This window comes from Hakea prostrata, chromosome 2 (genome assembly GCF_041222555.1).
Source record: "Hakea prostrata isolate BN-2017 chromosome 2, UWA_Hpros_2, whole genome shotgun sequence".
Taxonomy (NCBI): Eukaryota; Viridiplantae; Streptophyta; class Magnoliopsida; order Proteales; family Proteaceae; genus Hakea; species Hakea prostrata.
The window spans coordinates 20398850-20543028 of record NC_142601.1 but is presented as its reverse complement, the minus strand read 5'-3'; the positions used below and the strand labels follow the sequence as shown (position 1 = coordinate 20543028).

Below are 144179 nucleotides of genomic sequence, written 5' to 3'. Positions count from 1 at the left end.
TGACAGTTTAGGTTATAATTATGATTAAGTAAATTAAAAAATGGGATTAGTGTAAAACACATAATTAGTGGTTTATTATTGAATCTACGGTCTGAGAAAGATGTGAACGGTGAAATCAATCAGGACCGTTCAAATCTTACTTTTTCTATAAAATCGGGAACCTCGGGTTCCTGATTAGTTGGAACTTGCAAACTTCGTGATGCGCATTCATGTTGAACAACCGGTCCAGTGGACCGCAGATTGAACCGAATCGGTCTAATCCTTAAAACACAACACTCGGTTACCCGATCTAGCGATTCTTGACACGTTTCAGATAAATCCTTTGTGTCAAATCAGCAGTTATCAAATATGGATCCGGATTCACCGGTTTAAGATTTTTGAGATTTATCTGGTCTATTTTTGGCAAAGAAATGGACCATCTATTTCTCTCTAGACGAAGGACATATGTCCCTAATCGCATCTAAAGATTCAGATTAAATTAAAATAAAAAAACTTTATATCTTCTAAATCTTACCTCAATCTTTCTTTGAACGTAACTGATGGACATGTGTCCTTTAAACAAAGAGAAATTAATGATTCATTTTTTTTGTCAGAAATGGACTTGATAAAATTTATTTTACCACATGAATTTTTGTATTTAAAAACTGAAAACTTTGAATTAATTGAGTTGAGAATGAATTTATCAAAACTGGGGAAATTTGGGAAAATTCATTGATGTCAGTGATTAGATCCAATCCCATGCCACAAAAGGCACGACAACACTCTTTGTCCTTGTACTGTCACTTGTCATGGTTTTAGTATTTAAAGATTTTTATGGATTCAATATAATCCATGTGAAAATGCTGGTCAAAATGAGAAGAATGTTTTTTTGCTTACTGAATTTGGAAAAATTGATTTTGTTTGGTTGTAAGCTGCTGAGAATGAAATAATGACTCTCTCGACTCCATACGAATCTAACACCTTTGTATAATAAAATGAACACATATACACAACATAACTAGTAGTACTTCTAATCATGGTAAAAAATTCGAGGGAAACTCAAGTTTCGACCTGGTGAAAATGGGAAACTTAGGTGGAAACTTGGGAAATTTCAAGGAAACCGAGGACTTTTTCGCACAAGTTTCGACATCAAGTTTCGACAGGTTTTAGAGACTATTTTGGGGTGGGATTCTGTATTTAAGCTAATTAGTGTATAAAGAACACATTGGCACATGCATTTTAGTAAAAAAATCAATGTAAATATGTCTTTTAAATTACATAACATTAATGTAAAGATGACCGAAAAGTACACAATAAAGTTAACTATACTTAAGCAAATAAGCATAACATTCAACATGAACATATTAACTTCTAAGCTCTAACTTCTAACTTTTAAGTTCAATTCGAAATATCAAATAAACTCTTAAACATCAGATACAATGTAACTAGTAATAAAAATAAAATGGGAAGTACAACTCACTAAGTCAGTGCCAATAGGAGTGCCTCGGCGGATCCATCCCATGACTTGAGTAGTACTGTGCTTGTGACATCCTCTCCTCTGACCAACGGACATAGACATCCCATGACATGTGATGCCTATGGTTGTCGAGGTAATCGACAACTGCAGCTCTATAGGTCTGGTCATCAACATGCATAAGATATCCGATCTGAGGGAATGCACAATAAGGATAGGGAAGTCCTTCTTGATGAATCTCAGGGGGTATGGGTTGGGGTTGCACCCCGAAGATCTGCTCCACAAACATCTGTGCCCCCGAATCAGCATCCATATAAGTTGCACCCCTATGCACATATATCGTCCTCCCATCAGACGCTGGATAATACATCCTACCCTGTTCCACTTCCACTACTGTATGTCCTCCATAATCCTGAGGAAACCCCTGACCATAAGATGCACTACTATAAGCCCCAGAAGAAGATGCAGCACCGCTCTCGTACGAGTAGGGATCAGCTGTTGCCGGTATCCGGTATCCGACAGTGGAGCCTCTTGACTCATCTAGACTCATAGATCCTATGGAGCCTGCCAAGCTATTCACTTCAATGGGATTGTAAGACCCGTACGATGAAGTGTCATCCTCATACCCATGTCCATGGTGCTTCCCTTTCCCTTTCCCCTTCCGACTGCAAGTGGAACTATGACCTGCACCGTGGTCGACATCCTGGGTAGCATGGGTGAATTGACTCTCCCCCGTGAACCTTAATGGCCCTCCATGTCCCTGACTCTCAATTGCTGGCTCTGGTGGTGGTGGTGGTGGTCTCTCCTGTGGTTCAGCTGAATCCTGATCAGCTGGCCCGTCACCACCATCATCATCATCACCACCACCACCATCATTATCATCATCATCATCATCACTCCCACTGTCATTCCCACTAGGGCCACTACCAAGTCCATCATCATCATCATCGCTGCATCATCCCGTGCCTCGACTAGCGGGTGGCCGAGTAATATCATCATCATCATCGACCATATAATATTATCCTCACCGACCTTTGGATGCACCAGGGTGTGGTACAAAGGGACGGTTAGGCTCGGTGTGCACTCTCCCCTCTGTGGCCAAGAACTCATTAACATCAGCTCCCATCTCTCGTGCAATTTGACTGCTGGGTCGACCTCCCGCCTCATCCAATAATGGCTCTCTAACCCACTCAAATAGGGGGTACTCCTCCTCATCATCATCTATGGCAAAGATGTCAGCCAACTCAATCTTGTCCCCATTACCTTGCTCTTGACCTAACCTAATGTGCTCCTCTCTCAACCTCATATTATAATGAACATATACAAGATCCTCCAGCCGCTTCACCCCCAAACGGTTCCGCCTCTTAGAATGTATCGATTGAATGTGCTCCGATTACGCTCGCAGCCGGTGGCGAAGATGTCCGGGAGAGCACTCTAACCGCAATCTTAATCAAGTACTCCGAGTCTAACCCGATGTGCAGCCACCACTCACTGCAAGAAACATAACCAACCTAATTAATAATAGTAAAAATAAATTGTGTCAAAAACTCAAATTGAGCATCTAAGACTTAGACTAACCGACTAAGTGACTAACCAGGAGTGGTGTTCTCCCTAGCTCTGAATAGTGATCGAGCGACCATAGCTACCAAGTAGCATCTCTAAAAGCCTTTAACTGCGATAAATAATTACAAAGTTAGTAATAAGAAACAAGTATTTAGCCTAATTCTTAAGTACTAGACTACTAGTCATCTCACAAGTCACAACTCACAGTCTTACCTCATTATTAATTAATGCTTGTTTTGTCGCATCCGGTTCCAACCTTTCCACTACTTCATGGACTGCCCGGATCAAATCTGTCCTCATCCCAAGTTCTTTACTTGTAGTGGTACATGGGGTTCAAATAATAGGCTATCAAACAAGCCAACAAATGAGATGGTAAGAAACTATAAAACTACATAATAAGTATTACGTTATTAACAATTAAGTATTTAAGTAATAACTTGAAAATTTTAATAACTTTCAACTCACCAGCCAAATGCAATGGATGTTTCAACTGCCTTTCCCACCTTTCTTGGATGATGTTAAGGAATTTCTGGTTGCCCCTAGGATAGACTTTCTTAACCATCTCCTTCATCATCTCAACCGCAGCCCATATATGTGGTAAAGTTGGTTTCCTTTGTTGATCTACCAACTTCAAGACTGTCACCACAGGGGTCTAGAAGCTTGATAACAACTCTTAGATTTGCCCGAAGCTATCATTGGATATGGTAGCCTCGTGCTCGCTCTCCCCGCCGGTGATTCTGATTGGGGCCAAGCAAACCAGTCTTCAGATGCAAACATAGCACGTAGTTGGGCTTTCTTCTTCTGAAAACTCTTCAAGGAAATCCAATTTGTGGCAAATCTTGTGACCCCAGGCCTCACCAAATCACCACCACATGTCCTCCTCAACATATCCAAAGCAAATCCATGGTTATATACGAATGTGGTCACATTTCGAGCCCGCTGAACCACATTCTTCACAAATTTGACTTCCCCCATGTCTTTTAGCATCAAATCAATACAATGTGCCGCACAAGGAGTCCAAAAGAGCCTATACCTGGGATCCTCCATCAACTTCATCCCAGCCTTCTTGAAATTGGCGCCATTATCAGTCACAACTTGCACCACGTGCTCGACTCCAACCTCTTTCACCACATTCTTCAACAACCCATATATGTATTTTGCATCCTTCTTGTGACCGGATGCATCAACGACTTGAGGAACACCGTCCTCCCATCACAATTCAACATAAAATTGATGATAGACTGTCTAGTGGGACCAGTCCAACCATCACACATCACTTGTCACCCCATAGTGCATCCACATTGGCTTAAGGCCATCAATGTAGGCTTTCAACTCTTCCTTATGCCGTGGGAGATATACATTATATATCTCATATGGGGTTGGCCCAACCACCCCACGTCCAGCACCACTGATCTCATCCACCATCGCCGTATAATAAGGCCCCTGTGCAAGCATTTGCCGGAACACCGTGATATAATGCCCACTTAGAAAAGGCCATCCCCACCTTGTCCTTCACATTACCCCACATATGCTTTAATTTCTTCTGTTTTGACTGTGGCCTCGCAAACAAGTCAGGATCAGTGCGTAGTATCTGCACATCAGGATCGGCCTCAATGGGTCTAGAAGCAGTAGATGTGGCACTAGGTCGTGATCGTGGGGCCCATGGTAATGGAACTGACTCTCTCGGTACTGCGGCTCCTCCTCATACCGGAGCCGCCTCCACTTGCCCTCCCAACATCCGGATCTCCGGATGACCCCGCACCCACGGCTCTCTGTGTCCTCCTGATCTCATCGAGTCTATAAGACTCCCTACTCATCCTGAGTACTCTCTCCATCTCTGCCTCTGGGGATGATGCATCAGCTGGATCTGGATCCACATTTGTCTCTCCCACCTCCACCTCCTCTATGCATGCTGCCTCGAACTGATCCCTCTTTGCTTTCTTTTGTGCCCTCTTCTCTTGCCCTCCTTTCACATACTTTGCCATTGCCACTTTAACTTCATAAGGGACATTGGGGCATCCAACCACATTGCGGTCCCCTCCCGCTAGATGGATCTTTAGTCTAGTGGCCCCACCCGATCCAATCTTTTTCAAACAATATTTACACTCGACTTTTTCCTATCATCTCGTCGAGGCTTACCATGCTTTGCCAAGCTATGTCGGACATTGTGTTTCTATCTGAATCTCCAACTCAAAACTCAAAAGCTTGTGCCCGAATCGAATTCCGATACAAACATACATAATATTTAATAATCACCGTTAAAAACTTAAAATAGAAACCCAACAGTCCAACACTTAAATTTTAATCAAAGCATTAATACTTTAACTGTTTAACATCTAAATACAAAAACTAAGAAAGATTCTTCAATTTAAGCTTGCACTATAATGGAACAAGTGAACAACAATAGAGAAGAGAGAACAAGATAATGGCATATTTCATTAACAAGTTATGTACCAAAATTTCTGGATCAAAATTCAGACATCCAACATTGAACATTCCAACTTGAACATATTCTCTGTAAGTCTCTATTAAGCATGCTAAACAGCTAAAGATTTAATTTTTTTAAAGCTTGTAAATGGAATACATCTATTAAGCATGCTAAACACTAAAGATTTAATTTTTTTAAAGTTTGTAAATGGAATACATCTATTAAGCATGCTAAACAACTAAAGATTTAATTTTTTTAAAGTCTGTAAATGGAATACATCTATTAAGCATGCTAAACAACTAAAGATTTAATTTTTTTAAAACTGTAAATGGAATACATGAGCCAACTTGCAGCAAGACTCGATGCTGAAAACACAAGAATTTCAAGGGGAAAGAAGAGAAGCAAGGAAATGAAGCTAAAAACCCAAGGAAATGAAGCTAAAAGCAAGGAAACTACTGTTCACTAAACCATTCAAAGCTAGGTTACCTTCCAATAGAGCTTCAAACTTTGAAATAATCCACCAACAAGTGCCGATTTCACCAAAGGAGTGCTTGAATCTACTTGAAATCATGCAAAACCATGAAAAAAGGTCGAAAAATGGTCGAAAAATGGTCGAAACCTCGTGTCGAAACTCTTTGCCTCCGCCTGCGTTTCCCGATCGAAACTCTGGTTTCCCAGAGTTTCGATCGAAGATGGCGACTTTTTATAACATTGAACCGGCTGGTTCAGCCGGTTCACTTAAACAAAAAACCAAGTTTCGAGTTTCGATCGAAATTTCGAGGGTTTCGATCGAAACCCTCGAATTTTCGCAAGTTTTCCCAGCCGTTTCAGACTGGCTCACCCATATTTCGACCCAATAGGGAAATTTCGAGGGGACCGAAACCAATTTCGCATGTTTCGACCGAGTTTTTTTCCATGCTTCTAATACAATTTACAACAGGCATTTTATCATTTTTTACCACACTCTTTGTCCTTAGGGTTGCAAGAGGGCCGGGCTGGGGAGTTGGGCTTTTGCAATCCCGAGCCCAACCCTATATGTTCTAATCTGAGTTCATTTTCCCCCTGACCCTAGTTCGGGGCCAATGAATATTGTCCCTAACCCTAAGCCCTACAGGGCCAAGCCAAGCACATTCCCACCCTAATTGGACCAGGTCCAATGGGTTGGCCCTGACCCTAATTGGCCCTATCCCTAGCCCTGATTGATCATATCTTGGCCCTGACCTTAATTGGCCTTGTCCCTAACCTTAATTGGCCTTGTCCCTAACCTTAATTGGTCATATCCTTGTACCTAAAATAACAAATATAAATGGAATAATTACTGTTGCCTCCTTGTAGTTTGATTTTATTACTAATAAAACTCTGTTCTTTACAAAATTACTGTTGCCCCCCTTCCTTATAACGGTGTAAGTAGACGTTAAGTTTGAATATGTAATATCTAATTTGCCCCTCATTAAAATTAATAAATCAAAAGACGATGCTACCCCATTTATAAAAACCAGATTAAATGTCAATTTTATTTCAAACTTAATTTATTTGGAATTAATGAAATGGGCAAAATCCAAATTCACCTTCACTAATCTACATTTATTTTGAATTAAAGAAATGGGCAAAACCCAAATCTGATTTGGGTTCCCACTTTCACTAAACTTCATTTATTTTGAATTCATTTATTTTGAATTAAAGAAATGAGCAAAATCCAAATCCAATTTGGTTTCCCACGTTTACTAAACTTCATTTATTTTGAAAATATTTGAGATGATATTCAGTTTCCAATTTGACTTGAATTCGACTTTCCTTCCTCTTCGGTTTCTATTTGAGTTTTATTCAATCATTCTTTCTTTATTTGGTGGTTTTTTTGAATAAAACGGAATATAATTACTTTTTTCTCCACAATTAATTAAGGGTACTATTGTATCTTGATAAAAGGGTAAATAAATAAGTATAAAAATAAGTATAATGGTATTTTGGGGGTTTTTGATAAAATATAAAGATACTACATCATCAGTATACTAACGAAACTTAAGGCAATAGTAATTGTAGACAAAGTTAAAGGTTGGATTAGTAATTTTGAAAAGCACATGTGATACAATAGTAATAAAATCAAAGTACAGAGGGGCAATAGTAATTATCCCAATATAAATTCATAAAAGTATCAAAAGTAAACTAAAAAATAAAATTCATAGAAATATAAGATGATTCAAGCTCCTACAAAATGAGAAAATAGTCAATAAGTTGATAGTGTTACTTTAAACATAAATAAATTCACACTCAATAATTCTATATTGAGCTCTGAAAGTCTCTCATTGCTTTGGTGTTGGAAATTGAAAACTCTCTGTTAAAACGTTGTTGAGGAATTTGCAAAAACACTTGAACGCTTGTTCTCACAATACTTCTTTTGAGTTGAAACGTACCAGAGGTACTTTCTTTAAGGTATTTAAACACCCCAATTTGTGCAATACGGGTTCTACAGTGTCTTCACCCCAAAATCAGTCAGCCCAACATTTAAGGTTGCACCCCGGAAAGGTTACTTAAGGTGTATCAGGTTATGTTCACTGTTTAACAGAACAACAACAGGGAGAGAGAGAAAGAAAGAGGATGAGAAAAATTCAATATCAAGAATGAACACGAAAATGGGTTTATATAGAGCCCCAAAGGTTGTGGGTGAAAGGGTAAGGTCACCTCTCTTTGTGAGGCTACCTTTCAGCTCAACTTCCTTCAGGAAGGTACCTATCCAACTGATATCCTTGCAGGAGAGTGCCTCTCTAATGGCATCTACACGTTTTCACCCAGCAGTGGGCTTTTCATAATAGAGCCCATGACAAAATGGGCCTTCCGGATCAAGGCCCACGACCCAAGTCCCAAGTCATATAGATATATTAACAAATTAATAATACATGGGCCCTTACCATATATAAACCATATAATCAGATCCACTCAACCCGATGTGGGACTAAATAAAACCATGGATAAAATACACGATTAAAACATAAATTTATATAAAATAACATTAATAAGTTTTAAACATATTTACAACACTCTCCCATTACTTTGGTGATGAAAATTGAAAACATATCTCATTGATATCCTTATTCAACAAAAAAAAATTCATATTCAAAACCTTGTTAACAAGTAAATCAACGATAATTTAAATTGATTTTTTTTTTTTTTTTTTTGTAGTTAAAGAAAATGATATTTTAGTTAACAACTATCTGTTCTTAATAAGTTTTTGTGAAATATCACATTAAAGGCAAAAGAAATATGTCAATATTCATGATGAGAAGTTGGGGTGTAGATTTGTTAGATATTAATTCTCTATACACTAGTTTTTATTATTCATAATATATTATCTCACCTTAGTCCAAAAACAAAAAAATCAATGTTTTTTGAGAACTAAAAATGACTTAAAAAATAATATAAAAAGTGAACAGACTATGATCAAAATGATTGAAGGTCAAAATCGAGACTAAAAGTTTTTTTAGGCACAAAGGGGCTTTATTAAGTTGGGGGATGGGATATTAATATCTCTCAACGAGATTCGAACCATCAACCTTTTCACTAAGAAGTGTTAGTTTCAACCACTAGAACAAATCTGCGTTGGCCAAGATTTATAGTTATATCAATGTTAATATGAAGATTACGCTAAAAATCTAGTACATGGTTAGGGTCAAATTAACATTAAGACTAGAGCCAAAATTTGGGTCAAGATCAGGCTAAAGTCAGATGGGTGCTTACTACATTGGGAATGAGAATATAATTTATTTTTATTAATTTTCTACAAAACATGATCATGTTTATAAAAGTTGACACATGTCAAGTATTCACCTATGTGGATTAGAATTAATTCATCTCCATATGGGTAGAGGGTCTAGACTCAAATCAGTGCCAAAATCATGGGCCTAAATCAGGGCCAAGATCATGGCTAGAATCAGGGCCAATATTATGGTAAAAAATCAGGCCAAAATCAAGGATGGATCGGGACAGGCTGGGCGGGGTAGAGAGTAATTACAGGCCCTCCCTTAATTGGGCCTAGTTCAGGGCCAGAATATTTTGGCCCTAACCCGCCCTTAGGGCCAAAATCTTTAGCCCAAGCCCTATTCGAGCTTAGCGCAGGTCAGGGCCGCCAGGGCCAAACTTGCACCCCTATTTGTCCTTGCACTGTCATTTGTCATGGTTATAATATTTAACGGCTTTTATGGATCCAATATAATCCATGTGAAAATGAAAATGAGAGTGATTTTTTTTTTCTTATTGAATTTGGAAACAATTGATTTTGTTTGATTGTAAGTTGTTGAGAATGAAAGAATGACTCTTGATTCCATATGAGTCTAACACCTTTGGACAATAAAAGAAATACATATACACAACACAACTAGTAGTATTTCTAATACAATTTCCAGTAGTATTTATAGTACAATTTCAAGTAGGCCTTTTATCATTTTTTATTTTTCATGCATGAATTCCTTAGTCTCGATTTATGTTGTAACTAATCTCGTCACGTAAATATTTCCTTCGTGTATTGGAACGTATCATCGTTATACTAAAAATGGTTGAGACCTTCAAATTCATTCGTCTTCCATCGATCTTCCTTCTTACATGGATCATTCTTTGTCTCGATTTATGCTTAAATGAATCCTATTGCATACATTCATTCTAGTGCCGAAATGAATCACCATTGTACTAAGGAGAATTGAGACCGTTCAATTCCTCCACCTTTCCATTGATTTTCCTTTGCATGATCTTCTTCCTATGTCATGATTTATGTTAGAATAGATTTTACCGCATAAACATTCTATTCATGTACCAAAACGAATTGCCATCATATTAAAGAAGGTTGAGACATTCTACATCATTCACCCATCTCTTCTTATTACCAGAATCTTTTGAATGTTTTATTATCTCAACTCAAGGTAGAACATTTTTCGTCGGAAAAGTATACCCTCTCAATGTATCAGAATGTATCATCATCATACAAATGAAGGTTGAGATTTCATTACCCTTATCATGGCTATTTATTTATTTATTTTTATTACATAATTGATTTTAGTTTGACATGATGCTACAATCATCTAATCTCATTTGTCATCTTTTAGCCTTATGGGCTTATTATATGAGATATTCATCAAAGTTCCTCTACTATTTCTAGTAAGTCTATCAATCATCTATATAATTTAAGGTCAGTAATATAACATTATCATTTTCTTTTCATTGTCATAACTTTGTTATAATCATGTCATACCATTTTATAATCATATCAATGTCGTTTTATACCATAAGCATAATATATTTATGTCATTTTCACTCCATAGACATAACCATGTTGTTACTATTTCATTTTCAATCTGTAACATAATCATGTCGTAATTATATCGTTTTATTTTTTAATCATAATCATGCCACTATCATGGCATCATCATAAACTTACCATTTTTGTTCCATATACGAAACATATTACTTACATTTTATAAGCATATAGCTATAGTATGTATATTTCACTAGCATAATTCTTATATTTCTTTTTCTTAGGCATAACCATTACATTCTATTATATAGACGTAACTATGTCATATCATTTATATGCTATGATGAATTCATGTCTTATAACATAATTATATCATGTCGTTTATATTCCTTATACATAATTATAACATTTATTGTTCCATAAACTTAATTATATCATACTATTTAATTTATTAAATACAATAACATCATTTTTCATTCCATAACATAAGTAAGTCAATCATATGTATTTAACATTGAAATAATCATCGTAATATAAAGTCATAAATCACACAAGGTTCATTGTTACCCAATTATAATATATTAAGGGTAAGAATTCACTTATCTATTATTTCTAAGTGCATTCTTTTTTCTCAAGGGTTGTTCACAATTCGATCATAACCTAATTTGATACTTTAACAATGTCAATATAACTTATACTCAAATTGTTCCTTCTATTGTACAGGGTAGAGTTTTCGAATCTCCTATGATTAAATTTCAATATCTATCCTTGCAATGCTTTGTTTCAATGAATTTTAGTCATCTAATAGAATGGCATCCATTCATTAGGTGTAATATCACTATAACTGATTAATTCAACTGAGTCTTATGTTTGGATCCTACACTTGTTAATCAGATTCCTGATCTAGGCAAATTTCAGTCCAATCATTAGGGTTTTTATTTGTATAGCCTCATTAAGGCTTGACTAGGTTGTATTAATTAATTATAGTAAATTCATGTACTCAATCAAGTTGAATAAATTTTATCATCAAGTGTATATTTTCTATATGTGTATATGATATTGCTGAATCATATATTCAAATTAGAATTTTTTTCTAGATTAAACTCCAAATTTAGGGATTTCACTTATATTTTCTTTTGCTTTCCAAATTCTCTCTCTTCCCTCTTTATTTTTCACTTTTCATATTTTTCTCAACATGGAGAGGTGGGAGGTGATGGCAGCGGGATGAGATGAGATATCAACCCCGTTGTATATATATATATACACACATACATATTATTAAACTCACATGTAAATGCAAGTGATGATTGGTGGTATTTCATATAAAATTAAATATGAATTTTTTTCAAATATTTAGTTACATTCTGGAAAACAAACTTATTAATCTATTTAATATATGTATTTATACATCATGTAGAATTTTGAAATCTTGGACCACACAAAATTAATAAGTGTATGTGCGAAAACAATAGTTGAACTATATTCATTATTGTCAAATGATGAAAATATAAATTTAGCTTGTAAAACAAAGTGAAGTTAAAAAATTATTTAACATTGACAAACAAGGAGTAATTGGTCAAATGTAGCAACATATACAGTGGGAAATATTGTGAATTTATTTTTTTCATTTATTAAAAAAAAAAAAAAAAAAAAAAAAAAGAAAAGAAAAGAAAAGAGACAATGAGTAATTGGTCACGTGACATATCTTGGCATGGACGATAGAGAGTTCCTAAACATCTCAGATTCTACCTGTTGAGTTTTTCCACACCCCAACACACTCTAATTTAAGATTTTAATAGTAAAAAGGAAATTGATTTCAGAGAAAGCATTGAAATTGATTTTGTAATACATTTCCAACACACTCTAATTTAAGATTTAATTAGTAAAAAGAAAATTGATTTTGTAATACATTTCCACCAAAACTATTTCTATTTTGGTATCCCACGAGCTTTCAAAGCTAGACTAAAAAGGTTTCATAATAATGTGCATCCTTACTTTAAGAGTGACTTGTGAATAATTCGGTAGTTTAACCATTATCTCCATCATCGTTGGTTTGGCTGCAAATATCAATAAACAAATCATTATTTTCTTGTAGATTAACATGTTCAATTAACCACTGGATTTGAATCACTACAAAAAAAAAGTGATATTTGGTGACAGTTTTTGCTAATGGTTACAAATATTGTTGCAAAAGACGATATTCAACGACAATTTATAGAAACCCATCAGGGAAAGTAGAAATATGGCGACACGATTATATTGCGTGGGGAAATACTAATATTCGGCTAGGGAATATGTGGATTTTTGGCTACGGTTGCGTTTATCCATCGGGGAATATATAGAGTTCCGGCAACAATTATTGGGAAGTGTCAGGGAAATACATGTCTATTACTTGATTTTTAACCCTAAGGCCCAAAACCCCTTTCCTGCAACGGGATTCCCGCTTCTGTAAAATTTTCCCGTTTTTGAGAAACTCACTCCCCAAAACGCAAAACCTAACTCACTCACAATCCTTTTTCTCTCTCTTTGTTGATGTCTCTTTTGCACGAAGAGTCCCTATTGATATAACCTTCGTCTCCTTCCTTTCTCCCTCCTTTTCCTGTATGGCGATTAGTTGCAAAACCCTTTTCTTCTTTCTTTTCTACACAACAACCACTTGCTGCAAATATTTCTTCTTTTTCTTCTTTATTACAGCAGAAGCAACCTCTCCCCTGTTATTTAATTTGTTACCTATGTTTTCTTCATTTGCAGTTAAGCGAAAAAAATGGGGGAAAATGGTTATCATTCATTTGCAGTTGTTCTTGACAATAAGCAGATATTTTTTTTCCTCTTTTCCTTAATTCTTATATCAACAGGCATTGATATTGATCTGATTTTGTTAAATTTATATTTGTTTGCTCACTTATTGCACATATTGCTGCCCATTAACCCACCCTAAATCTTTCTACCATTAATTAATTTTTTCCTATACCTTTGGTAGGCTTTAGTACAACTATGATTATATATTTTTTCTCGCTAATTGCTTATTTTTTGTATTAGTTATATGATCTTTTGAACTAGAAAAAGCAGTGATTCTTTTGAAACTTTTGATACACTTGCAATAGCTAGGTGTATGCTACCTCCCTAAGGTGAGACCTCGTTCTCCAACAAGTAAAAAAAGGAGCAAGACCAAGTTTTCTTCATCTGTGTTCTCTTGCTCAAAAACAAAAAAAAGGGAGCAAGACCAGGTTTCCTTGCTAATGTTTAGTTTTTTGTTCTATCCTTTTAGGGTATTTGTATCTTTTAAGTATTTGGTAGAGCTAAAGTGCCATTTTAATATCAATGGAATTTATCTTCTCCTTTCAAAAGTTATTCTTATTTATCCCTTTTAATCTTTTGCCAAACAATATATATATATATATATATGTATCTTTCATTAATGTGTTAAACTTGGCGACTTGTGGTTAGAATGTGACCTGATCAATTTTTGATTTCCTTTTTCTTTTTCTGTATATATGAGTTTTGGTTTTGATAACTTGGGTAGCATTATTGTTATGAAGGAAAAACATAGTGGTTATTTTTTAAAATATGTGGAAGTTTGAGGGGTTCTGTGGCAAGTGACCTGATTATACTTAATTATTCCTTTGAACTTGGGAAGTTGGACTTGCTTTGCAAGTGTTCGTCCACCCAATATTCTTCATGGCCTCAGGTGTTGTTCCACGTACGTGAGGTTTGAGGCTCGACTACTCCTCCTTGCCTTTAGAAGTGATACCAGTTGTTCATCAAGGGATCTTCATCATGAAATTTTGTTCTTCCATCTGCAAGGTGCTTCTTTTTCTAAAATCTTATGAGTCTCTTCTTGTTTTTCTCAAATAGGTAGTTCTTTATAGTGTTTTGCTAATTGATGCTTGCAATATCATTTATATATGTGTGATTTGGAACTCGCCCTAAAAATTTGGATTTTTGATCGTGCTCCTCGTCCCCCCTGTGTGTTAGATGTTTTTGTATGAATTCTACATAAGAATTTGATTAGTTACAGTTTTCACTTACATAGATTTTAATTTTATATTCATACATTCACTAACCTTGTTGACAAGTGTGATTTTGTACACCAGCTAGTTTTTTTTTATTTTAAAAGAATGTGCTCTGAATTCTCTTCCATGCTACAAATTCATGCTATTATGCCATTCTGTGTTGCTTTGCACTAATATGTTTTTTATAGATTGTGTGATAGGATTTCCTATAATTTAAGTTTTATATTGGAGACTTATCCAGGATAATTTTTTATATTTTTTTAAATGTCTTTTGCTACATAAGTATATTGATTTTCTTATTTTGTACCATACAAGAATTGAAAAATGAGTTAGAAGGAAAGTGGCATCGGCGGTCGAGGTTAGTCAATTATACGGTTAGTATTTAAATTGCAAATCAAGTATGTATAAAGGTTCTTTAATCGTATATTAATTTTCTCTTGAGATGCAATGATGCTCCTTCTTTTGATATTGAAATTTCAATCTTGAACTTCCAAGTTAACATACCCATTTGAAGCACAGAGGTGGAGTTTGATGAGTTACTTCCATCTCTCTCTTAAAGTGCATTTTTTGAATAATTGAAGCTCTCTTTCATATGTGGATGAATGACATGTCTCGTGCTTACTAACACTAGAACTACAAACTAACTTTCTTCCTGTGATCAACATGATTAAAGTAGAGGCTAATATTATATACAATAACACAGGAAGGTGGAAAGAGATTTTTTTTGGGATTGGAGACACTATAAGGTACCATTTCCTTCTTTGTTCTTGTACTAGTTTCTCTAATATCCATTTTATGTGTCAACATTTGTACTTCTCTTATCCTTATCTAACAACTTATGATTATGTTGGTTGTTTAAATGAAAATGTTGGTAGAGTTTTTGAATGTTTCTATGCAATGAAGAATTATCATTGGCCTCTGATATGCAACAAGACAATATTTTGGCCCGTGACACTAGAAAGAAATTAAGTTAATATTTAAATGAGCACGGCCATTTTTCTATTGAATTGAGCTATGTGGTTTAATAGCACTCGGTCACACATAACCATCTCGTCTGGCCTAGATTCTTAATGTCACAAGAGAAAGTTGTTGCATCAACAAATTGATTGGATTTGTGGATATTGTTGTTTCTCCCTCTCGATCCCACTTTGATGCAAGTCATCAATTATGCTCAACAATGTTGGGCCTGATTAGTTTAACTCTACTAAAATAGTTAAGGCCTGAGTTGATTTGTGATTTTGATTTATTTTCTACCTTAGATTCTTGATCATATGGTTACGCTTGCTTAAAAAAGGGACACTCCAATCTGAGAGGTGGCTTAAGCAAACAATGAGAAGGGGGAGGAGAAGCGTGTAACCTTTGATCTTCATATCTGTGAAAGGAATAGGGGATTACTTTTTAACATAAAGCCTGTATAAAATACTTGGGACTTGGAGAGATGCCATATCAAGGCATGGAAACTAGAAAGCCGACAATTCTATTATCTCTAGGACCAGTACACACAAGCTTTGGATTTCCTCGAGTACTTGCATTTTGTGCTACACCTCACCTGTTGTAGGTCCTTTCTTCCATGGTCTTGATACAGCTTTCTTGTAAGAATCCATATTGCACTGGCTGAGAAACTTGGATAGTAGAGATTGCTGCTTGAGAGAGAAAACTGAGAGTGGTCAGAGACGGGACTGAGGGTGCAGGATTTGTAGTGATTAAGAATGTAGGAGCGTACCTTTAAATGTTGTCACGTTTGGAGAAGGACTTTCAAGCTCATACTGTGCGACACTTTTATCCATTTATTAGTTGAATGTGTTTTTCCTTGACATATTGTGCCTTTTAATTCTAGGGAGATCTCTTTGTTCGAGCATGAAATCCATCATCAGATTCTGAGTTACTATGTGTTTTCTTTTTTGCAATTGTTTGTATTTTGAGTTACTGAGGACCTAACCCATTAAAGAAGTCATTTCATCATATTTGCATTTTAGGGAACAGGAGCATGGTCTAATTTTGGTAAGCAAACTAAAACACTCAACTATGTATTTTGTTTTTTGGATTTTGAGTTATTTCATTGATGTGGTGTTGTATAACACATGTGTTGGCTTCTTTCTTTATTAAGTTCTTGAAATAGAAAATAATAACATTGTATAAAGTTAACATGTGGATGAACAAGTTTAAAACAGGATTGCAAGAATATTATTTTTTAAATAAATAATTATTTTTGCATCGGTTTCAAATCCGTTGCCAAAGGTCTACAAGCTTTTGAGACTACATGATTTTTTGTGATGATTTCATAATTACCGCTGCCAAATATGATATTTTTGCCCACGTTTTATTGGGAACTGTCAGCAAATAATAATATATTTGTGATGATTAAAAGTGTCACAAAAAATATATTTTCCAGTCGGTGCCCAAAAAGCGTCGCCGATTTTTCACGACAGCAGTATAGACGACGAATGCAGCGATGGAGTCATGGAAGAGAAATGTCGCCTTTTGTTTTTTGCTACGGTTTTTTCATTTTGGCAACGGTCAATTTTTTTTGTAGTGAATCAAGCAAGAAAGAAAGAGTTGCTAAAAGGAAGAGATGAATTTGTGATGACCTTCTTCGTTAATTGCTTCACCTTTCTCTCGCTTCTTTTGCCTTTCTCCTTTTATTTTATAAAGCTTTGCTTTTCTTGTCTTTGGAGCTATTGTTCATCCAATTCAAAATTCCAAAAACAATATTTCTTAGTGATCTTTCCACAAGAGATCATACATAAATGTTGATGTCGAAAAAAATATTTACATAAAAGCTTCAGAGACTTAACTCACTTTGCATTTCATTTATATGGATTGGTAAAAAAAATGGACAGATAAAATTAAATTTGAAGTAGAAATCACAACTGTGTTTTTAGTGTAGCATTCTTTCACAATGAATAAGAAGGTAGAGGTGTTGAATATCTTTGATGACGACAACTATGATTGCAATGCTCAAGAACGTTCACAAAACCATTGATATAATATAAGAGATGCACAATTAGAGTATGTTTAGCAAAATAAAGACAACCTTTTTTGTAAAAAAACAAAGCCAATTTTGGTGAATAAAAATTGTTGGTCGATAACAATCTACAATGAAGATGATCGTTTAAGTCGAAATGAGACAAAATGTTAAATAGGGAGAAAGTTGTGAAGACCTTGAAAAGATGGAAGGCAATTGAAAATAGTTTCTTGAGAGTGGGGGGTTATTTTATTTTATTTTTCTTTCTATGAAATAAGAAATTGTTAGAATAAAATAAACAGTTTCTCCAAAAAAAGAGGGAGAAGAAGAATTTACAAGTTAGGAAGGTAATATATATATACTAGTAAAGTACGACACGTGCAAATGCATGTAGCCATATGAGAGAGAAAAGATATCGAGTCAAAAAGAGAAATAAATTTTTTATATTAAGAAAGAAAACAATTAAAATAAACAATCAAGTTTTTGAGTGAGGGAATAATCAGTGAAATTTTGGAGAGGGAGAGTAAGTACATGGAAAATAAGTACAAGAAAGAGTATTCAAAAACTTTAAAAACAAAAAGAGATAAAGAGGATTATTATTAAAGCAATTATATTTGAATTTTGCACATAAATAGGAATCCAGTTATTGTTTTTATTAGTTTTATGTTTTTTCTTTCTCCTAAACTATGTTATGTAGTGAATGTCAATTTCTTTTGATTTAAAATATCTTTAGCATCAAGGTTTATACACAAATATTCATTTCCTGTAATTTTTAATTTAGTTATTTGCTTATTTATGTCATTATCAACTTTTATTTTTTTTAGTTTTTTTTATCTGAATTCATGACATTTTAGAACTTTCTATTTCTACAAAAGAAGTTGCAATTATTGTCAAGTTTTATACCTTTTAAAAATTCATTTAATTTCTTTTGATGGTTTCTTGTTATTGCTATTTTAGACATTTAATTGACTCTTTGTAGAGCTTAAATCATTAGTTAAAGTGATAATTTTTTATAAAGATAACATTAAATTCTTTTCAAATTTGATCTCATAAATAAAAATTTGAAATATAAAAGAAATGGTCTCTGATTGATGGGTTAAAATAATCGAAAAGATGACATTTAGGTGATCATCTTCATTTTCTATAACATTTACAACGATAACCTTTTTTTCTCTTAAATTGTATCTGTTTCTGCTATCGTATTTGAAATAGAATGAATGTGTCCGTCCTTCACGATTAATCAATGTCTTTGTGCTGTAAAATTAAAAAAATAAATAAAAATAATATTAAATTTATAATTGAGTCATCTAAATTAATATTATAATTATATAATTTCATAACATTAATTAAATATATAAATAGACATTATATTTATCTTTTCTGGAGATGCTGCATATTTAGTTACTGAACAATCAACAATATTTTAGATTGTATCAAATATTGTAATTGTTATTGTCCTTGTAGAATCTGACATTTTAAATCTTTCCATAAACCTGTGGATGAATAATTTACTGTTAATTAATAAAATCACAATATAATTTTTATTAATAGAAATTAAAGTTTAGAATCTTACTCTGGTGTGTATTCCACATTTTTCACAAGTTGCTTCTTTTGCTTTAAAATATATATATATTTTTTGTTTTTGCAAGAGTTGCAGGCCGTTTGCTGATTTTGTGATGACCTAAGATATGCTATGCCTTCTTCCGAGACTAGTTGCCTCAGAAAGATATGATCAACAAGGCCTCAGAAGAGCCTTCCACTCTATATTCGGGTAAAGTATCCATCAATGAACATCTATCGATGGGATAAGCAATAGCCAGTTGTTGGCTCCCACCGGCTCTGAATGCAGAAGAGAAATGCTATCCCCACTCGGACCAAGACATAACTTTTACCAAAAGTTTATTGTGATCTTTTTGTTCAAATAACAATTAAGGTGAAGCAGGGTTTTTCATTGTAGCGTAGTCTGTTCTTGTGGCGAGCTGCATTCCCACCTGTGGTGAGCTACCATACTCCCCTTGCTTGCTTGTATGCGCCTATCTTTGCTTGAAACCTCGACTCTTTCCTGTGCCTTCGGTACCATGGTTATGGGTTTTCGATTTTTTGAATTATGCCTTTAATATACAAATAATATCTCTCTTGTAAAAGTACATATTTTAGTGATACTAAGAAATATAAAGATGTAAATTATAATATAATATTATAATAAATTTTACAACTAAAATAAATTGAAAAAATACATTTGATATCTATTAATTTACCTTAAAAGAATCTATTGAGTCTCCAAATGCATCTTTCACTGTTATATGTTTTGCGTCCTTATATGTTTGTTCAGTTGGTTTGTCATTGTAAACTTTCATTAGACCAGCCTTTGATTATAATCTGTAACATAAAAGTTTTGTAAGAAATATTATTAAACAAGTTAAAATATAATTAAAGTACTTACCATTTTCTTAGTTTTTCAACTTCATGGATTTCCGGATTGATATTTATCATTGTAGATGCTGTTGAACATAATGAAAATTCAGAAGAAAAAATAATAAATACTATTATATTATAATTTTTCAATAAAAAAATTTAAAAATCATAAATTATTTTTACCTTTATAAAAAGATGCTATTACAGAGGAGAAAACCACAACTGAAAATTTCGATGTAGTCTCTGGTTGTTCACTTCCTTCTTTTGTAGCATATTCACCTCACAATGTTAACATTATAGGTTCAGACCTAATAATAAACTAACAATAAATAAGGTTATTATTAATTATTATAAATAATTATATAAAATAATTAACAATGAATAAAAACTTACTTCATGCTCATAATTTGAATTTTTTTTTTTCTTTTCTCCATTATTTGTGTTGTGATTATTGCAGCCAAAGGTTTAACATCGACTACAATACTAATGATGTCTGAAAATTAGAAGAAAAATAAATGACAATTGTTAGTGAATTTATTTAATAGTTGAATAATAAAAAATATTTAAAATTAAAGATAAGGTATAAGTACTTACCAAAAATAGTTTTCTTTTTTTATATCAATTGTGGTATTCAAATCAACAAGATCAATGAAATTGTAAATATTTATCCTGGTTTATTCATCTTGTTCCTGAACTTCTTGTATAACCGAAGTATTGTTTAACAAAATTTCATATAGTTTATTGACAGTACTGAAAGCTGGATTTGTCGGTTTTACTATTCCAGAACTTATACAATATGATTTTCCAGGAATAAGTTTTTTGTCAAACTTATCAACAATGTCGTTAAACACGACTGCTTGAATTTTGGTACCCTGAAGAAAAAAAATCAATTATTTGAGTAAACATTTTATCATAAAAATTAATTTTGTCTTTTAACTATTACATACCTCATCATCAATCAAAACCAGCTTTTGTACTTTTCCAGTCCCTCTACTGTTTTCATAATGTTTAGCTGAACTTTTGTGCAATAATACAATCTTTATTTTCCAGTTAGTCTTATAATTTGTCAAATGATTTATTTTAATGATGTTTGCCATATATCCTACAAAAAAATAGTAAATAAAAATATTATTATTTTAATTAAAAAGAATATAAATGATTAAATGGAAAGCAAATATAAACAAGAGGTTAAGATATATCACCTATAAATAAGAAAATAATTTTGATGAAGATTAATATATATTTGGATTATTTTGACACATCTTGGACTCTCTTCTGGTTGGGTTTGTTTCAGCTAAGCTATTGGCCTTAAAATATCTTCAACCGTAAGAAGTATGAGAGGTTTTTTTTTTTTTGGTAACCAAGAAGTATGAGAGGTTAACAATTGAAAAGATGAGAGGGAGATCAACTTCATATAGAACAAAATCTAATAAAAAAGAAACAAAAATAAGATAAAGTTAATTGCATGTTTTATTTAAGCAATTTGATCTTGACCATTCACCAGTTGGCAATAGGTTATCCCTCAGAAGAAACAAAAACACTCGTTACAATATAAAGTTATGCTAAATGGTTAATGTCGACCAGAGCCACATGGGTTTATGGTTAATGCGAATGACGAAAAAATTAACCATATAGTATAACCACACAGCCCTCTGTTTTTCGGTTTTCTATTTGCAAAATAGAATAAAATCAAAATTGAATTTTGAATCATTTATAAAAAATAATTTAAAAAAAGCACGTGGCACTTCCTTGAAGAACAAAGCTGGGTCGTGGCTGAGAAATATCTTATTTCTTCCATTTGAGTCGGTTAGAGATGCAATCTCTCAGGGCCTCTCTCTCTCTCTCTCTCTCTCTCTCTCTCTCTCTCTCTCTCTCTCTCTCTCTCTCTCTCTCTCTTCTTTCTTAAGAAGACTCGGCTACTATGAGAGAGACAAAGCAGCCTTGTGCCTTGTTAGTGCTGCAATCTCTCTCAGGGCCTCTCTCTCTCTCTCTCTCTCTCTCTCTCTCTCTCTCTCTCTCTCTCTCTCTCTCTCTCTCTCTCTCTCTCTCTTCTTTCTTAATGGTGGCTCGATTTGTTTCTACCCTCTCTCTCTCTTCTTTCTTCCCAGAGACTAGATTTGTTTCTGCGATCTGTCTCTTAGCTCTCTGTCTTTGTTACTTCCTGTAGCACACTGATTCTGTCGGTGAACTATTGCAAGTCCTGGAAGTAGGCCTGTAAACGGACCGGATTCGGCTCGGAGACACCAGTATCCGAATTCGAATCCGGCAAAAATTTAGAGAAGGCATCCGAATCCGAATCCGAAATTTTATCGGATATCCGATAATAATCCGATCCGATAAAATATCCGATTATTGATTGATAATTGTCATTTTTTTACATTTTTTATTATAAATTTCTAATTTCCGATTACCGAATACCGCTATCTGAATCCGATTACCGGTATCCGAATCCGATTATCATCTATTTTTAAAGAAAAAATGTTAAATACTTTACTCTATCCGGATATTATCCGATCCGATAAGCAATTATCCGAATCTGAATCCGAATCCGGTTGCTTAGCGGACGGATACGGATATTTTCCGGTAAGAGAATTTTCGGATACGGATACCCTTAAACGAATACGAATGCGAATTCGGAGGCGAATTTCTGTTATCCATTTACAGGTCTACCTGGAAGCAGAATAATAAGATGGATTTTAAACCAAAGGTGTGATCAAACAGCAAGATTTTGGAGCATACGATTCCAAAATCAGGAAGGTGTTGGAGCATCAGCAAATGAAGAATGATGTTCAGTGAAGCCAACAAAGTTATATCAGAATTAGTTTATACAATCCGGTTCTTTTCTCTTTCTTTTTCCTCTTTCTATCTCCGTTTTTCCCTTTTCTTATCCCAAAATAATGAAATAAAATTCAATTTTGAATTTCCAATCAATTTCATCGTGTTTTAATTCTGCGTTTTCTTAAAAGTAATCTTAGTTGAATGGAGTAAGGGATAATAAAATTAAATAAAACAAAACAACTTTTAGAGAAGATAACAACAAACGAGTAAGATTAACTAAATTTCAACATGAGAATCACACATGAATGCGTAAGGTGGAACGAACGAATTCATACCTTAATCCGAAAATCCCTTTTGTCTTTAAATTTTTAATAGTTTTCAAATTTGTTGGAGCTTAAACTCTACTTTGGAAATAAAATATTGCTCTTCTTCCATGGTCGTAGCTTTTTTATATAATACTACAGTTTGAATTCTATTATGAGTTGTGTTAATCTTAGGAATCCTCAACCCATTGTGTTTCTTTAAATCGAGAGAGAAATTAAGAGAGGGATTAAAATTAATGATAAATTATTAATAATTTCTGTCTAAAATGTCCAAATTATCCTTACAAAAATAAGTAAAGAAATAGCATATAGTACAAGTTTATTGGTATTTGGAAAAATAATAAGGACAGAAAAAGATTTGCGGAAAAAAAGTACATGCTTTTATAATAGTAGTATGATATATATATATATATATATATATATATATATACTTTTATTTTTAGGAAAAATCTATTTCTTAATTTGAGATGATCTTTGATTTTATACATTTGAAAAAAAAGGGGAAGGGGTTAAGTTGTTATTTATGAAGAAAAATGTTTGAGATTAAAAAAAAAAAAAAAATTCTTTTACTTTCCTTAAAAAAAACCTCTTTCCTAATTCATTAGATACTTTTTTGGACAAAAAAAGAAAAGAAAAGAAGGTTTCTAATAATCGATTACAAGGAAAATTATTTGAGATTAAAAAAAAACATTATATATATATTCTCTTTTTAAATTAGAAAAAAAAAATCTCTTCTTACTTTCTCTTTTTAGAAAAAAATTTATTCCCTATTTCATTAGAGATTTTTATTAATGATTTATAAGAAATATTGTTTGAGATTGAAAAAAAAAAATATATATATATATATATATATATATATCTTTTACTCTCTTTTCTAGAAAAATTTATTTCTCGATTTAATTTTACGTATTTAAATAAAAATATATAAAAAGAGTACCAATAATTTATGAATAAAAAAATAAAATGACAACAAAGTTAATTCATAAAAGATAACATTTAAATAAAAACAAATGATAAAATAGTCAAGTGAAAGATTTGCGAAAAAAGAGGAGTACATGCTTTTATAATAGTAGTATGATATATAATAGTAAAGACACAGCCTAACATCGGCGGACCCATGATGAAATATTGGGGGGGGCCAAAGAACGAAAGCCAGATAACATTCCCATTAGGGAAACACTAATGCTTTTTTGTCACACATTATATGGGCCCTTATAAGATTCATTTGAAGTCCCACCTCTAAATTATTTTATTATATTAAAGAATAGACCCACATATATTTTGTAGGGCTTACACATATTTGAAAAAAAAAAAAAATTATTGATGATGATATTTTTTCCAACAAAATATAGGTAAAATTAAAGCAACAATATAGAAAAAATATATACACATGACTTCAACCCTAAAAAGTTAGATACAAGCCAATATTTTCTTTGGTAGGAGATGTAAACCAATTTTTTATTTAGGTAAGAGATGCAAACCAATGGCAAGTAGTTACCTACTAACTATAGATATTTGATTCACAATTCAAAATCAAATAACAAAAATTGCAGAAGAAATAAAGAAACATAGAATATAAAATCAAATAAAAAGAATAAAAAAAAGAGAAAAAGAGAAACGATAAATAAATTGAGAGAGAGAAAGAGTACCTAATTGTGGAGTAGATTTTTTTTTTCCAAATTTTCTTAACCCATGCTTATAGAAAGCGAAGAGAATAAATAGAAAGAAAGAAAAGGAAGAGAATAAATAAGAAGAAAAGAGGAGAGAGAAGAGAGGATATAGAAGAGAATAAATAGAGATTGAAGACTTACTTTCTAATTATGAATGACATTTTGATTTTTGAATACTTAATAAGATGTTTTTTCAAAAATTTCCTTTAACCAGGTTTATAGAAACAGAAGAGAATAAATAGGAAGAAAAGATAAGAGAGAATAGTGGGGATAATAAATAGAGATTGAGGAATTATTTTTTAATTAGGAATGACACATGTGCCCATTATTTTACCTTTAAAAATTGTTCTCAATATTGGGAGGGGGGCAAATAGTGACATTTCACATATAGGAAGAGAAAAAAGTGTATTGAGGGGGGGCAAATAGTGACATTTCACATATAGGAAAAGAAAAAAGTGGCAAAAACAAGGGAACTTATATAAAAATTTTAAAAATCCGGGGGGGGGGGGACCATGGCCTCCCCCTTCATAAGTCTATCCCTATGTTTCATGTCGTTACATGGTCTGCACGTGTTACACATCCTTAACATACATTCTCATCCAAAACACCTACTGACCATGGAACAACTTATTGCTGAAATTCAGCTCATGTTAAACCACATAATTATTTTAAAAAAAATACAAAACATAAACATCACGACATGATATGACAAGTTGATTTATTTTTTTTTAACTACTTTACGTTTTTGCACCTGCAGGTACTGAAGTACATGAATTGAAATGACTACTGACGTTTTGCAAATGCACGTGGCCATATGAGAGAGAAAAGATATCGAGTCAAAAAAACAGAAAGAAAATTTTTATATTAAGAAATAAGACAATTGAAATAAACAATCAATTTTTGGGGTGAGGGAATAATCAGTAAAACTTTTGAGAGTGAGAGTAAGTACAGGAAATAATATTCAAAAACTTAAAAACAAAAAGAGATAAAGAGGATTATTATTAAAGGAAATATATTTGAATTTTGCACATAAATAGGAATCCAATTATTGTTTTTATTAGTTTTTTGTTTTTTCTTTCCCCTAAACTATGTTATGCAGTGAATGCCAATTTCTTTTGTTTTAGAATATCTTTAGCATCAAGGTTTTATACACAAATATTCATTTCCTGCAATTTTTAATTTAGTTGTTTTCTTATTTATGTCCTTATCACTTTTATTTTTTTATTTTTGGGTCATTATCAATCAATTATAGTGACTGTGGGCCCATAGGTTTTCTCAGGGAAAAGGAAAGATGTGGTAGGGGCAGAAGTTTGAACTCATGATATTTTAGGACTTTCTATCTCTACAAAGGAGGTTGCAACCATTGTCAAGTTCTATACATGTTAAAAACTCATTTAATTTCTTTTGATGGTTTCTTGTTATTGCTATTTTAGACATTTAATTGACTATTTGTACAGCTTAAATTATTAGTTGAAGTGATAATTTTTTATAAAGATAATATTAAATTCTTATCAAATTTGATCTCATAAATGAAATTTTAAAGTATAAAAGAAATAGTCTCTGATTGGTGGGTTAAAATAATCAACAAAATAACATTTGGGTGATAATAGACAATATAATTATGTTTTTATTCAATAGAAACGATGAAGGAAAAAAACAAGAGTGAAAATATTGAAAAGTGTTCTACGTGTAGATCTCCATTGAATTTGTTAAAGAGAAACAATGACAGCTTTCTACTCAATAATGAACTCGATTTCTCTTTGCTGCATATAATGTTCTCTCCTTTAGAAAGAAAAAGTTGCATCTCAATTTCCCATACGTATTGCTTAATTTTAGAGAGATTAAGATCAACTATTGCAATGAGCTTGTTGAATTGCCCCAAGGGATTTGCGAACTTATCTGCCTACAAAAGCTCAACATATTTAAATGGTTTTTTCCACAAACTTGTATTGCCCTTTTTAACCAATAACCAAAAGATAAATAAAAAATTATTTATGCTAAACAGACAGTTTTATAAGAATGAAATAAAAAAAATTTGATTAACATAGTGTATTGAAATAAAAATTGATAATGGAAGAAAATGAAAGTAAATTTAGTATTTAATACATATGAAACAAATTAAACTTCTCATATCTAAAATTTCTCTATTTGATTTTTTTACATTTAACATTTTCGTATTTGTCTAAATCAATTACTTCTTTCAGCTTATCATCTTTATTTTCTATAGCATCTACAACGATACCCTTTTTTTTATCTTAAATTGTATCTGTTTATGCTATCGCATTTGAAATAAAATGAATGTGTCTGTCATTCCACGATGAATCAATTTGCCTTTATGCTGTAAAATTCAAAAACAATAATAATAAACTTATAATTGAGTCATCTAAATTAATATTATAAATATATAATTTTATAACACTAATTAAATAGAAATAGAAATTATATTTGCCTTTTCTGGCGATACTGCATATTCAGTTGCTGAACAATCAACAATACTTTTGATTGCATCAAATACTATAATTGTTATTGTCCTTGTAGAATCTATCACTCTAAATCTTTCCATAAACCTGCAGATGAACAATTTACTATTAATTAATAAATCACAATATAATTTTTTATTAATAGAAATTAAAGTTTAGAATCTTACTATGATGTGTATTCCGTATTGTTGTTTCCACATTTTTCACAAGTTGCTTATTTTGCTTTAAAATGTATCCTTTTTATTTGCAAGATTTGCAGGCATGATACCATGGTTCTGGGTTTTCGATTGTTTGTATTATGCGTTTAATATACAAATAACATCCCTCCTGTAAAAGTACATATTTTAGTGGTATTAAGAAATATAAGGATGTAAATTATAATATAATATTGTAATAAATTTTACGACTAAAATAAATTAAAAAAATACATTTGATATCTATAAATTTATCTTAAAAGAATCTATTGAGTCTCCAAATGCATCTTCCACTGTTATATGTTTTGCATCCTTATATGTTTGTTCAGTTGGTTTGTCATTGTAAACTTTCATAAAACCAGCATCTGATTGTAACCTGTAACATAAAAGTTTTGTAAGAAATGTTATTAAACAAGTTAAAATATAATTAAAACACTTATTATTTTCTTAGTTTTTCAACTTCATGGATTTTCGGATTGATATTTATCATTGTAAATGTCATTGTACTTAATGAAAATCCTAAAAAACATATATAAATATTATTATATTATAATTTTTCAATAAAAATTTTAAAAGTCATAAATTATTTTTACCTTTATAAGAATATTCTATTACAGAGGAGAAAGCCACAATTGAAAATTCCGATGTAGTCTCTAGTAGTTCACTTCCTTCTTTTGTAGCATATTCACCCCACAACGTTAACATTATAGGTTCAGACCTAATAATAAACAATAAAAATAAATAAGGTTAGTATTAATTATTATAAATAATTATATAAAATAATTAATAATGAATAAAAACTTACTTCATGCTCATAGTTTGAATTTCTCTTTCCTTTTTTTTTTTCTCTCTCTTTCTTTCTTTCTTTCTTTTCTCCATTGTTTGTGTTGTGATTATTGTAGCCAAAGGTTTAACATCGACTACAATACCAATGACGTCTGAAAAATTAGAAGAAAAATAAATGACAATTGTAGTGAATTTATTTAATAGTTGAATAATAAAAAATATTTAAATTAAAGATAAAGTATAAGTACTTACCAAACACTTGTTTCTCTTTGATATCAATTGTGGTCTTCAAATCAACAAGATCAATGAAGTTGTAAATATTTATCCTGGTTTCTTCATCTTGTTCCTAAACTTCTTGTATAACCGAAGTATTGTTTAACAGGATTTCATATAATTTATTGACAATACTGAAAGCTGGATTTATCGATTTTACCATTCCAGAACTTATACAATATGATTTTTCAGGAATAAGTTTTTCGTCAAACTTACAACAATGTCGTTAAACATGACTGCCTGAATTTTGGTACCCTGAAAAAAAAAAATCAATTATTTGAGTAAACATTTTATCATAAAAAAAATTTTTGCCTTTTAACTATTACATACCTCATCATCAATCAAAACCAACTTTTGTACTTTTCCAGTCCCTTTACTGTTTTTATAATGTTTAGCCGGACTTTTTTGCAATAATACAATCTTTATTTTCCAGTTAGTCTCATAACTTGTCAAATGATTTATTTTAACATTGTCCACCATATATCCTACAAAAAAAAGAAAGAAAAAGGAATGACATTTATACCCATTATACTACCTTTAAAAATTGTTCTCAATAATGGGGGGGGGGGAAATAGTGACATTTCACATGTGGGAAGAGAAAAAACTAAAGAAAAATAAAGAAATTAGTATAAAAAACACTATTCCTAGATCCCTAATCATGAAATCCGAAGCAAAATCATTCGGTTCGAGGATGGGAGAATCTAGAAAGTTAAGCAAACAGAAAACATACATGAACACTCACACTCACGTTTCTATAACCTAGCTATTACTGAGTATTTTTGTTAACTGAAATAACTTTACAATGTAGAATCAAATACAGTTTAATATAGAAGTTAACAACACAACAGAGACAGAGAGGGTGTTTAAAAAAAGAATAGAAGAGATACCTGGAGATAAAGAAGCAGTAGTTGCGAAGCAGGGCAAGATTCGCAGCAGTTGCAGCAAAGCAGAGCAGAATTCGCAGCAGGTCCAATCGAGATACTGGAGAATGAAGAAGTAGAAACTGAAGGGAACTAAAGGTAACTACTTATAGGGAGATCACCGAGTTAGAGGAGGAGTGAACTTCTATTTTGACGCAAACACATATTTTGGGAATGTAGAGTTCAACTAGAAATTGGATTTCATGAGTTTCCATATATATCCAAATATATATATTGCAGAAGTTGAACTGAGAAATATTTTAATACCTTTTATGTCCTTCGATATACAAATCCGCTAACGCGGAAACCCATATTGTTTCAATAACGAAAAGCCCAACCCATGCAAGCCCGAGCCCAAGCCCAAGTGAGAATGGATTAAGGCCCACAGTAAACTTTGACTGCAGAACCCAAATCCATTACAATCAGGTTGGGCTGTTTCTGAAAATGAACTGGGAACCTTAGCTTTCAAAGCCAATTTCCATGACCCATGAGATAATGATCCAATACCCAATCCATGGTCTTTCTTCTCTTCTTCTTCTTTTTTTTTTTTTTAATCTGAGGTTCATCGGGCTAGCTTGTGCTAGCCACGATTACATCCTCAAGGTAGCTTTTTTCATATATTAATGCAAAAATTAAATGTTTACTTATATAATGCCGCCGAATGAGTGGTTTTTCTTGAATTTGTTCTCATTCTCGTGCAAACTTATATAATACTACTGTTTGAGTTCTATTATGAGTTGTGTTCATATTAGGAATCCTCAACCCATTGTGTTTCTTTATTAGACTTTGTTTATTATTTTTTTTCAAGATATTCTCATAGGACAGGATTGAGATGAATCTGTTTCCCTCCATTATAGATATTTACATGCTTTTAATTAAAAAATATTTTGCTTCTTTGTATTGAATATTGGAAATTAAGGTATGTACTGATGTTGTACTCTAGTGGTTCAAAAGCTCAGTTTAGGTTGGAACTTAAAATTGCAAAGATTTTGTTATCTTATCAGTAATTTATTATTTATCAAAGGACATCGTTATCCATAAGTTGAACACCAGGATGCCTATCCAAGACATTAAGGCAGGGTCTTACTTTTAATATGTTTTCATTTCTATGTTAACTTAAACACAAGGATTTTAATAGTGGTTCACAATACACTTTCTCATAGCGCGAGTTTATTTTCCTCCACTTCAAAGTATTAACTCCATCTAAAATTGATTTATATTGTCTGCAATATAGTCTCATGTGGCATCATGTGAAAAAATTATTATAATCGGACAATTAGAATTCTTTTAGGATCTGTCTATCACGGAACCATTAATGGAGACCTAGCTACTATTGAAAAGATCAATGGAGATGTCTCTAAAGAAATCAATTTACTCTCCAAGATCAACCATATCAATATTATCAGGCTTTCAGGTGTGTGTTTCAGAGAGGGGCATTGGTATTTTGTTTATGAGTATGCCATGAATGGACCTCTAAGTAATTGGCTCCGAGGCAACATGAGCAACACAAAGGTTTTAAGCTGGACACAACGCCATCATTTAGCATTGGATGTGTTCATGGGGCTTAATTATCTTCATATCTATACCAACCCTTATCATATCCACAAATCCACAAAGATATAAAAAGCAGCAATATTCTTCTGGACAACAATTTCAGGCCTAAGATGGCCAAAATTAAGATTTGATGTTGTAAGCAGGAAGAGAAAATTAAGAGTGGGCCAGGGGCGGGGGAAAAAAATAGAAAAGAATTACAACATCAAATCATACGAAAAAAGAAAACGATAAAAAATCAACCTAAAGCACCTATAGGATCTGTCACCATTCCCTTACCCAGTACAAGATGCCCCAAGAAAGCCAAACTCCCGAGCAAAAGCAGCAAAAACTGAAGGAGACAATGCAATTTAACAACAGCTCTCTGTGCAATTCTTTTGTTGCCCCACAACTTTCTCAGCACAAGCACATCCCGGCCCGACCATTTTTTCTTTTTCTTTTTTGAGGTGAACAGGCAGTAGATGAACTCTGGTGTATTGGTGGTACAAGATTATTGATCCCATGTAGCAATTTACATTGCCTTTCCTATAACTGTTTCCTTTCTTTGTCTCCCTTCAACACCCCATGATAAGCAGGCCTTGGAGGCCTTCCAACGGCTTCTAGTAACCTACTAAACACCAATTTCACAGGGATGCAAGTAACTGTAGTCAACCCAGTTTCTACTGGTTTGATCAGCCCCACCATGTTACTCTTAGTTGCATGCTTAAGGTTGCCATCATGATTTCAACAAAAGGATCCATTAGAGAATTTTCCATCTACTGCCTCCATGGGCCTCTTGGTTAAATTCTGAATGTTCCTTTTCCCTTTCTATTGCCATTTTGATACCCCTACATCGGTAGCAACAGTTGTAGTCTGGTTAAGCTCCTCACTGCTCATGCTTTCTGATTGACCTTGAACTCGAAAACCATCAGTGCTCCTGTATCTACCAGAACTCGGTTCCATGGGTTGTACTTGAGAATTGGTACCTGAATATACAGTTGTCTCTCCGTCTGGAACAGGTTCCAGGTAATTCCCCCCAAGATTGTCAGATTCCACATCTTCCATCGATTCATCAGAAGTGCTTCCTTTTGACAAAGAACCAGGGGGAGGGTGACAATTATCCATTTCAAATTGTGTCTATGACATCTGCTGCATCTGGTCTGGAGAAGGGTGACAAAGAACCATTGCTTCTCTAAGGTTCATGAATTGGTTGCAAAAGGAAGAACTATCACTATGAGAAATCAAAAACCCTAAAATATATGATAAGTTCACCTAAGAAGAGATTGAGAGAGATTGGAAGAGATTAATACCTTGAAAACACTTGACAGCCCGCTTTATTTTCTTGGCACATCCTTCGCAATGCATGAAGAAGAACCATCACTATCAGAAATCAGAAACCCTAAAATATATGATAAGTTCACCTAAGAAGAGATTAAGAGAGATTGGGAGAGGAGATTGAGAGAGATTAATAGCTTGAAAACACTTGACAGCCCACTTTATTTTCTTAGCACATCCTTTGCAATGCATGTCGACCTTCAAAACCGCCATTATCGACCCATCTTCCTTCTTCCCCCATCGTCCTTCTTCTCACCATTGTTCGGCTTCTCTGCAATGAGAGAACAAATACATAGATTCAGAGAGATCGAGAGGGATTCAGAGCGAGATTCAAAGAGAGTTCGAGAGGGAGAGGGATATAGAGAGCGAGAGACTGAGATTGAGAGAGTTGTGATTTAGAGAGAGATTCAGAGAGAGTTAGAGAGGGAGAGGGATATAGAGAGCGACAGACTTTGAGAGAGATTGAAAGTGGTCGAGAGAGAAATCGGGATTAAAATTATGGATAAATTAATAATAATTCATGACTAAAATGTCCAAATTATCCTTGCAAAAATAAATAAATAAATAACAAATAGTACAACATTATTCGTATTTAGAAAAATAATAAGGACATAAAATGACAGAAAAAGATTTGCGAAAAAGGTAGAGTACATGCTTATATATATACTAGTAATGACGCACGTGTGAAATGTTCTCTAATATAATTTTTTTTCTTTTATCTTTAAACTTTCTTTCTACAATTTTATTCCTATTAATGGAAATTTAAATATCGTTTAGAATTTCAACTATCAATTTTATTATATATATAATCATAATTATTTTATTTTATTTTTGAATTCCTAAACTTTCTCACAAAGTTTCCATTCCTATTAATAGCAATTTTAAGTTTTATTAGTTGGATGTTTAAATATGTTTAAATTTCTGCCATTAGTATTATTATTTATAATTATAATCATTGATTTTTTTAATTAATTTATGATAAATCACGATTGGGGTTTTGTCAGCATGATTTAGTTAACTGTTTGTATTAATTGCCACTTTATTAATTTAATTCATGTAATGCATAAGGTTATTTGGCAAATTAAATTTTTGGATATTCTTTTTTGATGACTTAAAGGTTTAGTAGTTTTAGAAGGTAGGGGTGTTTTGGGAAGTGAAATGTAGCCATCATCTATCAATAGTGGAGTGTTTTAACTAATTTTAGTGGAGTAGTTATTTGACAAATTACATTTTTTGATATTATTTTTTGATAACTTAAAGGTTTAGTAGTTTTAGAAGGTAGGGGTGTTTTGGAAAGTGAAAAGTAGCCATCCTCCTTCAGTAGTGGAGTATTTTAACTAATTTTAGTGGAGTAGTTATTTGACAAATTACATTTTTTGATATTCTTTTTTATGACTTAAAGGTTTAGTAGTTTTAGAAGGTAGGGGTGTTTTGGAATTGGGAAGTGAAATGTAGCCATCATCCCTCAGTTCGTGCTTTTATAATAGTAGTATGATATGATATGATATATATATATATATATATATATATATATATATATATATATATATATATATATATATATATATATATATATATATATATATATATATATATATATATATATATATATATATATATATATATATATATATATATATATATATATATATATATATATATATATATATAGCATTTCAAAATTCAAATGACATTTAACATTTTGTGTTATCGGTGAAATCAAACGAGATTCCACACCTTGCTACTAACTCAATATCACACATAATGCTAATATAATCATGACATGTCTTGATGAATCATCTGCAAACAATACAAGATCATATGGAAAAGATGAATTTCAATATAGTCCATTATCAAATCGATGCATAATACAACAATAAATAACCCATTAAAATACAAATCTATAGATACATTCATGCTTATAGAACAGATTAGTAAATTCAAGGAAGAGATTAATTATTGGTAGATCATGATAGTTTCATAAAACATAATCTAAAAGAAATACATATTTGTATACTTAAAGACAAGATACTAATAAATCAAGATAAGTGTAATCTAAAATGTATACTCAATATCAAATTATTAAATAAAAAGACTAAATCATTTACTAATAAATTATGTAAATCGAACATCATTTAAAACGTATTTATAATCGAGATAAGTTATTAAATAAAACCAACAAATCAATTACTAATAAATTATGTAAATCTGACATCATCTAAAATATATTCATAATCAAGATCAAATTATAAATTAAAGAAAATAATCAATCACTAAGAAATCATGTAAAAGTAAAACTATAAACATGATCGTAGAAAAAGAAAACAATAACATGTTGTATGAAGATTGTACTTATCGTCTCTATTCTTACTTAATCAATATGGGTTCTAGATTCTCTTGTTTAATATACTCACCATCAACTCCACATTCTCACCATATCTTCTCTCCCCTTAATATTCTCTCCTCCTAAACTCCACTCTCCATGTTTCCACCATTCATATTCTCTCTCCTAAACTCCACATTTTCACCATCCATCTTCTCTCTCCTCTCAATATTCTCTCCTCCTAAATTTACTTAGGGCTTGTTTGGTTACATGAATCCAGAGATTTCAAATCTCTGGATTCATGAATGCGAGATTTATACTCGTTTGGTTGTGAAAATCTTTAGATTCATGAAATTTTGAGATTCATCTTTTTACACTAAAAACGTGAATATGTAGATTTATGGGTATGGGGTCACAGATGAATCAATAGATTTCATTCCACATATTCGGTTAACCAAACAGTTAATTTTATAAATTATGACTCCATAGATTTGAAATCTATAAATTTGAAATCTCTAGATATTTGAAATCTCCAGACTCATGTAACCAAATAGGCCCTTAGCTTCTCTCAATATTTGATTACATATTTTTTCTCACGGCAATATTTGATTTGTCTTTTATTCCCCTATTTATGCAATATTTGTTTGTCATTTATTCAAACTCTTATTTATGTAATGTTTTTGACCTCCATGCATCTGGGTGGGGTCAAAACAATACCAAAATGTCTAATATAATTTATGCAAGTATGAGGCATTGAATCTTGGACCTCTTTCTTTGTTCAAGGTGAATGTTAACCATTTAGTTAATCCTCTACTTATGATTGAATTTAACAAATAAATTCAAGTAAGTATGTTAATCCCATATCAATAGGCCTTTAACCGTAATTATTTGAATATCATTACAAAATGCCAAGACTACCCCATGGTAGAAAATTCGAGGGAAACTCAAGTTTCGACCCGGTGAAAATGGGAAACTTATGTGGAAACTTGGAAAATTTCGAGGAAACTGAGGACTTTTCCATACAAGTTTCGACAGGTTTTAGAGTATTTTGGGGTAGGATTCTGTATTTAAGCTAACTAGAGTATAAATAACACATTGATTGTATTTTGATAAAAAAATCAATGTAGATATGTCACTCAATGTACATAACATCAATGTAGAGTTGTCCAAAAAGTACATTATAAACTTAACTACTTAAGCACATAACATTCAATATATAATTTATAACTACAAAATAGTTGACAATAAAGGAAAATACAACTTAGTGCTAAGAGGAGTGCCAATAGTGGATTCATCCTGTGAGCTGAGTAGTACTATGCCCGTAACATCCTCTCCTCCAACCAACGAACATAGACATCCCATGACATTTTATGCCTATGATTGTCAAGGTAATCGACAACTGTAACTTTATGAGCCTGGTCATCAACATGCTTAAGATAACCAGCCTGAGGGAATACGCACTTTGGATAGGGAAATCCTGATGGAGGGGGTATTTGTTGTGGTATTTGGGGAAACATGAAATAAACAAAAAAATAAAAAATTGGGGAAAGCTACAAAATTTACAGGAAAAAGTCCCAAGTTTCGACGAAATTTCCCAGGTTTCCACGAAATCTCCCAAGTTTCCCACGAAATTTGGGAATTTTTTTTCTCATGAACCAGCTGGTCCAATTGGGTTGAACCAAGTTTCGACAGGTTTCGAGGTTTCGACAAGTTTCGATTGAAACTGAGGACTTTTTTCCGGTCCTCATGAGTTTTGTTTTGCATTTTTCAAAATGCGAAATTTCCAACATTTAGATTGAATTTTGTACCATGGGCTACCCCTATGCTTTAGTTACGGGTGTTATAAGTACACTTGGCATTCTTACACTCATCACTATCTTAATGATGAAGGGTATAAAATGAATGTGTGAGATAAATAGATTATAATTAAACATATATAAATGGACAAAATCTTTGCTCTGATTCTATAATGCATATGAGGTTAATTAGATGTATGTCTATATTATGGGACATAGAATATACCTCATACTTCGCATGATCATCATATGTAGAATGCATGGCTAGGTGCATACCCTAGTGCTACTCCCTTTGTCAATAGGGGGTTAGTTGTTGGCCAGCCAATGGGATGAGGGTGAAAGGTGAGTAGCCATGGTGAAATTCTAGTAGCCCAATATGTGTGTGTACTATGTGACTACTTAGGGTGGCATTTTGAGTAACCCAACGGTTCGGTGGTATTCTTATGGATATGTGATGCATGATTATTCGCTATGGAGATCATGTGATTATGATGGGCGATAAGAGGCCCTTGATGATATTAGGGGTATTATGTGAATAATATGAAAATTATCCCGTGATGGAAGAATATTACACTGCAATCGGAGTAACACTTATCACGGACTTAGGCATTTGTTTTCTAGAGCATATGGTTGTGTATCACGTCATCATGATATATTGTTGTGGCTGTGTATTAGATATTCCCATCACTGGGTTATGAGCTCACTTTTGTATGTGTGTATGTTCCATAGACCCTACACTACCTGAAGACACCAATCATGGAAATGACTGTGTGTGTTTGGTTTGTACCTACAATGGACCCACATAGACTGCATGGAGTATCTGGCAACATAGTAGACTTTAGTCCAGTGGACACCAGTGTGAGTTATAAGTTATGGTTTGCCAGTGAGTAATGAGGGATCATGTCATGGGAAGTTGTGTTATTTCTCTGGTGTGTATGACACTTGTTTGAGGTTAATGAGTATATCTTTTGTGATGTAGCCCAGCTTTTGAGGTGGTGTATGTATGTGTATCAATAAAAGAAAAGAAATAACACAAGTTTGTCAATAAAAATCCTCGTAGTTTCAGGGGTTTGGCTTCTTTTCTCTTTTTTCTTGTTTTTTTTATTCCCTTTTATAGTTTTGTCATTATGGGGGTTTGGATACTAGAGGTTCTTTCAGCTTTCTTGAAATGGAGGTTATTTTTAAACCCTGGAGAAATGACAAACCTAACCCCTATTTCAGGAAAACCCAACCAAAAAAAAAAAAAAAAAAAACCTCGTGGATCACCCTTGGCAAGTTGCCTAAGCAAGCAACCTCATTGAATGGTGGACCTTGCACATAGGGTATGTGGAAACCAACTTGTTGTTATTGGTGGACCGAGTGGAGGGATTTTGGAGCTCAAGTCATGGTTCGCAAATGAAGGCCCACAAGAGTGGTGCCTATTACCTAACAAGCATTTGGAAGCTTTATTTATAACTGTATAGTCATGGGTTGCTAATGTGACAGGTTTGGTTTTATTAACGCCATGTGCATTATATGAGTGTCTCACAATAGAATCTTGTCTAACGAGCATTCTCTACTTGTTGGAGTTAAACTAGGACACCTTGCAACTTCCTCAGTTTAGATTTGATTGAGTCTATTTGGATTGGTTCTTTTGACACCATGTGCATTATATGGTGCTTCACAATGGACCGATAAGGTGTAGAAGGTGGTCTTAAAAGTATAGAATTTTGGCTGATGGGTAATCTTTGTCTATTGGAGTTAAACTGGGATGCCTTTCAGCTCCCTCAGTTTAGATTTGGTTGACTGTAACCCTCAAGTCTAAGGGGCCGTGGACTATGATTGTATTGCTTTGTTCAAAGATAAAGGAGCCAGTGAGGATGGATGTATTGGAGGCAATTGATGTTGCAAAGTTGAGTGAATTTGGTTCCTATTAGTGTGTATTTTTTTTCCCTATTATGATAATAAAGTGTACTTTTTTTGTTTTTTTAAGAAAAAGGATAATCTTTGCTTGTTATTTTTCTTCGGAAATTTCAAAATTTACTCCAAATTTGATGGAATGTTTTCTTATAAGGAGGTCCTTATTTTTTCTTTTATCCCATAGTTGATTGGCACCCAAGCAACGTTAATTAAAGAAATGAAATAAATCAACCTAAGTATTGCTTGCTACTCAAGTTACATGAAAGATAGAAAGTGCAAAAATGGAAAGTACTATTCTAATCCAATAAATAGAAGCTAAGGAAATAAAATAAAACATAGGCATAATAAAAATCAGCTCTAACCCAATTTGGGGTGGACCACACTTAGTGTGGATACCTTGAAGTGGTAAATCATGCATAATTTAACAACATTGGTTTGATATAACAAGAATACAAAAGACATTTTAAAATTTGATCCGCAGAACTACACTATGTGGTTAACCAACCCTACACTGCCTAAAATTAAGCATCCAAATTCTCTGGCTTCCTAGAAGGCAAGTGAAATTTCTTTGAGCAATATCATCATAGAGTTGCTCAATTGTTAATAACCAACACCTCTTAATGAAGAGGTCATGGGTTTGATTCTCCCTAATGGTATATGTAATATCCTCTCCCCTTCTATGCCTATATATAAAAAGCTCTCCTATATCCAAGGTAAGTTATGTCGCCAAAATTCGGTGAAATATTGTTGAATTTCGATGGTTTCGGCCATGGCAAACCGAAATCCATACCAAAATCTGAATTTACAATATATCACCGGAATATCGCCGGAAAATTGACGATTTTCCAGCGATTCGGCAAAATACTGGTGAATATCACTGGGAATGCCAAAACTCCATCGATCCATGCTCTTTTACCTCCATTATTAACTGTTATATGCAATCAAAGAGGGAACGTTTTAGTCAATATTTTCCAAGAAGAAGAGATAGATGTTGGAGTAAGGAGGAGAGAAGCTAGCAGAACTGCCATGGAAGCAACAAGAAAAATAACAAATAAAGTACAGAGACCACGATCAAACTCCTTCATCACAAATAAAATATTGAGAAAGTGAAACAACATTGGCCATCCACAGTAGAATCGTAGAGAAGGAGAAGAAACCTGAAAACCTCCATGGCTCCACCTCCATTTGCAACGAAGGTTCACAAAACCACCAAGCCTGAAAACCTCCACGGCTCCACCTCCATCTGGAACCAAGGTTCACGAAACCACAAATTGGGATTGGTGAATTGTGATTAAATTTATTGGTTTTATTCCCAAATCCCAATGTAGTTTTTTCATTCTCCAAAGTGATTTTGCATTAAATTTTTATTTTTATTATCCCACCGTCCCACGCATTCCCAATTTCATGATGTGATGTCACGTCATTGCTTTTTTTCTTTTCTTTTTAATTTCACTTGCCTTGTCCTTTACGACTACTCAATCTCCACACTCCACATCATTGTCTCTTTCCTTGGGGTTTCCATGGTTCCACTGCCCACGGGTTATCTATCTTTTTTCGGCGAAACTTTCGGCGAAGTTCACCAGTTCGCCGAACTTGGCCTAAACTTCGCACCTTGCCTATACCCAAAAAATAACATGAAATAGTAAAAGTAAAACATATAAAATATAAACTTTCTTCTCTCTTATTCCCCCCCCCCTTTTTCAGTGGCATAAAGAAAAAGTTTTTTTCATGGTTCACTCAAAGGATATGTCCATTACCAAACACTTTGATGGTTTCAATATAGGGATGAAAAAGACACAAAAATGCAGCCTTAATTTGTTTTCCACTATATTGTCAAAAAAAGACCATGATGCTCCATCAAAAAATGCCCAAAAAAGACAAAGACACCTCCAAATGATTTTGGGCCAAAACCAGTCACTTCGAAGAAGTTAAAATCAAAGCAAAACCTACCGCTCCTTTGGCATTGGTAAATACCATTTTTCAACAATTCGGTGTATTTAGACCATGGAATGAGCCCTAGTATATTACGGATGATAAAGTTTATCTTCACCACTCTAGATTTGTCCGTCGTTATAAATAGGAACCAAATTTTAGGGTTATTGTCTTCAAACTTAGTCATCTAAATCAAACATCCATAGACTAAGCAATTTTCTTGTCCCATTAAAGTTGACCACTCCCAAATTGTTTCTCTTGATAGCTATCTCATTCACCTGCTTCCCAAAAATCATTCCAACCCAAGTTTAGATCATTAAACCCTCTTTCTTTCACCACCACTTGTATCCCAACTTGAGGTTATCGAGCCACCCCTTGAAGTGATTAAAGCTACTAGTCATTTCAAACTAGGTGGAAGTTGACAAAAGGTATGTGATGCTTTGATTTTTCTTTGGCACTTCATGGTATCTAGTGCATGTCGGGTGACATGACTTTGTTGGGCCATAGATACTTGCATGTGTTGGATTGTGAATGTGGCCTAGTAGGGTTGCCTAATGTGCGTTGGATGCCCTATTGTATCGTAGAGGATTCACACTTGGTGTGTGATATGCATATAGGAGAAGACAAATTTAAATTTGCTACCTCTAGGGGAGGGAAGGAATGCTTCTGTGCCATATAAGGGGTGAGTGACTTATCTCTTAGGCGTAGGTTCTATGAGTTTAGAGGTGGGCCTTCCACCTTGTCTATAGTGTGAAACTATTCCTTTCCTCTCTGCCTTCTTCAAGTAGTAGATTGGAACTCAAAGAAAACTAGCTTGGCTAGGGTGAAATAGTTAAAGTAATAGTTGAGGAGGGGGTACCTTAGGAGTTTGAAATTAACAATGGAGAAAGAGAGGTGCATTACTTTTGCGAGAGAATTATTAATGAAATTATCAATTTGGAAATATGGCTAAATCAAGGTAACAATTTTTTTAAAAGGAAAAATCATGCTACAAAAGCAAGCTAATCAAATAGTTTTAGTAAGGCAAGGTGATCCTCTCTCTCCTGCTCTTTTGTGCTCTCATGCTCTTAGTTGCCTATTTTAGAAAAGCATTGGATGATAGTCATGTTCAAGGGGTGCAAGTTCACAATAGGGGTCCTCGGTTCTCGCTCCTTTTGTTTGCTGATGACTTATTGCTTTTTTCTAGGATCCAGATTGATGAGGTGCACCATTTGAAGGGGTTGATCGAGCTTTATTGTGTAGCTTCTGGTGAGGTAGTTAACTATCAAAAGTCTTCCCTTACTTTCTCCACAAATACCCACTCCTTGTGTGAAAAAGATGGTTATCTTGTGTGATGTATGTCCTCTATAATTCGGGTTCGTCAAAATATTTGGGTTTGCCACAAATATTGTGATCTACAAGCTTGACTTGTTCGTGATTTAGGGGAAATGGTTGATATGAGAATTGGTAATTGGAGTTTGAAATTGCTTTTAGGCACGAAAAGGAGGTTCTCTTGAAGTTAGTTGTGTCTTCAATGTTAAACTATGGAGCCATGCACTTCAAAGTTCCTATATCCCATCATCAACATGTTGAAAAGGCTTAGTCAAATTTCTTTCGGTGTGAAAAAGATGGTAATTCAAAAATTAGGTATTTTGGGAGAAAATGAGCTTGTCTAAGAAGAAAGTGGGTCTTGGCTACCATGACTCTACTTTACACAATTAGGCTTTATTATGTAAATTAGCCTATCAACTTTGATTAATCCATACTAGCTTTTTTTTTTTTTTTAGGTTCATCAAATCCATTAGTTAGAAGTTTCTTAAATGCAAGGGTACAAAGCCGAGTTGGGGTTGGAGAAGCTTGATATGGGGTTTATAGGCTTTTGAAGGGCTTGGGTTGGTTAATCGGAAGAGGTGAACTTATTAATCCCTAGTTAGAGAAGTGGATCTCTATAGATTGTGGAATGAAACCTACTCATCCCTTATATGATCGTTGCCCTATTAACTTGCTGGCTGACTACCATCTGCCATTAGAAAGAGCTTCAGCAAGCAGCCCAGCCTACTAGGCTACTACATCATTAGCAAACCATTGCCAAGCCATTCCAGATGAAGTTTGGCGGCAGATATGGCTTGTAAGATCTGCCTTCAAGTGCAACGTTTTTATGGAGGAGTGTTTCAAGTGGTTTAGGCATGAGAGCAGGTTTGAAACATCACAATGCAAGGGTTGATCTTCACGATGTACAATGTGGTGAGTTAGAGACTAAAGGCCATGTGTTACTAGGCTGCCCATATGCTCGGGCAATATGGCATGGAAGCATTTGTATCCAACTTGAACAGGGGCCACCCCCTACATTCTTTGATTTTCTGTCGAGGTGGAGGGAGATTACTAAGCAAGGGAAAGTTGTAGGGCAAGAGCTTTACTATTTGGCCTCTTATATCCTATGGTTTATTTTGATTGCTCGTTGTGGTCGAGTTTTCAAATGGAAGGAAACTTCCCCTACTACAAATATGCAACGTGCTCAATCAACTACAAATGAGTATGTTAAGGTGACGGGTGTTGGTGTTCATGAATAGGTAGGTGGCAGATGGGATCCAGGTGGAACCTCAAGCACAATCACATTAGGGTGTTATATCTACACCTCAAACAATGCTGCAAGGGTGCATATTGGTGCATAGTGATGCCAGTTGTTGCCTTTGGATTATAAAGGCAATATTGGCTATGTGTTCTTCAATGGCTCAGGTGAGGTTCTCAAGAAAGGGTTCACCCCTTCAACCTTTGGCAGTGTACTAATGGCCGAATCTAGAGATGTTCTTCATGATACCATAATCTATGGTTTTTGATAAGTTGCAGGTGGAGTCAATAGCTAGGTGTTGGCTACCTAAATCGCAGGAATATCCATTTGCCGCTGGAGGTTTGTGGTATCCAAATGATGTCCTTCATCTTGTTTCATCTACTATGTATTGTGAATTTAGACACATTTCAAGGGAGATCAACATGGTTGCTGAATCCCTGGCAAGGAAGGTCTTGTCTATTCCATGCTCGACAGTTTGACCACTTTCTGATCCTGGTTTCTGGACGTTGTTCTAGTCGCGAGCTTAGCATGATGAATATATTTGCTCCTTTTCTTTGAACCAAAGAAAAAAGATAGTTCTAGTAAGAGTCTATAAGTCATCATTCTCAAAAATGATCTTCTCAATAATGCTATGATTTGAGGAATTATGTAATTCAATGTAAGATTTGATGGGTCATAACATGATTGACCCATCGATTCCAAATAGATTTAGATTCTATAAGTCTTAGTTCTCAAAAATGATAATCTCAATAAAGCTATGATCAAGGAATTATGTAATTCAATGTAAGATATTGATGGTCGATTCCAAATAGATTTAGAATGGGAAATTTTTAATGCTACCATCGAGTTACCCCTAAAATTAATTTTGCCCGATCCTTTTATTTAGGAAATCAAAGTTAAGTGCTGATGTAAGCAAGTTAAACTTTTTGAAAAGACAAGAGTACCATTGAACGAAAAACCCTATGTATCTTTTTTTCATTTTTGCATCTTCATGATTTTTATTTTCGTAGATATATTTTTTTGTTTTTCTCTCCTTTGCCATTTTTTTTGCAGATGGGGTGTGAACTCTTCTTTGCTATCTTCTTCTCTTAAAATATGAGGATAATATTGAAAATAGATAAATAATAACTAACTAGACTAGTGGCATTAGTAATAAGGGTCTATTTGATAAATTAAATAATTCAAGGGTGGCAAATCGTCGTAAACGATTCAGAGTCATATTCCGATTCAATATGGAACCTGTTCGGCCTTGTGTCGTTATGTATGGATGGTTCTTTGTACTTTCTATGCTCGCAAGCCAAACAGGAAATCTTGGTTCTTGACCCCCAAAAAAAGAAGGGAAATCTTGGTTTAATTCACTCTCTCTGTCATCGTAGAGTTTAAGGAGTAACTAGTTTCCGCTACCATGAAGTAAGGCAACGAGATCTTGGCGCCGTTTCCTGCACTTCCTCCGTTTTGATCCCGAAGACTGTGGAAGGGTCAGGACTAACGAGAGTGACCTACTTTCAAGAAAGAAAGATACTGACAGAGACAAGCAAACTCTGGTACACAGAGGGAGGTAGAGACGTAAACCCTGAAAACCCTAACCCCTGCTGTAATGGGTTCGAAGTACGGCATGGCCGGTGGTATTCCAGAACGCCGCGTTCGACCGATATGGGATGCCGTTGACTCTCGTCAGTTCAAAGCAGCTCTCAAGCTTTCCACGGCTTTGCTTTCTAAGTACCCCAACTCTCCTTATGCTCTTGTAAGTTTCTTCCTCTTCCATATGTTCTTTTAATTGGTTAGTCTTTGAAAGTCACGGATATTGATGACTTATATATTCGTAGCATTTGAGGGCAAAAGTTTATCGCCTAAGTGGAGCCATGTAGTTCTATGTAATTACCTGAAAATGCGACTCTGCTCACTATATTTGCAAGGTAAAACAGAGTATGGTGATATTGTTCTGGCTGTTGCTGTCCCTTGCAATACCACAGTACCGTTTATGAAAGAGAAAAGTGGAAGAAGGAAAACAATGCAATTTCGTTTATGTCACTGGACAATACAATTCACATTCTGTTTGTTCGCGCTTGTGTTGTACTCTACAATAACAATCATAATCTTATCTGAACTCAGTTGGTTCGACTACATGGATCCTAAAAGGTTAAATAGAAGAGACAAGAGAAATAACAGTACTGAATTTAAGCATAAATAAAGATAAGTAGGACACAAAGTCAAAGTAGCATTGCAGACCATCTCGTTACATGGGATCACCCTCATGGGTCCTAGTCTTCTTTGTTCTATTAGCACTCATGTAGGTATTTAGTCCTAGCACATGCATATCCTATCTTACTACTTCAATAGTCAATTAGGCCTACCTGTAGCTCTTTTATTTCCATCCAATTAGATCTGATTACTCATCCTTACAGGTGCCTGTAATGGCCTTTGTTGGACAAGCCCATACTACCTCAAGCAGTCTGCTCTTAGCTTGTCCTGGATTGGTCAATTTCTTTGTTGGATCTAGTATAATCATTCGTTACTCTATATTTCATAGTCTTGCCACACATCCTCCTCAAGGTCGTCATCACTTTACACTTATTTTGTTTCTATGGCTCCTCTTGGTTGCCCAATATTTGGCCCTATAGATCATAGTTGGTATGATACTTGTCTTACAGAATGTTTTCTTTTAGCTTAATAGGGGCTTAGAGCTGACCATTGGTGTAGCCCAATCTTAATTAGGAATTCATTACTTTGCCTCTGTAGTTCTAATATTTGTCATTGTGTCCTTATACTTGTCCTTGAATATATCCACGTAATTACATAAGCTCCTTTTCTTTCTTAATACCTGTTAAATGAACTTTTTAGGGACTCTTTATCATATGGCTTTTCTAATCTAAAGCAATAAAGATCTAATGGAGGCCCTATTTGTGGGATCTAAAGATTTCTATAAGCCCCTTAGGTAGGTAACTAGCTTCACTTGTCGGTCTTCCTATCATAAATCCAAATTGGTTCTTTGATATAGCAATTTATCTTTTAAGTGAGCTTCAATGATTTTTTTCCCATTGTTCCATGGTATGGCTCATAAGTTTAATACCTCTATCAACAACACAATAACTTCATCAACATGCCTTGTCCCAACTAAATGGGGTTGGCTTCATGGATTCTTGCATCCCAATCAGCTCTATTTTAGGCAATACTAGATATAAGGCTTAAGCTATGCATATCCTTTCTCACTACATTTCCGAAGGTTATCTTAGGGCTGCCCCTAGTTCTAATTCTTTCAGTTTGGAGTATACCACTTCTCTATATAGGGGCTTTGAGAGGCCTCCATTGAACATGTTAGTGCCACTTAAATTGATTTTCTTGTAACTTGTCATTTATTGAGATACTCCTTAATCAGCGCTAATATGATCATTTCTTATCTTATCCTTCCTTGTTTTGCCACTCATCTATCTTAGAAGCTTTATTTGCTACATTGGGTTTATCTTTATGATGCTTCTTAACAACCAACACTTTGCACCATACAATCATAGCTTTTGAAGGATTAAGTGGGTTACATAAGACCGCTAGGGTATCTCTCCACTTCATCTACCTTATTTTAATCTTGTAGGAAACATCATCATTTGTATCACTTTTTTTATTTATTAAGTCAAGGTACATCAAATAATTGCTTTGTGGAATGTCCTTCTCATCAAGTTTCACCACTTTTATCATTCGGTCCTATCATGACCTAAGTTAGGTGTAGATTTTATATTTTTGTTCTATTTAGTTTAAAGCCTTTTGATTCCACAAGTTGGTCTCTGTGATTCTAACTTGGTGTTAGTCCATAATTGTGTCTCATCAACCAAAACAATATCATCAACAAAAAGCATACACCGAAGATTTTATCTTGAATGTCTCTGGTTAAATCGTCTATTATAAGGGCAAATAAATATGGGCTTAAAGCTAATCCTTGATGTAGCGCAATTGTAATCGGGAATTCATCTCATTGTCTCTTACCTTTCTTACACTTGTCACTGAACCATCATACATTTCTTTAACTATGTTCACATATTTTCCTGCAATATTTCTTTTCTCTTGTACTTGCAAGAAGATTAATGCTTTAGGCACCCTATCATAAACTTTTTCTTGGTCAATAGAGAACACATATGAACCTCCTTCTTACACCTCTATACCTTTCCTTGAGTTTCCTAATAAGGTAAATAGCTTATGTTTTAGATCGTCCCGGCATAAAACCAAATTGCCTCTCCGTAATAGTGGTTTTTTTTTTTGGGTCTCAAGCAAGTTTCGCTTACTCTCTCCAATTATTTCATGGTATGACTCATTAGTTTTATGCCTCTATAATTTTTACTACTTTGAATATCTCCTTTATTTTTGTAAATAGGGACCAAGATGCTTTTCCTCAACTTATTTGGCATTTTCCTTGTGTTTATAATCTTATTAAACAACTTAGTTAGCTATGTTAGCCCATTGGCTCCTAAGTTCTTCCATGCTTCTATTTGGATTTCATTAGGACATTGTTTCTTGCCTATTTTCATCTTGCTTAGAGCTTCTTTTACTTTGGACATCGTAGTTATTCATTTATTTGTATTGTTTGAAAATTGGTGCTATGTTGAATGATGTAATCATCTTAGTCATAGATAGTCAGATACCTGAGTATGTTCATTTAGTTTGCTAGAGAAATAAACTTTCCATCTCTTCTTGATGTCCTCTTCATGCACTAGTATTTTACCATCTTCACTTTTAATACTCCTAACATAGTCTTGATCTTTGGATGCAAGCCTAGAATTGGGAAGTCAAGGGGGTTTGTGTTTCATAGTTCTTTTTGAAGGACTATCTCTGGTTCACAAAACAACAACGAAAACAGAGGTTTAGGAAAGAAGAAGAAGAAGAAAAAGACTGACGGGAAGGGGAGGATGTTCAGCTTTGATACCAGATGATGTAGGAGAATAAGGAGAATTAGGAAAAGGGGGAACTTAAAAAAGGAGAATAGTAGAATAGGAAGGGGAAGAAGGGAGACGAGGGAGGGAAATCTCATAAACAAATAAACTCAGCTTATCTCTGTTTAATCTAAAAATTATATCTTAATACAAGTTATTTAAAGAAATTAAAACCAAATTTTAGTTGAAATCAAATCCAAAACAAAGTATAAATGATATAACCTTCTAGTTGAAATCCAAACCAAAACAAAGTATAAATGATATAACCTTAGGTAAGGGGCCAGTCTTCAGGATCCTCTTCTAGAGAACCAGCTGGGACTGGGCCAGTCTTAAGGATCCTCTTCTAATGAACCAGCAGTAGATTAGGGTTTAACTTTGATATTCGAGTTCTGATTTCGGTCAAATTCTCAATGGACAGCAGCTGTATTTGGTCAAATGTAGCCTGCGGTTGTGGCTAGTTGAGCTCCAAACCTTGGATCTAGGTGTAGGGAAGGTCTAGGGTTAATCGGAGAGGGGTTTTTAGAGTTCTGCCAAACTGGGATTAAGTCTGAAATTAAAGAACAATATTCTGTTTTAACAGAGATGCAATTGCAGAATTTTCATGAGTTAGGGTTTGTATGTTCTAGGGCTTCTAGGGTTAATTAGGGGTTGGCCCAAGGGTTTGGTTAGGCTTAAAGTGATTCTGTTTTTGTTGTTCTGTAAATTCAGAATTAATCCTAAGAGGTCAGCGTTTTGAAAATAAGTCTACTAGTTGGGTAGGAGTGGTTTCTATCTGGGAGAATCCCTTTCTAATTGGGACTCCTTAATAACTTGACCAAAACAAACCCAAACTCAATAATAAAAGTAGATATAGACTCCTGACAGTAGTTTGCATCTGACCACTACTATGGCTCCAAAAGAGGGGGTAAAATGACCAAAATACCCCTGGACAGAATACGGCCTGCCCTTGGTGCACCTTTTGGGGCCTGGTTTGTGTTCCAAATCTCAATGGATTTATGTGGGCTGTGCGTAGTTACATCAGCTATCTTAAATAGGCCTCTTACTTCAAATAGGACTCTTGCTTATCTCAACCTAAAATGACCCAAACAATAAAATAAAAGTAGGACTAGACTCCTAATAAAATTCTAAATTAATGGGACCCAGCAGGACTTAATTAGGACTGCCTATAGTTACAAAATTGCCCCTATGTTGGGCTGAACTTCCTGTGTGCTTGTGGACCTTGCTGGCTTGAGTAGGACTGCAAAACCCCTGGGGCTGAAAATATGCTTTAGTGCTGCTGATTTTGCATCAGATAGTGGCAATATTTTTTGTTCCATGTGCTGTACTTTGATAAAGAACTCCTATAGTCCTATTATATGATCTGACTGACCAGTTTTATATGCTAATCTGCCAGAAAATAAATTTGCAGGCTCAGGTTTATATTGCAAGTTACGGTACAAGCTGTGTAATTTCTCTCAAGTTAGTATAAAATGGAAGGAAGAAAACTATTACTAGAATTTAAAAAAGCATTCAAATGAGTTTCACCCTAATTGTTGTTTGTTTGAGTAGTTTACATGTGGTATTTGTCACTCTAAACATACGCAAAGCAATTAATACATGAGAATGGTTCAGGTTCTTATACTTTATATGGCACATAGATGGATTTCAAGAGTGTAAGTTGATATCATCTATTCATCCTTGTGGTATTTGGCACATAAGAATGTGTCTCGTGTACCAGCCCCAAAAGGCGCCCGGGATGCTTTTTACAAGGTACCAAAGTGCAAGAAGATGCTCTAGCTTTCTACAGGATCATATAATTTGTCATCGACAATGCAAGGATAGAGTTTTTTTTAGTGCCTTAAGGTTCATTCTCCAAGCTGCACTTACTACGCCTAAAATATACTTTGTTTCTCATTTATATGGGAGAGATACAAGAAGGTTTGTCTCTTAGGTGCTTTCTCCTTGTATCCCAGAATTATATGATAAGATATTATCATGAGACTGACTGTCTTCAGAATGGTTGAGATCACCTTTAATGGCAGGACTAAAATAAGCAATTAAGTCTTCTAGATTGAAGATTGGACTAGGTACATATGCACTTGGTTTGTTGTCTCACGTGTCCACCTTGACTTGTGTTGTCTAACATGCAAATAAAATAGCACTATGTCGTCCCCAAACCAACAACCCCCCCAACTTCATTCCAATGCATCTCTTGTTTTTAGTGCATTGTTGTCATAGGCAAGGGTCAGAAGAGATCAAAATACAAGGGAAAGCCAATCAGGTGAGCAAGATGTCCAAGGCGCCCAGTCAACCATGGTGCCTAGATGCCGAGGCGACACCTTGATTGCTATGTTTTATTGCCATATTTTTGAATCATCTTTTTTTGACCTTGCCATGGTTCTTCAAGAAGATTGAAATGATTTCTTTTATGCCTTTCTTTAGGCACTCAAGGCTCTTATTTTGGAGAGGATGGGAAAGCCTGATGAAGCGTTATCTATCTGCTTAAATGCCAGAGAACAATTGTATTCAGATGAAGTCATTCCCATGGATGATCTAACCCTTAGCACCATACAGATTGTTTTCCAACGTCTTGATCGCTGTCAGTATATGCTTCTAATCTGATACATTTATGTGTTTATTTATGTATGCATGTCTCAATGTTTTTATCTACATTAGATATTTTTGTCTCCTGGAACAGTGGATCTGGCTACTAGTTGCTATGAGTATGTTTGTGGTAAGTTTCCGAACAATTTGGAGCTGATGATGGGTCTTTTTAACTGCTATGTTCGTGAGTACTCATTTGTGAAGCAGCAACAGGTGTGGTGTTGTCCAAGAACACTTCTCTTTTTTGGGGAGGGCTATTCTAATTGTAGGATTAACTCCTATATTCTCCTGAGGTTATGGTTTCATGTATGTTTTTTCTCCCTTGCAGACAGCCATCAAAATGTACAAGATTGTTGGTGAAGAAAGGTTTTTACTCTGGGCTGTTTGTAGCATACAGTTGCAGGTTTTTTCTTTTGCTTTTTAATCTTCTTCTCATTGATGTGATTGTGTATGGTTAGGTGGACATAGTAGCAGTAAAATGTTGGGTGAGGAGGTAAAATCTCAATTGGCGGGCCCCAGTCAAGTTGTTCCCCCGAATTAGTTGTCTTTTTCATCTCCAAGAACTTCCCTTCTTTCTTAAATGGAGGGCCTTCTAAAGTTTCTTGTTTCTAATGGTGATATATATAGAAGCATGCATGCTAGTGCATTAACACATGTAGAAACACACATCCAGATGTAACTCTTTTCCTTTGAAAGGAAAAAAAGCTTGTGAGGTCTATAAGTTTGGAACTGAAATAGTGCAGATAATGTTTCTCTTAACTAATGCCTAATTTAAATAGAATAGTAAAATGTGGCAGCCTTTGTATTTGTTGGAAAACAGAATCTAAGTAATCAAACCATGAAATTAAGGAGAAGCAGAAAGAGGAGAAACTGCTGTCAAAAGTGTAGGGAGGCAGCCTGCAATAGTTATTATATTATTGTATATCAGGTCCATGTACACATAACGCATGGTCAACTGTCCATGCAGTTATTGTGCACGTGATCTGCAATGTGTGAACAGTATTGAATAATTAATAAACCTAGAAGGACTAAATTGCCCCTAGTATCTCAATACTATAATAGTGTAAGTCTGCAAATACTAGAACTATTTCTCACATAATTAAAATTCCACTTAAACTTACCAGAATTGGCCTATGATGACCAGCCAACGTAATTGATAATGAAATTATGAGATAATCATAGTTCAATGTAGTTCAATATCTCAGCTATGGATCCCAACTCAGTTAGGTAAAAAACTGCATTGGATGAGATCTCAGTGATTTGGTGCCTTCTTTTTTTTTCTTTTTTCAACTTGAAGCCAGGTTTGGAGGGAAGCTACATTTGATGTTAATTACAGAGATGGTACCAAGATTTTATTGGAATCCTGTTGAGATACCTATATATTACTGTGATCTTTGCTGTGACTCTCAGATTACTATCTGGACTCAGTTTTGCAAACAACAAAATATTTTTGAGATCTTAGACAGCTCTCTGACTATGGCCTTACCTTACTTACTGACACCCAACTAGTAATTGATTCTGTGATTTATGATGTTTAGTTTTGTGTGTTACTTAGTTTTGCTGGATTCAGTCATATCAACTAGAACAATTGGGTTACTAATCAATTTTTTTTTCACAAGTCGCTCATAGCGCACTCATCCTGTAATTCATATGTAATCTTCAGAACGACTCAGACAATATAAGATGGTGCTACATACCTAAACTTTCCCTTTTTTCTAGTTAGTTTCTTTTGAACCAGGTCAATGGTACTCCCTTATATTCTTTTAGACTGATTATTCCTAGAGAAGATATTTATATAACTGCATGTCATATGTTGTTTGGAGCATCTTGTAGGTGTCTTGTGGGGATGGGGAAGAAAAGCTTTTAGTTTTAGCTGAAGGTCTACTTAAGAAGCATGTTGCTTCTCATAGCTTGCATGAGCCAGAAGGTGGGCTCCATTTCCACTTTATATTTCATCATAATCAAATGGGTAGAAGATGTGTTATTTCCTTGCCACGATTAATCATGGAATAGTTATTTTATGTGCAGCCCTTCTTGTTTATATTTCTATCTTGGAACAGCAAGCGAAGTATGGTGCTGCTGTTGAAGTTCTCTCTGGGAAATTGGGATCTCTTATAGTAATAGAAGTCGATAGGCTCCGCATGCAGGTACTTTCTGAAGCATTGTTTCCCCTGCATTATTATTGTAGTAATATTTTGCTTCTGCATTGCCACTGCATTATTTTTTGGGCTCTGTGATCTAGTTTCAGATTTTCCCAGTTGCTATAGGCAAAGCTCAAAGTTTTCGGACTTTTCTAGAGACCCAAAATTCAAAGTCAGAACTATGCCAATCTAAGCATTAGATATGTCCCAAACTTTAGGAACCTCATCCCCTCAACCCTAGTGACCTTAGATTCCAATTTAACCCCATTCTGACCATCTGATTTCAAGATGTAATTATTTTCTTGAATTTCAAGAACCTTGATATCTTTTAATTTTGCCATCCAAACACCACCAATCTTGGGGGATCATATCCCTATATTGTTACTTACATTCCCTCCAAGTTTCAACCCATTCTGACACCTATAGACCCAAGCTTCCATCTCAAGAAATTTATCCCATATCTCCTGTGGGATGATATGGGATATGTACCCTTAAGATCCTAAATATCATCTTAGAACATATCATATTTGACCACAAAGCATTAACCTAACCCGTCTCCCTGAGAAGTAATCCCAACCCATATCACAAAGGATTCCCATATCCCCTCAACCGTAGAACCCTCTAAACCCTAGCCATAGAAGTTTAAGCGCAATCACTGATGAACGCAGGGCATAATTAATCAAAACAAGCTGCTGTCCGCCTGTAATTTGCCCCAAACAGCAGGAATAAAATCCTAAATTACTGCTGCTTCATCAGAAGAGGATCTGGAAGACTGACCCAGACCCTGGATTAACATCACATCCCCCCCAGCACTAGTTACCTTGCATCCCAAATTCATCCCTAAAGGACCAACGAAACCTAGATTTGCATTAAATTCTGGCTAATTTTTCTAGTTTATCCCTTAACTTAAGAAGTAAAGTCAACATCATAATTGCAGAAATAACAAAATACTGCTAGTTAGAAAATAAAGAAAACTAAAAGAATTATGAACCCATTAAGCTGCCTTGTGTATTCAGAATTATGAACAGCCCTAACATAAAAAATGTTTAAATCTTGAGGATGAAGATCACACAATCATTTCATATCTAGTAATGCTTACCAGAATATTCCTGTGTATTGGCTTTCATGATACATTGAAAATTGGATTCCCTTGACGTGTTGAGTGTTTCACATGTACTTAGGACACTTTATCTATTTGTAAGAAGCTTGATACACAGTATTCAATCTTCAATACCTTCTCTCAGCACTTTCCAACAAGAACAAAACAGTCTGTGAATAATAGGACTCAGAACTCACCGATCTTATTGTTGTTGCTGAAGAACTCTTGCTCTAGTTGTATCCTCATTAGTCGAAGTTGGGAAATTGTTCTTCAGTGTTGATGCTTCTTAGTTCTTGATGTGATCTGTGAAAGGAGCGTAGAACTTAGTCACATACTAGCAAGACCGAATAAATTGTATAATAAAAAACCATGTGGACTAGAACAGGTTGTTTTTTCCATACCATTGTTGTGGGAAACCATCCTCCCTGTTTTTTTTGAAAAAATTAAACTAATGTATTTTTGACAGATTTGCAAACTTTGGTTTAATTGCACCGTCAGCAGCAGGCTATTATATTTTGTCATGTTTCTGAGTTATCTGTTACCTCTGCACTGTTTGACTTTAAGTTGACAGGGAAGACTTCTAGCTCGGGCGTGTGACTATGCTGCTGCTGCGGAGATCTTCCAGAAAGTTCTAGAATCATGGTATGATTATGGAAGCTTGTGATCTTATTAGTTATTTTTTTCTTCTTTAAAGCCATAAATCTGCATTTGTGATGTTTTTCAATGTGTGGACTGAAAGAGACTTAGGAGGAAGATGTGCTTTATTATTATTATTTTTTTTTGGGGGGGGGGGGAGTAGTATGTTACTTCCTTTAAAAGTTGATGAAATGTTAGTATTCATAGTAAAAAATAGCAAATTAAGGAACGGGAAAAACAAAGACAGGCGAGTCAAAAACTTACAAGAACCTATCCCTCACAAATGGGACAAGAGGGTAGAATGCAAAAACCCAAGAATGACATTTGATTCTGCAGTCTTTGGTTTAAACCGTGCTCATATGGAGCTCATGTAAGCTGGTTGTGAACAGAATTCCCATATAAATATTGTGCAAACCAATTTGTTTGGTTGAACCTTGATGGTGATTTACGTATTTTCATTATGCTTGCATTGAAATTGTTAAAGATGGTAGAAATTTATCTTGCCCGTCTGCCATGTTGTGAATATCGAATGGCAAAGAAGTCTTGGGAGGTCTTTTTATATTTTAATAAAAAAGGGGTGGAGGGAGAAAGAAGAAAAAAGGCATCCTAGTAATTTTATTTTTGTTGTCATTTTTTGTGATAAATATTTCAATTATCAAATGGGGAGAGGGGGGGGGGGGCAGGGGTTGGTGAAGGAATTGTTGTGTAGGCCTTTGACTGGTGGCATCCCCAACCCTCTTCCTTCCCCCCCAAAAAAAGGAAAAAAAAGAAAAAAGGAAATGGATTGGGTTCTTTCAGGCACTGCCGCTCTGTAGCTATTCTTTTCTGAGCATGGACTAGTTCTCCTGGCCATTGTGTGGATCTCGAATTTTTTGACTAATGCCACGATCTCTAATCTCTAATATCAAACTTAATGCATGGACCTTGGAATGTTTGCACACGGAGTAGGTCATTTGGAGATGGGTTTATTGGGGAATGCTGATGCAGATCCACCCTTGATTTTGGGTTATCCTCTTAAAATAAACCTAGGGTTGTGTTGGACTGGTTATGGACCTTTAATCCCTTGAATTTGAGCTGTAATATGCCTTTTTTATGGGCCCAAAATTGGGGTACAAGGTCCAAGTATGATAACAGTCAGTCTATTTTAAGTTGAGCTTATTAGGTCTTTACTTCTCTTAAATAGCTTGTAATTTACCTGCCTACACGCATAGGAGAGCAAGTGTTTGTTTTTGTTTCAGACTTTCTAAAAATTAGTTAAGAGTCAACAAAGTAGTTGGATGTTAGCTTGGGAATCTCTTAAGATAGGAGTTCTGTTTAGGATCTCTTTAAGTTACGGTAGCTTTAAGAGTTCAGGTCTCATAAAGAATTGAACCTTTTTGTAGTTTTATCGACCGAAGTTGTAAAGGCTGACCTAAGTAACAGATTGTATTCTCAGAGATAGATTATGGTTTGATAAAGGTTGCAGTTGCTTTGAAGCTGCTGCCTCATTGTCCGTTGTGAGAGACTGTGCTGGTGAGTCATATCCAAGGAAGCCTAGGTGAGTCATATCCTAGTACCCTAACCTTGTGAGTCATATCCAGACTAACCATTCTCTGCCAGTTTCTTTTCTTTCCTCTGTTTTTGGGGACCCCATTCATAAGGGTACACATATAGCCCATGTGCACTGGCGGGATCCTTCCAAATCCATCCCCAACCTATAAACATCATTCTTCCTGTCAGAACACACATCCATTTACCATCCAAGGTCCGAGATTTTTACCCCTTTCTTGAATTTTTGGATCCTCTTGAAACCCAAATTTCAAATTTAGATATGCATCATTCTAACCATCAGATTTGTCATTTACTTGGAGCATCATCCCCTTATAAATAATCTTCTAAGTGATGTGAATCATTTCCAGGGGTTCCACAGGGCCTAGGGTTGATTCCCCAAATCCTGGGACCCCCTAATTCAATCCAGGCGTATTTTGGTAACCTTGCTCCAATTCGTGACAATTAGGTCTAGGTCCTGTCTAGTCCAGGGAGTTGTATGGACCTTAGGCATTTTTATTTTAGTTTTCTGATTATTATTTTGCAAGTTATTTAGGAGTCCCAGTCAAGGTGAGATTCTCAGTGGAATCCCATAATTTGTGTCTGCTTTGATTCCCTGAACTTTAGGACTCCATATCTGCTCATGGAGTCCTCCAGAGTTGGTTATTGAGTTTTCTTGTTTGAGTCGAAGTCTTATTCAACAGTTGTTGAGTTAGTTTTGGATAAGCCAGTTAGAATTCTAATTGGTTTTCCAATTTTGAGTCCCTTTTTGATTTCGTTATTCAAGGCTATAAATAAAGCCTTCAAGCCTTGTAATTTTTAAGTTGAAATTGATTAATAAAACTTTGGTTTGAAGGCAACTTAGGTCGTGGTCTTCTTGGGAGGTCCACGGTAGATTTGGAGTGGTTTTCTTCAATTTAAGCAATAGTTCTTGAATTCCAACAGCAAACTCAACCTCCAAGTAAGTATAAACCCATTCCACCCTTTTCCTAAGCCCTTTCCCCCTCTCCTAACGTACCCACAAGCCTCCCCTACCCTTCCCCTCCAGTGTAGACATCCTCAGCCCCCTCCCCAAACCCTGCGGCATGTATAGGATCCGTTCTCCTACACACCCTAGTGCATCCCTTACTCTCCCCTAACCCTAAACCCCAAGTACAGCCCTTCCCCCTTCCATCCCCCCCTTCTTTTCTTCTTCTTTAACCTGCAGCTGCTTAGGAAACCTAGAAAATATTAATTGCAGAATTTTCCCACCGAAGAAAAGATCAAGATTGCAAGAAAGAAAGAAAAGAAAAGAAAAGAAAGAAAGAATGGAATAAAAGAAAGCAAGAATCTCATGAAAGCTCAAAATTGCAAGCAAGGGAGAAAAGAGAGCCAATATTCTATGAAGAACCATAGGCTGCAACCTATCTTCATCTCTAAACCTACCTAGAACCAACCGCAAGCCCAAACCATATCCCCCCTTGCTGCAAGACTGTAAACCCTTATCTCCCCTGGCTACAAGCCCTGAAATCCCCTTTACCTATACCCAGAACCCTTCCCAGGGCTGAATCTGACTTCATAGCAAAGTTACTAGTTTCCCTAATTCATTATTCCCAAGCCTTTCCATCTCATCTTGAGTATTGTTTGGATAGTTGAAACCCTAATTCCTCCAATAGAATCCCATAAGGTTGTTGGATCTCAGAAGAGGATCCTGGACCGAACCCAATTTTAGGGATTAATCTCAAATTTCAAAACCCTAGATTTTGGTTTACATTACTAAGTCCATTACAAGTTTAAGGTCCATGTATAGGACCCCCGTTTCTTGGTTAGCTCCCTGTGGTATACAAGAAAACAACTTTTACAGAATTGCTTCAAATTTAATATATTACTATCTTACTTCTTGCTACATGTGCCCCATAGTTCCATCTGATCACACAGAACCCAAAAAGTGATACCCCATTTCAACCCACCTCCAAAAAAGAGAGACTGTTATTCAAGTCTCAACACCATACAACAAAACCTACCCTTTTCCCACCCAATTTGAGTTGGCTCTTTTAGAGATCTTGGTTGTTGGCCCTCAGTCCAGTTAAAGCTGCATCAGATGCTAGAGTCATGCCACTAGAAACTTCAAAGTGGTCCGTCGGTGGCATAGAGTGAGATGACACCATGGGAGGAAATGGACTCCTAGGACCAGGAGAGATTAGTTCAGCCGAGATGTTAGAACAACTAGACCAGATTGGATGGAGGTTTTTGCATTAAGGGGGTTGGAGTGGGAGGACTAAATGGGTTAGTGGTATAGTAAGAGGGAGGGCCAAGAGAAGGGAGATGGGCCTGGTTTAAGTGAGATGATCGAGAGAGGTTAAAGGGGCAATTGGTTGGGGTGGGGTCAAGGAGGGGTGAGGATTAGCGGGTTTGAGATCGATTGAGGATTGTAAGTGTTGTTCTTTTGTTGTTGATTTTAGGGAGTGGACCATTCCTTAAGGCCCCTAACTTTCTTTGTCTTACTACTCCATTATTGATGCTTGTTTTATCCATTGCAATGAAAGAGAGATATAAATGATGGGCTAGAGATGTGATTATGGGTCAACTCCAAAATATTTTAGAAATAAAGAAGCAAATTTTGATCTACGGCTGAGATAAGAAATTATCAATCAAATCTACAAAGGTATTATTGAGAGAGACCTAATGGAGAAAAAGAGTCCTTGCATACTTCAATATCTTATTTCCTATTTGTGACTTGGTCAAAAAAAGAAAAAGAGGAAAAAGAATTATATTCAAGAGAAGGAAGAGGAAAAATCCCGTTTTTGAATTTCTCTGTCCAGTTTCAATCAAACCCTTCATCGAACGGTCATCCGGTGTCTGATCGAGCTGATTTTTGGAGGAAATCTTCACGACTTCCTGAACCTCAAATCCAACGGTGGAATTGTGCATTTGATCTCTCTAAGTCAATCTGATTAGTACGCCAAAACCCTACTTGGTTGAGTCAGATAGGAACTCTGAGTTTGATTCAAACTCTGTCAAGAATCATATCCCATGTAAACTTTATAAAAGGAGAGCATACTCCATCAAGGGAGAACGTGTTTTAGAGCTTAGGAGAAGCACATTTTCTTTTCTCTTTGGTTTATTTAGGCTTTCTTTAGCTTTCTTTGATTGCTTTTGTGAGATTCTAATTTCTAGAATGAATGTTTAGGTTTAATTTTTCTATGTAATGCAATTTCAAGTTCAAGTTTCAAGTTTGAGGATTCGTTTTTCTCTGGGTCTAGCAATTGCAGATCTAGAATGATCTAGATCTGATTGTTAGGGTTGGTTGAGAATTGAATCGTTCGTTCAATTCTTTTTTATTATTTGAAGTTCAAAGATGCAAGTAAGTAATTTTGTTCAATAACCTGCTCTCCCCCCTCCATATTCTTAATTTAGGATTTACTTTCAACATTTATTTATTGGGCTCCTTTCCCCGGGGTCCTTGATAAAAGATGCCTACAATCGTGCCTCTCTTTGGTTAAGGTTTCCCTTTTCCTTTATTGCTTTGTTATTTACTTTATGCAATTTACTTTCAGCATTTATTTATTGTTCTCCCTTCCCTTGGGTCCTTGATCAAAGATGCCTACAGTTGTGCTTCTCTTTGGTTAAGGTTTCCCTTTTTCTTTTATTGCTTTGATTATTTTCTTTTTGCATTTTTTTTCCTGCCTTTTATTTTTGCGTTAGTTATATTTGTGTTATCTTTAGTCTTAATCCAATCGCATTAAATGCATGGATTAGGACCGCCCGTTTAGTTTAATTAATTAGTTAATAAATTTGAATCGTTGCACTCTTGTATTATCATTAAGAGGTTAAATTCTAAAGGGACATATCTCCTTGAGATCCACCCGTTAGCTACACAATACCGTGCGCTTGCGGTTATTTTTGTTTTGCAAACAAGTTTTTGGCGCCGTTGCCGGGGAGGTATTAGTCCATTTTATTTTTCTCATTCTTTGGTAAATTGAAGTGTTTAAAAAAAAAAAAAATTCAAAGATACTACTCTTAACTAGAGTAGAAACAAAAACGTATGGTAGTCCCCACTCTACTGCAGAATCCCTGGGATTCGATTGTAGGTGGCTTCGAAAACTATACGGATTCCCTTGCTGTCAAACCTATACAACACTCAGCTATACGACAACCTTACGACAACCTCCTCGTCAACGGCGCCAAAAACTTGTTTGGAAAATAAAAATAACCGCAAGAACACGGTATCGTGTAGCTAACAGGTCGATCTCAATGAGATATGCCACTTTAGAATTTAACTTCTTAATGATAATGCGAGAGTGCAATGATTCAAATTTGTTAACTAATTAATTAAACTAAACGAGTGGTTCTAATTCATACATCTAATGCAATCGGATTGAGACTAAAGATAACACAAATATAATTAATGCAGAAAAAAAATGCAGGAAAAAAAATGCAAAAAGGAAATAATCAAAGTAATAAAAGAAAAAGGGAAACCTTAACCAAAGAGAGGCACGACTGTAGGCATCTTTGATCAAGGACTCAGGGGAATGGAGAGCAATAAATAAATGCTGAAAGTAAATTGCATAAAGTAAATAACAAAGCAATAAAGGAAAAGGGAAACCTTAACCAAAGAGAGACACGATTGTAGGCATATTTGATTATGGACCCAGGGGAAGGGAGAACAATAAATAAATGCTGAAAGTAAATCCTAAATTAAGAATATTGAGGGTTAGATAGAAGCGGGAATGGAGGGGGGGGAGAAGATTATTGAAGAAGGTTATTTACTTGCATCTTTGAACTTCAAATAATAAAAAAGAATTGAACGAACTATTCAATTTTCAACTAACCCTAACAACCAGATCTAGAATGATCTAGATCTGCAATTGTTGGACCCAGAGAAAAACGAATCCTCAAACTTGAAACTTGAACTTGAAATTGCATTACATAGAAAAATTAAACCTAAACATTCATTCTAGAAATTAGAATCTCACAAAAGCAATCAAAGAAAGCTAAAGAAAGCCTAAATAAACCAAAGAGAAAAGAAAATGTGCTTCTCCTAAGCTCTAAAACACGTTCTCCCTTGATGGAGTATGCTCTCCTTTTATAAAGTTTACATGGGATATGATTCTTGACAGAGTTTGAATCAAACTCAGAGTTCCTATCTGACTCAACCAAGTAGGGTTTTGGCGTACTAATCAGATTGACTTAGAGAGATCAAATGCACAATTCCACCGTTGGATTTGAGGTTCAGGAAGTCGTGAAGATTTCCTCCAAAAATCAGCTCGATCAGACACCGGATGACCGTTCGATGAAGGGTTTGATTGAAACTGGACAGAGAAATTCAAAAACGGGATTTTTCCCTCTTCCTTCTCTGAATATAATTCTTTTTCCTCTTTTTCTTTTTTTGACCAAGTCACAAATAGGAAATAAGATATTGAAGTATGCAAGGACTCTTTTTCTCCATTAGGTCTCTCTCAATAATACCTTTGTAGATTTGATTGATAATTTCTTATCTCAGCCGTAGATCAAAATTTGCTTCTTTATTTCTAAAATATTTTGGAGTTGACCCATAATCACATCTCTAGCCCATCATGCTCCAGATCAAGCCCATTTTCGCACTTGAGAATTTGAACGGACCTCTTGACGTGTAAAATTGCATGTTTCATACCCAAAACAACAAATGTTTGTTTAAATCATGAAAAATCCTAAAATCTGCAAAAACAACATAAAACCCAAGGTAGCTCCACTCTAAGTGTGCAAAATGCATGCTTTATGCCTTAAGATTTCACACATAAATGTACTCATCAATAAACTAATTTATTCAAAGTTTTGTGCTTTGATCTTCATAGAGTGTAGCATGTATGTTCTTGAATGCTGCTGATTTCATTTTTCTCATTGATGTAGGACACAATAAGGACAAAAATAGGCCAACACACTGTTCACATTTATAGTGTGAGCCCCTATTTTGGCCTAAGTGAGGATATTGTAGGAAGATTATGTGGAGCCCATGACCATGTTGCGTTAAGACTTCTAGATAGGATTCAATTTGCTGGCCAAATGGCATCATGGGTGGGGACTACATGGGATCTCAAGATAGATATCGTTCTGGTTGAAGAGCACTGTCTTGCTGCCCAACTTGTTCTCTCAGAAGACTGAGTTGGGGCAAGATCTTGGGAAGTTGGTGCACTTGAGGCTGTGGCCCTAAGTTGTGATGTTGTGCTGATGTACTTGGAAGATTTTCTTGGCCTACTTGAATGACAGTTTTATGGGGTTTTCTAGGGGAGGGGGATATGGGGCTCATACTTGGTATATTGCCTATTTTAGGCCTTAACACGATAGCACTTTCAGGTTTACGGAAAAATGTCTAAATTTGAGTTTGATTTTGAACTGTGGGTTGTGAGGGCTACATTCAACTAAAAAGCCTAAAAATACCCTATTCTACATAGAATTTAGTCATAGAAAGTAATCAAATCTACATTTCATGTAAAGCAACTTCATTAAACATTGGAATTGTTCAAAGTTTCAAACTACTTTCTCTTCGATGTGCTTGAATAGGCTAGATTGGTTGTAGATGTAATATCGATCATTTGCAGGGGCAACTTTGATGAATTATTTGGCAAAAATTGACCAATAACATTAAGTACTGAGATTCCAATGGCAAAATGTCTAAATTTGATAAAGTTGGGCTGAGATAGCTCATCTTGATTGAATTGTGGGTCCTTCTATGTGTTGAGTCGGCTCGCAGTCTGGTCAGTCAAGATCTTGAGCTGACCCAGATATCTCATGAGTTGTGATAGTTCCTGAATTCATCGGTGATCTCTTCCCACCTTCTCAAAAATCAAAATGGTACGTTATCTTGTAATCATGAAGTCTTGATCTATGATTTCGACTGCAATTCTTGGCAGAATGAAGATCTTTTTTACTATGTTTATCTTATGGATGGCTTTTTTTGTTTTTGTTTTAATACTGTTGAACGAATTAGTTTCTTTTTCTCAGCTAAGTAGTTTCTAATTTAGATCCTATTTTGTTGGTGAGAATCTTTGTGAATGATTCAGCAAGGTCTTGTTTCTATTTTTCTTGAGCAAACTTTTGCTCTCTCTCTATATATGGCTGTTTACAGCCCATAACTATTTTATGCAATTAATGAAGAAGCTTTGCTTTGCTGCTATTACTCTGTTGTCCATTGTGAGTAATAAGAGATGCTGGGGCCTTGCTGTGAGGGCTAGACACCTAGAGTTGAGGAACCTTGTTGAGAGGACTGAACTACTTTTATTTCCTTTTTACTTTCTATTTGTTTTCAGTGCTAATTGCCACTTCTCTGAACCTCGGTGACCTCTTTTTGTGTAAAACCGCTGCTAAAAATTCAAAGAGGTATGTTGACTGAGGATTTGTTTCTTTGCTGTAACTATTGTCAACCTTTGGTAGAGTGGTTGACGAATATCCAGCACTGAGTGGGCCTATTTTTCTTTGAGATCAACCGAGGATTGATAAATATAGGTGTTGAACCTTTGTTCCATAGGTTTATATAGTCATGGGCCTATTCTATTGGCCTAAAAGTTAAGTGTCTTGGCCAAGTAAAAAATAGGTTAATTAATTAATTATTTTTTAGGGTTTATATATGCACTCCCTTAAAAAAGTCATTTTCAAGCAATCCCTCAAACTGTCTCGCCTTTCATGCGCCCCCTTCAAATGGGATTGAAATTAAAAATTCATCCAAAATCATCCATTCTGTTAAACCTCTTCTGCTAGATTTCGCATATTACCCTGGAGTAATATGGCCATTTTACCCCTGAACTTGATTCACATCAAGCTAATTTTTGATGATGGACATGCATATAGATTCTAAGGAAAAATGCAGTGCTGAAGGACCTAGGCCTTCATCTTCCTTCTACCTCTGCTAAAAGTGGCAGAAAATCCACCGCTGTCTTCTTCTGATTGCTAGTCCCATGTTGTTAGATCATTTTTAATGTCATCAAATTTGCAAGAAATTGTTTATAGCGAACTTAAAACAGGCTCAACTCCATAACAACCTAGGTTGGAGGTTTGTTTCTGAGTAAAACTGACTTTGGGGTTTGTTTTTACTCCAAAAGCGATTGACAACCTGCAATATTGTCCCTCAAATGATCCGCTTTGTTGAGAATCAGAATTGTACATGCAATCAAATCTGTACTTACCCCGGCGGTTAGTTTCAGTTAGTAATTAATTTATAGAATTGAAATTCAGGATGCAGAAGGCTTGCAAGGAATATAGTTGTTAGTAAATCAGATTTCCAAATAGCTTTCATAAATTCTCTTTTTTGCACTACTTAATCTTGGTGCTTGTTGAATCATTCAAATAGAAGATTATAAAAGAAGAGGAGGTAGTGGATGAAGGAAGATGAAGACTTCTTTTTTTCTTTGTTAAAAAAAAATGAAAAAAGGGGTAGTGGGGTACTGGATTAACCATCAGATTCAATTATCCCAACGGAGCCTTGCTTGTCCTCGTATACTGAGTGAACTTTCTCTAAACCAATGTTCAAAGTATTTATTGGATTCAATTGGTATTTCTTTCCTGGGTCATTTTGCTTCTGTCGGTAATTGAAGAAGAGAAGAGAAGAGAAGATAAGACGAATCCAGAGCATTTCTCTGTTGCTAGGGCTTGCTCCAAGTTTCGATGAGTTTGACGTTCAATTAATTTCACGGTTATGGCCGAATGAGAAGCACTAATCTAAGCAACAGGGAACCCTGGGGATTTTCATCAAGTTGGGAAGAAGGTTATGGCTGAATGAAGCACCAGCAGTGTAAGCAACAAGGAACCCTAGGTTTTTTTTATCGGGGTTGGAAGGAAAGAGAGGAAGAAGAAGACCAGGTAAGGGGCATTAATGTAATTTCATTTTCCCTTATTATCTTTTTGGGTGGTTTGACTAGGAGGGATAAATGGAAGACAAAGAAGGAAACAACGTAAGGGCTTCCCAGAACAAGCAAGGAACAATAAAAGTCATTTCACAGTAACCCTTAATTGAAACTCAACACTGATAGTTTTGGGGGGGGGGTAAATGTAAGATGCGATTTTCTGAGGGGTGCATGAAAAAACAGCCTTTTTTTCAGAGAGAGGTGCATGAAAAGACCCTTAGTTTAATAGTCTTTGATTTATGCTATGTTTCAGTTTTAGGTTTCCAGGTCACAAGTCTAGTAGGAGTCCTAGGTCTAATAGGTTTTTAAGTTCTGCTTCTTTTATGAGTTCATTTCCTATTTCTGTTATGAGTTGTAAGGCTGATTAGAATTCTATTTATACTCCCTTTAGGGGAATTATAGATTCAGTTCCGATTAGTTGATTATTCTGTCAAGCCTTGAGTGCTTTTATGAGTTTGCTGCTGCAACTATTGGTTTTCTGTCAACTTTGGTCAGAGAAGATCCAAGGGTTGACTCCATTAAGGTTCTTGGTGAAGTCAAGCTAGTTCCTTCCTATGGTTGAATGGATACCCTTCAGGAAGCCATTTCGTTCACTTTAAGCTCCCCATCGAGGTGGTAGTCTACACTTCATTTGCCTTTTCAATCCCCTATTTTTAGACTTCCCAATACATGCAAAATTCAAGGACAAATTCAAAGCTAAACCTATCTAATCTTTATATCCCAAATTTGGAGGATTTGATCCCTGTATCATTTCCTACATTCTCTTCAATTCAGCCTACTTTGATGCCTACAAACTGTAGTTTCCAATCTCAAGGAATTTATACCGTATCTCCTGTTGGATGTGCTAAGCATCCTTGATACTTTATACATCATTTAAGAGGTCATTACTTTTAACCATAAGGCTCTAACCTAACCCTTTTCTCCAAAAACCAAATCTATCCACCCCATATAAATTGGTTCTCTTAAAAGATCTTCAAAGAACTGCCTTCATTGATTTGAGGCAACATTAGTGGTTCTTTGTTGGATCCCTTCTACGCATCTTCTCATCCTCACGAGTTTAGCCAACCCTTAACCAGTGCTGACTACATTACTTCTTTTTTCTTTAGAAGTTGGTCTAGTGTTATTGTGGAATGATGAAAAATATTAGTTGCTAGAGCATGAATTTATGATTATCCATGAGTATACTGTATACCTGGAGTGATACACTATTGAATGAACCAGGCATTAGCAAATGTATACTTATACAACCGAACCTTAGCATTTTCATTGACAAGACTGGTACAATAGTTTTTCATTATGAGACTATCAGTATAGTGCCCACCTAGTAGCTTAAGTGACAAGGTGCCCACTTAGGCGACCAAAGAGCCCAAATGTTTCCTTTTTATTCTCGTTGTTAGAGTAGAAGGGTAAAAAGGGGGCACTAATTCTCGATAATGCTGGAAGTCTGTTGTTGAGTTTGATTAGGACTTCTAGTCGTTTTCCTTTTCCAGTTTCATGTAAACCTCAATTAAAAATAGAACTATTGGGTCTGGACGCTCCACAGTTCTATCTGAAGCTTTACAGCAGATTGAGCTCTCTCCACTCTTCTCTCCTCCTCTTTCTCTGTTCTAATAATATTTGACACCTTTCTTTTCTAACGTTTCTTAGTAAGCCAAAATGTGTACTTTATATCATTAAAGAATCAACATTGGTCCACATCAAGTCATCAAAATTCAACATAGCACTAGAAGACAATATAACTTAGCAAGCAAGCAGTTGGAAGTTTGAAACATCAAAACTGACAATTGGTTTAGATGGTTCTTGGAATTGGTCATTGTCATAATACACCTAATCTCACATTTGGATTATACTCTTTTTGTAAATATGATCTTAAGTAATTGAAATGCAATTGTATTGGGGCAGTGCTTTCGTTCTCCAAGAAGTTTGACTGGTCAAATGATTAAATATTATGTGAGACTTTTTGCATCAGGTAGAGCACACAACCAGCTTTCCAACAATTCTAGATTGCTTAAATTTGATTTAACAAACTTTATTTGGTGTTCATGAATGTTACTTTTTTTTAAAAAGATACCAAAACAAATTAATATTTTATAGTATTGTTTGTTATAACATTTTTTTTAAGGATATCAAAACAAATTAATATTTTATAGTATTGTTTGTTTCTAACAATGTTTTACCATATTAAGATTTATAATATTTTTAGGTTTGAGAAAAACCTCGGTATTAAAAAGTTGAAAATCTCACCTACCGTCCACAATCTGGTTTTTGCTCTTGAATTTTTTTTTTTGGGGGGGGGGGGGGGGGGGTTGACTTTTTATCTTTTTGAAGTTTGGTGTTTAATTATTATTTATTGGATTCAAATAAGGGGAATTTGCTGATTTTTTAATTATCTCATTGAAAGAACTAACATTAAATACTTACATAGCTTAAGTGACGGCTTGACACTATAATCATCGAGGAATAACACTATGAGTAAAATAAAACAAATCCTAGTGCTTTACCTTTGCTGGAAGACTTTCAAGATGCCATGCCAAGCTACTGTGCAAAGAATGAAGACTTGTCACCAACATTGCAAAATGCAAGGCAGTTATCTATTGGATGAGGCTGTACCAGATGCATCTTTGTGCGTTATGGCTTGTAATTTGGAGTGTAACAGTTTGGAGAACTTTATTGTCTGTGTTTTGTCAACTTAGTTGGCAGATTAATCTTTGAATTTGGTGACTCACGCTTGTGATTGCCAATGGTGGAGGTGTATTGAGAGATGAAGTTTAGTAATATGTGTGATAAGGTAGTGGCCTTTATATATTACATTTATTTGATATAATGATTTGCTGATGTTTTGACTTTTCTGATGGGTTTCTGCGGGAAGTATTATATAAAGGTTTATGTCTGTGTCTCGTGCTTGGGTTATTGGACTCTGTTGTTTTGCCCATATTGTTTATGAGTATGATTCTTTTGTTCTTTATCCTGTTCTGTTTTTCTTTTGTCTGTCCTTTGTACTTGTGGTCTACCCTCCTCTTTGGGTTGTCTTGGCAGCCCTGATGAGTGGGGGGTTTCTAAGTCATTTAGGTTCTTCTTATGAAGTGATCTTATGTATCAATTGATTTATTGATTTTCTTCTGGTCCACCTTGTCACTAAATTTAGTCCAGAGTTCGTGTTCTGTTGTAGCTTATCAATTGTTTTTATACAGTTGCCTTGTTTTCTACCTCTTATAATGTTGTCTTTTGTTTTTGTTTGGCAGCCCTGATGACTGGGAGTGTTTCTTAAATTATTTAGGATGTTTACTGGAGGATGACAGCAGCTGGAGTGGTGGATCTGTCAAAGACCAAATCTATCCTCCAAAAATTATGGACTGCAAGTTGTCCCACTTGCCCGAAGACGTGGTGCATGTCTATGTCTTTTGCACAATGATGCTTGCATTTTCAGTTTTTCTCCATTAGATTTGTTAAAGTTTCTGCGGTTTCAGAACACCAGAAACTGCACGAAGAAGGGAAGACTGGGGGGGGGGGGGAGAAGAAGAGGGGAGAGAGGTTATGCATGAAATCTTTCCCCTCGTATAGCATTCATTAATAGCAAAGTAACTAATCCCAGTCTACGTCTTATAATCCTGAACTGAGTTATACATAAAATAGAAACTAGATGTTGCTTGACAGAAAGTAGAATCTAAGACTATAATCAAAACTAATATTAGACTGGGTTTACTTGTCAACCAAGTGAGTAAAAATAGAAACACAAGCCAAAATAGAAAGTAATCTCCTAATCTAATAAGTAGAAGCTAAGGAAATAAAATAAAATCTGATCTTATCCAATCTGGGGTGTTCATGTAGTGTGGTTACTAGAGTAGTATTAAATCATGTATATCCTAACACTTACCCTCAAGTTGGGAGTATATATATCAAAGACTTCAGCTTGGAATAACAATAACATGTGTTATTCATAATCTTGAGCACAAGTAGCAATAGAAGATGGTGGTGATCACTGAGGGAACTTCACCCAGGAGATAGCAAACAACTTAAGTAATCTTCATGTCGATGAAGCATCCAACAATCAAAACAATAGGCGGTAGTGGATATGAACAACTTGTACAAACAAAGCTGCAACAATAATATCAAAAGCACTATCCATATAATCTTAGTATTTGTAATTAAAAATTGTCTCAAAAGTGGAGCATCTCCAATGGCTACATCACAAAAGGTAGGTAGTGGGCAGGAATCTCCACAAGAGATGATAAAGGTGCAGCTCTAATGTCTATACAGGTAGATAAATAACGTAGCTTTATTGTCCACACAAGTACATTAACGTGCAGCTCCAATGGCCGGACATAAGCAAGGTTGTCAAGGCCTCGTCTAGGCGTCCTGACCCATTTTTGGGTTAGGCAACTTGGTGTAGACTTGTTGCCTAGGTGTCCCCTTGCTTCATGTTGCCTTGGTTTTCATTGCCCCCTATTGCCTTGCCTTGCCTTGTTGCCTTGACAAACTTGGACATAAGATCTTTATGAAAAGGCAAGTAGTAGGTAGTAGGTAGTAATTCTGCTCAACCAAAAGTAGAAATAGAGCCTCAAACAAAGATCTCTACAAGTCAAGTATCGGTTATTATAAACCACATAGGCAGTATAGGTTACTGCAGACGAAGTTGGTAGGTAAAAGATAGTATAGGTTTATTGCGGACCAAGTAGGTAGCAATATGGGTTACTACGGACCAAATAGGTAGGTAATTGGCAATATGGGTTGTTGCAAACTTAGTAGGTAGGTAATTGGCAATATGGTTTGTTGCAAACTTAGTAGGTAGGTAATAGGCACAATATGGGTTACTGTGGAGGAAGTAGGTGGTTGTTGCTGTTAAATACCATTTTATGATAAACGTCTATGAGCTGATATGGCATAACTCTCCAATCTCCCCCTTACGTTTAGGCATTGCACGTGGATAAATAATGGCAACTAATATCTAGTATATGAAGATCCCAAGCAAGAAATTTTCAACGTGCCGTTTTATGGTAGATATAGTCTTTATTCTTCAAGCAAGTATGAATCTAACAAATGATATCCTAACTCTCCTCATGGTAGATTATATCATGGTTGTCAAAGAGTTCTCCTAGGCGACTGGCCCCACTTTTGGGTCAAGGCGATCATGTGTCATGTTGTTGCCTAGGCGATGCCTTATCATGTTGCTTGGTGTCGCCTTGGTTTTCATTGCCCTCTATCACCTAGCCTCGCCTTGTTGCTTTGACAACCATGGATTATATGGTACATGCATGTGCCAAGCTTTAAGAATTGGTTCAAAATATCCAATCAGGTAAGTTATGGAACCATATAATTACGACAATGCATAATGGCAGTGGCAGTGGCAGTATAGTAATGAAACAGTTTCAAGATAAAATGGCAGAATATGTAGAAGGGTGTAGGAGTATCTCTGTAAGGGTTTGCTAGGTGCGATAATTAGGTAATGGTCATGAGTGCATTAGAAATAAAGAGAGGAATAAATGTGCTGATTAAAGGAATTTAATAAGAAATCAACATAAAGGCAAAGTGAAGGGTATAATGGGACAAGAAAATTCGAAGAACTAAAAATATGAAACAATTCCATTGTTGCCTATCTCAAAAGTTGCCAAATACCAAAGTACTGTAATGCAGCCAAGAAAAATGGGTAAATTTTTTAAAAGCTGAAATTGATGGACATAATAACCTGAGAAAGAGTCCTTGATCAACCTTTTGAATAATAGGTGGACCGAATGGATAGAGATATAAGTTGGACAAAGAGCAGAGTATTGCTCAACTGATACAGAGGCACAATACTATGCAGCAACAGCCCGGTTCAGGTTCATATTACCATCGAAAAACCTTTCATGTCAGTCATAATAATCTCAGAGCATGGACTTGAGCAATCAAACATGCAGGAAATTGCTACAGTATAATAATTGCCCAAAGAATCTCGTAGAACAGTCTAATCGCAAGAGAGAATGTGGTCAGCAAGGTAGTAGCATCAAGACACCATAATTCCTTCAAACTGGGATCAAGTCTTCCTCTAGGTAATGCATTAAACCCTCAAAATCTCCATGACATCAGCAAGGTAGTTAGGAATTAGGATGCAAAAGGGGCTTCAGATATTCTAGGGGAGCTTCTAGAAACATTAGCCGCAGGCATGACCTTTATAGAATAGAGCAATAAATAGTGTAACCCTTTATAGCTTGATAATAAGAAGGTTCACCTCATAATTTAAAGAACAAGTTTCTTAGTAGAGTAGCAGGAGATAGGAAACAGGAGTTTGCTGCAGGTAGAATCAAAGTCTCCTTGAATATGACTCTCAAAACTGCAGTTGTTGTTTTCATGCAGGATCAGACTTGGTGCTCTTATACCATGTTAGAGTTGCTGCAGTTTCAGAACACCAAAACTGCAGGAAGAAGAGATGAGAAGAGCATCGTTGTTATGGCGACGAGGCAATGTGAGGCGGTGAGGCGCCTTCAGGCACTTCCGAGGCGGTCAAGGCAGTTTAAGTGACATTTTTAGTATACATCCCTACACTCTTGTTTATCATAAATATATCATATCTTATAATAAAAAATAAGAAAATTCTGTTAGAAAAATAACAAGTACTGAAAATAAGAAAAACTATACAAAGAACCTGATTGTCGCCTGAGATGAACCCTTGCTGGAAAATGTGATGGTGCTTCTGTGCCTCACAGCAGCAGCACATTAAAAGAAAGGTCTCCAGTGAAGAATTTCTTCGGAATATGGAGCTAGGTTGCCAGAGTGGAGTGGTGACTGTAATAGTGCTTCTGTGCGCAAAAAAGTTGGAAAACAAAGAAAGCTTCTGGTGAAGAACCTCACTGGAATAGAACCTTACTTGAGCAAGTGGGTTGCTGAAGTGAAGCCAGTTGCTGGAGAAGTGAGATGGGAATGTCAAAAGATGGGAAGAGTTGAGAAGTAATAGTGAAAGGATTTTTAGGTTATTGGTGTACCATGCGTAAGGTAATGGTTTTTATTTTTTATTATTTTTTCCAATATGTAGGTGGTCCCATTTACCTACATTACATGGGAGTTTCGATACATCATCCAACAAATATTGTTAGATTGGCATCTACGTTACCAGCCTTTGATTTAGCATGTTTGTGTTAACAGGAAAAAAAAGTGGCAGCCGCATTGATTCTCAAGGCATCCAAGGTGCCCACCTTAATGCAAATCACTTAAGGTGAAGCTCGCCATACACTGCTACAGCCCGCCTGGTCTAGGTGATGCCTAGATGATGCCTTGACAGCTATGGAGAAGAGTGGGGAAGAAGAATAAGAGAATGAAGAGGAGGGGAGAGAGGCTGCGCATGAAACCTTCCCCCTCACATAGCACCTTATTAAGAGCAAACTAACTAATCCTAGTATTGGATTTATTTCCTAAACTAAGTTACACAGAAAATGGAAATTAGATTTACTCAACAGAAAATATAGACTAATGCTAAAATGAGAACTAAGAGTAGATTGGGTTTGCTTGTCAGCCGAGCTACAAAAATAGAATCATTAGCCAAAAGTAGAAAATGATCTCCTAATGTAATAAGTAGAAGCTAAGGGGAAAAAATAAAATCTGGGTAGAACAAAACAAGATAATATCCAATCTTGGGGTGGATCCCACATAGTGTGGTTACCTGTGAAGTGGTAGATCATGCATAGCAACGTTTATCATCCGTGTTTTGCTTGCTTCACTGCTTTTTCAATTGTTGATAGACAGTCTGAACTCTGAAAATTGGTTATGCAGTTCGATTCTCGCATATTAAAAGCATCATGCTTTGTGCAAAAGTTACAAGAGGAGGGCAACAATGATTCTATAAGATGTCCTCATTTGGCAACTCTTGAAATTGAAAGGAGGAAGCATCTATATGGAAAAGGTGATGGCATCAAACTAAAGGAGGCTTTGTTAAATTACTTTTACAGGTTCTTATTCAAACTTGGTCCTTGTTCCCATTCCTGTGCTTTTGCTTTTATCATATTCTTGTGCATACTTCTTCATCTTTCTGTGGAAAACTTGTAATGGCTTGTTGTCTGGGTTGATCCAAAAAATATTTATTACTTTTCTTTGACTAACATGATTTTAGGTTGCCATATCCTATCTGTAACAAGGGAAATATTTTTCACTCCATTTTCTGATCAACAACAGGCAAAGGATTTGACCTGGTCTCTTTTTGTCCTTGCATGAAGAATGCAGGTACTCAGCTTGAGCCTAAAGAACACAGAAAAAGTTGAGGTAGAAGGTTGGAAAGAAAGTAACATGAGCATTCCTTGTCATATTTATTTGAAAGCTCCATGAGCCTGTTGGTTGGGCAAGTCAGCTATGATTATCCTGTGCAGAGTGGTTGGCCTTTGATATAGGGATAAACATCATTTATCTAATCAACAAGTTTAATCTACATCCATTACACTGGGAAGGAAAAACAAGAGAACTGAAGCTCCAAGCAACAAATTTGATATAAATGATTAAAATTAGATATGAAAAGCAAGAGAAATGGTCAGAACATTGGTAAGAAGTTTCGGGCCTCCCAAACTTAAGAAATTGACTGAATATTTAAGTAGCAGTGCATGTTCGTTTATGTAGCCTTAACATCTAAATCTACATGTAAGATTCCGTTGAAATTATCTTGGCTGTATTGAGAAAGATGTAGTTCTCACGTAGAACAGAGAATGGGCAGCATGTGATTTGACATGTATTGATCCGGGGTTTCTGACTATAATAGGGTATTGATGTTATCATGTTCGGGAGTTGCTGTGAAATAAGCTTGATGAAATTAATCCAGGAACATGGTTTCTGGGGTATGCAGCAATAAACAACATCAGTATCAAATCTAGTGTAATCCCAACTAATTGGGGTCTGCTGCATGGATCCTTGCCCTCTGATCAACTCTTGTTTGAGGTCATAGTGTCATACTCAATAAAAGCTTTAGTTATTCACGTCTTTGCTCATCATTTTTCCTAGAATCGTTTTGAGTCTGCCGCTAGATCTTTTAGTTCCTTCAATCTAAATCAAATCAGTCTACTTTATTAGAGCATCCTTTTCAACATAGCCATGCCATCTCAAATGACTCTTTTGTAGCTTATTATGATATCATGTATTGCAGTTTCTCCTATATCTGCTATAATATGATGGTTACTTTAACCTATCCACTTTTGCCACATTCATCTCAAAACCTTCATCCCACTACACTAAGTTTATATACTGTATACATTGGTTCCCCCCCCAAAAAAAAGAAGTTTATATACATTATGCTTTTTAACTGCCCCACATTTTACATCATGAATCATAGACAATCATATGACTGTCCAGTAAAATTTTCCTTCAAGATCTAAGGAGATATGCACAGTATACTCCAGTTGCGCCTCTTCATGTCATTCATCTTGTATTAATTCTCTGTGAAAATCATTCTTGTATCAGCTTTCTTATTTATGATTGAGTGCGAATACTGAACAATCACTTTGTGGAGCCTCTAATTTTCACCACCTCATCATCTGACCCAGTCTAACTGAAGTTCCACACAATATACTTCATCTTTGTTCTACTTATCTTAAAACCTTTTGATTCCAAGGTTGGTTTCTATTACTCCAATTTGGCGTCAATCCTTCCCTTTGTCTCATTCATGAAGACAATATCATTAGCAGAATATATTGCTTAAACTTTTGGTGTCATACTGTATCAGAGTCTTCTGATACCGATATGTTTTGGCCGATAAGGTTAGCTTTGATATGGTACTTAAACCTTGATGCCTACCATTATAGTTACCTCCCAAAACAAAAATATTACTTGCAGAAATTAGAAACCTCCCCAGGAGTGATATAGGACCCATGGCCACCCCAGGAAGACCCAAGGAAGGTCTAGGTTGTCTGCCCAGCACCCTGCGGCTCCGCCAGCAGCATAGGAAATTTTGGCCAGCATGAAGGGTATTTTGGTAGTTCAGGCAGTCCTAAGCAAGCCCAATGAGGTCTAGTTAAATCAGAATCTTATTCGGAGTCTACTCCTACTTTTATTTTGTAATTTGAGTCAGTCTAGGAGATAACAAAAGTTCTTTGTTTTTGGTTTCAAAATTGAGTACTAGTAGGAGTTGTTCTATAAAGGCTATTGTTTGTGACCAAACAGTTTTGATGAGTAAAACACTGTAAAGGAGTTACAGCAGTGAGAGAGACTTTGATTGAGGAGAAACCCTGTGGTGGCCCAGTGTGGTGATCTTCTTGGCAAGTTTTCATCCTCCAGCCCTCTTCAACCTGTAAGGGATCATCCTTAACCCTCCCATCTCCCCCCTCTATGTCCACCTCTCCAAGACTGAGATACCCCTTCATCTTCCCCAAAACCTTAATTGCTTTATATCCCAATCCCCACCTCAGCAATCCTTTCCCCTTCTTGGATCATCATCTGTCCTATCCACCTAGCATTCGGTTCCTACCCTAGCCTCATTATCCTTTATCCATCTTTTATCGACACCCTAAATCCCATACCTCTTGATCCCCTCCACCAAATCACTTCCCTTTCTGGAATCACAACCCCCACCCTCCATCTAGCACTCACCCTACTCTAGCCCTGACTACCCCCTAGAAACCCTAGAAAATTGAAACCCTAATTTCACAAAACCCTAGACTTCTGGAATTCAAATCTGAAAGCAAAAACAGCAAGGTTCAGGTTTATACTTGAGTCACCCTAAGCCTCTAAACCTAGCCACACCAGTGAACAATCCCTTCAAACCCTAAAATTCCTAAACAGCCCTACATCCCTAAGCTGCAGGGGATTAGAAACCCTACTTGTTTGCTGATGTCATTAATGCATCCTGGAGACTGGCCCTCATCCTATTGGGCCTACATCAAGGAGCTTTGCTGCTGATGGAAAATTTGAAATTAGTATTTGGCCAAGCTCTCTCTCACTCTCCATACAATTGAAAGAAAAATCAGGAACTTAAGAGAATGACTTGTTTCTAAGTGTGTGCTTCTAAGTACTCCCTTTTAAAGAAGCCTATTACTTTAACAGGTTACATAAAAACCATTTCAATATGTAGTTTGCCTAAATATCCGTTTTCTGTAGATTGCCTGCATCAACAACTCAAAAGTAATGAGATTTATTTTATGTGACACACTAATTCATTGCTTAAATTTATTAGGACAGAAAAAGCTGACTGTCATGGGGTGCTGTACCACAGATGGAGGCACGGGTTGGTTGTGTTGAAATTTTATTGTTTACTACAGCTAGGTTGTTCACGTGGATTCTTTATATAAACCGTCGATGGTTTTCACCTTGTATAGGTGTCTCTGAACTTGGTCAGGGTTGAATTATTTAGAGGCAAGGTTCGTTGTATACTTGCTGCTATACAGATGTGTTATTCCCAGCATAATGCAGTTTTGAGTGCTTTTTTTTGGTTGGGGGAGGGGGGGGGGACAAGAATCATGAAAGATTCCACAGTGAAGCTTGACCTTGCCACTTGTTGTATTTGGTTTTGCTAATGCAGGTTTGGTCACCTCCCTTGCTTTACATCTGACGTTGAGATGTTTCTTGAATTATTGACTGATGATGAACGGGTTGAGTTCCTTGAAAAGATAACGACAAGCTGTGATTACTCATCAGTACCAGTAAAGGCACTTGGGCAATCAATTAGCATTTTTAAACTCCAGGAATTGTTGGGAACCATGTTCAAGCTCCCTATTGGTGGTGAGACTTCTGCTACTTATTCTGTGAAGTTCTACATTTATTTAAAATCTTTTGTTGACTTGATTTCTGTTTTTCATGAATTTCATATGGAAGAATTTTCTCTTCTCTTCCAACCAGAGGTAGTGGGATGAATAAAGTGCCTAAATCTCCTTCTATGGTTTGAATTGCCCAGACACCCACTTCCCAGTAATCCAGGCCCTTCATTTTCTTGTCCGTCGTCTGAAGGGACATAAATATAGGAGAGGTCCTAGTTGGGTGAATATGAGGTTAAAATATCAATGGGAAGTGTAACTAACAGCTAGATTAAAATAAACACATTTTGACCCAGTGACCCCCATAAAGGAAGAAAGAAAGTAGTGATAAGCAGAAAATGTTGACTAGTAAGGACTAAGGAGCAGTAGGGTAAATTTTATTCACCTGTCCAATGGACATCAAGCTTTGGTTGAGTGGAGTGGATGGTCTGGAGAAGAAAATAATCAAATCTCAGCTTAATCAAATGGTTGGATACTCAAAAATTAATGACTGAAATTAAAACCTAATGCTGTCAAATATTAGACAGTAGCAGCAGGACATAAATAGCAAGGAGAGACAGTATAACTCTTTAGCTACTGGTCTGATGGACATTCAGCTTGGATTGAGTCATTTGAGTGGAATGGATGTAGTAGGGAATAACACAACCAAATATTCTTATTGGAGATCTATAACAGTCTTGAAAGAGAATCTGTGATAATAATGAATAATAAGCTCAAAAAAGGAGGAGATGAATCACCAAATAAAAGGCCACAATATGGGAAGAAAGTTGCTGGAGAACCTGCAGAACTGAAGTCCTACACCACAAGGAGAAAAAGGAGGAGTCCAAGTGACTAAGTAGTTTGTGAGTAATGATCTCTACCAATAGTAGATTCCCATAGTTTATTTTGATGCAATAATTGGTTCAATTTTAAGCATTTTGGGTTCACAGTTTGTTAAGTTGTAAGTAAGACCTCCATCTCTCTCCACAGTTTTAAGAGAGGAAGTGTTTTGTAATTAGACTCCGCCTTGAATTCCGACTTCTAGGCAGAATAGGAAGAGGTCCTTTGGCAAGCATAAATAAAGGTGAACATTGGGGTGGGGGGCTCATTTCTCCGCTGTTTGAAAATTTCTCTGCTCAAAGGCTGCGGCTGCAACTTATCTTCTCCATGGGAGATTCTTTTCAAGTTCTTAATTCAAACACGATGCTGTGCAAGGAATTCTTTAGCGACCGTAAGTTGAACCATCTCTACCTCTTCCATTCTTCTTATCGCCCTGCCCTACGTCCTAACAATAGAATTGACACATCTTAGTTTTCTGAAGGTCTAGGATAAGATGAGACAGAGGATGAGTTAAGAAAACAACATTGGCTCAGGGTCTCGGTAGCTCAGTATTTTACATAGTTGTATGCCACCCACTGAAACCTGGCTTAGACTTTTTCTTTTGCAAAATATAATGCTCAACTTTTCAAGATCTTGGCCCAACTTGGGTTTCTGCCTGGCCTAAACAAGGTTATATGAAGATGTTAGACTCTTGGGCTAGTGTACCTTTTGCCTTTTATTAAACTATCCAGTTGACTGGTTGTAAGAATGCAGACTCTTCTACTTACTTGGCTACCAAGTAAATCTAGAATTGAAACTAGGAGGATTGGAAGTAAGGAAATTAGAAACATCTGATTAGTATAGCTTTTTATAAGTAGCTTATTACCAAAAAAAAAAAAAAAAAAAAAAAAACTAGAATAGATATTCTGTAGCTCTGAACAATTTTTGCAATGTACCATGTTGAATGTACCACCAAGCATATTTACTGAACTACATAAAAAACTGCAATATCCATGCATGAAATCAAGCAGGAAACTAGCTGGTAAAAATCCATATGGAAAGGAATCATCAAACATATGACATCCTTTTTGCATGAGAAGTTGTCTTAGAGTTGCCAACTGCAAGATACTCGTTGCTACACTGAGAAGTCAGAAGGGCAAAGGGGAACAGAAGAAAGTGCTAAACTTGGGAAGATCTGGAGGATATTTTGGAGTCCATATGGGACTTTTTTGTGGTGCAGTTGTTTCCGTTTTGGATTCTCTAATTTTCCCTATAAATAAAGACAATTTTATGAGGTTTCCCACATCAAAAGTGAGTCCTACAGTCTCTTCTTCTCACTCTCTATCTCTTTTCCTTTCTATTCTCTGGTCTCTAAGGATCATTATATCAGAAAGATTATTGAATGTCAACTCCTAGAAAAAATTTCAATTTCTTTTCTTTCAACTGCTCAAATTATAGTAGAGGAGATCAATTTCGTGGCAGCTACTTCCAAAATAGAGTTTTGTGACCTGTGTCTCTTCAAGAGCTCTTTTGAAGTAGTAGACACGGGGTTTTATTTGCTGCAGCGGCTCCTGCAGGCAGCGAATCGTCATGATCTCGCCACGTGTACAAGAATAGATCCAAGGGTCATAAATCAAAATGTGGGGACTTTAAATCTAAATTAAATTTTTTTATTTTACATTTTAGAATTTTATATATATTTTAAATTTATAAGAATAGATCCTGGATTGGGTTCTACCCTCCCATGAGAGAAGCCCTAGAAATTTGGCGATGCTGAGGTTGTTGATGGTGGTTCTTTGGTTAAGATTACATGTCCTTGGGTTTCTAGGCTTGGCGGGTTATCTACAAGAAACCCATTTGATTAATTGGAGGGTAAACGGTAACGCCCGCTTTCCAGTATGGGAAATAAGGCCGTTAAGTAGCCCAAAAATAAATTTCCCTTAGGTAGTGAACCGATTGAGACAAAATAGAATAGTTAAAATTTATAACATTAATCCCAAATTTTTAGATTTGGAGTATCAGTGGAAGTCTATTTTTAAATTGTAATAAATTGAAACATTTTCATTATTCTAAAATTTCCAAAATAAAAGGAGTCAACTATTACATCTATTACATTTATCAAATAAAACATTTAATCCCCAATTACATAATTATTTGAAGATAAATGAAAACATATTCTATATCCTTAACATATAATATATGAATGAGGTTCATTAGCAGGGTGGGTTTCCTCTGTCTCATGACCCAATTCCTCAAGGTCATTCTCTACATATACATCATATGGAGAAAAATTGCAGTAAGTTTTTGAAAAACCTAGTAAGATCAAATCCAACAAGATATATCAACATGTTGGACACAATTTATCGAAATATTACAAAAGATACAATCATATGCAATGAATAATGCAATAATGTTAATGCACAATTAATTTTATTTTTATTTGAAAACAGTACGATGCCCCATGCTGTTACATGGTTTGCACACACGTTATACGACCTTGACATGCGTAGTGCTCTTTCTAGTGTTATTATGGGTTTTTCCAATATGAAGGGATGAAGGTTGATCTACTACATTACATGGCTTGCCCAATGTTACATAGCCCTATCAATGCATCCGGTTCATTATTGGACCATGATAAATGAAAATTTTATATTTTCATAATGCTTATTTATTTTCTTCATTTGGATCTAATATAATGCCCCATGCCGTTACATGGCGTGCGCATGTTACACAGCCTTGACATACGTATTATACCAAATTCTTGGGGTTCAACACATCATACCCCATGCCGTTACATGGCCTACATGCGTTATACAACCCTGATATGCGTGTTGATCCATCTAGTGTTATCATGGGTTTTACCAATAGGAAGGGATGAAGGTTGATCCATGCTGTTATGTGGCCTATGCACGTTACACAACCTTATCCACCCATTTGAATCTGTACCGAACCATGATAAATGAAAAAATTCATGTCGTCTTCTTTTAATAATGCAATATGCATTGCAATGCTCAATCTTGATATTCATAGAAATTCATAAACATTCCATATCATGGCAAAACATAATACGTGAGAAGAGATAAAATTCAATTTACGCTAAGAACACTATGATTCAAATATTTAAATAACTAGCAATCAAAATCAAGATGATATACAATGTTTCAAACTATAAAAAACGTGTAGGATCTTCGATTGCAATCTAGATCAAGGTAAAATACAGGGTTTCAAACTTGTAGATATATGCGGGATCCTCACTTGCAATATAGATTAAACTACAGACAACAGATCAAACATGTAGATATAGTGTGGGATTGTCACTTGCAATCTAGATTCTAGATTAGAATAAAATTCATTGATACAAACTTGTAGATATAATGCAAGATTCTCACTTGCAATCTAGGTTAAAATAACCCAATGATTCAAACTTGTACATAGCATGTAGGATTCTCACTTGCAATATAGATTAAATTAAAGACAACAAATATATCTATTTAAGTTTAAGTATAATGGGTAAATTACTTTTTTCATTTTTTTAATTCTTCTTTTTAATTTAATTCATTAATTTTCTCAAAAACTAATAAAAATAATGCTAATTATCATTTAAATCACATTATTATATATGAAACATGACATATATTACTATATAATATAGTTAGGGTTATAATATGAGGTAAATGACCAAAATACCCTTGCTAAAAACTTATTGGTATTACAGTAACGAAGGAAGCCAATGTTTTTTCCTACTTATTTCTTCTTCTTGATTTCGCAGCAAATTGCTGATGGGCTTGCTTTTGTTTTTTGTCCAACTAGTTTTCTTTTTGGATTTGTTCAATGGGAGCTCCTTTAGCTTACTAGTGTACTGGAGAAAGGAGGAACAAGAGTTCTTGCAATTGAATTTGAACCTCTATGGATGTTAAGCTAGGTGGTCCAAATGGGAACCATGTTGGGATCAATTTAGGTAGCCTCGTGTCTGCAGAAATGTTTCTTCTGTCAATCTGGTGTTAAATGGTGGAAAGGAATTGCATTTGTGGATTGATTATGATGTGAGTACCAAAATCTTGGAAGTTAGGTTGAGTAATTCTGGAGCTGTGAGACCATCTGTTCCACTGATTTCTTATGGAATCGATCTGTCATAGATGTAGAAAGAGGAAGATGTATTTGTGGGTATTAGCTCGTCCACTGGAATTCTTCTCTGACAACCAGCGTCTATTCATGAAGCTTCAGATTAAGAAGTGTTGCCAACTGGCTACATTCACAAGCAGCAGATCCACGTATTTATTCAATGCCAAGTAAACCACAGAGAAAAAGCAATTGTCTGTTTATGGATTCTTGCTGGGTTAATTTTTGGAACCAGTTGTGGAGCTCTGGTTGTGTTGATCATCATTATTGTTTGGACAATCTCTGGGAACAGGACTTAATCGGTAGTTCTAGTGGAGTATCTTGTGCATCCTGCGGAATTTCCAGGGTTTTTTCATAGGAGGGTAGAACCCAATCTTGGGATCTATTCTTGTAAATTTGAAGTCTATATAATTCTATAAACGTAAAATAAAAAAAAAATTAATTTACATTTAAGTCCCACATTTTGATTTATGGCCATTGGATCCATTTTTGTACACATGGCAAGATCATGACGATTAGCTGCTGGCAGCAGCCACTGTAGCAAATACAAATCCGTAGACACGACCCATGTGTTCCCTCGGTGATAGAATGCCTTCCATAGTTGCTAAACCTTCTTAAGATCTTAACCAGTTCTGTTGCTGGGCATGTCAGGTGTATTGCACTGTTGCATAACCAAAAAAAAGGCACTTGTAAGAGCTTTGAAGCCAAAAACCAATTTAGTGAGAAAATTTTAGAAGCCATCTGAGAGGGGGATCTTGAAAAATACAAATGAAATTCCTAATTTACAAATAGACCTGCAGATTTTGCATTTTTCCAGCCTTACATTAATAGATAAGAAAGTTGACTCCAACATCTAGGTTTTCCCTTGAAGAGAAATTGAACTGTTCTGTATCTATCAACTTTGCTGCGCCTGCTAGCAACTGTTTTTCCATTAGGAAGATGTAAACAAATTGAAAAGGTTGAAATTTTAATTTTTTGTTTATGGTTTTTCCTCTAGAAGTTAGAGCTTCTGTTAGATTGCTGTTGAGACTTGAGATAGGGAGGCACTTGCAGAGTTGGGAATATTGGAAAATGGGAGTATTTTATCTCAGTAGTGTAGGTTTAATTTACAGAAGTGGGAAAGTGTAGTCTTGATTATTTTTACCCCCCCCCCCCCTTTTTTTTTTCAATCTTTAAAGCATTTTGACTTAAAATATAGGTGACTATCCCTTGGTCAAGTTTATAGAAGGCATCTTTACTGCCTTGGCTTAATCTGTGCATTGGACACTTTTGTTGGTTGACGGTAAAATATGTACTTAAGTTGATTTGCGAATTTTGACCTTTGTTGTTTATCTTACTAGAGCTAGAGGAAACTGCCGTACAAATGGCAAAGATTTACTGTACGAATCTTCAACTTTCAAAGGATTTGGATCCACAAGAAAACATGCATGGTGAAGAACTTCTATCTATGGCGTGCAATGTGCTGATCCAGGTATTTGATAAGTTTGCCTGTAAACTTCCTTGTTTATTTGAAATATTTTTGTTCTTTGCCATGACGAGTTAAAAATTTAGTTTCACATTCATCTCTTACAGGAACATGTTATCTTTGGCATAAAAAACTTTCATCGGCATCTGGATTATGTACATGAGCATGATCACAATATTCTTATTATCATTTTTATTTACTGCAGGTTCTGGTAGCCTATAATGGTTGGGTTGGATGTGTGACTTCCATGCTAGAAGGGATCTCCTTGATCCACTTACATAGGTTTTTGGTTGCTTGAGAAAGGAAACCATAGTTGTGAGCCAGAATGATTTGCACAGGTGAATTGGTCACATTCTCATTGTGCAATGACTTGCTCTTCAATCACTGATCAATCAGGAAGATGTACTTCCATGTAATAGGAAGATGTAAACCACACTCAAGTCCTCACCAGTGAAGCTTTAAGCAGTGTAGGGGGATAGCTTCATGTAACTCAGGGTTTCCTCGAGCCTGACTGTAAATTCAAGCAGGTTGAGGATTTAATGGAAGTTCCCCCACCCCTCCGACTTGAGCCAAAAAAATTGAAAAAAGGGGGAGGTTTTGGGGGGGGGGGGGGAGGAGAAGAAGAAAGAGAGAGATTACGTTAGACATGCAAGACTCAAAATCTTGTGCTTCAGATTGTGGATGTTCAAGTCATATATTTGGTTTACTTGTTTATGGTATTTCACCTTTTTTCTTTTCCTTGGGAGCTTTCCTAATGGTGTAATATGAGGCCTCTTGTTTGAGTATGGTTATGCAGTTGCATTCGATCATGATACTGTTTGGAAGTCTACAGGCAAGTCTAGAAGGTCCAAAAGGTGGTTATGGCAATCCAGCAGGATGAAATCAAGCTTTTGATAGCTATTTTATATGCTGAGCCTTCATTAAGTACTAGGTTTTATGTAATGAACTTGATTGATAAGCTCATCATGATGTGCTGAATCCTATAAATGAGATTTGTATTTAAATGTTTTGAATTAGATTAGAATATTAATTCCAAAAACTTCTGTTTTCGTTCTGTTTACTTTATTCAACATCTAAGAATGATCGGGAGCCCTTTTATGACTTAGCTTAGGAATGTCAAAAGGCCTTTATGTACATAATATACCCCTTATCAATTAAGGATAATTTGGATAAAGAATTTTGACTTTTCTTAAGAGTTCTGGAGTTGTTGCTGTGCAAATGGGATTGGTATTCTAGATCTGACGCCCTCCTAGTTCTGTTCATGTTTGAGATCTGGTTTGATTTTTACTCCTCTTTTTGTATTTCTGTAATATCGCTTCTAGCTCCTCTAGTTTCTCGTAATTCTCTTCGCTGTTCTTGAAAATTATTCAACTCCTACAATTCTTATATTTTGGTCCTATTATATTAATCCTATCAATTCTATGTTGATTCCTTCTCATATCACTCTTTTTTATTTTTTTCTTGAATCTTCTTGAATTTTGGACTCTTAACTGTTAGATCTATTCCACACTTTAGGCACATCATCCCCCCAACCCTGGTGATCTTAGATTCCAATTTGACCCCATTCTGACCATCTGATATCAAGATATAAATATTTTCTTGAATTTTTTTCTCTCTCATACCCGTAAACCAAGAACCCTCGTGTCTTCTAATCTAACCATCCAAACCTAACCAAACTTGGGGGGGATCATATCCCTATAGCATTACCTATACTCCCACCGGGTTTCACCCCATTACAATAACTTTTTTCATATCTCAAGAACCTGCCTCATCTGATCATACGTCTCACCATTCTAAATATCTCTATAACTAACACCCTATCATCCTTGATACTATTCTATCCCAATTAACCCATCCAGGGAATTTAGAGGCCACTAGTTTAAACCCAATTGAGGAACCCATTCAGAAACCATCCCATATACCATACCTGAATTCAAGATTTGGGCCTGGAAACTAGTCTAGCCTTAGAGATCTTGGAAGACTAAGCCTTATTCTAGTAAGGCTGCATCGCCCATGACGCAAACTAGACCCAGTTCATAATGGTTTGTGTCTTTTCTATATGTATGGCTTTGTTAATTATGTTTTTGCGGGGTGTATTTTTATATCCCCCCCCCCCCCCTGCGGCTTTCTTTGATGATTAAGTTTCTTTGTCATTTATGTGGTGCATTTTCTATCTAGTTGTTGATAATTGAAATCGTGAAAGATATATGGTCAGTTTTCCATCATGTTCTTGAGATTCCCATCCTTGTATGGACAAATATGATTATTGCACGTATTATCTTTATTTCTGTCCTATGGATATTTCATTTGTTGCTTTTTGATTTTGCATTTCAGTTATTCTGGCGTACCAGGAATATTTATTATTTGCTGGAGTCAATTATGGTTCTGGAATTTGGCTTGACTTTGCGAAGGTGAGTCTAAATTTCAATCTCTTAGCGCCACAGCTAATTTTTCTTACTTGTAAGGTCATTTTGTATTTGATGCACATTGCCATAGACCTAGGATTAATGGTATGGAGATGTTTTTGTTTGGCAGCTAGGCAGCCATTTTCGTGCTTATGTATCATGTATTCTAGGAGTGGATTAAGCACAATGATGATGACGGGTCTGAATCTTCAACCTTATCTTATCTCCAGACCTGTCATCACTTGTTTTCTGGTTCTCAACTAGTTCACGACTTCACGGTATAGCTTATGCAACACAGAGCTGGTGATATGACCTGACCTGCTTTATACTCTTTGAAAAAGGAAAGGAATGTGATAGGAAAGAGCTGCATATTCCCTTAATCCAGGCTCTGATACCATTTGGTGCCACCTATACTTAAGAGGTTCAACTAGGGCCAAGTTTCTACGATGTTAACTCAAAAGGTGAGAGTTTAGGGTTGCTAGGTTGTGGGAAATTTAATTGGGATGTATTATAACATAGGCAACATGGTTGGATAATTTTATAGAGATTTAGAGTGATGGGTTATATAGATGGATGAAGTAGGTTCTTGAGATATGGAAAGAATAGTTTTTGTAGTAGAGTGAGACTTGGAGAAATTAAGGCAATGTTATATATGGATGTTCCAGTTTGGAACCGTTCTAATATTGATGTAGATGTAAGTTTGAAATTTGGGTCTCTTAGGGAGTACAAAAATTCAAAAAGGGGTTATAACTTTGAATTTTGGATGGTATTTTGATGAATACTCTTGATTGAAAGAATGGCTTGATAGATTAGGCTATTTAGAAAGATTTCAAATGGATTCTAATGGTTAGTTTGGGCTGGAGGTAGGTTTTAACAGCTTGGGTTTAAGGAAAAGAAAAATAAAATGAAATTCAGGGTTGGGAAATTTAGAAGTTTACAAGATCAGATAAAGAAGAATTGGCATTAAGGATAATTTAACTTAATTTTGTTGAAGATATTCTTGAAGATCAAGTTGAACAGCAGAAGGAACTCTTGGGAAAGAAAAAAGAAGAAGAGAATAACGAAATCAAAGAAAGGATAACAATCCTGTATGCACTGCCATACAACACAAAGCTCTTATAAAAAGTTGTATTCATTATCAAATCATCTCTAATTGATGGTGGTAGGAAACAGAACAGAACATAAGGAATAGACCCACGTCCCCTGTTGTCAAGGCGACCTGGTGTTGCCTTGGTTTTGGTTGCCCTCTATCATGTCCCTTACCTTGCCTTGTCGCCTTGACTACTGTGCACACATTAAATCCTCCAGTTAACAAAAATATAGCTACAGTGGAAGCATAGATTTTAAGTCATGAAAAATCTCATGACACGTAAGGATGTACCATAAATGTATACTAAAGACTTCTTTTTTGGCGTAATATGACTTAAAATTCTGAGCCCCACCTGTCAAAGGATATTATGCTGTTGATGGGGTTAGGTTTGTGTTGAGGATTGTCTTGAAAAAAGTATCATTCATATGGAGCTCACATATTCAAATAAGATATAAATTACACTCTGTCAGTAGAAATCTTTTTCACAGCTGATGAATGAGAAAGCTCATATCATTAAACTTAGGCACTACATCAGTATTATCATATGTACCTTTCTCCAAATAAACTATTGTTCTAACTGCTGTGATTGATCTAGTACCAGGGTTAACTCCAAATATAAACAATCATAACAGCTATTTTTTTCATCATATCCATAATAGAGAAAATAAAAAAGCCATAGCCATAGAATCCGAAAATGATACAACGTAGCAGCTAAGGATACATTTCCAGAGCCTTACCACAAAAGAAAAAGGGAGACCATATCCAAAGTGAATTGGGATCGAAATGCCTATTAGTTTCATCTACTTGAAACAGGTATTAAGAGGGGAAAAAAATTTGAAACCTTTATGAAAACTAGTAACGATGCAATTGTGATGTGTTTCTAACCATAAATATCTTTATTTTGAGTAATTTATATCTTTTCATCTTTATGGTTTTACTTCTTCTTCTTCTCAGCTGTAAGCCCATATTTATTTGCATTTCTAATGGATGAATTAACGAAAGACATTCAAGATGAGGTTTCTTGGTATATGGTTTTTTTCTGGTGATATTGTTTTGATAAATGAGACACAAGTAGAGATTATTCTCATTAAATATTGTTCTAATGTCTAGTTAAGATCTAGTATGCACATCTATGTATATGTGGTAGGATTTATTTATTTATTTATTATTATTTTTAAAGAGTTTAGATGTGTATACTAGATCTTAACTAGACATTAGAACAATACTTTAACAGATGCATATATGTTGGATAATGATATTTATTCTGGCTGGAATTATCTTTTTCATTTTCAAGGTTAAATTTAATTGGTAACCATATATCTGTGCTTGGCAGGCATGTCTGGCAGTACAAGGTTCTGTTGGTGCATTTATATTCACTTCTGAATGCCCTTCCAATAGCGTATGAATGGTAATGTGTTATATCCAATTGTTATTGCTAGTTAATTCATTATATTGACTTAATGATACTGTGGTTGTTTCTGTTCAACACTTCTTTAATTGGCTATTTCCATCATCTTCTTTAGGTATAAATCGTTGGAGGTAAAAAATATCTTGTTGGAGACAATATCACACCACATTTTGCCTCAGATGTTAAGTTCACCACTTTGGGTTGATTTAGCTGACCTTCTAAAGGATTATCTCAAGTTTATGGATGACCACTTAAGAGAATCTGCTGATCTAACATTTCTTGCGTATCGCCATCGGAACTACTCCAAAGTTAGTATCCGTTTTCTCTAATTTAAATCTTAAGTAGTCATCCCCTTCAATCTCATGAGCTGTTACTGTTGCTTTTTTGCCTAGGAGACAGTATAATGGAAGATGGTTGTTTGTGAAATAAAAATAACTGCAAGCGCACGGTATCGTATAGCGAATGGGTTGATCGCAAGGAGATATGTCACTTTAGATTTTACCTCTTAATGATAATGCGAGAGTGCAATGATTCAAATTTGTTAACTAACTAATTAAATTAAACGTGCGGTCCTAATCCATACATCTAATGCAATTGAATTGAGACGAAAAATAAAGCAAACATAACCAATGCATAATTAATAAAAGGCAGAAAAAAATGCGAACAATAAATAAATAAAAATAAAAGGGAAGTGATCTAAGTGTTAGCTCTGGATCTAGGGAAGGGGAGTATAATTATAATGACTTTGACCATGGACCCTTTGCCGTAGCTTACAGCCCACTGATCGGGGGAACGGATATTAGAGAAAAAGTAAATAACCAGAGCAATAAAAGTAAATCCTAAATTAAGAATATGGAGGGATAGATAGAAGCGGGAATGGAGGGGGGAGAGAAGATTATGGAAGAATGTTACTTGCATCTTTGAACTTCAAATAATAAAGAAAGAATTGAACTAACGATTCAAATCTCAAGCAACCCTAACAACCAGATCTAGAATGATCTAGATCTGCAATTGCTAGACCCAGAGAAAAACGAATCCTCAAACTTGAACTTGAACTTGAAATTGCATTGTATAAAAAAATTAAACCTAAGCATTCAATCTAGAAATTAGAATCTCACAAAAGTAATCAAGGGAAATTAGAGAAAGCCTAAATAAACTAAAGAGAAAAGAAAGTGTGCTTCTCCTAAGCTCTAAAACATGTTTTTCCTTGATGGAGTATGCTCCCCTTTTATAGACTTTACATGGGATATGATTATTGACAGAGTTTGAATCAAACTCAAAGTTCCTATCTGACTCAACCAATTAGGGTTTTGACGTACTAATCGGACTGACTTAGAGAGATCAAATGCACAATTTCACCGTTGGATTTGAGGATCAAGAAGTCGTGAAGATCTCCTCCAAAAATCAGCTTGATCGGACACTGGATGACCGTTCGATGAAGGGCTTGATTGAAATTGGACAGAGACATTCAAAAACGGGATTTTTCTCTCTTCCTTCTTTGAATATAATTCTTTTTCCTCTTTTTCTTTCTTTGATCAAGTCCCAAATAGGAAATAAGATATTGAAGTATGCAAGGACTCTTTTTCTCCATTAGGACTCTCCCAATAATACCTATTTAGATTTGATTGATAATTTCTAATCTCAGCCACAGATAAAAATTTGCTTATTTATCTCTAAAATATTTTGTTGTTGGCCCATAATTACATCTCTAACCCATCATGCTCCAAATCAGGCCCATTTTTGCACTTGCGGAAGTTGAACGGACCTCTTTACGTGTAAAATTGCATGTTTCATGTCCAAAACTCCAAATGTTTGCTTAAATCTTGGAAAGTCCTAAAATCTGCAAAAACAACATAAAACCCAAGGTAGCTCCACTCTAAGTGTGTAAAATGCATGCTTTATGCCCTAAGATTTCACACATAAATGTGCTCATTATGGCTTGTATGACAATTAGTTCTGTTTTAAAAATTAGGTCAATGACTTTGTGTGATGATAAAGAACTGGCAGTGTGAAGAAGGTTTAAGTTTGAGAGCGACCTTTTAGTTCATAACAAATGCATAGGTTATGCAGATCCAGCCCCTCTATCTAGGCTTGCTTCCCCTAAGAATAAGCTTAGGGATGGTCATATAGGGGTTAGGTCCCTTGTTAATTGGTTTATTTACTAGTGGGCCTTCCCAGTGGGCCTATACAGTAGTACTAGAAAGGTACATGAATTTATTATATTTTGGGTTCCACGTTTAAGTGATTAAGTGGTTACACGATTATGTTAAATAGATTACTTATCAGTCTTATAAGTCAAGTTAGTTTTTAAAGGAGTCATGGGTCTGTTTAGAGTTTGTTAGGAGTTAATTAAATAGATCCTTTTCTTTTATTAATTCTATTTCTAAGAGTTCTCTTTCCTTTTAAATTGCAAGTTGTAAGGCTTTATGCCCCATTGTGGAAGAATATAGCAGACTCGGTTAAAGTAAAATTCTGTTTTCTGCATGAGCTGTCAGAGTCTGTTATGAGATTTGTGAGAAGAGGACTCTGGTGCTTAAAATTCCAGAGTTCAATCAGGTTGGATTTAAAAGCCCAGATGATGTGAACCCGGTTTTAGGGTTAGGATTTCTTGGATGGATTCCCTAAAATTGAGGTTCACCTAGGATAATCTTCTTTTGAACCAGCAAATCATATAATCAATGGGAAAGAATGGGGATTAAGAGAGGGTCCTTGAGAATGATTTATGATAAAGGTAATCTAAGGCTCCAAATGGGTGTAAATTGAGATACCTAAAAATTATTGGGAAGTTGGAATTGGGTTTTGGATGACGAAGGAAAGGTTTTGGATGTTTGTGGATCTCTAAGAAATTTATGGGAGGGTCCTTGAAAGGGTTAGGGTTTAATAAAATTATTTGGGAAGTGGTGGGTGATCAGTCTTTACCTAAAATTAATTGGGAAGGGACGGGAAGTCTGCAATTGTGTATGGGGAAGGGTTTGGGATACCCAAAAGCAGAATGGGAAGAAAATAGTTTAGTTAAATAATTTGGAGAATAGATGGAAAAGATGTGGGCTGTTATAGGGTGACCTAAAATTATCTAGGAAGGGGTAGGAAGCTTGAGGTTTCAATAGAAAGGGGAAGGGAAGCTTGCGGTTTAGGAAGGGAGAAGGGTAGGGGTTTTGCGGTTGGGGGTGGGTGGTTCTTTCTATCCATGTTTTGAAATCTCGCGAGATCTTGCCCAAGATCTCGTTTTTCTATGAAGGCGAGACGAGATCTCTTTTAAAGTTCCCACAATTCGCTCGAGATCTTGCCAGAACTCTCAATTTTTGCCGGATTTCTTGTGGATTTCAACCGAATTTTCACTTGCAACTACTCTTAGCACATGTACAACACCAAAGGAAGTTCAATCAACCCATTTCAAGTAGATCTTCAACCAAGGAGGACAATGGTATTGCTTGGCAACACGGAGTCCCCGTGGATCCACATGCCCAGAGGATCACATGCAACTATGCGTAAAGCCCTCAATGGAGACGAACACCTGTTTAAGCGACACTTGGCTGGTGGCTATTGTGATACACCCATCTGCCTACTTTCCTAATCCTATGAGGGAATATATAGTAGACCACCTTATGGAGTTGGAGGCTGACGTGTAACTGTCGATATATGACATGGTCATGGTGCTGCTAGAACTGGTGGACCTGGTGGTGGAGTTGATGCTGGAGTTGGTGGTGGAGTTGATGCTGGAGTTGATGCTGGAGCTAGAGCTTGATTGAATTTTTATTTCATTCCATGCTTGTCTTATAAACTTATCTCTTATATAGAACTTCTAGTGGCTGTATAATTTTATTATTCTATTCTCGTGAGTCAAGATTGTGATTCTCATCTTGATGAAATTTTAATGATATTTAAGTATTCTGATGTATTTGATGAACTTGCTTTTCATTTATATATGTCGTAAATGTTCTACATTTCATGTTGTGTATCCCTAATCCTGCAACATTTTGGTTTCAAATTTAGGGTCGACTTAGAACTCATACTTATGGTTGTTTTCTCACAAATCAGGCCACCAGTGTGTTCAGAAGGCCTAAATAGGGTAACTACCAAGTTTGAGCCTAAATTGGACCTTAGAACCTTAGAACTTGCTTTTCATTTATATATGTCGTAAATGTTCTATATTTCATGTTGTGTAACCTTATTGTCCCTAATCCTGCAACATTTTGGTTTCAAATTTAGGGTCGACTTAGAACTCATACTTATGGTTGTTTTCTCACAAATCAGGCTACCAATGTGTTTAGAAGGCCTAAATAGGGTAACTACCAAGTTTGAGCCTAAATTGGACCTTAGAACCTTAGAACTTACTTTTCATTTATATATGTCGTAAATGTTCTATATTTCATGTTGTGTAACCTTATTGTCCCTAATCTTGCAACATTTTGGTTTCAAATTTAGGGTCAACTTAGAACTCATACTTATGGTTGTTTTCTCACAAATCAGGCCACCAGTGTGTTCAGAAGGCCTAAATAGGGTAACTACCAAGTTTGAGCCTAAATTGGACCTTAGAACCCCCCGAGATGAGCCCTCTAGTTGGTTGATCAAAATTTCCATATCTCGACCTTGATCTCGCCATCTCTGTCGAGATCTTGGCTTTCTGGCTTGGCGAGATTGGTGGCTGATAAGACCTTGATTATTGCCTCTGAAACCTCCGGCAGCTCTGGTAATTTCCCTAAAGATTCCGTCAACAGGCTCACCTCTCACTGCTGCATCCTCACACTCTCACTCATGGAATTGGTGAAGCAGAAATGGAATGGCAATTAATTAACAAACACATGCAGTTGAATTCATTGACCAACTGAGAACTCCCTTACAAACACCACAACGTTGCCTACTGCACCTATCTAGTGAACTCACCCCAGTTTACTACAGCAAGCAAGCTTGCCCTAAACACCTAACTAATTTCTTTAATTACAATTTCACGCTATATAAACCCCCATGAACTAACTTCCCATGTGACCCTCTCTCATGAATTATTTCATTACCCCAAAACTAACCCTGTTCCAGAACCTACGAATGATGTCTTGACAATACTTCCCCCCTAAAGTTTCACCTTGCCCTTGAGGTGAATTTGTGCCTGCACCCAAGTCCACCGTGTTCCCATTATAAGCCTCCTCTGAAATTGCTGCCTGGTCATCCTCATCCTCATGGACAACCAACACCTCAAGTTGTTTGTAGGGGCATTAATAGGTCTTACAGTAGGGTGCGTCACAACAGAAGCATAGACCCTAATCCATCTTCGCTTTGAGTTCCTCCAGGGTCAACCAACGAGAATGTTGGTTCTTTGCTAAAGAGGTCACCGCTGCTTATGAAGAAGTTGGGGACGATGAAGGGCTGGAAGGTGTTGAACTTGGTTGTGGTTGGTTCGGTTCGGTCGACCTAGTTGGGTTAACCCCCACCCCACTCACGTTTCCAGTCATTGGGCTGGGCTTAGGTCCATTTGGAGTTCTGAGGTGATATTAATGACTCGTTGGGCTAGTGGCTGGACTGTCGAAATGGGCTGCACCACGGTGGGCCAATAAAGGCCTTTTAAGGCCTAATTCCTAGCTTCGATCAACTATGCCAACTCTATCGTTTGGGTCAGGCTCTTGGGTTTGAACAACCGAACCGTGACCTGTATCTCATCCACTAATCCAAAAGAAAAGCACTGCGTAGCCAGGCTTCATCTTGCCAACTGGCCGCTGCAGCTAGGGTCTTAAAGTGCTCACGAAACTCATTGACGGTACCTTGCTGGTTGAGGCTTATTAGAGCTTCTTGGGGACTCTTTGACTGAGGCGAACCAAATCGCCTCACCAGCGCTTCCTCCAAAGCCTCCCACAATGACATAGGTGCCTGCAATTCTTGGAATCTCAACCACCCGAGCGCAGGTCCATTGAAGGACAACGTTGTTGCTCGGAGAATCTCGTCGCCGTCAAGCCTGTAGAGGTGAAAACACCTCTCTGCCTTTGCGATCCAACCCTAGTGGTCTTCACTGGTAAATATCGGGATCTCTAGTTGCCGAGGCGAGAAGTCCTTGCATTGGTCACCCCCTTAAAGATTAATTGGATCTTCAACACTTCCTCTTCCTGTGTTCGCACTTGCTAGAGGCGGAGTTTTTTATGCTCTTTCTTGCGTCACTTCCGGTGTTGGTAAATCAATCTCGAGAGCCTTCCACTCATCAGGTAGGTCCTTAATTCACTTCTAAATTCATTTTTACTCTGCTGCTCCTTTTCCAATTGTTGACCTATGAGCTCTAACCTAGAGTCCATCGCAGCAAACTGGTTCTGGATCTCTTTCACCATCTTCTCCAATTCTTTGACTCTTGTTTCCATCCTCCCTCTAACGATGCCCTGGGATCTGAACCGCTCTGATACCACGATGATAAGACATACCACAATGATAAGACCCTGATTATCACCTCTGAAACCTCCAGCAGCTTTGATAATTTCCCTAAATATTCTGGCAACAGGCTCACCTCTCACCGCTACAACCTCGCGCTCTCACTCACGGAATTGGTGAAACAGAAATGGAATGACAATTTATTAACAAACACATGCAATTGAATTCTTAACCAACTGAGAACTCCCTTGTGAACACCTCAACGATGCCTATTGCTACCTATCCAGTGAACTCACCCCAGTTTACTACAGCAAGCAAGTTTGCCCTAAACACCTTACTTATTTCTCTAATTACAATTTCACGCTATATAAACCCCCATGAACTAACTTCCCGTGTGACCCTCTCACATGAATGATTTCATTACCCCAAAACTACCCCTGTTCCAGAACCTACGAATTAACAGTGGTGAGAGCGAGTTCTCCAACCATGTTTCTATCTTTTTTCTTTTTTCTTCTTTTCTTTTCTTTCTTTTCATCTCTTTTCTTTTCTTGCAATTCTGCTGCAAGAATCAGAAAAATGAAAGAAACAGAAATTGGGGGAAGAGGGGGTATCTCAAGAAAGAGAAAGGGGAGGGGCTGGGGAGGTGCTGCAGTGGAGGGAATGGGGCTGTTCTAGGTGAATCCCCTAGAATTTAGGATTCGCCCAGAATCTTCCAGCAAATAACCTAATTATTTTAGGGTAATTTTCATCTGGACCCCCTGAGGTTTGGCCTAAGTCATTTTTAGTCCAAAAAAACTAAGACTTTGCATCTGGCTCCCCTGTACTATAGAAAAAGTCAATTTAAGGACAAATTATCACTTTTATGACCAATTTGCCCTTATTCTTTATTTTTCTACTTTCATTTTTTTCCATACACAAATAATGATGAAACAAAAATACAAATAGATACACTAGAAAATGGGATTATAGAACTAGCAAATACCTGTGAATCAAAAGTAACAACAAATAAAGTGATTGCTGATGCTAAACACAACTTTTGCATAGAAATCAATTGAAGTAGAAACATTTGACATCAAACCCCATCAACACCATCACCTTTCCTCGCTTTCCTCCATATCCCTTGACTGAACCGAACCTGCAAAAGCAACCACCGCTTACCCCCACCACCACTCCATCATTCATACATACATACAGACGAAATTAATGGCATGCTCGATCTTTGTCTGCTACACGGGAGGGAGGGAGGAATACTAGGAAAACCACATAGAGAATCCTATGGTGGTCACTGTTTGGAAAGACACCCAGATTCAATTATGTCAGTGCAAGTAGTAGCTCCGGAAATCCCATTAGATCAAAATGACAAAGACCCAATTTCCCAAATGAGTTCACCTCAGTACTTCTTCAGCTTCAGAAAATTATTTCTTCTTTACCTTTTTTTTCCTTCCTCTGCTCTAATTTTCTAGTTTTTGCCTTATCAGAAACTAATTCATAGTGCAGGAGGTTTCTGGGTAGAAGACAAATGTTAGGGATGATGGAGGACGTAGAAGAAGGAGAAGTCAAGCCAAAGAAGAAGACAAATCCCAACCCATCCACCAAAACCCAAACAAACTTCATCGAACCCAAGCCTGCTACGAATTCAACAAAAAGACAGTTGCGACATCCACAGAATCCACTACCCTCACCAAAACCCAGCTCAAGAAGCTTAATTCCACCAAACCCAATTCAGTTTCTCTCAATAAAAGTTCAGATCTGCTCAAACCCACAATGCCCAAGAACAAAACTTCCTCACTCATCGTCACCAAAAAATCCCAAATGCTCACAGAGAAGAAATCTAGCGATGGTAAATCCACAAAGCAAGACAAGTTATAGTCAGACGAGTCTAAATCCAAAACCCTAGACACGAAGCAATCGAGTGATGTGGAGTCCAAATGTGGAAGTTCTTATTCCTCAAAGAAGCAGTCAGTTAGTGAGTCCAATAAAAAATATTAAAGTCAAAAAATAAAAAATAAGGGCTAATTGGTCATAGAAGTGATTATTTGTCCTTAAATTGACTTTTTCTATAGTATAGGGGAGGCAGAAGCAAAGTCTCAGTTTTTTTGATGTACAATAAAGGCAGTACCGCTGTATCCCCCTAAGAGGTAAGCATACTTGATATCACTCTGCAACGGTGGAAGTGCAGGACACCAAGATGGTCCTAATTGACCCACAAGGTCAAAACATTTCCACATGAGCCCAAAATGTTTGAGCTCAGACTTAGGATTAAACTTAATCTGAAAGTTAGTTTCAATCGTGGACTAAAAATGACATAGTCCAAACCTCAGGGGGTCCATATGAAAATTACCCATACTTGAATTGGTTTGTTAAGGTTTTAACAAGAACCTCTATGGGATGGAATTTGAGATATCCAACAGTATCCCTGAGGTTGATGGGAAGAAGAATGAAGTAACTTGGATGACTAGGTGAGGTCTAGGGTAGATTGGGGGAGGGGGATAATTCCTAAGATGGGCAATTTAGGGTTTTGGGGAATGGATCTTGGGCAATCTTTCTTGACTCTTTCCTTTTGTTTTTTTCTTTCTTTCCTTTCCTTTTTTTTTCTTTTTTTTTTCCTTCATTCTTTTCTATTTTTCTCAGATCTGGGTGCTGCAGGGTTGGGGAGGGTGGGCAAGCTATCGCAGGAGTAGGGAAGGGCTATATGGAAGATCGCAGGGGGTGGGATGAGTTTCTTAATGAGTCACAGGGTAGGGAGAGGGGTGCCAAGGGGTTTGCGATAGCAGGGGGTGGGAATTCTGGGTTGCGCAAGGGGGGTGGGGGTTAGGGAGGCTGTGATATGGTTGGGAAGGGACTGGAGTTACCTGGGAATGATCTTGATGGCTGTAGGTTGTGGAAGCTTGCTGGAAATTGTAGAATAGAATTCAAAATCTTGAAGAACCTTGCTGGAAACTTGAATGGTGAAGAAGACCTTTCTAAAATCTGCTGAGGCCGCCTCAAACAGGAACCCCAGTCCTCAACTTAAAAACTTTTCATACAATAATCAGACTTGAAATTATAAAGAAACAATAGGATTATTTGTAGCCTACTAAAGATTCTTAACACAATGTGGGATTCCTTAAAGGCAAGGATCCACCACATAATCTAGACTTTTGAATTGGGATCTAAACAATTGAAGGCACATTTTGAAAATAAAAGACTAATAAACCTAAGACTCTATGATGTGAACAGAGGGACCTCCTGGCCGAAACCTCAAGTGGGGCCCCCAGGATGCCACTCTGAGTGGCCGAACCCCTTTTGGGGGGTGTTTTGGGCATTTGAACCCTTGTTCTATTTCTGAAATTATTTTTAGAATTTTCCAGAACTTCCGTTGATTTCAGTTTGTTGTGTTGAGTTGAGTTAGGTTTGGTTTGTTTTCAGAATTTTATTTGGAGTTAAAAGTTGTTTTGAATGAATCTTACTTGAGTGGAAATTAGTAAGTAGAGATAAGATAAGATTCCTTACTGTATCTGTTAGGCGTTGCTTTATTATTAAGAGTCCAGTGAAAGATATAATTGGATCCTTATCTATTAAGAAGTTCCAAGTTGAGTCAGAGTATTATATTTTCAGGCTGTAAATAGCCTCTTCATGTAATGTTATTTTTGGATTGGATTGATTAATGAATTGAGTGTTTTGCCAAGAGGTGGGAGGGTTCCTTTGAAGGGGACCCAGCGGTTGTCTAGTGAAGCATTCTAATCTTTTGCCTTCAACCTTCAAGTTTATTATCGGCATTCAAAGCATTAATCCCACCAAGCATCACCAACATCCAAGTAAGTAGAATACCCCGAACCCTGCCCCAACCTTCCCCTCCTTGTCTGCAGCCTCCCCACCCCTTCCCTTTCCCTGCGTAACCCTAGAGTACTACCTCCTCTCACCACTGTAGCCTCCCCAGCCCCCTCCTTCTGGTTAGACCTAGGCGATCCCCACCCCATCGCAAATACCCCCCCTACCCGTTCCTCTTTAATTTCCTTCAAGCCCGTAGCCCCTCCTTTAGTCATGATGACCCTCCCCTTTGCCCCTCTTTCTGATGGCAGCCCATCCTACTCCCACTACAAAACCCTCAATCCCAGCCTCTTTCAAGCTTCTTTCACCTTCATTAGGATCGCATGAGCCCTACCCCCTTTTTGACTTTCTTCAAATCAGCCCTACTTCCCTAACTTCAGAAAAACCTGCGGTTCATCTTCTTCCTTGAAATTCTGCAGAAATTTTAATGTTCTCGAAAACTGATTCTGTTAAGTTCTGTTCAGTAAATTCCTAATCTGATTGGTATAACATCAATAGAATTCAATTTCCGTGCAGGAACCAGCAAGGATTAGCCCTTACTTTCCCTCTGGCCGAACCCTCTATGACCCTAAATCTGATTCCTGCAAACAACCGGAACCCTGTTCACATTGTGACCGACTCTAAGTCTGAAAACACCCTCTGGAACCCTAGAATTTTCATCTTTATTTGCTGGAATTTCCTGGGCAACCCATAAATTTAGGAAAATAACCTTGTTACCCTTAACTCTAGATCCTGGTTTACATCACTCTAAGGAAATGCACTTGAAAAACAACTCGTTAGGACACTCAACCACCAACTGCTAAAAGAGAACTTCTGATTAAGCGTAAACTCCTAAAAGATAAGAACCCTTTTAAAAGATAGGAACCATCTTTATACAAGAGCCTTTTATTATCCACAACGTATTTAGTGGTGACATCTTCACTTAACCTATTTCTTAACAGCAAGGGGGCATTTGTAATTGATTTTTCCTTAGGGGTAGTAGATGTAATTGATTGCAAATCCAGGGGTCTATATGTAATTTTCCCATTTAAAATTAAAATTCTGAAATTAAAGCAGCAGTTAATTAGGGCTGGAAGATTGACCAAAATGTCCCTTTGTGGTTTGACCAGCCCTAAGTGCAGCACCTTGGTGGGGGCCCACACCAAGGTTTTCACTAGGGGGTAAACCCTTGTTCACATCATCAGACCTTCTAGGTGTTTCAAGTTCCTAGAGAAAGGAGAAGAAAAGTCTTCTCAAGTAGTCCACCTCTCATTGAAGCTTGAGGTTTTGATCTCTCCCCCATCTGTATTATTTTCTTTATTTTGCATTTTTTTCTTTAATTTTTGGATTATTTCTTATTCTTCTTAAAATTTTGAACCCCCCATAGACACCAAAATTTTCAAATCAGATCTTTACTGATGGACCTTGTCAAGACAGTTGAGATACCGAGATCTCGACGAAACATGGTATCATATTTTGACAACTTGTTTTGGTGGTTTTAGGTGTTTTTGGGTCAGATTTTCGACGTGCAGCCTAATTTGAGGCCAATACACACAATGAAAATGTTATTTTTGACTCAAACCTATCACAAAAGTGGTATTCTTGATTTGCACATGAGTGGCTGTATATAGACGAAATTGGATCATGTATTTTCACAAATCTAAACATGGATATACAAAAGGGGCGGGCTTTGGCGCAATGGTTGGTGGAACATAGTTGTAGCCTTGAGGTCAAGGCATTGAAACAACTTCTCAAGAAAAATTGTTGGGAGTAAGACTGCGTTGGAAAACTGCCCCCTGAACTTCGATCTACACTTTCTTAGAGAAAATTTTAATTTTTTGTTATTAGTTTATTTTTAAATTTTGGATTTAAGAAATACATTTTCTAAAAAATTAATTAGAGAATACTTAGGTTATGAAACTCGTTCTAATATATGTTAGACTTCATTGGAAGGGCTCTAACCTCATGGAGTCAAATTCATTTTTTATCATTGTTGCTATTTATTTATTTTTTTAGACTTTCAGATTTATTAAATTAGTTTAAAATAATTACAAACTTTTTTTTTTTTTTTAATTTATAGAAATTTATCTGTTTTCTTTTAAATGATTCTTACGCTATGTTGTGAATTTAATTTAATGTATTTTTTCACTTGGTTTTCATTTAAATATCCTAGTGGTTCTATATTATGTTTTATAACCTTGCATGTTAATTCCTATAGCATTTCGTTTCAAACTTGGGGTCGAATTAGAACTTATACAGAGGGTTGTTTTCTCACAAATCTAAGGCCACCATTGTGTTTAGAATGCATGAAATAGGCCAAATACCAACTTTAAGCCCAATTTGACCCTTAATACCCCTCCCCCCCCCCCCTCCCCAAGATGGACCCTCAAAATTTACAATATCTCACCCAAGATCTCACCAACTCTAGTGAGATGTCTGTTTTTCTCAACGGCAAGATTGTCCTTGAGAGCGAGATCTTTAATCATGCCTAAACATGGATATACGAGAAAACATTGAACTTCCATTTAAATGCAAGAACAAATAGTGTGAAGTACTCAAATCTCAGTCATAATTTAAAAATTTTAGAAGTTACAATTCATATTATACAACCCCTTGAAATTTTCAAAATTTCACTGAAATTTCCCAAGACTTAGCCGAAATTTCGGCAAGATGCCGTATTTTTGGCGAGATTTCTTGTTTAGCCCCTAGTTTCATCTCCCCATGTTTGAGATCTCGCGAAATTTTGTACGATTGTTTATTTTATTATCAGGTCACACATCAGTTTGTGTGGGCATCTGATCTTGTCTCCATTATTTCTAATGTTCTGTCCATCATATGCTCACTGATCTCGATTATTGTTGCAGAGTTTTGGGTATCTGTTTTTAGCAATCCTACTGTTGGATCACGTAACTTTATCTTGGTTTAAACTGAGAGAAATCTCCAAGTTGTCTTGGTTTTACACTGGCCGAATGAATTTGATAGTTGAAATTGAAACCTTGAAATGAGATCTTACACATCTCAGCTTCAGGGCTTACTGAAACAGACCTTGAAACTGAGATTAAGAAAATTGCCTTGGATTGCCCACCTTTTACTGTATTGTTCTGCGAACTACTTTAGTGCCTTAAAATTGATGTTCATTAGACCCATCAGTTGGGAGTTAAATTGGATTCTTTAGTTTCTATTTCCTGTGAAGGATTTTGTCTATTTCTGTTCCTTGAGCTTGTGTGCTGTTGGCTCTATTTTCCCCTGCCTTATAACACTTAGTAGTTTTTAGAGTGCTTTCAATATTGCTGATATGGGATGGTAACCATTGATTTCTTCCTTCTTGCAGGTAATTGAGTTTGTCCTATTCAAAGAACGCTTAGAACATTCTAATCAGTATTTATTGACTAGGCTTGAAGCGCAGATTTTACAACTGAAGCAGAAATCAAACAACATTGAAGAAGAAGAGGTTATAGACTTACAGTTACTAATTCCATTTATACATATTTCTGTATTCATATATTTATATACTGAAAGGATTGTTAATTCTTATAGTGTATTCTTGAAAGTTTGAGCTATGGGTCTCGTTTGCTTGAGCTCTCAAACAATGATGGACGGAAACCTTTGACCTTCAATGAGGATATGCGGTCACGACCGTGGTGGACACCTTCCCCAGATAAAAACTATCTTCTAGGTAGGTTTGCTTGTACATTACTGTTTCGACCTTCCAGATTGACTTGGAATGCAAGTTCATAGTTGTCATCCTTTGTAATAATTGGCCTCGGAATTTATTTGGTAGTAGTTGGCAGTATCTTATACAACAGGGTAGCAGTATTCTAGACAGACATATTTTTATCTTTTTGTTTTCCGCTGTACTATATACTGCCCCTACTCCACCCTCACTCTAAAATCTTCTTACTTTTCCACGTTAGATGGAAACAATTCTTGCAACCAATGGAAATCATCTGGGGTTATATTAACTTTCTTTTTCTTTTGGTTTACAGGACCATATGAAGGAGGCACCTTCCGCCATCAGAAAGACTTGGTATGTAAACCTTAAGTCGCTTCTTTCATCATATGATTATAACCTCCCCTGTTTCATCTTGATTTTACTACTCTATGTTATGCATGATTGGATGAATGTTTGAAATATTTTATGTATGTCCTCTTTTGAGTTTTGGAATTTGCCAGCTTGCAGAAAATAAGTAGCTGCATTACAAACATAGGTTTGTATGCAATATGTATCTTTCAATCTTTGGCATAGTGCAAATTTTGGTCGAAACTAAGTTTCAACCCAAGCAAAAACCGAAATCTCCTTTTTTTTTGACATTTCTAGGTTTCGGGCATTTTATGATCTCCATTTCATATGATTTCTTGCCTCCTACCTATTTAAAGGATAATAAACACAATGGAATTAATATTTTGCAAAAAAAAAAAAAAAAAAAAAACCATTGAAAATTTATCATTCAAGCATACTAGCAAATGACTGATTCTGACAAGTACAAACTATATTGCATGCAGGCATAGAATCATCAGCATACATGAATCGATTGATAGAAATTTTTATATATACAACAACAAAATACAATGACCAACTAGATCAAGTGATAATGTCTCACATATATGAAGTTGAAGCTGATATATCATGTATACATATTATTTCAAAATACGTAATTTTAATAATAGTTTCTAAAAATCAGAAGAAAAAAAGTAGCAAATTAAAAAAAAAAATGTAGCAACACAAATAATCATATATCATAGTCCTAGACTAAACATATATTGATAAGGCAATACAAGATCATTTAAGACATGAACAAAACAAAAATTAAAAAAATGGGGAGTTTGGAACTGTTGGGTATGGCTCATGATTCACATTCTATTGCTGACTGAGTTTCCTTTGTTGCTGTTTGGCTTAAGAGATGTTTGGAGGCAAAAGAGGTGTGTGAAGGCAAAAGAGTTGTAAAAATTAGGTGAAAATGTGATAGAAATCAACAAAAACCTAGGAAAAACAAGTTGGAGTGTCGAAACTTGCAAAATTTTGGTAAAACGTGCAAAACGGTTGAAATCTATGAAATTTTGATCGAAACCTATGATTTGGATGAAATCTTGAAGGTTTTGTTTCGATTTCCGAAAATGCAGTGATTTCAGTCAAAATTTCGACCTTGTCGATCAAAATTTATTCCATGGTCTCAAGTCATTACTTTTCAATGCTTGTGGCTGGAGACAGATAAAGCAGACAAATCCCTCCTCCCCCACCTTTAGATGGTCCTGTAACCCAAAAGAAAAAAGAAAGTTAATATAACCCCAGATAATTTCATTGGTTGCAAGAATTGTTTCCATCTAACGTGGAAAAGTAAGAAGATTTTAGATGGAGGGTGGAGTAGGGGCACTATATGGTACAAATCAAACAAAAAGATAAAAATGTCTTTTCAATACCTGGTCTCTCTCTAGCCAATGCAGAACTGTTTTTGGTCTCAGGTGGGCAGTAATAACACATTCTTGCTGTTACAAACAATGGTCAAGATTTTGTTTTGTTTTGGTATTCCAGTCCTACGAAGATGACCAAATTACCAAAACGGCTCTTCTTTTACCAAGTTTTTTGTGGAAACCCAATTTTAGGGTTAGGGTTTCTAGGATGGATTCCCTAAAATTTAGGGTTTGTCAAGAATCTTCCAGCAAAGTAATTGTCAAAATTAAGTGGGATGGATATTATGTTAAATCAAGATGGGGATCTAAATGTAAGGTTATGGGTAAGGTATGGTTTTAACCAAAACTAGATGGGATGGAAGGGAATTAAGTTTGAAACTTAACAATTCGCTACAGGCTGTTCCTGGGTGTCTTCCCCCCCCCCCCCTCTTTGTTTCTGTTCTTACTGTAAGGAAGAGGAGGGATAGGAGGTGTTGTAAGGGGTAGAGGAGGAGGGGAGGTGTCGTAGGGTTAGGGGGAGGAGGAGGGGAAGGGGTAGAGGGAGTCGTAGGGGTAGGGAAGGATTAGGGGTGTCATGGGGGCCTAAGGAAGCTGCTGCCATGGTGCTGCTGCAACGGGAGGGTCTGTGGATGCTTGCGCAAAACAGGGGAGGGTCTTGTGAGGGCAGGGAAAGGTGGGGGAAGGGGCTGAAGATGCTGCGCATTGGAAGGGGGAAAGGAGAGGGGTGACCTGCGATGGAGAGTAAGAGAGGGTAGAGGGGTTACTTACTTGGGACTTGCTGGTATTTCTGGAAGAAGAGTGCTAGACACAGCATGTTGCTGATCTTGAAGAAGAAGAAGCTTGCTTAAAGTCTGCTGTGGCCCCCTCAAACAGGAACCATGATCCTCAGTTCAATATTCTTATTAAAAAATCAGACTTGTTAGAATTTCATCACCTAGAATCAGCCTAGAAATTCAGACAGAAAAAGAGGAATAGAAGAAGGAGAAGAAGAGAAGAGAGAGCTTGTGCATGTATGTTGGCTCTCCCCTAGTACTTTATTTGTACTGTAAAATCAAATCTCAGTTATGGAAAACTTTCCCAAACTGAGTTACTGCAAAAAGGAAAAATTACATATTGCATGGAATCTCCCAAAATCCACTAAAAAACAAACTGTTGTACAGAGATTAAAGTAACCAAAATAGAAAGTAACTAAGATTATTTAAAAAAAAAAAAAAAAAAAAAAACCCTAAGGTAAAATAGAAAGCGATATTCTAACACTCCCCCCTCAAGCTGGAGTATACACATCAGAGGCTCCAACTGGAATTACAAGAACCGATCAAGGAATTTCATTACACTTGAGCATATGTAGCTATAACAGACGCCTAGACACCAAAAGTAATTTGCCCAAGAGATAATCAAGAGTAACTTAAGTCAACAATCTTCATTTCGAACGAACCATCCAACAATGAGAATAAAAGGCATTGGTGAAGCTGAACCATATTTGTAAATATTGCAGCAAGTTAGGAACAATAACATCAAGGGCATCATCTAAATAATGCCAGTAGTAGGGAGGAATCTCCATACAAGAAGAAAAAATGTGCAGCCAAAGCTCACATATAAGCTCTTCGCAAAAACGCATCTGGTAGGGAAAAGTATGGGTAGTTAAAAGGGAATATTGGTTGTTGTGGACTGAATAGGCAAGTAAAGGTAGTATGGGTTACTGTGGACCAAATAGGTAGGTAAAGGCAGTATGGATTATTGTGGACTAGGTAAGTAGGTAAAGGCAACATGGGTTACTGCGGACCAAGTAGGTAGATGAAAGACTGAGTTGCTGCGGACCATGTAGGTAGATAAAAGGTAGTATGGGTAGGTATTGTTGTAGAGTGCCATCTTAGTATAAAAGTCTCCACAAATAATATTCTTCAAGAATTCTTGAGTATATATAGATAAAATCTCCAATCTACCCTCATGTGTAGCAATACACGATGGACAAATAATTATGGCCAATTACCAGCATCTCAAAGTATGAGCACAAAGAGAACCAAGAAGGAAAAGTAGCAGTCATAGAGCAGTGTATGTTTCACCAATAAAGTTGATTAGGCAGCCGTAAATCGTCTCACAGGACAAAGTATTGTTTAGCAGGGAAAAGAAAATTTCTGAACCACCGATAGCAGTCAAATAGGGCAGCAGCAAATTAAATCAGAAGAAATTTCTGAACCAGCTTGGAATCTTAGAATTGCAGTAGGAGCTCAACAGAAGTGCAGTAACAGTTGCCACAGTAGTAGATAATATGAGGCGTGTTTACCAGAAAAAACCAGCAGCCACTAGTGCAGATTGGATTGAATTTAAAAAAAAAAAAGAAAAAAGAAAAAAAAAACCCAGAGGTTCTCGCTAGCGCAGTCTGATCTCAGAAGAAAAGAGATATCTTGCATTGTATCTGGGACCATAGAAGCAAACTTTCGCTAGATTTGAAACTATAACGAATCTCGATTTGAAGAAAAAATAATCCTAGTACCCCAGGTCTTTTTTGAAGTATCAGATAAAGAAAAGGCAGCAGTGTATGTTAAACACACGACTTTTCTAGCAGTATATTTCAAATCCAGAGGCATACAAGAGGTAAAAACAACACAACAGAGGCACACTCTGCTGCACTAGCAGTATATTCATATATATAAGAGACTCTTGGAAACAGGTTATACTCAATTGCAGCAGCAATTTAGAATGACAAAAGAATTCCAATCGTCAGAAACTTCCAACCAAAGGAACTTAGTAAATGGGGCTGTAGGCAAGGATTAATACACCCCATGAAGAAGAATCAACTCAGCAAAGGAGAGTACAGGGTTGCTCGCACATGGTCATTAAGACATCAAAAACAGAACATCTGCAGATCTGTTCTGGAGAGGCAGCAGTCACTAATCAGGTCATCTAAATGCCTCAGAACTTGGTCTGTGTTCCATTTATTGTGCAAGAACAATTCACAAAAGAAATGGCAACCTCAGTTGGTGGGAAGCATGTAATCAGCAGGTACCTCAGATTTCAGACACAGAATGCAAGCTGCAGCCAGTGTATATTGCATTCCAGATAAATTTGAAGTTTTTCTTTTTTTCGTGTGGGTCCTCTTAGTGGAGCAAAAACTAATGTTGGGTCCCCTTAGTGCAATAAATTATGTCTAGGTCTCATAGCAGCTGACATCGTCTCCCACTGTTAAGTTATTTCAAACTTCAAACTTGGAAGGACCAAAATACCCCTCAGATTGTTTAATACATATGATAATATGACTAAAATACACCATGCTCTAATGTTATCGACTATATAGGTGGGTCAAGGTGGGAATCCTCTACCCACCTTCTTCCTCCACCTTGCTAGATCCACCGCCGGAAGCTACCCCACTTAAAAAATAATAATAATAAATGAAAATAAAGCCTCAAGCCCCATGCCGAAAATCGCCCATCTCCTAGCGCCCCCTTCTTTTCACTGCCCGATCTTCTATCTCTCTTTTCTTCTTCTTTTGTTTTTCTCCTCCTTGAATCTCCCAATATCACTCACAAAATATCAATCTGATAATCTGTTGATGAAACATTCAAGACTCAAATCTCTTGTTGTATTTTGTGCTTACTATTCTGGTTATCTTTCCATAACTGAAGATATTATTGCAATTAGGGTTGTACATGTTAGTCTGAGACAAAATGCAGATGCTGCAGCCTGCAGTAGTCAAGCCCGAATCTCTCCTAATACCCACCACCGCACCAAGGCCCTGGTGGAAACTGCCAATCTTTTAGTGTTTTTTGTTTTTTCATCCTTTGTAGGGGTGGTTTTCAGTAGAGTGGCTTCCTGAAGTGGTTCTAGTAGAGTGGAGGAAGGAGGTGGGTGGATGGGTTCCAACCTTCACCCATCTATGTGGTTGATAACAATAGGGCATGGGGTATTTTGCTCATATCATATATATTAAACAATCTGAAGGGTATTTTGGTCCTTCTAGTTCTAGGTTTGGAATTTGAACAACTTAACGGTGGGAGACGGTATTAGTTGCTATGGGACTTGGATGTAATTTATTACATTGAGGGGACCCAACATTAGTTTATGCTCTATTAAGAAAACACACACATGAAAAACTAAAAAATTATAATTCATCAAAGGAAAAAAGACTTCCTAGAGAACCACGATAGGGCAGTAGCAATCACAGCCAATCTCAAACTGAAATAGACTTGTGCTGAATCTGGGGCTGTAGCAGATCTTGCACTGGAGCAAATAATGGCATAAACAATGCCATGTTCTCTGGGTCTTCTATATTAATAGTAGGTAAGTAAAGAATCTTTCAATAAGTCGTTTAAAGGGGTAAAACAGCAAATAGGTTGCTCACTAGATATGGAGAAAGAAAAGGAAAATGAAGCAAAGGTGAGAGAATAGGGTGTCTCTGCTGATTAACCAAGGCTCTGATACCATGTTAGAATTTCAGCACTTTTAATCAACCTAGTGACTGAAAGGAAATTTAGAAAGAAAAAGAGGAATAGAAGAAGACTGAAGAAGAAGAAGGAGACGAAGAGAAGAGGGAGAGCTTGTGCGTATACATTGGTTCTCCTGTGGTACTTATTTATAATGTAAAATCAAATCTCAGTTAGGAAAACTTTCCTAAACGAAGTTGCAATAAAAAGGGAAAATTACATATTGCATGGAATCTCCCAAAATCTACTAAAAGTAAACTATCCTAGGGAGATTACTTGTCAACCAAACAATAAGAAAATTAGAAAGTAACAAAAGATAGAAACCTAAGGTAAAATAGAAAGTGATATTCTAACAAGAATTAAGACTTAACGATGAAAGGCTAGGCTACTTACATCATTCCTTGCAGAAGATAGTGTACCCACTTCACTCTCCTTTGTTAGTCTCATTGGTGCCCATCTGCTTCTTCTGAAGATTAGCTCAAGCCTTCTGTTGATAACGTTTGAAAATTACAGTTAATATCCAGATATGGAAAAACCTCTCCTCAAAAAGTGTTGGTGCAGTACAAAGCCATTGTAGAAGTAAGAGGCACAATTGACCATGCTTTTAGTTAGCCTGATGGTTTATTATGGTTCATTTTAAAGCCCATATTTTCCCCATAATTTGGTCTTTCTTCTAGAAATGGAGTGAGGGGTCTGGGCAGATGTGGTAATGTTTGGTGTAGATAATATCTAGAACATTGGGTGCTGGGATATTCCTTAGATTGAAGATTAGACTACAAGGTTGAAGTAGAAGAGTTGGTTAGATTTGATTAAGTTTCTGTCTCTGTTTTTCTATTTTGCTTTAAAAATTGGACCTTTTGTAGAGGGGATGGAATAAATGAGTTATATGCTCGTCCCTTTGAGTATCTGTTGTGATTCAAAACTTGTGTCTATGGCGACGCTGACGAAGCCAGGTTGATGTTTCAATAGGTTAAGATCAGTGGTAGTTCCATTCCTGTAGGCTACGTGGTGAGAAATTGGTAATAGTCATCTCATTTCTTCTTTAATTTGTTAAAGAGGAGAGTGTTTTTATTTTATTTTATTTTATTTATTTATTTTGGGAGGTGTTTTGGGGGGTGGGGGGGGGAGGAGGGAAGAAGAGGTAGAGAGTAGAAGTTCTATTGTCAGCACTGATTTGTGTCTGTTAGGATCTATTTGTGATCTATTGGTTCTTCCTTGGTTTGAGGTTGGTTTATATTATTTTCTATTGGAGCTCTGGATGGATGTTAGATGAAAATCAATATTGACTGGCTAAATTATTATTCCAATTGAGAGATGAACATGCAGATTTGGTCTAGCATTGTTACTTATCTTGTAGGTATTTTTTTTATTTTTCTGAGGAAAACTGTAATGCTGGCCCAGTCCAGTCACCTATTTAAGTCTTTAGTCCCACAGTTATAAGATAAGAAAGGCCCAAATGTCCATATTTATTTCACATAAAAGGCACTTACAAGAAATTTGATGAAGAGTGTGGGTCGCATGTGATTTGGGTTGTGAGCATAAGATTAGAAGGTTTGTTGTTAATGTATTCGTTTGGCTGAATATGAGAAGCCATTATAAGAATATTGAATTAGAAGAGTTGGTTGAGATTCTATATATGCCATGGAAAAATTAATAAGTTTCCTACTGTTTGGTCTTTTTGTTCTTTTATTTTAGCATCGTGCTACGACTTTGAGCATTTTGTGGTGATTCTTGTGAATTCACAAGCTGGCTCCGCTTCATCCCCCCCCCCCCCATCCCCCCCGGAAAAAAAAAAGAAGCGAAAGTTGGGACTGGTGGTGATTAGTGAAGCCTTGGTCATTTCCTTTATGTTTCATTTATATGACAAAAAAAATTGTGTTAGAAATTCTGTTATTGATAGTCAATACTGATGTGTCTGCTTTGATTGATCTTCCACTGGTTCTTCCCAAGCTTGAGGGATACATTCTGCACTATGGTGTTCTCATACTTTTTTTTGGGGGGGGGGGGGGGGGAAGCAAATAGTATTACCATGTAGTGTGCAAGAAGACTGCGCGCGTCTTCAAATTGGGCATCCACTGACAGAGAGAAAAAGAGATATGGTGGGATCTAGGCTATGCATTAACTGATTCAATGCAATTATTCCCCACCCCTCTTCTCCTTTTTCTATCTCCCAGCTAGAAAGATTTAGGCTTGGCATTTGCTTTGTCATGAAACTGCTGAAGTTGTATCCATTGGCTATCATGGATTATTGTCATGCTCTGATTTTATTAAAAGTTATGCCCTTTCTCCATTTATTGGAATAAGTCATTGCCCTTCTGTCTTCAATGACCAGCAGCAGCAACTAGTAACAGAGGAAAAGGAACCATATGCACGCGAAGTTTTGGTGAGAAGATCCCTCCTTCCTCGGTTGATCTATCTATCTATCCAGTGTGCGTCGCCCCTGAAGGAAAATGCTGAAACTGATGGCTCTATAATTGATAATAAGAGCTCCAAGGAGCTGAAGTCTTTGCTTGAACAGTATGCAAAGAGTCTGGGCTTTCCTTTTAGTGATGCATTCAAAAATATTGTTGCAATCGCAGAAGGCCAGCAATCTTGTGAGGTATTATCACTTGTCTGTTAATATTGCTCCACATTCTTATTATTACCATTTTCCACCATATTCAGTCGTTTTGCGGGGAACTCCTGAATTCTAATGGGGATTCTGGGCCAAAACTATGGTTCAATATATTTTCAAATCAGTGAGATAAGGACATAATCATTTGGTGGGTTGTGTGCATGCCAAGATTGGTTGCTGTCTAATAGTCAAAGTAAATGATGGCCTATGGGCTACTGAATCCTCTCTGGACAAGAGGAGATGGATGAAAAATGCATGGCAGCATTGGTGGCTGTCCTTTTAGTGGAGAAGCGTTGATGGGTTTATGCTTTAGGTGTAAGGCTATTAGTATCTGACCTTCGAAATTTTTGTCTCTGATCTTAACTGAATCTTTTATCTGATCCCTAGACAGCACATGCCACAAGACTCAGTAATTACTGTCCATAAGAGTAGCAAACATGAATATCTGCTTCCATCTCTGTCAGAGCAATTTTCCTGTGTATAGGAGTTGTAAATTTTAGTATATTTTACATACTCAAAAAACTGTTCCTTGTGTGTAGTGCACGTTTGTGCTTGTTGGGATTGTAAATTTAAATTAGATCCGTGGATTCAGAAATTCTGCGTCTGCTAGGCTTATATTTTTCACGCTGTATAGGTGTCTCTTACTCAATAGCTATATTATCCATGTGTTGTCTGTTAATCTGTTACAGAGACTTATGTTCCTATTGAGATCAGCACAAGTTTAGTGTTGAAATAATGATCTTATGTGCTAATGTTTACACAGGTCTTACTTACCCTCTAATAAATGTTTTCACTGCAACAGGTTTTTAATCTGAAGTTGGTTGACTGGATGAACTTTGCTGTGTTTTTGAATGCATGCAAATTGGGTTCACATGAACTTGAGCTTCAAGATGGGGGCAGATGCTTGCCAAATTTGTGGCACATTGTGGATAGCATGATTGAGAAAATCACCCTTGGGATGCTCAGGTCCTTGCAACCTATAATTAGATGTCCAGGAGGTGATCTATCAGTTCTGTTACAGATAGTGACTGAACCTTTGTCTTGGCACGGTCTTGTTATCCAGTCTTGTGTTCGGTCCATGCTTCCATCTGGTAGACGGAAGAAAAAAAGTGGGCCTGCTGATCAGTCAAGCTCCTTGCTGTCTCAGGTTGTGCGTGGTTCAATCCAGTCTATGTATGGAGTAATAGAAGAGGTCTCAAAATGGTTAAGGGAACAGATTATGAGTCCAGAAGATGAAAATCTGGATATGCTACTGTCTTCGCTTAGGATGGAAGGACTTAATAAAGGGCCCGGGCAGGTTCTGCAGATTCTAGAGGCTTTGGCATCCACAGGTGATCCAGAATTCGGTAGTCGAATTTCTCAGGCATTACAATCATGGAATTCTGTAGATGTTGCAAGGAAAATATTGGGCAGCCAGTCTTCTGTACTCTCAGAATTCCTCCAAATGTGTGAATCAAAATTGAAGCTGTTGCAGGCACTGAAACAGCAATTATAATCTACAGAGTTTCAGAGAAATTGGTAATTTATGAGTATTTTCAGTTTGTTCCAAAGAGCCGTTCAATACTTCAATGCTTTGGCAATCTTGCAGCCTTGGAGCGGTAGATCTGCTCCCAGCTTACTGCTTGGAGGAAGATGGTAATTTTAGGAGTTTTTGAGTGAGCATGTCTTCGTGTTTTGTTTCAGTAAAGCCTTTGTAGTTTAATTTAACTGATGTACATTTCTTTCATTCTTTTTGGTCTCCTTCCCAAGTCCAAATGTCGGTTTTGGCAATTCTTCCCCTTATATTCATCTACTGCAGAGAAAATGTACACCAAGTAGAATCTTCAGTCTGTGTAGCCATGATCAAGGTTCCTTCGTAGTTTCAAGTTTTGGTATTTTAATTTTGGCCAAAGTTTAAATGAGACTTAGTCATATTGTTTGTTCTAATTTATTGGTTTCAGTTCCAAGGCATGAAAAGAGCTACTCTTTGCTGTGATTGTGGGTGATGGTATTTCAATTTTACAAGGCAGGTTGAATTATGTCTGATCCCACTAGGGTTCAGAAAATGTGGTGTACCTATTGAGTGGTCAAGGTGGGTGTACTGGCCCTGTACCTAGGGGAACAGGGATTAGGCCAAAACTGATCCAGATCTTGATTTCTAGTTTCTAACCTGGTACTCATTAATTGGGACACAACACCTGATCAAGTTCAAGCTGGTATGTCCAAAAACGAACAGGAAAAGTACAGCAGCGAGTGAACTCATTCTGTTAAGTAGCCTGCAATGGCGACTAAAGTGATTGTTTCTCCTAAACGGTGGGTTCCTAATTACATTGGTTGGCGGTGGAAATTACTCCATATATCACAGGGAGAGTAGAATTCGTGACTTTTCTCTAAGAGGTGAGGATCATTACCGACTGAACAACCCCTCAAAATGGGTGAAATACCAACCAATCAAGATACTTCCAATGCCATTCGGTACACCGTTAGAAGTGATCATGTGTGGGAATTTTAAATTGACTTTTTAAAATTGCAGGACTCTAAGATATTTTATTTGTTTTATAAAGAAGGTTTAGAGGTGACGTTATTCCAATATACACCTAAATAGCTAATGGATGTTTTCTGGGAGAGAAGTTTGAATGGCTAACAAACAAGTCTTAGAGAAAAAGACATGGGATGTCTTTTGGAGGTACCCCTTGTAGCCATCTCTTCCTCTTCTATATAAGGAGAATTGGTCCCTAATTGCTATAACAACAATTTTAAGACCAATCAGTCTCTTTGGTTTTCTATCGAAGTGTGTTTGTTGCATTGATAAGTTTGAGTATTACTTTTGGACGTTTTTTGCGAGTAATTCCCTCTAGAGTGCATCTCGTTGGGACTAAGAAGTTGTTTTATCTTGGAAGGGAGGACACCATGGTAAACTCGATTTACACAATAAGGAGGCATTCAAATACCTCAAGTAAAGTACGTTTTCGTACGATTCAACTCATGAACGTTTTTATATTCAAAGATTCTTAACTGTGTTGCGGATCTCTTCTTCAACTTCTACAAGATTACGTGTGTCGTGCTAATCAAATAAATTATTTTGTTGATTTTATTGTCTATCATTTATTGGCCATATATTATTTCCGACATCATGCAAGAGGTTTTTGTATGATTGATTGCTACAATGCTGAGTATAATACCCTAATAGATTAGGGTGTTGAAGAGGAGTGTGGATCATCTCCCCTAACTAGGAGCATAGAGTGCTACCCCTGAGAGTTTTATAATTACAAATACAAGGGGGCCACAAGTGAAAAATAATAAAAAAACAATTTAAAAAGTGGGACCCATCACCAGCCCCCCTGGCCCCTTGTAGTTTATGGTCGAAAGCTGAAAGTGCTCCCTGTTAGGGGGGGACCATTTGGACTCGTTGAAGAGGAGGATGGTAACTTTTCATCGCAAGGGTTCCAACATCAAGCAAAAAGTGATCTCTTTCTTCTCCTCTATCTTTGCCTCTCGGGCTCCTCTTCCCCCTAATTTGATTAATAAATTTGTTCACTCCTTTCTCTTTAGACTCTCTTAAAGTCATTGTCTCCTCGGAGATTCTTGATATGATTATTTCTCACAAGCCCAACAATGCCATTGAACCTAACGGGTTCAGCTTTAGCTTATTTAGGGCTACTTGGGACCTCATCCATAAGGATCTAATCCAAGCTATTTGTAGTTTCTTCTTCAACTCTTCTCAACTTTTCTTCATTAATCAAGCCTTTTCTTACCTTATCCTTAAGAAGCCGAAAGCTGCTTTCCTTTCAGACTTTGAGCTTTTCTCCCTCTGCAATCTTCTTTGCAAGTAAGAAAATAAAAAATAAAAAAATCCTTGCCAATTAGCTCAAACGAGTCATCCCCTCCTTGGTCAGCCAAAACCGGTCAGCTTTCATCTCAAGCATGACATCTCTGATAACTTTCTCCTTTATGGTTGTGATTGTTTGAGGGTTTGACCGATCATTGTACCCTCTTGCCACCCTCCTAGACATTTACCTCCACAAAGCTTATGACTCCTTCTATAAGGATTTCATTAGTGATGTTCTCTGCTAGACAAGAAAAATCACTCCCTCTCGCCTTTGTCCACTGGATCGAGGTCTACATCTTCACTCCTTCTCCATCATCACCAAGGTTTTTCTGGCTAGCTTCTTTCCCTCCTGTGTTGGCATCTTCCAAGCTTGTCTCTCTCGCTCCTTTCCTCTTCTCTTTGTCCTTGGAAATCCTCTCTAGAATCCTCCAATCTAACACTGACCAGCCCCTCATCTCCCCATTCCCTAAATGTAAATCTTTTAGTCTAATAGGCCTCACTTTTGCTAATGATCTCCTAATCTTCTGGAAAGCCTCCCCTTTCTCCATCTCCTCCATTATGTCCTCCCTCTCCATCTTTGAGTCCCTCACTAGTTTTCATGTTAATCTAGAGAAATCCATTCTCTTCCTAGCCAGTGTCTTGACTCCCTTCTAGTTGTCTACTTGGGTCTCCTCCTCATTCTTGGGAGGTTCAACTCACAACTGTACTCCTATGCTTGACAACATCTGCAAGAAACTCCAACTCTGGAAGGGTAAGCTCCTATCTTTTACTGAAATGGTTGTCTTTATCAAATCTGTGTTCTAGTCCTCCTACCTCTATTGGTTTGGCATCTTCACCATCCCAAAAGCCAGCACCCAAGCTATAGAGACCTTCTTTAGCTCCTTTCTCTACAAAGGCTAGGAATCATCTCGTTCCTCCGCCCTATTAGCTATTCGGTGATTTGCCAACCTAAACTGGAGGCTTAGGAATTCACAACATTCAAGACTACAGTTCCACTAGCTTAGTGAAGCTTCTCTGTAAAATTGCTTCCAAGCATGATTCCATATGGTTAATTAATTTGCTCACTCTCACCTATTGAAACTAGGGGTGCAAGTTTGGCCCTAACAGCCGTGACCTGTCCTAAGCCCGAATAGGGCTTGGGCTAATGATTTTGGCCCTAAGGGCGAGTTAGGGCCAAGGGCTAGCCTGGGATTACTTTCTGGCCTGTCCCAGCCTGTCTCTGATTTTATACCTTGACCCAGACCCTAAATTTGGCCCTGATCTTGACCCTGATATTGGCCCTGATCCTGACCCAAATCTAGGCCCATGATTTTTTGCCCTGATCTAGGCCCATGATTTGAGTCTGAACCTTCCACCCACATGGAGAAGAATTAATTCTAATCCATACGGGTGGATACTTGACATGTGTCAAGTTTTAAAAACGTGACTATGTTTTGTAGAAAATTAATAAAAATAAATTATAACCTCATTACCAATGTAGTAAGCATCCATCTGATTTTGGCCCTGATCCTGACCCTAATTTTGGCTCTAGTCTTAATGTTAATTTGACTTCATCATTTACTAGATTTTTACCCTAATTTTCATATTAACATGAGCAAATTGCATTGGCACCCCAAAATGGAGCCTTATTAAGCACTGACACCTCACTTTATGTTTAAAAAGCACAGAGACCCCAAAATTGGATTTTCATTGGATATATTTGTCCAATTTGTCATTGAAAACCTTTCAAATAATGTTTATTATAGGGATATTTTTGAAAATAAATAGTAATTTAACTGTTTTCAGTGATAAATTTGACAAATATATCCAATAAAAATTCAATTTTGGGGTCTTTATGTTTTAAGGCCTCCATTTTGGAGTGCTAGTGCAATTTGCTCTATTAACATTTTTTTTTTTTTTATCATAGAAAAAGATAATATATTAGTTAAAATAGTTATGTGAGTTACACCTATGCTCACTACTAACAACAGTATTACTGCTAATACTGCTTGCAGCCCATAATGCTAACTTAGTCCAGTTGGAAAGAAGTGTTGGGGATTTAAACATACAAAAAGTTGCTTCATGATAGTTTGTCAAAATGCTAATCAAGATAGTTGTGAGATGCATCGGCCAGTCTTGTTGACACGGTTTAGGTAGCAAGTCAAAGACCATTTCCAAGTTGCACCAGATTTCGTATGGTCTCATACCCATAGCTGATGTTATAGACATGCCCTCTTGAATTGCCCCTAACAATGCCTTCATGCTGTTGTTGCCTTCAATTTTTCTTGTGGTCAGATGGTAGATGCTTCCATTTTCTACAATCCCCAGACACCATCCAGCTTTGTTCAGTAGTTTGTTAGATACCCCTGCACATAATAAAGTGGGTAAGTGTATATTTTTTATATGAGCCCTAGATTCATGTTCAAGTATTGAGCATGGCATAAGCAAAATCTCAGGTTGAAGATCCTGTCCTGCATCAACGGGGTTAGAATGCCACAAGTTACTATTATTTATCCATCTTTCAACACTTGTTAGAATGTTATAGGGGTTGGGTTTTGGTTTTTTAAAAATAACCTTATTTCTCTCTTTCCAAATAAAATAACATTGTATTATAAAATTCTGGAAGAACCACTGTTTCATTCTTTTGTCTAGCTCTGTGCTATCCAAAATACTCCTGCAGAGATGTAAGATTGAGCGTTGGGTCAGGTGTTCAGGTCTTAATCCAATTGCTCCTGCCGCCCAAACTCTTTTGGTCCACTCACATAAGAGGAAGACATGCCAGTCCGTCTCAGTCTTGTTGCTGCAAAATTCACACAAAGGGTTCGTCTCTGACCATTGGGATAATATACCCTTTGTTGGTGCAACCTAGAGGGGGGGGGTGATTAGGTTGCAACTAGTGGATTGTCCCAATTTTTCGGTTTGTGCGGAAATACAAAGTAAATTGAAAATTCAAATGAAATTAAACAATACAATCAACCACAAGACAAGTATTTTATAGTGGTTTGACTTTGCAAGTCTACGTCCACTCCTCTCTTGGCCTTAAGAGAGTATTCCACTAGTGATTCTCTTTCAATACAATGGGTAGAGATCAAACCCTTTACAATCTTTGTTTGTCTTAGGACAAGAGCACCCAACCAATCTTTGTTCACGGGCAAGAGTACCCAAAACCAATTCTAATCTACCTAGACTAGAATTGAAAACAGTTACAAGAGAAGGATGTTACCTTAACAAGAGGTGTGACACTTTACCTCTTGTGTGTGTGTGCTGCAATAAGAGTTGTATGCTCAAGATATGAAATGCATGCACCACCAAAGCCTTCAATCGCCTCAAGCTTGACTTCCACAAGCTTACTTTAACACCTTGGTATGTTCTTCAAGGTTGGGGAGAAGGTGAAAGGCAAAGCACAAGGCTTTCTTGCAATTTGAGAGCTTTAGGATCACTTGGGGAGTGGGTGATCAAGTGTGAGTGTTGTTACTCTCAAATGAGGTGAATTGGGTTTATATAGAGCACCTTTGAGTGCCAAAACCCAATCCCCAACGGATAGAAAACGAACACATTTTTGTCCTGTTTTTCAGCCCAGACAGACGTCCGTCTGGTCAGACGGTCATCCGTCTCAAAAGTATCCGTTGCAAACAGTTGTAGAGGATATTCTCTTTAAACAGCCATTATAGTCAAATCTGGGCCAGACGGACATCCGTCTGGCCTGGACTGGCTCAGACGGACATCCGTCTGCCCAGATAGTCATCTGTCTGGCCTGGATTGGCTCAGACGGACATCCATCTGCCAGACGGAAATTCCGTCTGGCCTTATGTTGTTTTCTGAGAAACAGAGTTATCAGTACAAACGGACATCCGTCTGCTCAGACGGCTGTCCGTCTGAACTCTATTTTGCTGGCTTAAGTTGGGGCTGGGACATGGCTTGGGTTTTTGGACTTTTTGGTCAACCCTAAGCATTGTACACATCACTAACATGTCCTAGGTCACTCTAGTAATATGAATTACATATAATTGATGCATTTACATGAATGTGTGTGTGAGAGTGTCCTAAGCCCTAATTCAACCTAAGTCTTGATCTTCGACTTGATCTTCGACTTGATTTTGTGCAACGGTCTTCATGTCCATCTTGGCATGGTCATCTTGACTTAGACTTCATGTCCATCTTCATGTCTATCTTGGCATGATCTTGGCTTTGACTTGCATATGGCTTTGACTTGGAGTTGGTCCACTTGTTCACATCTTGAACTAAGACATCATAACTCAATATAGCCATTAGTAATTCATGCTTATTATCATCAAAACCAATAGAGGGTGATGTGGCAAATGCTGACATGGCATTTCCCAACACCCTTAACTGGTAACCCTGCATTCACAAGACGCCAAAAAAAGCTTTTAAATTTAGGATGTACGGGTAATTTCCAAAAAAAATTCCACCACGGGGTAAACTCATTGTGACCAGTGGGTATTTTTGTTTCAACAATGTTTGCCCCGCCAATTTGGCAGAGAACTCGCCATTGGATCCAATTAATGATACCCATCTGTCAGGAACACAGGAAAGAGATAATTCAGCTAAATCGGAAGAGATGTGTTCGGAGTTTGTAAGGTAAGAGAGATACTCCCTGTTTATTTGGAAACTTTTGACCATCTCAGCCACCGTGAGATCATGGAATCAAATGTTTTCTTTAGGGTGGGTTGTGGCTATGCTCCGGGAATTGTTCCTCCGTGGATCGTACCAGAAAGACGTTTCATTTCCATTTCCTACCTTTCTCATGACCATATGCTCCAGTTGTGGTAGGATACTGCAAATACTTTTCCAGGTCCAGGATCCAGCCTTCTTTCTTACCCTAGGGCCAAACACACTACACTTGGGAAAGTACTTCGCCTTCAAAGTTGTCGCCCACAATGTTGAATGTTCATTTATTAACCTCCATCCCTGCTTAAGAAGGAGTGATGTATTGATGTCCTCAATCTTCCTCATTCCCAAACCCCCCATACTCTTGGGCTGGCAGCATTTATCCCAGGACAAAAGAGTCAACTGTCTATTCTTATTAGGATTGCCGAGCCAGAATTTCTGACACATGGAGTCTAAACCCTTACAGACCGTACTTGGGAATTTGAAGGTCTGCATGTGATACAGGGATAAAGGCTGTAACACAGATTTAATAAGGACTTCTCTCCCTGCATAAGAAAGAGTGCTTGCTTTCCATGATGCAAATCTTGCCTTGAATTTTCTTATCAAGAAAGCCAGGTTTTTTGCTTTTCCCCTCCCTTGCAAAACGTTGGTTCCCAAATACACAGCATCCTTTTTTAATTCAGAGATCCTCAACAAAGACAAAATTTGGGTATGAAGATGTGACCCCACATTTTTGCTAAAAAAGGCCCCACTTCTTTCAAAGTTAATTTCTTGTCCCGTAACATGGGAGAAAAGCTCCAGAATATATTTAATAGCAATAATATCCTCCTTCTCTGCTCGACAGAATAAGAAAGTATCATCTGCAAAAAATAAGTGAGATATTTCTGGTGCTTTTTTCGCAACTTTGATCCCCTTGAAAAGGTTCAAATTTCTGTACTCATTAAGTAGTCTTGATAGGACTTCCATAACGAGAAGAAAGAGGTAAGGGCTAAGTGGGCAGCCCTGTCTCAGCCCTCTGGTCCCAGAAAAATTAAGGTAAGGATTGCCATTGACTTTAATAGAGAAAGAAGGAGAGGAAACTAACTTGTCCACAAGATTGCACCAGTGCTGATCAAACCCCATGAAAGAGAAAAGGTGGCAAATGACCGACCACTCAACCCTATCATAGGCCTTGGACATATCCAATTTCAGAGCAACATACCCAGTCTTGCCTTTGGTTCTATTCATGTAATAAAAAATTTCATAGGCCAAAAAGATATTATCAGTAATTTGTCTCTTATGAACAAAGGCACCCTGGAGTGGGGAGATTATTGTAGACAGGAGAGGTTTCAATCTTCTGGCAAGGACCTTAGCCAAAATTTTGTAGCTAACATTGCACAGACTAATGGGCCTGAAATCCGAAACCCGTCTAGGGTTCTCCTTTTTTGGTATGAAACACAGTAAAGTATGGTTAGTTCCTCCGGGCAGAACTAACTTTGAAAAAAAAAACAATTAACAAAGTTTATCAGATCCTGGCCCACAAGATCCCAATGTTTTTGATAAAAACAAGCACTAAACCCATCAACACCAGGGGCTTTGTAGGGTCCCAAGGAGAACACCACATCCTTAATTTCTTCAACAGAAGGAGGACCTGAGATCCCTAGTAGGTCCTCAGCATTGACCAGAGGTGGGAAGAGGGCTTCCACAAATGTTGGGTCAAGAGGTCTAGATGTGGAGTACAAATTCTGCATGAAAGAAGCGAACTCCGCAGCAATTACACTTGAGCCATGGATTAGACCCTCATCCGTTTCAAGAAAGTTAATATTCCTCCTATAGGTATGAATTTTAGAGGCAAGATGGTAAAACCTAGTATTTCGATCTCCATCGGAGATGTACGAGTTTCTTGATTTCTAAAACCAGAACATCTCCTCAGAATTTAGAGCCCAGGACAAGTGGGATTTCTTATCCTTGATTAACTCCCAATTTGGATTTGGGACCGACTCAAGAAGATCAATTTCCGAGGAGAGATTAGCAAAGATTTGCTTAACATTTCCAAACTCTTCCCGGTTCCATTTTTGCAAGATCCGAGACAAATTGGCAAGCTTACCTTCAAAAGGCTGAGATCGATTTGCATCCCAGGCAGAGCTAACGACATCCATAAAACACGGATGGTGATGCCAGGCCACCATATAGTGAAAATGTTTTCTACCCACAGTCACAGGATGTTGGGTAGAAATGAGAAGGGGGTTGTGGTCCGAGCAGGTGGCGGGAAGCTTTTTTACATGGATATTTGGGAACATGGCCAAGCAGAAGGGATTAGCAAAAACATGATCGATTTTTTCCTTGACCAGATGAGGTGGTTTCTTCTTATTTGTCCAAGTAAAGTAGGTTCCAGGAGCCGAGATCTCAAGAAGGCCAGCATCATTTATAAGCGAAAGGAGATCCTGTAAAGAAGAAGAGGCCCTAAAACTACTTCCACACTTACCATCACTATCTAGAACCTCATTAAAATTGCCCGCAATAAGAAAAGGTTTATCCAACTGAGAGATGTAGAGGTTCAATCTGTTCCAAAAACTTTTCCTCTCTGGGTAAGACGGAGGGGCATAGATAAAGATAAGAACCCAGGGTGTAGGTAGTTCACAGAGAATGGCAATCACAGCTTGATCAGATTTTAGCACAGTAAAGCAAGAAGGGTCTTGGCCTAACACCAATAGGCCACCCTTAAGACCTTTCAAACCCGAGCTATTGGAGTGTTCGATCAATCCATAATTCTTAAAACGTTTCTTTCTTCCCTCCACCAGGCTAATATGGTTCGAACACTTAGTTTCACAAACGAACAACAGGTTTGGTCTATGAGAACCCAAGAGCTTGTTAATACACTGTTGGGTAAAATTTCCATTAATGCCCCTGATATTCCAACAAATTATTTTGAAATTATCCATTAAAAATTTATTTGGCTTTCAACTCTTCACCACCCTCGACAGGAGGAGTGATAGACAGAGGGTAAGAAAAGGCACAGGTAAAGCCGAAACCACATGCAAATTGAGATTGTAAATCAGCTCACAGGTCCCAAACTAGGAAACACAATAAAAGGACAGAATTGGGTCAACAGATTGAAACAAAAGAGTTGACAATACAGGTGTAACCTTACTCATAAAAGTCACATGGCACCAAAGGATTTCAACTATTCAGCAGCAAGTAACGCACATTAACAAACAGAAAATTAAAAAACAGAAAGAGAGCAAACCAATACCATGAAAACAAGCGCTAACAATGAAAAAGGCTTAAGTAGTAAACCTGTTACGAGAAGGTACTGCCTTTTTAATGCAACAACAATATATAACAGCCCAGATTGAGACAAAATAAATAATGCAGAGATCAAAGAAGTCACTATAAAGGTGATAAGGGAAGACCTGAGGGGCGTTGGGCGCCGGCGGCATGGAGTCCAGTTGATACGTTGGAGTTAAGGTTGGGTCCATAGTTGTGGTACCAAAGAAACTACGATAACGAACCTTCATCGCTTCCTAGAAAATAAGGAATTGGCTAGCCGGTTGGGGTGAAGCAGCAAGAAGAGAATTAAGGGCAAACTGAAATGAGTCGAGTGGAGTTGGTAGATCAGCAGGTGGTGCAGTCCTATAGCGCTTTCGGCACGGGTAGGCTCCATCCTCCGAGTCCCCAACAGCTCTGCTCTTAGAATTAGGTGTCCCATTCATCTTAGGAATTGTTTCAACTGCTCTTGGCCCTTCAGAAATCTCAGATACCTTCACTGCACCGCTGCCATTATTATTGGTTACATTGATAGCTTGAATATGAAATACCTGAGAGACAGGAGTAGGCTTAGTATCGTCACCACCTTTCGACCTCAGAAAATCTACAAGCCTCTTAACCGCCGGTTCATCCATGATATCAGCCGGGATTAGCTGACTAATATCACCAGTCATCAAGTTCTCAGCATCCATTTTGTCCGAACCATTTGATTTAAAATGGCCGCCAGTAGTTTGAAACTCAGCTGGCTTGATGAAGTCCGCCTCAGACGAGCACCTAGCCTCCTTAGGCATGCCAGGCACAGGTTGAACCACACTTGTCAAGTTATCAAGAGCTCCAACAAGACCCGAGCCTTCAGAATCCTTGCATATTGTTGTTATTTTTTGTATTTTTTGTATTTCAATTTCAAAGTCCTCAGCCTCCACAATATTTTTACCTTTATCCAAGCAAAGGTTATTTGGTTGAGACACATCTTTCCCACTCCCTTCAACAGCTGGGTCAGCCATGCATACAGAAACCATTTCACTAGGACAACAACCACTTTGAGTCGCCTCCAGAATCTTGTTACCTAAGTCAGACGACAAAGAGTTTCCACTTTAAGTAGAGCTTTCCAAGAAAGCGTCTACAAACTCAGCATCCGATATTCTAATCGGACGGTTTATGCCCTGAAAGCCCCCACCTCTGTACCCTACACCCTGAACTCCTAGAATGCCTTGAGCACTACTTCCCAACAGCACTGCTCCCCTTCGGATAGGATCAGTGATGATATTAAAAAAGGACCCATGTACAGTCCGCCCAACCAAGCGATTATTCCCTCCTTCGTGCAGAGAACAAAAGTTAGTTTCATGTGTTAATTTTCCACAGTTGGTGCAAACCATCACCAGTTCATAAAGTAAACAAACATTGAACCATTCACCCTTCACATTTCGGATAGAAGCTGAGGGTTTAATAGGTTGATTGATATCAAGCAGAACTTTAACTCTAGCAAAGTTCATCGGTAGGCCTAAGTCCACATAATTAAGTTGAACATCCAACACACTTCCAAGATCAGAAGCTGCATTAAAGATTTGTTCGAAAGCAAAGCAGTCAGGTCTCACTTCCCGCAGTTGCACCCATATAGCAATGGGAGGCAACAACGATTTCTTTCGGATTTTCGGGAGCGGGTTAACAGACAAGTGATTCCCTACCCACCATGGTGAAAGTGAAAGAACTTTGCCTCGCAGATCCGATGAGGCAAAAGTAGCACGAACCAGATCTCTGCCACAACAAGCCACAGAGAGAACCCCGAGATCCTTCCAAAACTCAGCCAAGCTTCCACACAGTAGTTCCATCGACAACGTAGGGTAGCCCAAGGCATAACCAAAGAGAACCAAGTCCGGAGAACAAACCCCAAATGGAGCATAATTCTTTTTTCCAGTCGATCCATGGGAAGATGGCAACAACCCACGTCCAGAAGAGGATGACGAACCAAAAAATTGCATGCGCAGCGGAGATTTAGGGGACGCGGAGGAAAGCTGCCTACTCTGCATACTTGCACCAACAGGATGCACAGAAACGGAGATAAAGCACTTGTAAAAAGGAACACCACAGAAAGGAAAATTTGAAAAGTAACTATGAACAGAAAAAACACTGAGAATAGCAAGGCAAAAGGAAAGCACGACAGGTGCACACAGCCCTACAAATGTAAACAGATAAAAAGCACAACAATAAGAACGCGCAGCTCAGCACAGACCAACAGGGTCGGTGAAGCAAGACAGGAAACGTAAGAAAAACACCATAAGAGGCAAAAGGAATAAAAAGAGATTGAACCAATTAAGATGGGTAGTTGGAAGTGGGTTTGATCATAAATATCATAAAGACCCTTAAAAAGAAAGCGACCAATGACAGTGCAAATAAAAGCAAGTGGTTGGCATCATCAATATTTGAAATAGAAAGGTTCAGCTCGTAGAAATACAAGGCGCCACAGCATGGACCATTCTCAACCACCAACAACAATGGACTCCAGCATCACCAGCACCCTACCCCTCAGGGAAAACTCAGCCGCCAATAGGAAGAGAAAGGAAGATACCAAACCGAAAGAGAGAAGGGTAAAAGAAAGAGTGAGGAGAGAAGAAAGCCATTTTTCAGAGAAATGCAGCTGCCGGCTGGAGGTTTCTCTCTTTCATTGATTTTTTAACAACACCATTTCAGTTTGAAAATTTGCTCTATTAACATTGATATAACTATAAGTCTTAATTTTGATCTTCCACTTTTTATATTATTTTTAAGGTAACTTTTCTTTTCCTTTTGAACTAAGTCACTTTTAGTTCCCAAAAAACATTGACCCCTTTTTTTTTTTTTTTGACTAAGGCGAGATAATATATTATAGTATATAGAGAACTAATATCTAACAAATTTACACCCCAACTTCTCGTCATGAATATTGACATTTTTTTTTTTTGCCTCTAATGTGATATTTCAAAAAACTTATTAAGGACAGATAACTGTATTTGTAATTAAAATATCATTTTCTTTAACTACGAAAAAAATATTGATACTACATTATCGTTGATTTACTTAACAAGGTTTTGAATATGGATTTTTTTGTTGAATAATTATATCAATTTATCGAACAGTTATGAATGAAAACATACTTACCTACGGCTTAAGTCTTGACTTTGAAGATAAACTTTTCATTTTATCAGATCCCTTTTGAATTCTGAATTTCTGACATTTCTAAGTTTGCAAAAATAGCTTATGTGTGACACTGTGACCTTCTTCTCTACAATTGACTTGACTTTCAAGTATGTCTAAATTTAATTACAATTCTTCTCTCCGTATGTTCTCTTTCATGAATAATTTTAACTCTTTGTTGCTGGAGAAAAACCATGGAAGAAAAAAGAACAAAAAAGAGAGAGGGAGAGAGAAACTTGGGGGGAAAAGAGACTCGAGTGAAGTTTGGCCACTGTCTTAGAAATTGAGAATCGAGACAAGTCTTTTTCTTTTCCCCTTCGAGGCTACATATAATAACTATAATTTTCATCGAATAGCAAATTAAAAAACCCTAGAAATTTGGATTTCACTATTTCTCTAAAATCTAAATGGATATAAATATAGATTGAATACAAAGCAATGGGAGAAATTTTTAATTTCCATCACCAAAGCAATGGGAGAGGTTTTTAATTTCTATCACCAAAGCATTGGGAGACTTTCAGAGCTCAATACAGAATTATGGAATGTGAATTTATTTATGTTTAAAGTAACACCATCAACTTATTGATTGTTTTATCATTTTGTAGGAGCTTGAATCATCTTATATTTCTATGAATTTTATTTTTAGTTTAATATTTTTTTTTGAATTTACATTTGATATTTTAGGTCCAAGGATAGGACCAATTAAGGCTAGGGACAAGGCCAATTAGGGTCAGGACCAAGATCGGGTCAATCAGGGCCAGGGACAGGGCTAGGACAAGACCAATCAAGGCCAAACCATCCCAACCCGGCCCAATTAGGGCCAATCAGGGCTAACCCATCCCGACCCGGCCCAATTAGGACCAATCAGTGCAGGAATGAGCTTGACTTGGCCCTATAGAGCTTAAGGCTAGAGACAATAATCCTTGGACCTGAACTAGGATCAGAGCAGGAATTGGAGCAGCTTGGCCCTATAGGGCTGGGCTTGGATTGCAAAAACCCAGCTACAGCTGCTGCCCGGCCCTATTGCAGCCGTAGCTGAAACTAGAATTCATCTAGCTGTGCCTTTCCCCCCAAACCCTTCCTTTGTTTAGAGAAAGCTGCTCCAACTCAAACCCCTTGCCCAGCCTAACAATTTCCACATCTCAAATGGCTCTTCGATCTCCTTCTGCCTTGACCTTAGTAGCCGTTGGAGATCCTATACTACCACTTTGGTCCCTACATTGAGTGCCACGTGTCCCTTAAAAGTTTTTACCCGTTGAATCATTTACGATTTGATTTGATCGTTGAACCGACTTGATAGAACAGTTTCCACCAAAAAAAAGACTTGATAGAACAGTTAGAAATTCTCAAAAGAGGCACTCATTCGTAGCTAGCAGCTACTTTGGGCCCAGCAGAGACTTTGAATCTCATTTAAAATGGTTGGTACCCTCACAAAGTTGATACGTATAATAAGCTCACAAAGTTAGTCAAGACAGGCGCCAAAATACCAAAACACCCAACAATGTTTTTATATATATGATATCGTTTTCCATCTTCAGTTTTCAAACTGGTAGAAGAAACTTCTATTTTCTAACCAAAAAATAAAAAAGAAAAAAAGAAAGAAAAGATGAAGAAGACAACTTTCATAAATCTAAGATGACTTTTCTCTCTGTTGCGTTATAGTTCACCCATCCCCTTCCTTTCAAGGAAAGAGACATAACGGTCGGCACCTACTCCTAGGTTTCATGTTTCATCCACCGGTCAGACAACTTCATTTCATTATCAAAGAAGAGAGGGAGGAGGGGGGAATAGCTATTAAGAGCAACATCCAATAGGTTTTGTTAGGGAGGAATAGATTCGATAAATACTAATAACTAGCTCTTGGATGGAGCATTAGAATGAAAAGATCCATTAGATAATGAACTATTGAGCATCCTTTCTATTTTATAAATTAATTTCATACATTTTATAATGGGTAAATATCACTTACCTCCCCTCTTAGTTAGACAAATAGTACTTGCACCTCCTCTTAGTTGGATAATATCACTTATCTCCTCTCTTACCTAGCAAATATATCAAACACCTCCCCTCTGTTGATTTTCTCGGTTAAATTTAACTTTTACTGTTAAATATTTTTCTAAAACCCCAAACTAACATTGACTAAAGATATATATTTTTTTATTTTAAACCGTAAATTACCGTAATCACCTTAACAATTAAAATTCTAAATTACCCTTAATTAAAATAATTGTTACAAACTATAATTAAAAACCAAATTATCTTTAATTATTAAAACTCCAACATACCCTCTCTTTTTTTTAATTATTAAACAATTAAAAAAAAACCCCAAAATAGTAGTACGTGTTTAATTTTATCAACATACCCTTTTTTTAATTGCATTTTTTATTTTCTTGATGGTAGTACGTGTTTTTTAATTGTTTGATAATTTTTTTTTTAAATGATATGTTGGGCTTTTAAAAATTAAAGATAATTTAGGTTTTAACTATGGTGTTTTGGGTTTTAATAATTATTTTAATTGAGGGCAATTTAGTAGTTTAATTACTGTTAGGGTGATTATTGTAATTTAGGGTTTAAAATTAAAAATAATAATAATTTAGCCAAAGTTAGTTTGGGGTTTTAGAAAAATATTTAACGGTAAAAGTTAAATTTAACCGAAAAAGTTAACATAGGGGAGATGTTTGATATATTTGCTAGGTAAGAGAGAGGTAAGTGATATTATCCAACTAAGATGGGGTTGTAATTTCTACTTGTCCAGCAAAGAGGGGAGGTAAGTGATATTTATCCTTTTATAATTGAGTATCACTCACAAGTTGGACATAAGATAGCCCGAGCAATTGTTAGGATTGAAATTACAAATTGAATTAGGATCAGATAGTGGTAATACCATATCTGCATCCGATTATATTTGAATAGATTTGAATAATATTTTACTACTTTTCGGATAGATTCAAATAGTTATCTTCTATATAAACTCTTCTAAATGAGTATGAATATAAATCGAATCGACTAACCCTTGACATCTTTACTATTTTATTTGTGAGGGTTATGTTTGAAATTTAAAATTTTAACAAATTTCCTTTTCATCTACTCTCTTTAGTTTTTTATACTTCTTATATTTTTTTACTATTGATTTTTCTTTGTATTTTAGGGTCTATTTGGTTACGTGAATTCAGAGATTTGAAATCTTTGGATTCAGAAATGAGAGATTTTTACCTGTTTGGTTATGTGAATCCCTAGATTCATGAAATCTAGAGATTCACATTTTTACACTAAAAACGTAAAATCTATAAATTTATGGGTATGAGGTGAAATCTAGAGATTTCATACATATTATAAAAGCGTTAAACATTTGAACCATAGCTTAATAAATGTTTTTTCAAGATCTTTCATTCCAAAGATAAATCTACAAAAAAAATTTGATTGTAATCTAGATTCATGTCTGAGGTTCATACCAAACGGCGAGATTTATGGGTAAGGGATGAAATCTAGATTTCAAAAAAGTTTCATTTGCCACACATCATGACTTGAGAGATTTAAAGTTTATAGATTTGAAATCTCTAGATTTTTGAAATCTACAAACTCAAGTAACAAATTCACATATCTTAAGTTAAAAGTTTGTGAGAACAAGAAAACAAATACAACAAAAATAACTTAATAGGATAATTTAATATGTAGCTGGAAGAGGGTTTTACCATATCTGTAATCTACTAGTTATTAGATGAATTCAAATACTCTTCAATGTATATAAATATGAATTCAGAAGGATATTTCAATTATTCATTTACAATCCTACTTAAAATGATCTAATTAGACCCCTCAAATTGGTCTAATTGGCCTCACAAAGTAATGTTCTAATTGGCCTCACAAAGTAATGTTAAGGTCTTTAGTCTCATAGGAGAAAAAACCCTTTGCAAAATACTTTTGGGTATTTTATTCTTTTTATTTGTGGATGGGAAAAAGATGAACTAGTTTGACAAGTGAAGACACTGTATAATATAACAAGATTAAAAAACATATGGTAATGTCAATTGAGAAAAACAAATGATGCTAGAGATAGATACTAAATTCTTAATCTCAAAGGCCCCGGATTCAAATACATTTATAATACTCATATCATACTACTATTATAAAAGCATTAACTGAAGAGACATAGTTACATTTCTCGTTTTCAAAGTACTCTTGTCTATTCAATTCATTAGATCTTTAATTCATTTAAAAAAGATATCCAAAATTATAATTATCATTCATAAATTAATAGAATAATATAATAATTATAATTTAATAAACATGAACTCAAAGAATACAGTTACATTTTTTTTTTTCTAAACAACCCTTGCTTATTCAATTCATTAGATCTTTAAATCATTTAATAAAGATGTCTAAAATTATAACCATAATTCATAAACACACTATTAATTAATATAATAATATAATAATTATCATTAATTGAGCATGAACTCAAACGACATAATTACATTTCTCTTTCCCAAAATACCATTGCCTATTCAATTCATTAGATTTTTAAATTATTTAAGTATAATGTTCAAAATTGCAATTATAATTTCTAAACACGATATTGATTAATAGAATAATATAATATTATCATTAATTGATCTAAAACTCAACTCAAACAAAAAGAACATACAAATTAAAAAGAAATTGCATAAAAATAAAATTGTATATTCGAAAAAGAAATCACATGTGCATCATTACTAGTAAAAGAAAAATATACATATAGGTTCAACAAGTTCCATAACACCCACAAGATAGAACGGTTTTAGTAAACTAAGAAATAGTTGTGTTGAATGAAATTCTTTTTTGGGTGAAGCATTGAATAAGGTTTTTGCATGCAAAATGCAACAAAATAAACATTTTAAATTTAGGATGAACAAGCATGTGTGTCATTACTAGTAAAAGAAAAATATACATATAGATTCAACAAGTTCCATAACACCCACAACATAGAACTGTTTTAGTGAACTGAGAAATAGTTGTGTTGAATGAAATTCTTTTTTTGGGTGAAGCATTGAATAAGATTTTTGCATGCAAAATGTGACAAAAAAGGCATTTTAAATTCAGGATGAATGTGAAATTTGAATGTAAAACATCAATAGTTAGAAAACCTGAGATTTACAACTTTAGCACTTTTTTTGGTGAAAACTGAAGAGTCCAGATTCTCTAATCATAGGAGTAGAAGATTGTGCTCCCCTCACATTGTTCTACCATAAATTTAAGAAGAAGATTCACCTCTAAGAACAAACAAAGGTAGATTAGAAATTGAATTTTTTACTAAACATATGGAAGATGGGTGTTAGGAGAGCACAGTCCTCTACCCACATAGGTAGAGGATCCGAATTCAAAACTGAAAGCATCAACTAAACTGCATTTTTGATGGAAAGAGACCCATTAACAGAATTAAGACATATCTAACTAATCCTCACCCCTAGGGAACTGAATCTTGCTTTCATGACTAGAAACAGGCAGTAGTGATTATCAAGGAATTCCATAACTGATTAAGAAATGAGTTGCTACAGGAAGTCAAAATGATCCTTACAATGCCCCAGAATTGAAGGAACACAAACATCTACATCCGAATTCAAAACTGAAAGCCTCAACTAAACTGCATGTTTGATGGAAAGAGACCCATTAACAGAATTAAGACATATCTAACTTATCCTCACCCCTAGGGAACTGAATTTTGTTAAAAATGAGTTGAAAACAGTAGCAAGCAGAAGTGATGATCAAAAAATTCATAATTGATTAAGAATTGAGTTGCAGAGGAAGTCAAAATGATCTATACAATGCCCCCAGAATTGAAGGAACACGAACATCTACATAGATTAACAGATCTAAACCCTAATTTGAATACTACTCGAGGAAATCAAGAAGTGACCTATACAAAGCCCTAGAATAAAGGGAATCCGATAATCAAACTAAACACCAATTCGAAATAGGGCAGAAAAATGAGTTATGAATTTTCAAGTCCAAGATCTTCGTTCGTTTTTAACACATTTTTGGATTAACACAAAGAGGAATTAGGCAAATACCAAATCTTAAGAATTTGAATCCAAAAGAAATTAATATTTAAAGAGAATATTACAACCAACCAAATCTAACAGTTCTTCTAAAATGAAATCTAAGAAATCTTTTCTGAAAATCATCTCCAGGTGACTGGCTACCTAAAAACAAAATTATGAGATGGGAAACAGTAATTACCGTATCAAGTCGTTGCTTTGATTCACCAACAAATCTCTAACTACCTAATAGGATCTCAGGCGTTTAGGAAGACGATCGAGACAGTCAAACCTCTAAATGAGTGAGAGTGAGAGAGAGAGAGAGAGAGATGTTCACCTGTTCTTATCAAAATTAGAGCTTTGTTTAAGGCGACATAGACAGAGAGAAGGTTCACCTGTTCCTATCAGAATTAGGGAAGATTTAATTCAAGCTTTGTTTAAGACCACTTGGAAGCTAAACAACCACCCTTATAATGTGTGTCTTGACAAAGGAAACCTGTGGAAGGTGTGTAACGGTCAAAAACGTGTTTCTTTTTTATAAAATTTTAATCAAGAATATTTGGTTTGGCAACCAACTGGTCTGGTCTGGTCTGCCCGGACCCATCTATGCCTGTGATGATTAGAACATAGTGTCAAGCTGAAGCTTGAAATGCTATCTAGTATTCTTGGTGGGAAGGGGGAATAAAGGTATGTGCCTAGGGTGTCTCATCTGGCCGGTTCGGTTTGTTTTGATCGGGTTGAAACGGTTCTGGTTTAGTAATAGTAGACCAATCCATCAATGTTGAAAACCGGTTTTGTTTTTGATTTAGTTTGGATTGGTTTTTATTGGGTTAACATGAGAAGCTCTAATCAAGATATCAACACTTGTGTTATGTAGTTGGCGAGGTGTGGCATGTTTGTGTTAGAATAAACACAAAGAAATAACATATAGAAATAGAAATCAAATCAATGGCCGCCCATCGATCACAGTTCATTAAGGTGAAGCTGAAGAAGTTTCCATCATGTGTAGAAAAATAATGAAAGCTCTCAAGAACCGCTTAAAACAACACTATAATAAATTCTATATCGAAAACCTCCAATCTCACAATGACTATTATATGGGATTGTATTTCATCGACATGGTCCACAAACCCAAACCATGACAAAACCAAAGAACCAAAGAAGATTTTGTTTGGATTGAACCAGACAATTTGGTCGGACCAACCGGTTCAGGAAGGAAATTGACAACTCCTACATGTACCATGAGGCTATTTAGGTAGAACCCAAACACAAAATGGATGTGTGCCCCACCTATTATTAGACAAAGAAAAGCTAAACCAGTTTTAGAACAACTACACCTACATTGCAACCAACCAATGATGATGACCCATGGTTTGAAACATGGCTGCAACCTTCAACCCTTTAAACCAATTTGACCGGAGAACATAAAATTACTCAAAACCCAAAAAATAAACCTGAGAGAGAATTAAAACTTTCCACCATTTTACCCTGGGAGGTAGATCACCTCTTAACCAATAATTTTTCTTCAAATCTTCTATGGGCCCTATTGCTTTAAGAGGAAGTGACCCCCTTGTAAAGGGAGAAATGAGACTAAGACAACCCTAGCAAGGGAAGTATCTACTATTATATTGCGTTGACTTGGTCAAATGTCAAATGGCCAAATTATACAAAGAAACCAAACATGGACAGCCCTTACCCTCCCCCCATCAACCCTAACCACACAAAGACCTTAGACACTCTTTCATTTGTTCAAGAAACCACACATTTTAAAGATGTATTCCTGTAAAGCAAGAAAGAACTAAACTGGGTACACACAACTGTACCTACCTCATATGGATTGATTTCTTTTCTGGGTATTTAAATAGGGCTTGATTTAGTATTCATGCAAGTATATTTATAAGAAAAAGACAAGTCGTAATTATGTTTTTTTTTTCCTTTGGAATTCAACCTTGATAAAAAAGGAGACTTGTTTGGGAAGTATTCTTAAAATGCTAGGTTTTTCTGATAAGCTAGTGGGTGCACCAACTCCTTTTAGGGATGGACTAAGTTGTCCGGAACCTCACCATGTCTTGGAATTAAAACCTAATCTGCCAAACTCTAAACAACCTTTCCTTGCTCATCATCTATATATAGAATTGGAAAACTCTCTTTCCTTCAATTCACTCTTGCATTACCACTTCAATTCTAGTAAAGAGAGACTTGAAAGATAATGGAAGCAGCTTACAGCATTGTTCTCAAGCCATTGTGCTGCTCTCTCCTTGCATTTCTGCTTCTCTTTGCTTTTGCATCTTCTTTTGCTGATGCAAAGGCTCACCACCATGACTTTGTGGTATATTCATCTCTTCTTCTTCTCGTAGAGATGAAACTTTGAGTTAAAGGGTTCATTTCTTTCTAACTTGTTGGGTTGGTTTCAGGTTCAAGAAACAAAAGTGAAGAGGTTATGCATGGCCCATAACAGAATTACAGTGAATGGAATGTATCCAGGGCCAACCTTGGAAGTCAGAAATGGAGACACCCTACAAGTGAATGTTATCAACAGAGGAAAATATAATGTTACCATTCACTGGTAAATGCAAACATGCATATGGTCTAATTTTTAGCTACATACGTGCATGATGGGGTACATAATGTGCCCATGCATGTTTTTTTAACGTTCATTTCTTTTTTGAGATCTTTTGAGAGGACACCCATGACATGCATGTCATTTGTGCTCTTGATCCAAATGACCATTTTACCCTTTTATGTCTGATGAAACTGGTTTATCACTTGTTATGATAACCCTGTCCTTCATTTAGTCTTGCTATACATCAATTATAGTAGGATTTTTTTTTATTGGTATTCTTGTGATTATTCAGGCATGGTGTTCGACAATTGCGATCAGGATGGGCAGATGGGCCGGAATTTGTGACACAGTGTCCTATCCGGCCGGGTGGGAGCTACACCTACAGATTCACAATCCAAGGACAAGAAGGGACTTTGTGGTGGCATGCTCACAGCTCATGGCTCAGAGCTACTGTTTATGGAGCTCTAATTATCCGTCCTAAAGAGGGTTCTTCTTATCCATTCATTAAGCCCAAGAGAGAAGTTCCCATTCTTCTTGGTGAGGACAACCTCCTTTTGTTTCTATTTTTGGTGGTTATTTAGTATCAGAAGCATTGTTATATAAATATAACTCAGTTTCTCCCAACCAAAGCCCACTGTTAGGATCAATGAAGGGCATTTATAACTTGGGGGGAGAGTTCTCTATCTGGAAGCTTCACCTGCAACTGGTTCAAATTAGAAGCAATAGGATTAACACTTACAGTTGTAGTGATAGTGATGCATCCATCCATTGTGACAGAAATTTCGGATGAAACTGAAAATAAAGTGAAACTAACATTAGTGATTTGATAATGGATATGAATTATCAGGAGAATGGTGGAACTCCAACCCCATACATGTTGTTAGGGAGGCAACCCGAACCGGAGGAGCTCCAAATGTATCCGATGCCTATACCATCAACGGTCAACCTGGAGACCTCTACAACTGCTCCAGCCAAGGTCTGTTTAAAATAATTCTCTGGTTATTTCTTATTTCTTCCTACCTAATGAATTCCTAATGTGATTTCCATGCTTGCAACAACAGATACAGTAGTAATTCCTGTGGATTCTGGTGAAACAAACCTTCTCAGAGTCATCAATGCTGCACTCAACCAGGACCTCTTCTTCACTGTTGCCAACCATAAGCTGACAGTGGTGGGTGCAGATGCTTCCTATTTAAAGCCTTTCACCACCTCAGTAATCATGCTTGGACCAGGCCAGACTACAGATGTTCTCATCAATGCAGATCAGCCACCAGCCCGATACTATGCGGCAGCTAGGGCCTATAACAGTGCTCAAGCTGCACCATTCGATAACACAACCACCACTGCCATTCTTGAGTACAAATCCGCCCCTTGCCCAGCCAAGAAAGGCCTCTCTATTCCTCCTGTCTTTCCATCACTGCCTGCTTACAATGACACCAACACTGTCACTGCCTTCGATGCCAGCTTCAGAAGTCGCACCAAGGTTGAAGTCCCTACTGACATTGATGAAAGCTTGTTCTTGACTGTTGGCTTGGGACTAATCAAATGTCCACCAGGAGTCAGAGCACGCAATTGCCAAGCCCCCAATAATACCCGCTTTGCTGCTAGCATGAACAATGCTTCTTTCGTTCTTCCATCCAATTTCTCCCTACTGCAAGCTTACCAGCAAGGCATCCCAGGAGTCTTCACTACAGATTTCCCTGCAAAGCCACCAGTGCAATTTGATTATACTGGCAACGTGAGCAGGTCGCTCTGGCAACCTGTTAAAGGGACCAGGTTGTACAAGATGAAGTATGGTTCCAGGGTGCAAATAGTCTTGCAGGGTACAAGCATCTTCACAACAGAAAGCCACCCCATTCATCTTCATGGATATGATTTCTACATCATGGCACGGGGTTTTGGAAACTTCAATCCAAAAACTGATACTTCTAAATTCAACCTGGTTGACCCACCACTAAGGAATACTGTTGGAGTACCAGTGGGTGGATGGGCAGTGATTCGATTTATAGCCGATAATCCAGGTAAGTCTGTTAAAAACTTAAATATTTTTCCCTTCCTTCACCCCCATCTCAATTTGTCATATAACAGATGCAACTTTCTGATATCCAACAGGAGTTTGGCTGATGCATTGTCACTTGGATGCTCATCTCAACTGGGGTTTGGCTACGGCTTTTGTGGTTGAGAATGGGCTTGGAGAGTTGCAGTCTTTACCGCCACCTCCAGCTGATCTGCCTGTATGTTAGTGTGTCTTCAGTTATGAACCACCCAAGAGTAGGATTTTAGCTTGAGACATTATCTAGTCCTTAAAAACTTAAGTCGAAAAAAGTTTGTGCTTTAGTCGGGTAGTCCCCTTATTTGTTCATTATTATGTTTCCACTTTTCCTTCCCCAATTCTTTTTGGGTAGTACGGCTGTATTCAAACAAATAGCATCAAGGATGCAGCAGTGTCGACACAGCATAGTTTTCTTTAGACTGCTTCATTTTTAAGGATTGTAAGAGATGGATTTATTCTCAATTTTACAAGGACTATAAGAGATGGATTAAATTTTGAACATTAATTGTCTTAGTATCATTCCTATTAATTCCTACCTTAAATTCCTGCAACTTGGAAGTAACGCAAATGCAAGGCTACAGCTTCTAAAATTCAGTTAGCAGCTCCTTCATTTTCTTTTCCAACCTAAACTACATCTACTTTGTAATTAGAGAAAAACAATCGGATGGACCTGAAGAACGGATATTCAACAATCCAACGGGTAGGTCTTGACTATTGACCACTGAGTTCTAATATGTATACCAAGTATGAGAAACCAATGGATTCGAAAATTACAGTTACTCAAAACAGATACTACTGAGATTCCCCCCCCCCCCCCCCCCCACCTTGTTCTTTTAATCTAGTGAACAATAGGAAATGGGTACTAGAAGGTGAGTCGCAGTTCATAGTTCAGTGATGTTAACAACAGAGTAACTCCTACAGAGTTGAACTTTACATGTATTAGCATTTTAAAGGCCTGGTTTTCCCAGCTATAAGGAAACAAACTTCACACGAGTGTACAGAACCAAACCACCAGCATAATGGATTGATTTTAAGCTTGGAATCCCCAGTTGGCCCCATAAACTGAAAAGAATGTATATCTGATGGTAAATATTCCAAATTCACCTAATTTAGAAAGGATTGTTTTTAACTGCAGAGGACTAATAGTCTCCCAGCCTCCTACAAGATTTCCTGGAATGTTTGTGGGCCCTTCTCGAGTGCTTTAGCCTGCTGGCCTTTTACATTTTGTATTCTTATAATCCTTCCTTTGTGTATACATTACACCAGGAAGAAAATGGGGGGAAAAAAACAGAAATATTAAAATCTAAAATGGCACAGAACGAATTGAAAGGTTTTTATTGGAGGACTTGAGTTCACATCATTCAAAAATAATACAAGCAACAAGAAGGTGAACAACAGGAGAAATTCTTCGCTTGATCAACTTCCACAATTGTTTGTCAACACCCCAGGTCATGAATAGAAAACGAAGATAAAGCCTTAGTCATAACAAATTTAAAGAGTCAATGTAGATGCAACAACTCGAATATGATGAGAACGCCAGATGGACTTGATCAATTATCCAAAAATCAGTAGATTCTACAAGTCAACACATGTGAAAGATATGGAGAAAATGAAACTTCAGCTATATCAGAGTTTGCAGATAGTCAATATTATTCGTAGAATAAAGTTACAGAAAAGTCAATACAGGTGTAACAATTCATTAATAAAATGGTCAGTTAGTATAACTTGAAAGATGCCAAAAACAAACTTAAGAACAAATCCAATTCTGCATTTAAAAGAAAGTTAGCCAATTAGTTTAGAACTGCAGCTATTGCCCCCACTTCCTATTGATGTCAAATTTCTTAATTTATTAGAAGACATTTGGGTAAGAGGTAGCTGGAATGGCGAAGAGATAGCATACTTAAGAGCAAGGCAAGTCATTATTTAGGCAACACATGGTACAATACACAAACATAAAGATTGGAAGAACATATCAACCCGACCATTAGCCTAAGGAAGATCCAAGACATCAAGATTCACATGGTTGCAACAACAAAAACTCAATCAGGGCACCATTATCAAGGCCTTATGATCCTAGTTGTTTTGATTAGCCCACTCAGGCTGAACGTTAACTTGTCAATAGAACAAGCAGAGAGCCCGACAGTCCTTGGAGCAACCCTGACTATAGATTAGTGGAAATTTGGTTGTGTTCTGTTCATACCTTAATTCATGCTACGAAATAAAGATAAATGTCATGTTAATCCATCAAAGATACAGATCTGCTTTTAACTTGAAAATCTGTAAAGACGAGGGTGTAAAAAAGTACAAAAGACATTAATACACAGAACCTGATAACTCACTATAGTGAATAAGCTTCTTTGCAAGGAAAATGAATCTAATTTCGACATATTCGCTGAAAGCAGAAACACACCTGCACTCGATTATCATAGCTCAAAAGCGCCCGCAACCAGTTTTGGTCAGGTGAGATGAAACGAACCAGAGGTGCCATCATTCATGGCAGTGATGTGCTTGAATCGGTTCATGATAAGGCTCCAGCAACTGTTGAAGGAACAAAGAACGAACACATTCACGAACTGTAGAGTGTGAACTAAAATGAACCTTTCGAAGGCTGGCTACTAGAGTTTCTTCTAGATAATCAGAGTTTTCTTTAGAAATTGGGAAATTTTCAAATGCCACCCCCGAAATACCTGTAATATTAATGTTAGGCCATGAATTATTCGATTTATCAATCAAGATCTCTTATTAGTAACACCGATATTTTCTGATAATATTCATATGAAATGTGGATAGCTTTGGCTTGTTGTATTTTTTTTTGGGTAATCTTTGGCTTGTTGTATAATGAAAGACAAGAAATGCAACCCTCTTTATAAATGTGCACCTCTCTTCATGCTATGCTTATGTACCTATCTTTGATTGCAAAAATTCAGCTCCATATTCAAGGGGGGATTTCTTTGGGTGATGAACAAGGTACTCCTAGTATGGACAGCCAGGATAGAAGCGACCTGTTTCAGATTTTTGCAATTTTGCTTCAGTAGTGCCTCACAAATGCGCTTGACCGTGCAGCCAGCCGTCTAATCTAATCGGACGGCTGACATTATCCTCTCATTAAATTAATCAAGTTATATCAAAACCCACCTCATAAAGCTTGTTTTCTCAGTACGGTTCGGTTTGATGCAAACCCAGCGGTCCGTCTGGCCGGTTCGAGTGGGTTAGTATAAGTTTGGTTAATACGTTTTATGAGGTATTACACATCCAAACCCTATACGTATATACACGAATGTGTAATCGTATAAACAACCAGGTTCAAAACATTTTGAAACTACCCAAAACCCCTGTTCTTCACCCCGCCCATTTCATTTGACGTTTTTGGAGCTCTGAACCAAGCTAGAGAAGAGGAACATCAAGAGAAGCTAGCAAGACAGCCATTCAGCTCTTCGTTTTCTTTTCAAGTTGAGACCTGTTGCAGAGGGAGAAGACGAAGACGAAGACATTCATTGTTTTCTTCTTTGCAGAGGGAGAAGACGAAGACGAATTTGGGGGTTGCAGCTTAAGACCTGGCATGCGTTGCAGGTGTACTTACCCTTGAACACGCACTTGCAGAGCAGCTCTACAAAGACATTTTCAATCGATATCTTCTGCCCCAACTCTTGTTCTAGGTCAACCTCGAATCCTCTTGTTCTAGGCGATCCGAATTATCCAGGTATCCATCATCTCTCCCAATCTCTTTTGTCGATTTTGGCTAATGTTTTCACTGCATTTCCTTGTTTGAGAGTGGATGGTTTGGTTCTAAATCTGATAATGGTTCTAAGTCATTATGTTTCTTCCATTGTAGAGTCCAGTATTTTGGGTTTTATAATGATTATTTGGTCCAGTATATGGGAAATAGAAATACTACCCCTCATCTCATGGCGTGAATACACACACAAATTTTTTTTGCCTTCTAGAATGCTTAACTTCAAAGATGGTACATAAAGTGCTTCTATTAGCCTATCTTTTTCTCTATATGAGTTTGTCACTTCTACAACTCTCACATCAGTTATATGATTATGGTGGAAAAAGAAGAGCCGAATGGTCCTCTGCTTCTCTTTTCTCTCAAATTTGTTTCAAGCTAATTTAAGATCAGATGCGAAGATTTATTGTAGCATGTGGATAGATTCTATAGCCTTTGGTCTTGTTTTGTTCTATTATCAGTTGTTTTCAAGTATTTTGTAGCAGTTATGGTTGGCGAACGGGGTTTTTTATATAATTTTTTTGTTTTGGGGGGGGGCGGGGAGGGGGATAAATGGCTTGGCATACAGGATTGGTCTCCATAGATTGTCTTTTCTCTTTTGTCGGATTATGAAGTAGCACTCCCTCTCATCATGGAGATGAAGGAAGGCAACGAAGAGATCTAATTGAAAATGTTGACGTAGCTAGTACAGATGATGCGATCTTCAATGGGTAACGGGGATTGGAATGGCAAGAATTGGACAAGAGGCAAAGTGAACAAGAGTCGGTCCTAAGTATGAGAATGAGCGCAATCAATGAGCCACTTAGAGGGTCCATTCCGCTAAGGGATAGGCCCGATCGGGAAAGAGGAATCCAATAGAAGTCCAAGGATTAATTTGATTGCCATTTGAGATGAAATGCTACTGATGAGATCCACCCCTAGAATAGAGCGCCATCCCCATGAGTTTATCGGTTGTGGTTGCACTTCCAAAAAAGTGCAATGTTTGCATTATTTGTGCCTCATTAATCTACCCCACATAAAATGAAAACAAAGTAACCCATGCCTTGAGACAAAAGGATCAAGTTAATTGCTGAAGGTTTCTAAAATTCAAACCACCTTAAGATTTTGGAGAGCAAAGAGTATGTCAATCCACCATGTGAACGTGTTGCTTTTCTCCATTAGACCAATAAAAGGACGCATAAATTTCTCCATGTCTTGAGTTGGAAGGCATCTGAAGCATAACATGAAATGAGTTGGTAAGGTGGCAAGAGTATATTGCATAAGGATGATTGCTTTCCCGAAGATGATAAGATTTTAGTCTTCCACCCGGACCTCCCATAAGTAGAGCTAGAAGAATATCACAATGCTTTTCTTAAGTTACCTAAAAAGAGAGGAATACCCGGTAGATATCCATTTTTATGTTGGCGCATATGAAACCGGATCGAAAGATCCCTCTTCCGATTGGTGGTGTACTGGACTATAATGACCTTTGGTTGTTGAAATCAGCTCTTGCGATGAGAGCAATAGTCGAATAATCTAGCGAAAGTTTGAGCTTTGCCTTGTAGCTAGACCAAATAAGATTAAATTATCAGCAAAAGCAAGATGTGATACACCTCCATGTACTAGTTGAATGCCTTTTAATTTCTTATGTTCCAAGCGCTAGCTTTAAATGCAAGGTCAATAGTTCAACACTAGTATAAATAAATACGGTGAGAGATGATGGAAGTGAGGAGAAGTTGCGAACCGATCCATTAATAAGAAGGAGCATTTAAGTTGTAACATAGAACATAATCCACTCAATCCACTTAGGAGAGAAGCCATATAAATGAAGGGTGAATGAAGTTCTATTTCAGCCGATCATAGGCCTTGCTCATATCAAGTTTGATTGCCATAAGACCTTCTTCTTGTCTTGTGTGATTGATCTTCTTAAGAATGTCATGTGCAATGAGAATATTGTCGAATGTGGACCTTTGACAAAGCATTTTGTTGAAAAGAAACTAGATAAGGGACAATATGTTAAGCGATCACCAAAATCTTGGAAATGATTTTGTAGCTCATATGAGAGACTAATGGCAAAATCTCCCGGGAGGGAAGTTTACCTTAGGTGTAAGAGTAATGAAGGGGAGCTGCGCTTTTCTGATATACCATTGCGATCGTCCTCCAGGTTCACACTTTCATGCACAACAACAAAATTCCTTATAGCCTTTCTTTGAGCTCAAACTTTTTCAATGTTTTCTTATTCCAAGATCTTAAAGAAGAAAATAAAGATGATAGCTTGCCAAAATATATGAAGGAGATACATTAACTGGCATTGCCCAACTCTGAATAAGAAGGTCCATATAAGATTCTTCATGAGTCCAGAAGAGCTCAAACCTGAAAGGATGCCTCTGTTTTCCTTCCTGTGGATCCACCCTTACGAAAAAGTGCCTTATGATCAGAATGAGAGATAATAATATGGTGGATAGTAGCCTCTGGGAATTTAGAAAACCATTCCATGTTGCATATAACCAGATCCAGTAGTCCCTCAATCCGATGAGCATTTCTTTGTTTATTTGACAATGTAAAGTTGCTTCTAGTAGAATGGAGTTTGAGAATGCCAAACTCATTAACAAAAGATTGGAATGGAGCTAAGGATACAGAAGTTAAAGGCCTATCCCCTTGACGATCAATTGGCTTAAGATATGAGTTTCAATCTCCTCCAATGGCCCATGGTTGGTCAATGAAAGATGCCAAGTTTGAAAACATTTGCCACTGATACTTTTGAATGGATAGATTCGAACTTAGATACACACAAGTAAGATAACAAAGATTGTCAAAATTTCCAACAAGAAGATGAACACACCACGAAGAAAACCACAAACAATACACAATATGATTTGACACCTTTAACTTAGAAATTTGGTATGACATTTCAATGTGCTTTTGCCCAATTTAGTTCTCCAAGAAAATGAACAAATAAATAAAAAAAGAACAATAATGTACGAATCCTAGTGGAATCGAACCACCATCCCCTAGTTTTTCTACAAGTGCTCTTCCATATTGAGCTAAGGACTTAGTATCAGTAATAAAAAAAAATAATAATAAAAAACCTCCACAAAATACCATTGTCAATCTTTACATTTGAACCAAGTTGTACAATATAGGTTTGACAAACATTTCATCAATTAGTTCGTAGAATATGCATCCTTTGGAGACAGATTGTGGAGAATACTACTTACTGATTTAGGAAGCTCGGTTTTCTCCATCTTGTCATCATAATCAGTCATTGTTGCCATCATGGTCATATTCATTCGTCGGAGTCTTTGTCAACTCCGGTGGACAGAGACGAGAGTCCTAGATCCTTTCGATCCAAATTGCAGTTTTAATATTTGTGCATATATACGGTTTGTGGTATTGTAACAGTTCCAATATCTGTTATTGCATCCTTAAAGAAGATAAAGACACTTATTAACAACAATCATTTACTTGTCCAAGCAATCAAGCCTTGTCAAAGTGGTAGCTTTCCTTCATTGATTTGATTGATTTCTCCCTTTCGCTTCCCAGTTGAGAAACGGATTGGTCTTATTTATGCTCATTCAATTGGTCATTTGCTTCTCTGTTCTTGTGTTCTAAAGATTGTCAGTGACAATGGAAAAAAGGTCAAACACAAACACATTTTCACTAGAATATTACTCGTTCGCTTATGGGAAGAGGGAAATGAATTTGCATTTCGATCTGAGGGAATGAGGACGAGAACAGAGGTGGATTTTTACTTCCTATGTTTTAACTTGGGGGGGGTGGAGAGGATGAATGCCAAAGCAAGGTTATCAAGCCTAGATAAGCAGAAGCAATGAAAACAGATTGGATATGCTGATATGCATTCTCCAGCATCTAGAGAACCAGAGTAAGACAAATTTCTCCAGCATGGGAACTATAGAAAGGGAAAACAGTGAGAAATCTCTGACTTTTCTATTAGCTTTGGATATGAACTAAAATCCAATTTAGTTAGACAAATTGAATATGCATTCGAGAACCAGAACCACACAGATTTCTCCAGCATGGGAACTACTAAGGGGGGAAACAGTGAAACCTTATCACTATTAGTTTTGGGATGTCTGGAGATCTTCAAATTAGCAAGTCAAATGCAAAGAAAAACAAAAAGGAGTAATAAGGTAACACAAAGCGGCATGAAAACCCTCCTACTAGTGAAAAACTAAAATCCAATTTAGTTAAACAAAGCTTTCAAACAGTGGAGGAAATTAGCACAACATTCTTACTTGAATGGTAAGACAACTTTGAATGATTTAAGCTTACACAATAGACCAAGCTATACCAGAGATGAGGAAGATACAATTCTGACATATTCAGAAATCAGATTCCTTCATGATCCTCAGAGTCGTTTTCTCAGGAGTACTCATAAGCCCAAATGCAAGTGCTAGCTTCTCACTGTGATGGCTCAGTATCTGTTCCTTCAACTCTTCTTCTAGATCATGCAATACCGCTTTAGTGTCAGGGATGAAACCCATCTTTTTTATCTCTTCCCACAGCTTTCCGATCACCTGATATATTGCATCCTTCTGTGGATGGACTCCATCTTCAACCCCAAAAACATGAACTTTATCCTTGATCTGAATCCAACTAAATTCTTGATCTTTCTTTACACCTCTATCTTTCATCAACTTTCGGATCCTAGCAGCATTAGCCCATCTTCCACAAGTAGAATATACATTGGCAAGAGCAGAATAGGCCCCACTGTGTTCTGGGTCAATACTCAGCAAATTCTAGCCAACTCTACATTTTTATGAACCTTGCAAGAAGCTAAAAGTGAACCCCAACCTATAACATCTAGTTC

At 36.6% G+C, this 144179-nt stretch overlaps 3 protein-coding genes, 1 long non-coding RNA gene and 1 pseudogene across 5 annotated transcripts; 2 read left to right on the top strand and 3 right to left on the bottom strand.

Annotated features, from left to right (window-relative positions):
- Positions 1-44113: 44113 nt before the first annotated feature.
- LOC149023990 (Tetratricopeptide repeat (TPR)-like superfamily protein) lies at positions 44114-113189 on the top strand. Of its 2 annotated transcripts, none has more exons than XM_089144401.1 (19): positions 44114-44607; positions 50201-50357; positions 50457-50575; positions 50691-50765; positions 52196-52289; positions 52391-52509; positions 54174-54244; positions 67863-68004; positions 72361-72536; positions 76082-76281; positions 82571-82701; positions 85030-85106; positions 87524-87598; positions 87714-87906; positions 101064-101183; positions 101270-101408; positions 101719-101759; positions 109895-110161; positions 110979-113189. In XM_089144401.1, exons 1-19 carry the CDS (start codon positions 44461-44463, stop codon positions 111669-111671), a joined length of 3036 nt encoding a protein of 1011 aa, XP_089000527.1. In that variant the 5' UTR covers positions 44114-44460; the 3' UTR covers positions 111672-113189. The 2 variants fall into 2 exon arrangements, with proteins under 2 accessions (XP_089000527.1, XP_089000528.1); XM_089144402.1 differs by having other exon boundaries at positions 109898-110161; positions 110979-113187.
- A 5439-nt stretch (positions 113190-118628) lies between these two features.
- Positions 118629-122857, bottom strand: LOC149023989 (uncharacterized). Its single transcript, XM_089143393.1, has 4 exons — positions 122160-122857; positions 120489-121478; positions 120150-120401; positions 118629-119811 (listed from the first exon to the last, which is right to left on the bottom strand). The coding sequence occupies exons 1-4, from the start codon at positions 122855-122857 to the stop codon at positions 118629-118631; spliced, it is 3123 nt and encodes a 1040-aa protein (XP_088999519.1).
- A 10313-nt stretch (positions 122858-133170) lies between these two features.
- LOC149023988 (laccase-5-like) lies at positions 133171-136215 on the top strand. Its single transcript, XM_089144400.1, has 6 exons — positions 133171-133352; positions 133438-133589; positions 133879-134123; positions 134434-134562; positions 134648-135607; positions 135699-136215. Exons 1-6 carry the CDS (start codon positions 133233-133235, stop codon positions 135827-135829), a joined length of 1737 nt encoding a protein of 578 aa, XP_089000526.1. The 5' UTR covers positions 133171-133232; the 3' UTR covers positions 135830-136215.
- Positions 135206-138237, bottom strand: LOC149023987 (uncharacterized). Its single transcript, XR_016171595.1, has 3 exons — positions 138050-138237; positions 137840-137916; positions 135206-135286 (listed from the first exon to the last, which is right to left on the bottom strand). It is a non-coding gene; the product is annotated as an uncharacterized LOC149023987 (long non-coding RNA).
- Positions 138238-143691: 5454 nt separating this feature from the next.
- The window catches only part of LOC149023986 (pentatricopeptide repeat-containing protein At2g22070 pseudogene), a 770-nt pseudogene continuing 282 nt past the window's right edge, over positions 143692-144179 (bottom strand).

Bases quoted from the DNA above. Each gene is read 5' to 3' on its own strand.
- LOC149023989 (XM_089143393.1), bottom strand. From the start codon at position 122,857: ATGGTTTCTGTATGCATGGCTGACCCAGCTGTTGAAGGGAGTGGGAAA. The intron at 121,479-122,159 runs GTTTGCCCTTAA...TTGGAATATCAG, and splicing joins ACTCCACTCGACTCATTTCA to GGGCATTAATGGAAATTTTA. The intron at 119,812-120,149 runs GTTTAGTGCTTG...TTACATGAATAG, and splicing joins AAAGCCCCTGGTGTTGATGG to AACCAAAGGCAAGACTGGGT.
- LOC149023988 (XM_089144400.1), top strand. From the start codon at position 133,233: ATGGAAGCAGCTTACAGCATTGTTCTCAAGCCATTGTGCTGCTCTCTC. The intron at 134,563-134,647 runs GTCTGTTTAAAA...TTGCAACAACAG, and splicing joins CTACAACTGCTCCAGCCAAG to ATACAGTAGTAATTCCTGTG. The intron at 135,608-135,698 runs GTAAGTCTGTTA...GATATCCAACAG, and splicing joins ATTTATAGCCGATAATCCAG to GAGTTTGGCTGATGCATTGT.
- LOC149023990 (XM_089144401.1), top strand. From the start codon at position 44,461: ATGGGTTCGAAGTACGGCATGGCCGGTGGTATTCCAGAACGCCGCGTT. The intron at 72,537-76,081 runs GTTCTTATTCAA...TTGCTAATGCAG, and splicing joins TTGTTAAATTACTTTTACAG to GTTTGGTCACCTCCCTTGCT. The intron at 87,907-101,063 runs GTTAGTATCCGT...TCCTTCTTGCAG, and splicing joins GCCATCGGAACTACTCCAAA to GTAATTGAGTTTGTCCTATT.